General features: G+C 40.8%; 4 protein-coding genes and 1 pseudogene across 12 annotated transcripts; 2 read left to right on the forward strand and 3 right to left on the reverse strand.

Annotated features, from left to right (window-relative positions):
* The first annotated feature begins 6060 nt into the window (after positions 1-6060).
* On the forward strand, positions 6061-64954 carry ndrg4 (NDRG family member 4). 8 transcript variants are annotated; one of them, XM_038706847.1, is made up of 19 exons: positions 6069-6211; positions 9250-9323; positions 33331-33421; positions 35631-35789; positions 38933-38971; positions 49301-49406; positions 52635-52755; positions 52974-53036; positions 53645-53705; positions 53834-53920; positions 54018-54074; positions 54249-54352; positions 54459-54515; positions 54884-54935; positions 57159-57206; positions 58281-58316; positions 58438-58489; positions 58695-58733; positions 60776-64954. In XM_038706847.1, the coding sequence occupies exons 2-19, from the start codon at positions 9250-9252 to the stop codon at positions 60928-60930; spliced, it is 1401 nt and encodes a 466-aa protein (XP_038562775.1). In that variant the 5' UTR covers positions 6069-6211; the 3' UTR covers positions 60931-64954. The 8 variants fall into 8 exon arrangements, with proteins under 8 accessions (XP_038562773.1, XP_038562774.1, XP_038562776.1 ...); XM_038706845.1 differs by lacking the exon at positions 9250-9323 and having other exon boundaries at positions 6061-6211; XM_038706853.1 differs by lacking the exon at positions 58695-58733.
* A 169-nt stretch (positions 64955-65123) lies between these two features.
* LOC119894231 (olfactomedin-4-like) lies at positions 65124-66760 on the reverse strand. Its single transcript, XM_038706858.1, has 2 exons — positions 66518-66760; positions 65124-66183 (listed from the first exon to the last, which is right to left on the reverse strand). Exons 1-2 carry the CDS (start codon positions 66709-66711, stop codon positions 65748-65750), a joined length of 630 nt encoding a protein of 209 aa, XP_038562786.1. The 5' UTR covers positions 66712-66760; the 3' UTR covers positions 65124-65747.
* Positions 66761-69451: 2691 nt separating this feature from the next.
* LOC119894221 (olfactomedin-like) lies at positions 69452-96875 on the forward strand. 2 transcript variants are annotated; one of them, XM_038706843.1, is made up of 6 exons: positions 69452-69556; positions 70087-70215; positions 91355-91513; positions 91868-92080; positions 94606-94738; positions 95792-96875. In XM_038706843.1, the coding sequence occupies exons 1-6, from the start codon at positions 69467-69469 to the stop codon at positions 96637-96639; spliced, it is 1572 nt and encodes a 523-aa protein (XP_038562771.1). In that variant the 5' UTR covers positions 69452-69466; the 3' UTR covers positions 96640-96875. The 2 variants fall into 2 exon arrangements, with proteins under 2 accessions (XP_038562771.1, XP_038562772.1); XM_038706844.1 differs by lacking the exons at positions 69452-69556; positions 70087-70215 and adding an exon at positions 91181-91230 and having other exon boundaries at positions 95792-96639.
* Positions 96876-104561: 7686 nt separating this feature from the next.
* LOC119894228 lies at positions 104562-112997 on the reverse strand (annotated as a pseudogene).
* A 15703-nt stretch (positions 112998-128700) lies between these two features.
* LOC119894227 (olfactomedin-4-like) lies at positions 128701-135201 on the reverse strand. The gene is made up of 7 exons (XM_038706856.1): positions 135044-135201; positions 134763-134885; positions 134434-134652; positions 131631-131784; positions 131171-131398; positions 130572-130740; positions 128701-130358 (listed from the first exon to the last, which is right to left on the reverse strand). Exons 1-7 carry the CDS (start codon positions 135095-135097, stop codon positions 129923-129925), a joined length of 1383 nt encoding a protein of 460 aa, XP_038562784.1. The 5' UTR covers positions 135098-135201; the 3' UTR covers positions 128701-129922.
* Between the last annotated feature and the right edge of the window lie 7770 nt (positions 135202-142971).

Genomic DNA, 142971 nt, shown 5'->3' on the forward strand with positions numbered 1-142971 from the left:
CAGTATCTCGCATAAGTGTGTACACCCCTCACATTTTTGTAAATATTTGATGTCTTTTCATGTGACAACAATGAAGAAATGACACTATGCTACAATGTAAAGTAATGAGAGTACAGCTCGTATAAAAATGTAAATGTCCCCTCAAAATAACACATCACACAGCCACAATGTGAGTACACCCCTACGTGAAAATGTTTAAATTGGGCCCAATTAGCCATTTTCCTTCCCCGGTGTCATGTGACTCGTTGGTGTTACAAGGTCTCAGGTGTGAATGGGGAGCAGGTGTGTTAAATATGGTGTTATCGCTCTCACACTCCCTCATACTGGTCACTGGAGGTTCAACATGGCACCTCATGGCAAAGAAGTCTCTGAGGATCTGAAAATAATGGTTGCTCTACGTGAAGATGGCCTAGGCTATAAGAGGATTGCCAAGACCCTTAAACTGAGCTTCAGCTCGGAAGCCGAGACCAAAAAGTGGTTCAACAGGACAGGTTCCACTCTGGCTCGCCATGGTCGACCAAAGAAGTTGAGTGCACGTGCTCAGCGTCATATCCAGAGGTTGTCTTTGGGAAATAGACATATGAGTGCTGCCAGCATTGCAGCAGAGGTTGAAGGGGTGGGGGGTCAGCCTGTCAGTGCTGTTACGACCCCCTGTTGGTCTAGGGGAGTGGGGGCCATAAACATATAGGCACAACTGGTATAGATCTTAACAAGGTAACTTTTATTGGTAACAGAGAGATGTAGACAGGTAACAAAAAAACAAAAGGAGGGTGGACGAGGGTGCTGCGAAAATAACAAACCAAGTTAAAATAAAAAGGTCCTCAAAAGGAGGCCTGTACCTATCTATCGTTTTAAGCAGAGTTGATACTTGCTACAAAAGAACACAGCACCCACTCCAGCTGGTGAAAACTAACACAATAGTAAACAAAACAATAAGTGAATTTCTCCACTGCACCCAATGTGGAGCTAACCTACAAAGGTATGCAAATGTTTCCCTAAACACAATGTACAGCTAATAAGCAAGGAATTCATTCCCCAGGGACACAGCCTACTTGGTAGAGGTGAGACAGGGAAAAGGGGAAACACAAAGGTGACAGCGACAGCCGTGACAGTGCACAGTACATACACCGCACACAGCATCAAATTGGTCTGCATGACTGTCGTCCCAGAAGGAAGCCTCTACTAAAGAAGGTGCACAAGAAAGCCTGCAGTTTGCTGAAGACAAGCAGACTTAATTCTGCACAACACAAACCTGGAATAATGCACTTGTTAAATATCTGCGATGTTGTTCTTTCTCTGCAAATTTAAAAATATTTTTCTCTGTTTTTTTATTATTCTTATATAACTTGCATTGTCTATTCCATATTTATATATTTCTACATTTATTTATGTCAACTGTATGTTTGTCTATGTGTAGCACCTTATTACCAAAGCAAATTCCTTGTATTTGTAAAACACTACTTGGCAATAAAGTAATAATATATAACAAATAAAGTAATAAAAATAAACTTATTTGGTTCAGATGGTGTCAGGCGTGTGTAGCGACAACAAGGTGAGGAGTACAAAGACAAGTGTGTGGCTTACAGCCAAGCATGGTGGTGAGTGTCCTGGTCTGGGGCTGCATGAGGGCTGCCGGCACTGGGGAGCTACAGTTCATGTACTGAAGCAGAGCATGATCCCTTCCCTTCGGAGACTGGGCCACAGGGCAGTATCACAAAATAATAACGACCCCAAACACACCTCCAAGACAACCACTGCCTTGCTAAAGAATCTGAGGGTAATGTTTTATGTCCCGTTAAGGCCTGGTTCTACCGATGTTTCTTGTTTTCTCTCTTGCCTCGCTGAGATAAAAGCCTGGATGTCTAATAACGACACAAAATCAGAAATAGCTGTCTTTACCCCTGTCAGACCCAGCACTAGCTACCTTAATAATCTCACCACTAGCCTGGGTGTCCTTTCAGATAACGGTCAGAAAGAAGCCCGCAACCTTGGTGTCATTTTTGCCTCAGTGCTGTCTTTTGATGCTCAGGTGACCAAAGTGGTGCAGTCCTGTTTTTGTCCAAGCAGAGACACCTAACAAAGATTAGAACATTCCTCTCCTCTGCTGACTTTGAGAAGGTCATCCATACCTGTTTTTCCTCAAGACTTAACTACTGCAATGCTCTGTATTCTTGAATTAGTAAGGGAAACAGCTAATTCAATATGCTGCAGACAGGCTTCTAACTTCCTGCCCTTAATTGGTTACCTGTGAGTTTTTTCTCAACACAAAGTGACGCTCTTGGCAGTAATGATTTGTGACCCTTGTAAATTGTATATTTTTGGCTCATTATTATGGTTTTGTATTTCTCTGTACTCTGACTACTAGTTGCCTAAGAAATTCTTCAGGCGCAGCCCTAGTCTCTACCAACTCCTGAGGGGAATATTTGGTTCTTCAGCAGCTAAATCCTCCTCTTTGTTTGCCAGCTAGTTGCTAACTGTGTCTGTCAGCTGTTTGGTTCTGAGAAGGTAGTGTAAAGTGGGTTTTTACAGCTTTATCACTGAACACAGCTGCCTGCTGCAGCCAAAAACAAGGTTATGAGAGCAGTGAGAGTGAACCAAAACAGTAATGTTGTGGGCTGGACAGCTAAACAGATGAAGCTGACTATAAAGGTCCTTAAAGCCAAGGGAAAATGATCACTTCCTGTAACACCACTGACCATTATTACCAATTGTATATATCCTGGAATTCACTTTACATCATAGATTGATGATACCCGTCAGTGAAGGGCAAACCAAGGATTTAAACTAGTGAGAATCTTCTTGCAAGATTCAAGATGATGCAATCTAATTTTTGCACAAAATGCTCTAAATTTGTATGTGCCTGTGGAAATTAGGCTGCATGTTACATAAGGCATTAAACAATTCCATCTGAATTTTATTAAATGTTCCATAACATGGTACAGCATGTGCTTAGACCATGAAGGGTTGAGTCATACATTTGTTTAAATAATAATAAAAAAGAATTCCAGAGTGATGGTTAAAAAAAATAAATCAAGAAAGTTAGCAGAGAGTGTTTTTGTAAGCCCTCTATCACTTTGAAGCTGCTGTCTAGTCAGTCAGACTGTTGTGTGCTAAGTAGGTCATACTGTCCATGAGAAAAAAGAGACACGTACCGAGCAGGGCAAGGGAAGAAAAGGTTGGTGGGATAAAGGGATAGAGGGATAAACAGACAAATGGATAGCTCCATTTCAACAAATACGAGATTTAGTTTCCCAATTCTGAACTTAAAAAAAACTGTCTCAATTTAAAGATTTTAAATTTATAATGACCTGAAATCACAGGGAAGTCAACTGCAGATTCACCAATACAGTACATGTATTAAGCATTTTCATTACATGTTTATCTTTTTGCATGTGGATTTGGAAGTAAATGCAATTTGATTCCATTTATAGAGTTACCGTCTACGGGGAGCAAATACTCTAAGCTTGTTCTTGGTTACTTTAGCTTACATCATGGGCCAGCTGGTTCACTACTTAACTGGCTCTTTTCATTTGCAATATGGACAAGCCAACATCACTGAAATTCATGACATGCCATGCTTGGATCAAATACAAACAAAATATGCCAACTTTTTTCCCAAAAAAAGAGAGCCTGTTCCAATAACCAAAAGACAGCCAAGTGGAAAGAAATTCCCAAACAAATTATGGCAATTAGTGAGTAGGATTGGCGGTAAGTCAGGAAAAAGAAACTAGAATTATAGAGCCTTTTTTTTAAAGACTCTTCACAGAGACCATTGTTTTCTTCTACGAGAAAACCTTAATGAGCCAGCTCAATGAGGCTATCAAAGGGTATTATGGCAATTACACATGCCAAAGAAAAAATAAGGCTGTTTAACCAAGGAGGCAATAAAGACGTATTCCAGAATGTCACTTTAATTTAGCCAGTGTGTTATCCTTTCAGCATGTAACATAATGAGCTGGATGGCTAATATTTGCAAGCTAGCTACTTAAGTTAATACAGAACAGCTGAGTCAGTTAAGTGTTGCCAAAAATGCCTCACAACCCAGAGCTCTTCCCGGAGGCTTAGAAAAAACTCCCTTACTGAACCAAAAAGAATGAACTTGCAGGGATTTTTGTTGTATTTAGGTTATGTGTTATATCCTGAGTATTGACCTAAAAGAGTGATAGAGTGAAAGAGTTACTGGCTGACTGTATGTTACTAAGGCTACCTACTGGAAACAAAAAACAATTAGGTCAGTGTGTAAATAACACATTCTCATATCTAAATGACAAAATAGGTCGATAGTCAACTGTCCCAAAATGAAATTATTGTTGCAAAATACCAGTCAGCGTCCTGGTTAGAGGCCGGCCTTTTTAAAAAAAATCCTGGGATGGGAGTCAATTACACTATTCATAAGAGGACTGGAACCGGACAGGAAAAATAGTTATCAGGACCGGGCAGGACAGGAATCATGATTTGTGATTCCCAAAACGACAATATAAACATAATAATATATATTCTATATATACCGTTGGAAAATACCAGATCTTAAAGCTACAGTGCGGGACTTTTACTTATAAATTAATGTCTAATAAATTCAAGCCCGTGCCAGACGAATTCTCAAGGCTTATCAAGGCACATTAAGGCTTTCAGGTATATCTCTCTGTATTTTAGGATACCAAAGTTTTTAAATCTGGTGTCCTATACTTCATAAGCATGTGTCGACAGTGTTGTGTAAATATTCTCTTTGTCAGAAGGGCGAGACTGAAGTTCGGCACTGCAGGTTTAAGTATTTACGTAAGAGGTCGTTAATGTTGTGAAACAGCTGTAGTTTAGTTCGGTTTAGGCAACAAAACAACTTGGTTAGGTTTTGGAAACGATCCTGGTTTATAATAAGTACATCATGTAAGTCATGTGACATAACACGTTCAACAGTCAACACTGACCTCGATCTGTGTTTGTTTGACCTATCCGTTTTCATTATGCAGGCTTTTTTTCAGTTTTTCCCAACGATCACTATGGAGCTTCAAGGTGAGTTTTGCCTTCATTTACGTAAAGGTAAACTTTTCCAACTTTCAAACCCCTCACTTTTCTTGTGTTCTGGTGTAACCCGCAAGCGCTCTGATTGGCCTGGCTGTTTCTCCAACTGGGGAAACTGCCTTTCACTAAAGGGACATCTTGAGTTTTTAAAATGCTGACAAATCCAGAGATGTGAGCTGCGATATACCGGGCTAAAACCAGGATACAACAGATGGTAGTCAAATAATCTCCTCTGATTCCTAGAAGGGGCAGTTATAACCCTCCTCATAGATCAACCCCAACCCTGCTCTGCTGCATTATCTGAGGAAAACATCCAGATCCCCAACTAGACTCTCCACAACCACTCTCAACCAAACATCTGCTGGTGCCGGGAACTGACCTGAAAAACAAAGTTTGAACAGTTGAAGAGCATCTGATGTCCAAAATATCTGTTATTATAATTTGTCATATTAGATTAAATGTAGTCTTTGCCCAAACATGGTCATTTCCTTTGACAGTAGCTTTAAGCAGACAACAAAGCTCTTCTGGTTGCCTGCAGGCTGTTGTGTTGGTCTGTCTATGTGTATGTGTGTATTTGTGTTCGTGCGTGTGTGTGTGGGAGGATGTCTGTGAGCTGATAAGGAGTCATTTGGTGTCGCAGTTGGATGTTCAGAGGAGGATTTTTTCTTTCAGATTTGGATGAATTTATTCCCATTTTGTCAGCGTGTTCTCAAAAGCATGAGTAATTTCAAGGCTCGCGTTCGCCAACTCAGAGCTGCAGTGTCCTGCTTTCAAGAATGAGATGAACGCACACACACATACAGGACAGACATCCACGCACATATACACATCTCTTTTTCAGTCAGACTCAACTCTTTCTCTTTTTTTTATTTTCTTCCCTTCTTCTTCTCCCTTTGTCACTTGTTTCCTCTCCTCACTTCTCTGTGCTGTGATCTTCAGTGTGCTGCATCATTGGTGAAGCCACGTGCTCTCTGTTTATCTTCAGGATGGGGAGGGAGATAGAGAGAGAGAGAGAGAGCGCAAGACTCTGCGTCTCTCTCTCTCTCTCTCACATTTCCTCTAGTGCATCCACAGATACACACAGCTTACACTGTTCCAGTCCTTTGCAGCCTGAAGGACGCACACACGGACGCAGAGACCAAAAAAACCAAGCAAACCAGACTGTACTGACCGCAGAAGCTCTACACCACAGGTACCGTAAAGTTTTAATTGGCTGTAGCATGATTTTCAACAGTTTCTGTCTTGTGTGTGAAACAGTCATCCTGAAGTGTTTATGTACCAAAATCAAGGCTAAAACTCTTTGTGAAGCCGACATGAGTAACAAAATATTTTTACTTCCTTTATTTGTATAAAGCAAAAATGCAGCTCACATATGCTGGAGCTGTTTTGTGTTAGAGGACAACAGGAGTTAAAATGAGAACAGGGTTTTTTGGCACGACGTGTGTGAATACTGGTGCTGAGGCTTTGTACTCTATCCTTTACTTCACCTCCCCACTACACACACACACACACACACACACACACACACACTCACACACACACTCTCTCACACCTCCCATCGCCTGCCTCTGCATTGGCATGAATAGCATGTTTGACAGTTTGAATTTATTGACCCCGCAGGAAACAAAGTGCGCCATTTACTCCACAGCAGTCCCTATCAACACAACTAAACAGATTAGTATGTGTATTTTACACTGTATTACACTTGTATTGACAATGAAAAACTAAAGTTGGATTCATGTGTTGAAGTTGCTGCTTCCAGAAAAAGTCTTTGCACTTTCAGCAAACACCCCAGCTCTAAAACAGACAGCAGGGAGAGGCAGTGCGTGCTAAAGGAAATAATGTTTGGTTTGCAGCAGAGGAGAGTGAATGATGAATCTACAGTAGGTGGAAGTCATAAAAGTTGATTGAATTTGGTGCAGGCTTGTGTTAGAGGTGCCCTGAATCTGTCTGCATTTGCTGAATGCTGCTAGCAAAATTTGAAAGGCTGAGGCTGTATTGCATGATTGCAAAATGGTAAAAAAAAAAAAGAAGTGGTAGGCTCTTTTGAAAAAAAAAAGACCCTGTAGGGCTCTGAAATGTGACAAGACACCTGTATTCTATCTGGATAGTAATACTTGTTAGTTGTTACTAATTGCAACTGTAATAGTAATAAACCGCATAAGACAAATTTTATTTATTTTTAAAAAGGCCTGGTTACGACATACCATAACTATCAGCTGAAAGATGAATGTAACAAAATACATTGTTTGTTGTTTCCCACTCAAAACCTTTGTAATAGTCCTATAATTTGTCTGTAGGATCCAGGACTTCGCTCCCTTCATTGTTTCCTTGCAAGGAGTGTTTTCCACATTCTGTTTTAAAGCTATAAAACTTGGTGGCTTTTTTTCACTACTGTGCCTTCAGCACATGAAACAGCCACTGAAGCCGAGCCTGTCTTCCCTTTGGGAGCGGATATGTTTCTCAGCTTGTGGTTTATAAATAGATTTACAAAGAACAGTACACTCCTGCTTTTGTTCCTACATGTGCCACACAGCAATGCTAGCTCGCACCTTATTACTGCTCCACTTCGTCCATATTTGGAATAAGGATTTAAGAATAACTATTTATCAGAATCTTCCACAAGTGTTAGCATGCAAGAAACTAGAAGTCGAACTGAAATTAAGATTTATAAGAAAAAAACCTTTACATTAGTGTCTAGTGACGTATGCCCTACGCTACTGGACATTACATTACATTTATTCATTTAGCTACTGTAATATCACTTTCCACATTCCATTGGCCACACATGCGGGTAACCAGCTGGAGGCCACCGTTGTTAGCTGTCGCTTACTTCCATCTGTAATTTGAGCAGTCCCTATGTTACTCAGTGACTTCCTTTGTTAGTTACTTCCTGTCTTGATTCGAATCACCGGGTAACATATGGAGTGCTGAGGTTACACAACCTGTTGCTATTAGTTTTGACATAACTGGACCCGTGAAAGAGAGACAGCTGAAGCTAGCTAACCCCCCCTCCATTCTATAATGCTGCATAAAAAGAACAGGTGTTGAAATGAATGAAAAATAACATCAAATAACTTTAGCAAGGTAGGCTAACTAGCTAGCGTTTTTCTTTTCTGAGTGGAATCCAAGCTTAACAGCACAGATGGTTTTCCTAAATGTTAGAAGTTATTAGGGGACAGGCAGCTTAAGCCACTGACAGCTGATAACCTGAACTATATAGGCTTGTTGAGAAGGAGGCAAAATGTTATCAACGTTTTTAGGAATTATTTAGTGTTCCAGTCAGGACAGACAACTTCTGGCAATACCAGCTTTAAGGATATTACTCAATCGCAGCAAAAAAAATATGGAAAAATTGCTGCTGTATCATTATAGTCTGCATTTTCTCACACAAAAATTGAGGTGAATTAAAATTTCCAATTGACTTTAAGGGTAAAGAGGCAATAAGTGAGGTTTCAGCTGTCCTTTAGAAGAAAAGGGTCCTAATATGTCTTAATGATTCACGGTTGCTGATAAAAAGTTTCTGAGATCTCTGGCTTGCAATGCCTGCTCTGTGTTTCTGATTCTTTCTGTTTTCGAAAAACTCTTCTTGCTTCTTGGAGTCCAAACCCCACTCTCAGCCCCCCCCCCCCCCCCCCCCCCCCCCCCCACTGGCATTTTCAAGAGCTAAACAATAGAGGTTGGCACTGCAAGTGAGCCAGTGGAAAAGCAGTGTTGTTATTCGCATGTTTTGCATGCTGATATATCTCCTCTTTGCTAGATGTTTCTGTTGGATCTCTGCTCTAGATCCTCCTGTCTGTTGTGAAATGGGACTACAGCGTTATCTATGTAAATAACAATCAGTGGTATTGCACTTCTTTCTGGCCACTATTAGAGGCTGATAAAAGTCAGTTAATGCGGCTTTAAAGACCTAACACTGGATTTCCCAAAGATTGCATAAGCTGCTTTTATTATTTATTGATTTTTAATATATAAATAAGTAGATTAGCATCTTTTTCTATTATTTGTTAACCTTCAAATTTATCTCCCTTGTCTTTTATGGCCATTTCCACAGGATCCCATTAATCTCTGTAATCCTACCTAATGATACCTTCTGTCTTCTCTGTGTAGTTTTTATTGCATGAAGTCTCCTCTTATAATTCTGTGAATCCTATTACTGCCTTTGCACCTGCAATGCACCAACACCAGTACAGTAGACCTTGTCTCTTGTATTTTTATACCCACTGCTAGATGGGGCCTGGATTGTTTTGGAACTTCCCTCCCAAGGCTGGCTGCACGGTTCCACAGAGCCTCCTGCAGACCATGTACGTAGGATCGTGAAGCCACTGTACCTACCTACATAACGTACCATACCGTGCCACACAGGTCTCTCCTTTATTCAGCCTGTGTGGATTTATATATGGCATTTCCGTCCATCCGTTCCATTGTGTCAATCAGTCAGTCCAGTGTGTCACATATTCATTCTGCAGCAGTGGGCCAAAGCCCACAAATCCAATAAAAATTCATCATCTAGTTGTTAAACAAACATGCGTAGGACAGCAACAGGCTGAGTAGTCCATCTGTCATCTGACAAATCTCTATTTAGAAATAATTTTTTAATTGCAACAGATACTGGAACAGATACTGGGAATTAGGCTGGGAGCAACGCCAGGCTGTGAAAATGAAAACTCCCTCAACATTTGCCGGCAGCCTATTCCAGGTGGTGTCCTGTGCTGCTAAGACTATTCCAGCATGAGCAGTTTACTCATTCTTCAGATTCTTTGCCCTTCTTATGTTTGTAAATGCATCAGAACCAAATCTTTTACTTTAGCTTTGCTTTGAGCTGTCACTCGTTCAGTGCTTTTTCTATTCCAAAATAATAACTTTTAAGCAGTAGCTAATGGTCTTTGTGTAAACATTTAGAAAGACTTCCTCAATCACAACCCTTTCAAGCTGAAAGAAGAACCTTAACAAGACGCCTTCACCAGTTATATGAAGCTGGAGCTGGATATGGAGCTGTTATGAACAACCACTTGTTATCACCTAAGTCCCATAATTGACTGAGCAAACTTCATCCACTGATGAAGACTCTGACATGCATGCTATTGAAAGCTGTGAAAAAAGCTTATAAGTGGACATTAATGTTTTCTTTAAAAACATTTTTTTTGTTCAAAATATTCCCATTATATATTCACTCTTTTGAGGTTACATTGGTAATAGCAGTGTCTGCCATTACAAGTCAACACAGAAATATGCACAGGAATACATATCAAATGCAGAAGAGAAAGGCCAGTGTCTGGGAACATGTTGACCATCTACCGTGGTAATACACTGGTTATGGATAAGTACCTCACTTAAGAAATCCTAAGCTATCTCTTTAAGACTAATTAATACATGGTATATTGTTAGCCTTCAAATTTGATACTACTTTGATGTAAATTGATCTCTGCAATCGGCATTTAGACCCTTTAAAACCTCCATAAAATCCACAGGCACTTTTAACTGTATGCTAAAATGTTGGTAAAACTGAACAAAACTGATATTCATGCTGGAATTGTCCTTTTAGAACCTCACTATAGTCATGAAAGCTAAGGACCACAGTTGAAAATGAGCTTGTGGCAGTTTATGCGTAGTAACATTTTGCTTGTAGATGCTAGCTTGGGGTCAGATGTCCTTTCTACTAGGTAACCCAGCTGTTCTGGTTCAGTTTTACTTCTGTAACTCGTAAAGCACATGATAAAAAATATTACCAATGACTTTGTTAATCCCATAGTGGTCTTTTCTGAAATATCCATCCCATGTTAACTTGTAGCCCCCATTTCTGACCTTTAGCATGGCAACAATCCAATTTCCAATCACACCAGTGCGTTGGTCCAAGTCTTATAACACTCTAGTAGGTTTTCAGATCCCTTTTCTCAAGCAAAAACTTGACTTCATCCTTGGTTTGGTTTTTAGGTAAATCTCATCCTCACATTACTGTACCCAAAAAGAAATGGAGCATACCAGCATGTCCTTTCATCACACATATGTGCGCACATCGCATACTCAATGTGTGTGTTATCTATTACTGTCGCACATCAGCTTTGAAATGCCAGCCTGGGTGCTGGCTGTCCTGTGTAATTGTCTGAGTCAGTCTGAAAGGAACTGCAGCATGTTCCACACATTTCTGCATGTGTATTATTACATATTTGTTATGGAGTTTCAGTGTGTACGCTATATAGTTCATCTTCAACTTAACAACTGCAACAAATAGTAGTAGTATTTCTGTTCTGCCTTGTTAAATGCAGGAAAATGTTTCTAAACAAGAAAGAAGTAACACTGAGCACATTCATCTTGTCATAAAAAGGACAGACGTACTTTTTGTGTTTACGTGATCACTGCAGAGAAAAGGCTCACGGTCTGAATGTGTTAAGTGACAGAGCAGATGTCCCGATGTGTCAGAGTGAAGGGGATCCATTCATTAAGCGAATACTGCTGCTGACATATTGGTTATTGAATGTCTGCGCTGTGTCGCTCTGTGGTCACTAACGGAGGACGTCTATTGAAATGGGGAATGGCACACCAGGGGTAACAGCTTCATATAATGTGCCAAAACATTGTTTTGCCTTTTGCCCTCAAGAGCTGTTATTCATTAGAAAACTGACTGCACCTTGCTCTCAGTAATAAAGCAAAAAGAGATTTTAAAACGTTGCTGGATAAAGATTGGTACTGAAATAGAAATGTGATCTTTTAATAACTGACATGCATTAATTATTGGGTTATTTGTACAGAACAAAAAACAGTAGCCTGCCATGTCAGGATAACAATCTGTCAAGCTAATAATACATGTGGTGTGTTTCTGTGTCACCTCCTCAAAGATTCCCTCAGCTCTGAGTGTCTATGAGGTAACAACCAGAGGAAAACTCAGTCTGATGTTAGCAATAGCTTAAAGATTAATAAACACGGGGCAATGGAATCAGGGACCAATGACCACATATACACCATAACGGGAAAATAGTCTCAAAAGGGGTTTTACCCGTCAATAAATGCCAATAATTGAACATTATTTAACATTAATAGGCTAGACAGTAGCACTAACCGTCACAGCCAGCTGTTACTACAACACAGTACACAAATAACCACAGGCAACTGCTCTTTATAAGTACAATAAGATTTATTTAACCCTAACACAGATCACTGATCAGACTCATTCAGTTAATAAACCAATCATCTATACTAAGCAAAACAAAGCATACATCACTCAGCAAGCACATGTGTGTAGGTGTGTGTTTCCGGGTGGGGCCCCCACAGGTAGAGACTGCTTTTTGAGGGTTAAGACATGGTTTTAGGGTTTAGATTACAGTTAGGTTAGGGAAAGGGGAAGGGTTAGGGTTATGCATGTAGATGTGATGGTTAAGGTTAGGTTAAGGGGCTAGGGAATGCATTATGTCAAAGAGATATCCCCACAATGGAGGCGGAAGGAGCGAGTGGCTCTGCCCTCGCCAACATGCCGTGGAACACGTTTAGGCTACAGCTGTGGGCTTCAGGTGTGTATTAGTGTATCAGTGTGGATGCAGGTAGAGCATGTGCGTGTGTGGAGGTTAGTATAAGAAAAGAGGAAAGGGCACACAAAGCAAGGTCTCTAATATCCTGGTTGCTGTGGCTAGGTACTTTACCACACAGTTCCAAGCAGTGAACTTGCATTCACAGCTATGGTCCTGGACTTTAATCACAGTAAAGTATTGCTACTGACTCTACATGCAGTAGCAGGAACAAACACAGATAAAAATACACAGATTCTAATTTCCGTGGTGAAATAACAATTGCCACTTATCACACAGGAACCAACCGCAAACTTTCATTTGACACTCATGTAACTGGACTTCAGCTCCATTATTGGCTTCACACACAATGTCAGGAACAAAGTAAATAACGGCCCAGCAGCGTGGTCCCTATTCAAAATGAAATGTACTAGACACAGGATTGGCTCCAGCCCCCCACAGCCCTGTACAGGATAAGCTGTTCATGATGAGTGACTGAGTGAATAAAAGGGGTTAACTGACCCTTTCATTTTCCCCCTTCTTTATTTGTTATCGGTTATTGCCAATAGATCTATTAAAAAATTCTCTTCCTGGGAATGATAATCCCTTTATCCTACTACATGATTTGGCTTCACACCTCCAGTCTGAGTCAGACGGGGCAATCACTGCTGTTTGGGTTCTGGGTTATGGCCTGCTTTCAGTGGATGCTGTAATAAAACCATGTGTCTCTAAGAGAAGCAACTGCAGTTTGCTCAGGAAACCATTCATCCCCTCAGCGCGCTCCACTGAGCTTTGCTCCTCGACATCTGGTTCTCCGTTTGGTTCAGGAAGGAGTCGGCAAACACTCCCCTCTCCCCTCAGCGTACTGCTGGTAGCCACACACTGTCTACCCGTCTGCCCTGCTGGCATCCACCCTGCAGCCCCGTGGGCGGATCATAAAATGGACATTTGGTTGCATTTTTCAGTGCGGCTGGCGGACGATCCAACCGTGCCATTCAGCTTGAGCCAAATAAATACAAATCATGTTGGGTGAATGTGGGTGAATATGGCTAAGAGGTATGGTTTGGCTGTGGCTGGTGGCCTTAACACGATGGTAAATGTCTTAACACCTTCAGATGGAAAGCTCATATTTTGCTCACAACAGACCAAAACCTTTTCTTTATGGACCTGGTTTTGTGCACGGAGGCTTTGTCAACAGGAGAGGGTCTTCTCCAAACTGTTGATACAAAGTTAGAAGCACAAAATTGTCTAAAATGATGCAGCATTTAATGTAGGAACCAAAGGGCTTTGCTAACATGATGAAAAACCCAACACCAACAGCTGACACTGTGCATTCAGGCAGGTAATGTTCTCCTGGACACACCTAGATACACCAAATTAGATGTGTCCATCTATGCAGATAGTGAAGCGTATGCATCTGTAACCGGCCCTGTGATTGTGAACTTGTGACCTCTTGTGGGAGGTGGAAGCACTAACGAGGAGGCTAAAACCTCATGGGCACTAGCATCAATCGCTAGCACGTCTCTTAAGGCGTCGGAGAGTGAAGTAGGCGGAAGCACTAACAAGGAGACTAAAACCAAAGTCCTTATCGGCAAGTCCTTCCACTCGGCAGCCATCTTGGAAACACCTCCGGACAGTAATGGTAGACAAACAAGACCAGGCCCCTATCTGAATGAATGGTGAGCGAGCCATTACTGCACTTTCACTGGACTTTCATGAAAACTGCAAGTATAGAATCAACAGTAAAATCTGATTAAAATCGCTGAAAAGGTTTTATTACTTTGCCCCAAAATAAAGTTTAAAAAGCGTTTCCCACATGTTAACTGTAGTGTATTCCTGTGAAACTGTCGCGAATGTGCTCGCATCACGCACACGCCCGCCCGCTGCCGAAGTTGAATTGTCTTGAACTTTTTGTAGGCTACACGACGCGCTGCACAAATCATTGGAAGAGAGACTGATCCATGCCGTTTGTGAGTTTCCAGAATCTATTACTGTTTACTGAATAGGACATCAACAGGAGGGAATTCACATGGAAGAGCATCTCCGCAAAACTGGACATTTTGCCTATAATTTTAACTTGTTAAATAGGCTACAGCTGTGTGGTGCACAGAAGACGGAACGCTGTCTTACTTCTCCCATAGCTGCATCCAGCGTAGTCTGCCGAAGCCTCCTTCCGCTGCTTGTTTGGGTTGGTGATTTGCAGGCTGATCAACATCCCACCCCTCCTGTAACCAACGGTTTGACTGTATGTGTATTCAGAGCCAGTGAGCAACGGACTTTGGCTCGAGTCCGAGTCTCAAACTTAAGTCCCCATCTCTGGCATCAGCTGCGGTCTCAGGCACGTTTGTTACTGTTGCAAGTTCCTCACCACAAGCTTGGCTTTCCATTGGTTTCATCTCCTGATATCCTTTTTACACTTCTCTGTACATTTTTATTTGCTATTCACATCACTTGTCACTGATCGATCACTGCGTTCCATCATATCAATTAAATGTTTTTGTGGTGGCAGCGCAACGGCTGTTTTTACTCACAGAGCAGCCGACATCAGATGTAGTTGGTATAATCAGCTGGATGGAAGTTAATTCAAATAATTAAAAAGAAAAGTAAATAGATCACCTTGTTTGTCCATAACAACAACAATAATAATACCAATCAACTACTATGGCTTCAACAGGTTGCATTTTACTCAAGGTATCGAATGAAGTACTCTATCGCTATCGGTATCACTTTTAGGGTACTGGTTTTGGCACTAGTATCTAGTAAATTTTAATACCCAACCCTAGTAGTGACTAGTAAAGAGTTATATTGAGGATTTTTAAAGTGGCATGTCTCCTCTTAAAAAGTCTGGTAAAAGCCATGGGTGTGAGCATCAGTAGCTAGCACGTATCTTAAGGTGTCGGAGAGTGAGGTTTGCAGCCTAGCTGGCTACTGTTACACATCACTCAAAAGAACACATTCCACTGATGCAGTCTGATTGTCAGTGGTGTAGTGCAGGTTTATAAGGAAACCTCATTTTTTTTCAGTCGGCACTGCACTTCCAAATCCCCTCTGATGTGTCATTCAGTAGTGTGATGCAAGACAAATTTTCCCCCCTAGGGTGGTAAAGGCATGACCTGCCCTGCTCTGCCTCTGATTGGCTAGTACCCGTTGCCTTTGTTGGTTGGATTGGTTAGATTTAGCCATGAGGAGGCAGGGTGCTTATCCTTTGATGGACAGGGCACCACTATGTGAATGATTGTAGTTGTTTCATTTAGGACTATGTAGAAAGTGAACTAAAACTAACTTTAATACGCTACTTCCTTCAGCAGCCGCAATGTAAACTTGTGAGGCCTAACGCTTTTCAGCTGAGCATTTGTTGCTCTGATATGTTTTCACTTCACAACCCTATTATGATCTGACTGGTTGGAATGCCGCATTAAAAGTAACCAAAGAGTATTTTAGTTCCCATTCTAGTGAAAGTGTTTGTTAGTGGATATTACACGTCTGCATGCTTGCTTTGTGCACCTGTTAGCATAGGGTGTGATAAAAACGTTTATATGAGAATTTTCGGACACGACTGACAAGAGAGACAGGTCATGGAAGTGGTTCAAGGCTACCAATACCTGGATAGTATAACTAAATAATCAGCTGACATATAAGGATACCACTGTGGAAATCTGCAGCACAGGAGCACTTCCTGGTTTGCGGTGTATGAAAAACGTCTTTACAGTTCCATGGTAATTGGCAAGAGAGGAGTTTCAAAGACTTGAGTTATTTAAGAGGGTCCTCTACACTCGCCATAGTGAGCGAATGGACTTAAGATGTAAGTCTAACAAAAACTCCTTCTTGAGTGTTGATGGAGATTTTGTTTTAAACACTAATGATTGGGTAAGATGGTGAGGTTAGATGCTCTACACGCTTTAAGATAGGCTGTTGCTTTGGAATTTGCATGAAAAATAAGGATGCAGTCCTGCTTGATCTGCCCTCCAGGTTTCTTCAGACGCTGACTTGACAAAGGAATGAAAACAGCTAAATCAACAAATTTTCTAGGGAACTGTTTGCAAGGTGTTATTATTAAACACCAACATGTATTGGTTCGATGTGAATAGGATTTTGTCCTTGGGTTGATGACCCTATTTAAATGTATAAAAATTTAGCTCATGTGAGGAAACAATCATTTAGTTTTATGTGTTATGTTACTATTCAGGTCATGATTTTACACAATGGTGGAGATAACAGATCCAGGATAAGTAGCAAAAAATTTAAATGTTGTTTCAGCTTTTACCTTTCTGCTATACAGATTGCGTTGTCTTCTCAGTCTTTACTCACTGCCTACATATTTACTGAGCAAAGTCCTAGCTGTGAATACGTCCCTAACTATGTGTGTGGAGCAAGATGATAATTAAAAGTGTGAAAATGACCACCTAAATACCACTGCCTTCTTGTCTATGGACCCATTAATAAGGCGAGTAAATATATGCAAACCCAGACATAAGTAGGCTTCACTTTAATCAGTGCTCTCACCTCAGGCAGTGGCAGCTTTTCATCCAACCAACACACTCCTTCAAAGATGGGAACATATTTTAGGATATCAGAGCAGGATTTAGTTGAGTTTCAAAAATTATTCTTGCCGTGCAGGTTGTAATGTCCAGAGACTGAACTCAAAGTCGAACTTCGATAACTAACTAATCTTATAACTAAAACAATATTTTGCTACAAGTTTATTTTGACATTGTATCTCCTCTCTTAGATTAAAGCAGCATTAGGGAATTATTTCATATTACTGCATATTTGCTACAAATCAAGCATTGCATTAGTTCATGCAGGCAAAGTTAAGCTCAGCTCACAATTCCAGCTACATCACCTGATAGCAGCCAATCACAAGCTAGCTCACTTCAGCTGATGGTTCAATTGATTCCCCTCTTTGCATCCGCTGGCAAATCTCATACAGGGCGTCTTGTTTAAGCTGCTTTGGCCTGCCTACCCTTGCCGCTTCCTCTGCAAACCGCTTTTCTACCCGCCTCCACCCCAGCTCCTCCTTTCATGCTGTGTCCGACTTAATGAATGTCATTTCTGTTGTCGTTGAAGCCTGCTCTGTCCTGTACCTGAGGGTGGGGATGTCCCTGTTGCTGCTCTTCCTGCCTTAGGCTATTCGTGTATGCACATGGAAGGGCAGAGAGGTCCCAGAACAGAGCCATACTGCCAAACATAACTACTGTATATCCTGAGTAGTTGGATAAGACAGATAATCTGGGAAAAAATAAAAATATTTAACAAATCAGGTTCCTCTGGCGTCGATCTGATTCTCGTTTAGCCTGACAGGTTTCAGCACATATTTTGTGTGTTTTATCCTCAAGTGGAGTTTGTGTTGGAGTCTGTTGTGCTGGGAGATGGTCGTTTTTTGGTGTTAGTAGGCAAGAGGCTCGGAAGCACACTGCGATGGACCACCATCACTACGTTTGAGTATGCGTTGTGACTGCCATACCAATGAGCCTGGCTCTCTGGTGTTGCGGTCAAGTTGCATTTTTGGTACCCCTTACACGCAGGTTCAGATCCGGGTGGGGTTACTGCTCTTGCTTTTCCATCACACACACAAAAACATCACAGCCTCTGTAGACCGGTGGATTTCGAGCCAATTTCTTCACAAAAGCAGTGTGAAGCAGAAGCAGTGCACACAATATGTGACAAAACAATCTCTGCACACAGTCACACAGTGTCCTTTTTTAAACTTTAAACTTTATAAACTTAATCCAATGTATAGCTTATATTTGTATTCAGTCAGAGTGAGGCTATATCTGACAATCCTGTCTCTTAATATGAGATTTTAAATTGGTCTGAAATTGATTTCCGGACAGCATTAATGAGGTTTTTAAAGGCTTAAATTTGTCCCTTAGAAACCTGTCAATATTGCAAGGAAATGAATAGGACTGCATTTGTGCTCTGTGCTCAGTCCTCTGAGCACATCTTAATTGCTGAAAAATCACATTAGCCTTTCCCCTGCACAGCAGCTGCTCTGAAGTCCAACTATCAGCAGAAACTTGGACCCTTAAGGGGGCCCCGCCCTTTCACAGCTCTGATGCCGCCACTGAAAGCTGAGGCAAAAATAGAGCTCTGAGTGAGTGTGTGGCAAAAGTGTGAGCACACCACTATGTGACTGGACTGTAACCTCTTTATATTCTTTTGTTTTACCCGAGTTAGCATGAATACAAAAATACACAGCCATCCAAAAATCAGGCTGCTTTTCTTACTCCTGTAAAACTGACTTTTTGGATACCGTGTGTGTCTTCCGTGTATAACAGTTTTTAAAGACACAAAGCTTTCATCTGACAGCGCTGACAAGGAAGCTTTTCGTGCCAGAACAGAAATTGCTGCTGAGGATTTCAGTCTTGAGCTGATAGTTGATAGTTAATATTTAATCCTCCACTCCGACATTGAGATCTCTGCTCTGGGTAGCTTCTCAGCCACAGAAGACTCCTCTAGACATTCAGCAGTTATAAATAATTAAGTTTCATTTAAAATGGTGGACAGAGCGTTGCTGTGGTTTAAAGACACACAGTGTGATTACAGCACTTCTGTTTTGCTTAAAGGTGTGTCAGGACATGTCAGTATGTGTATCTGTTCATTTTGCATGTGCAGACCAACAGATTGGATGATAGTGATGGGAGGGATGCTATGTTGAAGTGACTGTCAGGGCACATGAGTCAGGATGTATGTCTACGCTCGGCATGACTGGAGGACGCTCCATGACATCCATGTCCACTTAGTTCAATAACCCCTTCAACTGAAAGCCATCAAGCCTGTTTATGTCTAATGCAAATATAATGCATAGGATGCAGGTAGATTATTACACATTACACTAAAGCATAACCTGCTCTATCGTTTGACTATCCTCTTTGACTATCCTCTATATTTGACTCTAAATGGGACCAGAATTTACTAAATGAACATCATGCTGTGTTGAAGAAGACTCGAAAGTAGCGACTGAGACCAAAAACTCAATAGGAAAGTGTTTACTGAGGTAATAAATCAGGTACGAAGGACTCTAATGCAATCAGACTTCTTTTTGCAACCAGTGGAGTCGCCCACAGCTGTCCATTAGAAAGAATACAAGTTTAAGGCACTCTGCGTTGGCTTCACTTTTCAGACCCAGACGTTGCTGCTTGGGTTGCTGTAGTTTAAGTAGCTTTGATCTTTGATTTTTATTGATACTAGAGAAACAGAAAAAAATAATACATCGATGAATCTGCCACACAAAGTTTTACCAAGCTTGCGGAGTTTCCTGGAATTGACAATAAAGTTATCCTCTGTATTCTGCTTTATTTCAAAATTTTAAGGCAGATTTAACACACACTTGGCCTTAACTACACAAAATCAGATTGGCAATTCCAGTGACTGGGGAACTCATAGAAACTTCCGTAATCAAACGTGACTTCAGAAATAAACAAACATAGTGGCAGACTGTCAGCGTCAGCTGGTTTCACTTGTAGGTACGTTTTGAAAAAAGAACAAAATACAACTGTGGATGAACTCATGGCTGAAAAGAATCAGCGTGGCTTCACACTACCACAATACATTAAGTCTTCTTTTAATTTCAGATTATAAATATCAAACATGTTACCAGCAAATAAGATGCCACAATCAGCCAATTTTCCTCTAGTGTGGGGCTAGCATAACATGCTGATGTTAAACAACTAGGACTATAATGCTTACCATCTTAGTGTAGTGTGTTAGTGTGCTGGCATTTGCTAATGGAACTAAACACAAGCTAAAGGTCAGGTGGACGGAAACGTCATTGGTTTTGCAGGTTATTGATAAACCAAAGTAGGTTATTGATTATGACTAGGGCTGACCTCAAATAGTGGACAAATGGGTGGAGCCTGATTCGACTGTCAATCTCACAGTCGAAGCTTTGCAGTGACACAAGGATCACGCCATTTTGGTGATATGGTGAGTGCTCAACATCTGATTTTACATAGAACTACCAGTTTTCTCCCAATACGTTAATATACAACCTTTTACAATATACATTTCAACGTTTCATACTGTAAATAAACGTGTAAAATGGACTTTTCGGATAATTTATCACTGTTGTTCACGCAAAGAATATTTTATCGTTTTTAAATAGCCAGTTGCTTCAAATAGGCCCACGAGGAACCGCGATGTGCCTGCAGCTGTCGGCAGCACGGAATGCACGCAACACTCTGCACAAGACCTGTGAATGGCAAGCGAGAGAGAGAGAGAGAAAAGGGTCTTCAAAAAGCTTCAGTTTAGCTGAAAATTTACAGTGTAAGTTGAATGAACAGAGACTGCAGCTCTGCAGCTTCTCAAGATTAAAGCGGAGCTACCGTGTGTAACCTCCCCTCCCCGGTTCGAAATTGCCACGCACAAAAAAACACATGATTCGACTATCAGTGGACGATAGACAGGACGATTCTGATTCGACTATTTAAATCCTTGGTCAGGGACAGCCCTAATTATGACATATGAATTGATGAAAAGTCAGAGGATTAGAATTCCTCTAGAGGGGAAATCTCTCTACAAACTGTCACAGGTTTCTCTCCTTCTGTCTTATGTGTTATTTGGTATTGTCTTCTTGTCTCTCTTTCTCTCTCTTTATGCTGTCCCGGCTCCAAGGTATCGATTCAGTGATTGTACATTAGATCAGATGCTTCCCCTCCACATGGCTGCGTGATTGATTTCCTGTCTGACAAAGCTTCTCTCTGAGCTGCTTCACTGTTCCTGCATCCTTTAAAGTGCTCCACTGTCATCGGATGATTGGAGCCAAAACACTGGCTCCAAACCATTCCATTGGCCAGACATAACACACAAATGGTGTCATTCATTTATACAGTAAAGACATAAACAGTATACAGTAAAGACAGAAACATAGTGTGGATACTGAGCCTTCCACCATAACATATGAGTGTAAAAACTGAATACTGCTTCATGTTCAAATTTAAGGCTGCACTAGTCCAAAAAATTGTATCAACAACAAGTCAAACAACTGTGTACTGATAATGTTTAATGTTAAACGTAGTGTCCTTAGTGATTGTAATGTCAAACCCACAGAGGATTATCATCTGTCTCTCTCTCGTATCCAGCAGCAGCAACAACCTGTTGTTTTTAGTAAACCCACTATGCACTACCCGCTCTGCACAAAACTGCAGACAGACTGAACAAAAGCACAGATATTTCTACTACGAACTGGTGGAGAACAAAAAAGAGCTAAAAGGAGAGTGAGTACTGGAGTTACCATTGCTGGATAGCCAAACACATATCTCCAATATCTATGCTAATGTTGCACAGTATCTGGTGGATGTGTAAATAGGCAACTATTTGCTAGCACATTAGCCATGTTATTAGATACCATTTAATGCAGCTTTAAAAATGGTTTATTCCAAACTACTTTTAGCTACTTTGGTATTGGCATAAAGAGTTAGTCCAGTGTTTAAATGTATTTATTCTATACAGACAAATCCCAGCTCAAGTTCAAATCTCATCACATACCAGATCTTAATTTCCGCTTGACATATGTTTTTGTTCATTGTATTTCTTTTTTTTTTTTTTTACTGCTTTTCTTTATTCTTTATCTACTATATACCATGTAATGGGTGTTGAGTTTATACGTATTCAGTGCCCTTGACTACATACTAGTATAATACATACCAGTATCAGTACTATGAGTCACACTTATACTGCTTAACTTTATTCTCTTGACCTGCAGTTTATACACTATAGTAAAGAGATTTAAAATGTATTTCTAAATATTTCCTTATATGTTCTTCTCTACATGGTGCATTTATACACCCACTTTGTCTATTATGATTTACTCCACCATTTTCCTTAGTAATATGTGTTTATCTGATAGCAGAGTGTATATGTATCTGAGGTTTTGGCAGCTTGATGAGCATCAGTAAGAAAACTACTATAAAAAAATAAGTAGTTCTGGTGAACGGTTACATTTAAACTTCTATTATGATTATGGCTTAGTGCAACATATGATGAGGATCACTGCATCTGTCATGGTGCTGATCATTGTAAAGCCCTGTTATGTGTGTACCTTCAATCTGTCCCGCCCTCATCTAAACAGCACAATCAATAATAAACAAAGACAATACATATAGAGTCTCATAACCCTGATGAACTCGAGAAGGAGGAAAATTAAACTAAGAGAAAAGCAAAAAGGTTACTATGGTGCGACTGTGAGAGGTGTAATTTGGCAAGATCTACTTGTGAATGGTGAACAAAAGGGAACATTATGTGTAATTTATTGCAGGAGAGCAGGGAGGGGAGAGCAATGTTGCCACTGCTATGAATTAATAAGTCAATGTCAATGATAGTATTTATACTATAGGGTCAGTTTTGCTATTGTTGCTTTGTGAATAACCCAGTGTAAAATGAAATGTACAAAGAAACAAATGTGCTGTAAATATTATTAATTGGACAATAAGAAACAAATAAAAGCACACATGATAACTAGATGCTGTGTAGTCTGGAGAAGACGATGGGAAAATAATGTGTAATTCAAAAAAAGCAGTGACGAGAAGGTAAGCCAGACCCGATGGGACTAAGCTGGGTTGCCATAGCAACTCTGGCAGGGTAGATTTAAAAGGGAAAAAAAGAAATGAAGGAGGTAGAAAGAAAAGAAAAGAGGAGAGGTCCATTTTGTTCTCCTCAACATACTGCTATAAAAGCAGACCCTTTTCTCCCCAAACTCGAAAAACACTCCACTTGTTCTGAAAGAAAAAGCTCTTGTTTTTCTTTGGCAGCGTTTCTTCATGAAAGCAAGGGCATAGAAAACAGGCCTGTAAATAACTTCTCACCCACTGACACTTTGGCTGCCTGACCACAGTTGGTTGAGGGATGAAGAAAGGCTTTGAAGTTAGGACGTCCACTGTGGAGAGTAGACTGTGATGGCCACATGCCACGGTTCAACTCGCCAGCAGTGCTGTTCATTAGATACAATACAGGACACTGAACGGAGGAGGTGAAAGAAAACATAAAGAATCCACGATGGGGTGAGTAAGAGCTGCAAGAGCATAAGAATCAAAATGTACCAAAACAAAGGTTGCAGCGAATGGCCAAGTGAGAGGGGAGGCAGGATTTTAACTCCTCTGTCAAGGTCTATTTTTTTTATTCTATATATTTGTATAGTTGATAGTGTCTTCCCCCTCTCCATGATGGCAGGCTTTTCAGCTACCCTTAGACTAAGTGAGATGATACAAACTTTTTGGAGCATGCCCCAGCCTTCAGGCTACTGAAGGAAATTCAAAAAAATGCTTGCGTGTTGCAAGTTTGAAGTGATGATCTTGTCTTTCCCTAGTGAGTGCCTTCTGGCCTGAGAGGAACACAGGTTTGACTTACATGTAGCCTTAGTACTGCACACCAATATGAGCAACATCCTGTAATGGAGCGAATGGCGATTGTATCGGTGTGGCAACAAAGGCTTTTCTGGTTTTAATCAGCCCTCTCTTCTTTCAGATTTTATTTTTGTCCAAAACAGTTCTGCAATATCTCAGACGATATGCCAATGTTTTTTTAAATGCTTGCTTTAGGGTTAGAAAAAAAATGTGGTTATGGCAAATAACTATGGTCTGGATATGGTTAGTGCTAGGCCACTAAAACACTTGGTAATGGGAAAGATTATGTTAACGGTTAATAAAAACATGAATGTTAATTGTGGGTCTGTGACAGAACACAAACTCCTGTCTTCTGTCCAACCACTACCCGACTACCACACCCTTACTTTCTCCTTCGCTAAATATAGCACATCGCTTCCTGCATAGGCACTGAAAACACTGGCACTGGACTGTATTCACTGTTACTCTTTGACATCTCCAAGAGGGATTCATCAGTGGCTTATAATGATTTCCAAACATGAGCTACCAAACTAAGTAAAGTTTCTCCTGAAGGTAGCAGTAGTAAAACGCTCAGTGCATCCCAATGGTTGTGCTCTATCCATTAGATTTTACCATTTCTTCTGTAAGACTGAAAATTTTGGCTTAATGTTGGTGCTTGAGGGAAAGTCAGCGATCACAAAAACACAATAAATTTTTACACTGCGTGTATCAACATCTCTTATTAAAAAAACAGCAAGAACTTCACCATAGATAGATGCAAAGTTACACACAACATAAAGCATTATACCAGAGGAGGACAAGACCGGTATCTTTCCACCGGCAGCTGTGGCGTCATGAGGCCAAATATAGCCGGTGTAATGCAATGGTAATTGATTTCACAACTAGCTGTCTTACATAAGCATGTCAGAGTGAATAGAGATGGAAAGAGAGGGATGAGATGGGGTGGAATGAGGAAAGAGAAAAGACAGAGATGGGAGGATGAGATGGTGTGAAAGAGAAAGAATTAAGGGAAATAATAAATGGGAGGCAGGCATGCTGGAGTGGCAAGAAGAAGAAGAAAATTGTGCAAAGATTGTGCAAAGATGCTGAGAAGCAGGGACTGCATGCTGGAAGACAAAGAAGAAGGGTATAGGGAAAGATTTGGAAAAAAACTGCCTGTCAAACAGTGATGACAAATTTGAAAAACAGAGAGACAAAAAGAAGCAGAGACAGAGAGAGTCACACGCAGAGATTCAACAGCAGAGCCTGGGTGGAAATAACTACATTGCGTAGTACTGCATACTACCGCTTTTACAAGTAATTTGTCTTGTCAGTAATGTTTTAACTACAGATTTTGAAGCTGCACTAATTCATATTTGTATGTTAACAATGGATAAAATGATTAAATATCATGTGACTGTGCAGTGAGCCTTTTAGCTTCTATTAGCTCATTATTTTGATTTTATATCAACAAAATTCTGTTCTCATCACCTCCAGCAGCAGTAGGCAGCCAAAAAAAATACTTTATCTAAACTACAAGGATAGTTAATATTAAAATGACATTCTAATGCTAATGTTGCTCTGTGTCTGCCAGATGAGTGTTTGAACAATAAGCTAATCAATTATCAATGTAAAAACAAAACAACATCTTTGGCTGATGTGCAACACATGTCATTTTCAGCTTTTCTGGCATCCTTAAAAGGCCAAAAAGAATTAACAAATGAATGATAATTCAAATTAAAATCAACAAATGCTGCTTTAATTCATGTGTACCTGCTAGCTCTCTTTAGCTTTAGAAACTCGCAATTCCCTTAAAGCACCTGTTGAATGTTCACTAACGGTAACTGTGAATGGGTATTTATCCGGTAGTTTGTGTTGTTGTTAAGCAAATTGTTGAACAATGTGCTGAAGTTGTAGGTACTATGTTTGTATGTAGTCAGCCTGTTCTCATGCTCAGGCGTCACATATACACGCTTTGGCAAAGCGTCTATTGTACGCAAAACGGCGATTTTGCGTGTATGTTAGACGCCCCCAGGTATGTGTGTATGTGACGCATCCAGGCCGCGTGTGTATGTGACGCCCCGGGGTGACCACAACTATGGATTCAACTAGCTAGCTAGCGATGTTTTTGTTGTGACAGCCCCCCCGAGGCAACTTCCCTAACCTCAACCATGGCATTAGTTAGTGCCTAAACCTAAGTCAGTAAATATATGCATGTGCACGGCCGATGTGCTAGCAGGTAGAGCGTATCATATACGATAGACACGGCTTTTCCAAAGCGTGTATATGTGATCACGCTGCGATCGGGTTGATGTAGTTATGATGAACATTTAATTCATGTTGTATAAGTGGATCTTGTGTCTGGGTTGGGTATAAAGTTTTGGACTGATGGATCATAAACTCAAGCTTTGGGGGAGACAGTGTTGTCAAAGTAATGCAAATTTAGAGAAAATCTAGTAGGATGTACACAGATGGTCCTGGAGGCATAATTTTAAAGCAATGGAAGCGGTTATGTAAGAAATCCAAGGAAGGAACAAACAAGGATTTATTGAGGTGAAATAAGGATAAGGAGATAATCCTTTAGGATCCCTTTGATTTCATTTCACATCTTTTATGCTAAGTGCTCATTGCTGTGCAGCCTTAAAGCATGTGGCCAGTAGTGTTCATTTCCTTTAGATTTTCTGAATGTTCAGCCATTTTGGCTGTGATTGCTTAATCACCCAGTTCTTCTTTTTTACTCCAGCTTTAGACAGTTCACATACTGTCTGATGCATCGTGAAGTGATCTCCCTGACAGTCTGGAGGCTCCACTTATCTAGCTGTCTCCAGTGTCAGTCACATAAGTGCACTCCCAGTTGACATAAATGTGTTGGGCTTTAGCCATAGAATAAACTATAACAGTCAAGGGGCCTAATTTACACTGGAGATAGATGAGGACATGTCACTGTCAGCGGGTAGGTAATACCATTGGCTCTGTCATGCTCTTTATTATGTTTGGGGAATTCAACACTCCAGCAACTCATATTACACATTCACATTACACATTATGTTTGCCTGACACATTGGTTAGTCCACATTCTCAAACATACCATCGAGCTAATGCTAGCTTAATAGCTAGCAAGATACAGTTAATAATATCTCCCAGGGACAGTTGTAATTTCAACTCATAAATCCAATAGCCACTGACTGCTTTTCCCTGCTTCAGTCTGACATCAGGCACCCAATGTTTCAGATGGTTAATGAGCATTTTGAATGGTAAATCTGCAATGTTAAAAAAATCAGTTTGTTAAATTATAAACTTGACTAATATAAACACGTCACTGATTTATTATTTTCATGAGAAGACAAAGAATTAGTGAACTGCTGATAAACAGCAGACAGTTGGCTATAAAGTGAGGGAGCAGGAGGAAGAGAGGTGGTGTTGTTTGCTTTCTGATCTCATATTAATACTCCTTAAGGCTCTATTCCAGTGGCCTCAGAAAGGTCACACTCACCCATTTAATAAACTGGTCACGATGGGAAGGAGACAGCTAGGGGACGAATAGAAAGAGAAAGGAGAAAAACTTAAACATTAGGTCTGTTCGAAGGATTAAATGCATTGCATCTGTTTTAAAAAGATCCGTCTTAAGAGATCAGCATGTGTAATGTTTTATATTTTAACCTGTCAATTGAAAAAATAAACAAAACAAAACCGAACAGCCATGGATTCTTCCAGAAGTGTCCTCTCACCAGGATAGCAATTGCTCTGAAACAGCACTGACAACATGTAACATGAAAGGTTATGAAGTTAAAACTCTAAATAAGGACGCAAATAAAGTCTCTGGTCCATTACAGTGGATTTACCATAAAGGTTTGAATACGTCTGCACTCCAAATTTAGGTGCGGCTAGCTTAATCACCTTTCTCACAGATGAGTGACAGAATCAGACCGTTAACTTTACTGTAGTTACCTCAAAAGAAAAGTGGTCGTCTCGAGTCGGATGCCAAAGTGTGTGAACGTGCAAGCTTACAGCAGCGCCCACAAAACACAACATTAGAGGTCTGAAATGTTATTGTGTAAAAATATTTTCAGTTCATTTTGAAACAATGGTGGAACAAATTAGACTAGACCAGACTGGCCTCGTTAATTAATGTGAAACACTGGGATTGGTAGGCTGTATGTATACTGTATATATTAAATAAGGATTTTGTGAGATTTTGGCCGTTGTTGTATTTTTCATTCTAGCATTTACTGACCAGAAACGCTTGTAAGTCACTTCTCAAAGACTTTTTAAAGGAAGAAAAAAAACCCAAACAGCTCTGATAGCCGTAATGTGGATGTTGTTCATACTGACAAACTTAAAGTGATGTTTTTTTACAAACTCTGCACCAGCTCTACAAAGCATTGCAGCGTCTGTCAGCTCATTGTTTTGGATTTTATAGCCAACAATATTATTGTTTTGGTTCAGTCTCATACTTGCCTTCTGTGTCATTTCCAGCAGCACTTCCAGACACAGCAGGCAGCTGTTTTGAACAATAAAACAGCTCTGAAAAACCTACTGCACACGATATACACAGCACCAAACTCTAAACAGGAAGGTAGGGCATTTAGCAGCTAAAGAGAAAATTATTACTTACTTTAAAAATCTGTCCTGTGATGTGTATAATTTCCCATGCAAGTAGTGGCCCTGACACTCTAGAGTCATACACACACATACACACACATACACACATTTCATCAGCCACTGGGAGTGACTGTACTGCAAGTGGCATCTGGGCATTGTGTCTTTAAGGGTGTCAGATTAAAACACAGCCTATGCTGAACAACTGCCAAAGAGAGGAACCCAGTAGAGGACACATGAGGTTGGAGAGAGAGAGAAAAGGTTGGAATGAGACAGAGAGGTGTTGCGAGGCCTTTAAGGGTCATTTACACTAATGACGAAAAAAGTTGAATCCATAATTGTGGTACAATTCGTGTTGGTTTAGTGACGTTTGCCTCTGAAATATCTTCTACCACTTTAATTAAATGGATGTGAATGGAATGTGGTTTGTGCTGCTAAAAGCATAGGTATCTTTTACACTGGAGATGCTGGGGAATATGGAGGACTGATCCTGACAAATTCAGAAATAAATAAAGTAAATAAATAAATGCTCATTAAATAAATAAGCATCTAATTAAATGCACAAAAAATAAAGTAAATAAATATGTAGGCAGTAATTAAATTATACAAGGAGACATAAATGTATGTATCTATTTTAATTAGCTTCTTTACTTATTCACCTTTGTAAGAATTACCTTTTTTATTTATTGTCCGTTATAATCTTCAACTTTATTTATTACTTATTTTTTAAATGTATTTATTTAGATGTGTGTTTTAATATTTTTGTCAGTTTTATTCTTCCTTTGCATTTCTACCCTATTTTTTTCCCCAATGGTATTTATTTCTGCCTGTCCTTTTTACATTTCTGTATGCATTTCTGCCTCATTATGCAAATGAGGAGGGGCTGTGTCTCAAGGGGTGAACTTCTCCCCTATTGGTGGATTAGTCATACGGGAGCTCTACTCTACCTGCACACACCAAGAAATGCATAGAGATATGTAAAAAGGACAGGCACCATTGGGGAAATAAATAAGAAATAAAGTAATTAATAAATAAAGTTGAGGATTATAAGAGACAATAAATAAATAAGGTAATTATTACAAAGGTGACTATATAAGGAAACAAATTAAAAGAGATATATACATTTAGGTCTTCTTATATAATTTAATTACTGCCTACATTTATTTATCTACTTTATATTTTGTGCATTTAATCGGATGCTTATTTATTTATTGAGCATTTATTTATTCCTGTATTTATTTCTGAATTTGTCAGGATCAGTCCTCCATAGAGGACATGTCCCCACCACATTTTTGAAATGGTATTTTGTCCCCATCAGTTTTTGAAAGCATTTGTTAATTACAAAGGAAAATGCTTTAAAAAAAAGTTTATTTGCACAATAAAAAAATATGCAATGTAATCTAAATATAGTTTATCTTCATGTTAAAAAAGACATTTGAAAAACTCAGCAGCAAAGTGTCTTACTGTAACTCTGGACATTCAACGGGACTCTTTCTTTTAGATGAATTAGATCTAAGTAAGCTTTTAATTTGTTTAATATAATTTTTAAATATAAATTGAAAACAAAAACTAAATTCCATTTACCCTCATTGTACTGAGGCTTTGAGATATATACTGTATCAGCAGATATGACCAAAATTGTCTGCTTGGATAAACAGAACTAGTGGTAAGTTTAAAAATATGTTTTTGTTATTTCAATGAACTGGCCCTTTAAATATCTATTTTAAGCTATTGCATGTGTTGAGTTAATGAGGCCAAAATGAGCTAAATCCTGGAACCTTGTCAGTTGGTGTTCTGAAGTGAGTTAAAGGGATAGTAGTTTAGCTATTTAGGTAGTTTGTTATGCAATAGACTTTTTGTTAAATTCAGTGAATATTTCCTCATGGTTCGTTAGTTTTTTGTGCGCTCTGAAAAAAAATCTGGTTTTCCTACACAGCCGTCTGTAAATGGAAAACAAATAAAGTGGTGTGGACCTTGCCACACAACATTGTTCCAGCCAATCAGCAACAGGTGGCGTGCACAGGAGGGATGGAGGGAGAGGGGCAGAAAGAAAGTAAAAAGACACTATAATTTCATTTTATTTTATTTCTTTAATATACTTTTTTTACAACTTCAAACACCAGTCCGACCTAGCTGCCTGCACAAAGTGCATGACGGTTGCTATGCAACATACATGAGTTTGTCAACCTCCTTCATTAGCATTCACTGACAGGCTATCGCAACTCAGCATCACGCAACTTTCTTGCTCAAGTTGAACATTTTCAATGTGAATGCCCTCACGGCAGCGCCCCCTCCACATCACCCAACAGGAAATCGCGTCTCTCTGCATTTTTGCATTGACCTTGTCAAAAACCACGTTGCCCCCAGTGCTCGCTTCGGGTCTGAAAGCACCACCAGGAGATTGAAGTTTACATTTTGAGTGTCCATTTCCATTTGGTTTGGAGTTTTCAGCTAGCCAGTTTGCTAACGTTACTTCCATCCATCCATCTATCGTCAACCGCTCATCCTGCGTACAGGGTCGCGGGGCTGGAGCCTATCCCAGCTGACACTGGGCGAAAGGCTACTTTCTTACACTGATTTGTTGCAGAGTGATCCGGATCTGTGCAAAGGAATTCAACATCACAGCCAGTGTACATGCTCATTATAACACTCCTATGAACAAATTGCAGATTGCTATTGCTTGATTTGCGCTTTTATACTTGGCTGACTTGTAATCGTGGGCAGCATGGTGGCCTAGTGGAGGGCACTGTTGCCTCACAAGGTCCTGGGTTCAAACCCTGGGCGTCCCGGCCTTTCTGTGTGGAGTTAGCATGTTCTCTCCGTGTCTGCATGGGTTCTGCTCTGGCTTCCTCCCACCGTCCAAAGACATGTGGACTAGGTTGATTGGTGACCCTAAATTGTCCTTATGTGTGAGAGTGATTGGTTGTTTGTCTATGCCCTGCGATGGATTGGCGACTTGTCCAGGTTGTACCCCGCCTTTTGCCCGATGTCAGCTGGGATTGGCTTCAGCCCCCCGGTGACCCTGTACGCATGTTGACTATGGATGACTTTTATCCTGGGACATACAGCTTTATCCTCAGTGTTTTAGCACTGTATGGAGTAATTTATGCCAACTGGAGCTAATGATACTTTTTCACCCAACTCATAGAAGAAGAAATAAGAAGGCCGCTTTTATCTGCCTCTGCTGACATCAAGGAGCCATTCTTTCTAAAATTACTAAACATTTCAAGTAGTAAATCGGCCCTGTTTTCGTTGTAAACTGCGTCTGCTGTGTGAGAATGGAGAGCTTGACAGTCATAGCAACAGTAATGAAGGGTGGCGAGGCGTAGCGAAGGGTCAGTTGGAGGTATTTCAGAGGAATAGCCATAATTTGCAGTAATCTGCAGTTTAGTTTTAAACACACTCTCATCATCCATCTCTCCAACTCCACATTTAATGAGGAAAAGTAGTCCCTGGGAGTGTTGAATGTAAAATAAACTGTAAAATACACTAATCTGCCTGTTTTAACACAGATTACTGAGGCAAACAGTATCTCAGTTTGGTGCTAAACTAAATCTAGTGTGTGTGGAGGGATGTGTTCTTCTGTGTTACAGTTCTGGTGGACCACTGTCATCATGTAGCAGTGTAATTTTACTGACGCTGTCTGAAATCACTCTTTTTGAATGTTGGCATGTAATTGGTGTCCTTGTGTATTACGTATAATATTTGTGTGTGCATGACCTCAAACACAAAAGGCCATTTAAATTAGACCTTGATGCAGCCTTAGTCCTCTCGTTATCTCTGGGGCAGTAGTCTGTGCGCTTCCAAGCCCCACTTGTTACAAAGTATTCTTGGTCAGCAAGCATCCATGTCATCTCCAATTTTGAGATGATCACTTAACTGTGTTTTTGTAGACTGTACTTTGAACTGAAAAATCAGATCTGTCAATCCAAGCTTTTCATTGCTTTTTAGTGTACTGTAGTGGAGAATGACGTGGTGTTTGTTTGTGCAGTGAAAGAAACTGCTCGTGTGACGGTGTCTGTTGGTCCTGAATACAATCCTCATCTGTCCTGCGTTAGTGCTTCACAGTTTCCCTTTTGTTGGGTGGATAAAACATATGGCAGGACTGCGGAACTGTGCCTTTTTACTGTAAGTTCAGACATACTCTACAAATTCCAGAACAATTAAAGGTTCCCTGTGTAGCTTTTGACCTCTAGTAGTGCCAGAGAGCAATGTTTTGTTTGCCTCATGCACTTGTACAAGGACATACATGCATGCACAAATGAGTGACTGTCAGTGGTTTAATGGTTTCATGTTATTCCAGTGATCTACAGCTGGGGGTATATTAGACCTCTAAAATAAACACATTGCAAACATAACTTGGAGAAAACTCCACATAGTGCCTTTAATATTGGAAATTATTTACTTCTAGCTTAAATCTGAAGCATCTCTGGGTCTGTAGCATCATTTTTATAGTGGCTTTTCACACAATTTCTGTGTAATTTAGTGTATTATTATAAAATTATTGTATTATTATTAACTTTTACCAGTAAATCTTCCAGTAAATCAGGGCAGGATTGCAGTAAAACTAATTCCATCTTGATTCCATCTCCTCCGTTTCCAATCAGTTTCCTCATCTGTCAGCTGCTCAGATTATTCCAGTTCAGTACAACATTCAATCGGGGATCTGATTCCTTTCATAAATTCACAATGTGGATTTGTGAAATGACTCCATGAAGGACTGTTTCATTCCATTGACTTGAAACTGAACTGCCATCATCATGTAACACATTGTTGGCAATGTAAATGCCGATGAATTTTGGTCAAACATTTCTCTACATGATGAAATGATAGTGTAACCTTATATGTGTGTGCGTGTGTTTTTTTTTTTGTGCGTGTTGCCATGGTGATTGCAGGTTGCTGTCCAGGATGGCGGGAATGAAGGAGCAGCAGTTCACGGAGGAGAAGCCCCTGCTGCCGGAGCAGCGAGGAGTGGACTCAGACATGGTCAGTCGACCTGGTTTATTTACCGTGTGTGTCCTCTGTGCCATTAACCTGGCTGTCTGGGTGTTCACATGCTGATTCCTGCGTGCAGGATGACCCACTTTGAAACTCTTGGTGCATTAAGAGAGAGATGTGTGTGCTCATTAGCTGTGATGGCTTATAATTAGACAATGGGCTTGTTTACCAGCGGAGGAAGAAATTAATGAACTCTATCCAACCATGACTCTTTGATAACAACGCTGTGAAAAGATGAACGCTCATTTAAGCTGAGTGATAGTGGCAGAGCATAAAGAGGGAAGCAAAAACAGAGCAGGGAATAGGCGGTAGGCAGTTACATAAAGGCCACTTTTTCCAGTCCACTTAGCCATTACCTAAGCAACAGGTTGTGGCTGAATTGGGGTCTCTTGAATGTTTGAGAGTCACTTGTTGTAGGAATGATGGAAATGGTGGAGACATGCCAGATCTACTTGATGGAAAAGCTCTTCAAAAAGAAACTTGAAGATTTATGCCTGAAAATGACACATTTTCTCCTTAAACCTTTCAAACAGACATTTCTTTGTGAGGTGAGCTGGTTATTATTCCCCCAGTCTGCGTGAATGGAGAAGAAAAAAAGTAGATAAAAGGTGCTTGATCAAAGAGAAATAAATGGGAGGTCTGAGTGGCCAATTATTAGAAGGCAGTTTTTATTACTGTGGGAAGCAAACTGGCGGAGAAAGCCTTACTGCCCAGAATAGCATGCAAACAACATATTGAACTTACCATGTGGAGTATTCTTCTGCTTCTGACAAGCTTATTCTTTCTGCTGGAGGAATCAATGAAGCAGCGAATGAAGCCACTGACTGAATACGTTAGCTGTGACTCACTTGGCCAGTGTGTCAGAAATGAAACTGTGCACCCAGGAGATACAGTAAATCAGGGTTTGTTGACTCAGTAGCTTATTAGAAGTAGCCTAAATATAGTGTGCATCAATATGAATGTCTAATTCTGCTATTGATCAGCTCATCTAGCAAAAGGTCATTAGGTCTGCTCTCTATGACTCACTGCTTTTAAATTATTGGGGCCATCTCCAGCCACATCGATCCAGTTACATGTTACTGGATGTTACAGTTACATTGCGCGATTCAGCGGATCGCTTGCTTTATTGTTCTGTCAAAGAGGACTTCAGCTGAAAAACACTTGCTGTTTTATCTCCTGCCCCTCACCTCTCCCAGCTCATTTAAAGTCTGTGGCTCTGGTGTTGTGCAACAGTGTGTTAGTGACCTTTAAGAACAGTTACTGAGTGATTACCTCCTGGCACAAAACACTGGTAAAACGCTGGTCTGACTCACAGCAAGTCATGTTGGACTAATGCTGCATTCAGTTCATACGGGCATAACAGAGACGTCCCGAAGTTTTTATTTCTTGAAATTTGAATCTGATTTGAATCTTAAAGGGTCAGTTTTTTATGCTACTGATGAGCTTTGTCACGCTCTGCACTTAAACCAAGAAATCAACTGATGGTGATGCTTTTGAACAGTCCAAATAATAAATAATAAATAATCAGTAGTAATTATCACATGATCCACATCAGACATTATTAATTCTGGTCATTTTATTTAAACATATATAATTCCTGTGTTTCCTTGAAAAGTGAATAATAACACAGTTTAAAGGTACCCTAAATTAGTTTTTCATCACTTGTAGTGCTGTGGAACAGTGTTTTTACATGCGCGCTCCAGTCTGGTCTGTATCAGGCACGCATGGAGGGACGCACAAAACCTCTGTTGGTTTCTTGCCATTTTGCTGATTGAATGTTGGGAAATATGACAACTGACAAAAATATAATCAGAATATTTTAATAAAGAGGGGAGATGGGATTGGCCCTGAAGGTATTGTGCCAGCTCTGAAGCTTGTATTTACATTGTGACATGAAGGCAGCATACTCCTGGCCTGGAGTTGCATGTGGATAGTCTAATCCAGCAGGTTCACAACCTGCTCTTCTACTCCTATTGACGGAAAGTTACAGATCTTCATCTTGACTTTTCTGGTGACGCTGGACCAGAAAAATGCAAAGTGAGGCATGAGGTCTCTTCTTCAGAGCTTCAAATGTTTGGAGGATCACTAAACACATTTCAAAGACTTCCATAAACATTGCATCAGACAGTGAATCTTGAATGATGTGTATCACATTGTTGTGTTTACTGTATGTTGCTGCTCTGTCTTCCCAACACAGCAGGATAAAGGAGAGGAGGCATCGGGGGGGTTACCATGCCCCGCCAGCCCCGAGCCCCTTAACCCCCCTCCTCCCCCCAGCCGCCCCACTCACCGCTGGCATGTCATCGCACGGCACTGGCTCCGCCAGACCCGCCGTCGGACCAGCGGGGTCCTCCGGGTAACTACCAGAACCACCAGAACAAGCAGAAACATCTGACCGGCAGTAGCTACACTGAATCAAACAGGGAACACAGATGTGTGCAGCTGAGCAGAAAACTGGAGCACCAGACCAGAAATGTCATGATACAGAACTAAATCAAGAAGAAACAGTTTATAAAACCACATTGTTGTACAGAGGACTTGCACAGCATTTTTATGTAGTTATATCCACAATGACCGATGGTAACCCCTAGTAACAGTGGTGCTGCACAGTGGTAAAGCAGTAAAAATGCTGGAATAATGTGCTATTACTGTTTAAATATAACCGTGACCTGCTGTAATATAAAAAATACTCACTTACATAAATGTACAGAAGTATTATCAGTAAAGTGGACTTCAAGTATTAAAAGTAAAGTACTCCTCGCGCAGCAGAATGATATTCTTGTAATTGATTATTATTACTGACACATTAGCAAGTAAGCAACATTTAAATGTTTTGGCTGGTCACAGTACTGTTGGGTCAATGCACATTTTGTTGTAAAATTGCATAGTAACTATGTTTGTTAAACAAATGTAGTGGAGTAAAAAAAAAACTCCTTGAAATGTTGAGATTCTTTTACAAAGCCTAAAATCTGGGCCAAAATCGACTCTGACAAAACTAGTCACACACACATAAACAAATGCAATGCAACTAGGTCCAACAAATCTTCACAGCATCTCTGCAGCATTATATAATACTCATCCAGAACAATCACCCGGGCAGGATTGTTTCTGAGGACTCTCACCATCTTTAACCATTAATTTCTATTAGTTTCAATATAGAATTGTTAGAATAGAATATGTTTTTCTAAAATTATATAAAGCCAAACAGTTGCCCTAGATGTCACCACCAACTGAACACCCTACAGGTCCAGGGAGCTCTACCTTCTCACTGAGCTTAGCTGCTGCACATCCTCTACATGTAGTATGACGGGTGGGAGTTATAAGAAAGAGAAGACTGCCACCTGCTGGTCCGACCACCATACTGTCATCCTTTTGCATGAAATTCACAGGGACTGAAGTTGCCCTTTCAGTCACTCATTTCTGTTGGGATGAGAAATCATCATCATCTTGTGGGGCAGCTTCAGGTCCTGTTGCTTTTTGTGATATCTTTCTCTCTCTTCAGGTGTGTTGTAGGACTCTGTTCACTCAGTAGAGTGCCACTCCTGTCCTTTCTTTTCCAGTCTTCACTGCTAATAACTTAAACCTTTCTTTACTCTTTCCCCCCCACCATAATCCACATCTATTCATTTTGACTTTGTACATGTACAGTATCCATCTAAAATCCTGTCATTTTTTCTTTCAGAAATATCTTCAGAAAATCCCACATGAACTCACAAATGTTATGTGTGTATGTTTAACAATGAAGCAGTGTGAAAGCCATCTGTCAAACTGTTCTGACTGGTGTCTCACCTCATGTGCATGTCCTTCATTTTTTCTGTTGTGTCCAGATTTTCAGATGTTCCCTCTCTGCCCTACGCTTTACAAGGGCAGCACAGAATTAACAGACTCTTAAATGACATGTGCTGAAATAACACAGGTTAGGATCAGTAAACCTTAACTGTTGTGTTGAAAAATGACAAATACAAATTAGTTAAATGTTTCTCTAAACAGTGTGCATTTGGTTATGAATGAAAAACCTGTTTTATGTCAATACATCTCTGCTTCAATGAAGAGTCGAGACCAGATTCCTCAAAAAAATGAGCACTGCGAGATAAAACATGTTTTCTTTAAGACTTGTATTCAGTAATATATTCCTTAACATGTATTTAAATACTGGAAAGCTTTGACTGGCGCTGGCACAGCTGTCACTTCGACTGAAGCCGGCTTGTCATCAATCAGTATCTCTGAATTTTTAAATCTATTTTGGCAGTCAAGGAGACAGACTGGCTTGCAGGGATTCTGACTCCCGTCGGCGCTGTGGCCAGATGATAAAAATGTTATTTTTATGCCTGATCGTATGCCCTAGCTCATCTTTGTTTACAGACCTAGATGACTGTTGAGGTGACTTGTTGTCGGGGGGAATCTGGTTGCTGTGCTCTCTCTCATCCTGTATTTTAAAGACTCCATCTTCCCTCACTTTTTCTGCTGATTTGTTCCCAGTCTCCCACATGCACTTAAGCAAATTATCTTCACTGTCTCTATAGAATGAGGTACACTGAAGTAACAGGTGCATTTGGCACTGACCACAGACTTTCTGATGCATTAATATGCTAAATATTCACATAGTTGAAAACCCCTGAATGGTTTTAAAGGGGCACTCCAATCTACCCCATCAGTTTACTTGTCATGGGGAGTGCTGCTCAGCCTTTGAAAACTGTCAAAGGCTGTCTGTTCTGGAGGGAGAAGTCTGACAAAGTAACGCTGATGATTTCATAATGATGTCAGCCCAGGCTTGGAGACCAAAAAACATACAACACAAAGCCTGCATTACAAACTGGCAGAGCGAAAGTTTTAAAGACACTGGTGTTTTCAAAGGTATGATGGAAGCCACTATCTTGTTGCATAATGAGAAATGTGTGTTTGGAGCTTGAGCTATTGTAGGGACTAAAAGTCAGACTAGCTCGACCTCTGTTGTATCATTTTTGATCATGTCTCCATGAGTGCCCCAAACTCATGCAGTGCACTACTAAATTGCTGGAGTACTTCTTTAAATAAGTTCAAATATAGGACACAGCACACAAATCTACAGAAGATTATTAAGGCCACACATGAAAAATGTATTGATTTATTTTATTTATTAGTCAAAGTCAAAATTCTGACTTTAAACTCAGAAGACATTTTTCACATGTGGCCCTAATCCTCTTCTGTACAAATCTTGGATGTTTGTGCCCATAAATTCCTGCCAAATTTAACATATAACATACATTTGTGTGTATGTTCAGAGACCGTTGATATACTGTACTGCTAAGGTGCTTCTGGGAAACTGCTTCTCTGTGTCTGTGGTTTGGACCTACAGAGTACAGCTTTTGCTGCTCTTCTGCAAGTCTAGCAGCCTTCAGCTCCAACAGTGGATCCACCCTTTAATATGTGAGGCATATGTGTGTGATAGCTCAGACCACTGAACCCCTTCTTATTTTAATTTCTTTTCTTTCTGTCTTCTCTGCTTGTCTGTCTCTGCAGGAAAGCTGCGAACAGTTGATGCCGGTAGGAGATTGGAAGGTATGAGCCACTGCTGCTGTTATGTTGAGATTCAGCCTGTCTCGCGCTCTCTCTCTCTCCTCTCTGTCACCTTTCTTATCAGCGCGTCTCGTCTTTTGTGTTCTCACCGTCTATCTTCCTTTATCTTTCTTTGTTTGTCTGTCATGTCTTCATACTTGCTCACTTGGGTAAACAGTGATGCCTGGCTGAGTCAACAGAGAAAAAAAAGAGGAAGATGGGAGAGAGATATCTGTAATTTCACAGGGCTAAATATAACATAGATGATAATAACTACCTTCAGATGGAAGTGATATCTTAGTGTACTGCCGAACATTATCCAGAAAAAAAAGACAGTGGCAGGGATTGCGGAGTCATTAGTGCAGAAAGTAGATCCTGGGTTTTGAGGCCCTTCTGTGCAGAGTTTGCATGTTGTCCTTGTGCCTGCATCCAACTCTAGCATGCCCATAGGTGTGATTGTGAGTTTGAATTTCTGTATTTCTGTGTCAGCCTTATTATACACTGGTGACCTGTCCAGGGCGTACCTAATAATTGCTGGGTTACGATTCAGCCTCCAGGGACCCAGCACAGGATACGGCAAGATAATGAACAGATGGATGGAAAATTACTGTGGGTCTGATTAATAGTAACGACTCAGTGAACTTGGCTGAGATTAACAGCTTTTGAAGTTCATTTGTACTGTTTTGGGACAAAGTTCTCCCACACGAGTTTCAAGGTGTGCCACATTTCTGCTTTAAAATCCAAAATTACTTCTGTCTGAAAACAAATAAGCACCACTAATATAAACTGGGCAGGTCAGGCTAATATCTTTCACACTGTACTGTACATGCTGTACTTCAACTCAAATTTCAGTTACTCTTAAAGCTTCCATGAGCCTGTGAGCATTAAATATGCCATTAGCAGTAATCCTAATATTGGATAACTTCTAGTTTTGCATGTGAAAGGGTTGCTGCTAGTAGCTTAGTAGTAGGTGCTAGCTACTGTAAGCTAGGAGGTGATTAGCTTAGCTTAACGTAGCATAAAGACCGGAAGCACGGGCAAACTGATAATTTGGTTCATTGACAAAAGTTTTAAAATGCATAAATCTTCTCACACCTCCACAGCTCACTAACTAACATATTTATTTTGCTTGTTTAATCTAGGTGAGATGTAAAATGATCCATTGTGGTTTTACAGGTTCGTAACTACTTCTTGAAGAGAACATCAGCTGAGTGCGTTTACTTCCTATTTACTATATATATTATACACACTAAATAATTTGGTAACACTATAATGTACACAAATTTATGAAGTAATCTTTACCTGATGATTCATTAATATAGTATCTCCCAGTGAGTAGTATATCTTCATTATCTGCTATAGTTCTGTTATTCACTAACTACTAACAACAATTCATTAAAACAGGTCGTTTCTGATTCATTCCTCACTTGTTCCTTAGTAACTACTCTCAATTTTGTGTACAGTATTGTAAAGTGTTACCAATAATTCAATATTATGCAGTGTTTGTGCAGTCAGAACTGTGACTGAGGAATGCGAATATGTGAACATAAACACATCATTCCAGAGTCTTACAAACTTTGTTGTCTAAACACATCAGCTGCTATTATGTGCCTCCATTACATTAATGAGGAGCATAACTGAACAATTAATTGCAGTAATTAACAGATATTAAATCCATATCCATACTTGTCTTCATATAGCCATGGGTGGTATTAAAATGAACACATTCAAATTCAAATGTTATAAGTGTTATAACTGTTTTAAGAAACTAAAATTATCAATAATATTCCAGTAGAGGCTATTAAACCATAAACTGCTTATAAAACTTCATTTTCATTTAATATACAATACACAAGGGTGTCACTTTGTGTTGAAAAGTGTTGGGGGACATAGGGGTTCAGATGAGGGCTGTGACTCCACTTTGAGAACCACTGATAAAAGAGATCCAACAAACCTAGCATCAGCTTCTTGAAAGTACAACATTTCACATTTAGACTTCATTATATCTTAAAAAGAGTGGGGGGAAACTCACAGGTGTCACTGTGTGTGTGTGTGTGTGTGTGTTTGGGGGGAGGGTGGGTTACTTAGCTCGAAAGATATCATGATACACCATATTAGATTCATGATAACAAGATGAAAAAGTCCTTAAACAGTCTTTTAAAGATATCCTCATTGCCAAGATATATCAGCGTGGGGTCTGGGGGAAGTCTCCCAGGAAATTTTGATCTTTAAACACTTCATTTCCTGCATTCTGGTGAAAGTTTCTGCACCAATTTATGGTGAAAATGTTTTTATTTATGTAAAAGGAAACTTCAAACCCTCAAAATTCAGGTAGCACATGACATTTCAAAATATCTAAATCTAATCTGAAGAATATAAGTCAGTGCAGCTCTCAGGCATTCTGTGGTGCTTTCAGATCTGTTTCTCCTGTAGATCATCCTGTAGATTCTCATGTGATATCATCCCTGCTGAGGCAACACATACTGTATGTAGGCATTATTCAGTCTTTTCTCCTCTTTTGTCATGTTCACAGGAAAAACTTGGCAAAAAGAAACTGTGTTAAGAAGTCGTTAAACTACTGATACTGATTGGTGCTGCACGTTTCTGGGTCATTTTATAATCAGTAGCTTGTTTTTTTTAGCTTAAGTTACTTTTTTTGGACAATGCACATATGTTTCTTTTTCTATTTTAATTGCATTGCATGGTTTCTTAATGTGTAAATAATCCTTTCTAATGTTTATGTTATATAACTGCTAATTATTGTTATTTAACAAATTATGCTTTAGTGGTGGGAACAAAATCAGCCAATTCAAAAAGTGTAGATGACACCTATGACAATCCATAACACTGATGGCGTAGGTTTCGTTTCAATATTGGTGGGGACACGTAGCAGGGGGTCTGGTGGTCCTACCCCAGGACATTTCACTTCATTTCCTGTATTCTGGTGAATGTTTTTGCACCAAATTGTGCCTTACCTGCACCAGTTTATGGTGAAAATGTCTGCATTTCTGTAAAGGAAAACAAAGACTATATAAAAGAAGTGGACGTAGCCACTTTGATGTCACCCACTGGTTTACGGACTACTGTTTTGAAGGCTCAAGTTTGGCATTTTGGCATTAGTCAGTTTTAAAAAATGCTTTTGCGGCTTTATACTGCCACCTTTTTTTTGGGGGTGGGGGGGTGGGGGGTGGCACATGCACCCCCAAATGACGTGTCCCCTGCGGCCCGCACCAAAATCTTCGCCTATGTATAACACAACCATTGTGCTATTTTTTATGGTGGAGGGACATTCAACAAGACAGCTCCATTTATTATGGATGGGGAAACATTGTATTTAGGCATAATTCCCTATGATATGCTTATGTTTCATTCATTTTAAAAAAGTACTTTGAAGTTCTATTTAATAAATCTGGGGTGGCGGTGGCAAACCTGGGTCTCTCACACATGCCTTTGATGTGAGAGTCCCGGATTCAATTCCCATTGCGACACATCTACCAATTTGACCCTGATCTGAACCCTTAACCCCTAGTTCCTCCAGAGGCATGTGACCTCTGATATATTTAGTAATTGTAAGCTGCTTTTGATAAAAGCATCAGCTAAATGAGTAAATGTAAATCTTAAACAAACAAATACATCTTGATCATAATTGAAAAGATGTTTTCCTCACAGCTTTTACTGATGTTGCTCTTAAGTTTAACAAACAACCTGTGAACTCCCTTGGACAAAAGGGTGAACTATGTGCTACCACATGTGCAGTTCCCTTAAATAACCTAAGTTCACTTTAATCTTGCAATCTTCTGCTAGACAAGATCATTTCGCTGTCACATAACGTAAAAACTACATGACTGAAATCACCAGTCTAAGGTTTCTAAGTGACATAGAAGGTGACATTCAACCCCTGCTTTGTACAGATGCAGATATGTTAGCTTGCACTACACTGGTATGGACTGAGGTTTCTGTTAGCTGGGCTGAGTTGTCTACAGAGTGATTATTGTAAGTTCCAAAGTATGCAATGACTCAGGATATTGCCTCATTCAAAGACAGCTTACCTAGACTAAAGGTCTGTTCCCTTCAGAAAAGAGAATAAGATTTTGATTATCTGTTAATAACTTTAGCTAAACACACATGGATGTCTTCAAAAAGGTATTGATTCCTTCAAGAATAATTTTTTTAATTAAGACTGAGGCAGAATGATTTATCTCACAAGCAGCCAGCAAGCAAAAACAACACTGCTCTTCAAATGCAGAGTTACTTTTTTGAGACATGTCAGGTTTAAGTGTGAAAGAGAGGTGTTGTCTCATCACTCCTGTCTTACACTCAGCACACTTCCAACTAAAATAAACCAGTAGAGCTGTGACATGTGTGAAGCTTGTCTCCTTCAAAAAGGAAGGACTTCTCATACTGATGGTATATTAACTTTGCAATGTAGATAGAATTTATGAGTCTGAGTCACCAGTACAGACTGTATATAATACAGGTGTTGGGGAGTAGCCTACTATATGAGATAGAAGTTGTATAAAGCAGTTGCGGCATGAGGTGTTTTCACAACAAGAATGTTCAGTGACATGGGTAGATGTAGAAAATTCCACATCAAATCAGCTTTAAAACTTCATTTCAATCTCATGTCTATGTTGGCTCATACACTATAAGACTGAGTGAGTGATATAAGACACTGGTTCCCAAACTTTTTCACATCTTTTTCACTGACACATATTAGACCACGGACCCCCATTTGATAAGATTTCTGATTGCATTTTTGCTTTTAGATGTTGTATTACAGAAAGTGTATGAAACCTATGACCAACATAGTCATACATTCTGACTTATGTCCACTTATGGATGGATTTATAGTGAAAATAAACTATTCCCCTTTTTGCTGGGGACCCCCAGAAACCCTCTCAAGGATCCCTGGGATTCCCCGGACCCCACTTTAAGAACCACTGATAAAACAGATCCAACAAACCTAGCATCAGCTTCTTGAAAGTACAACATTTCACATTTAGACTACATTATATCTTAAAAAGAGTGGGGGGAAACTCACAAGTGTCACTGTAACTGTGTGTGTGTGTGTGTGTGTGTGTGTGTTTGGGGGAGGGCGGGTTACTTGTTATGGCACTGCATATGTAATAGTTAACAAGATAGGAAATGGCCACATTGCTGGAGAAAGCACTAACATACACAGCTGCCTACATGGAGAAAGAAAGAGAAAACACCCCGTTGACATAATTGTGATATAAATGCTTAAAATTAAATCCTGATATGTAATTGAATAAAACTGACAATGTCAGCTGTTGCTGTCCACAACTCCCTCCTGCCCATCAATGTTCGTCAAACGCTTGCTGGTAGAGATTGTATGTTTAAAGTTGACAGTGATGCAGAGTCAGCAGGGAGAGAGATAATCTCCTCTGTGGAGGAAAGGGGGGACAAAGTCAGTGAGTGAGAGGGAGGGAAAGCAAAGAGTGGCGTTTCAAGTTGAGTCAGCATGCTGAGTGTTCTGTCAACAGGAAAGTGGGGATAGAGGGAGAGAAAAGGGTGGGAGAGATGGGGCTGAAGAGGTATGACAAAGAGCCGGGGTACTGAATGACCCCAGAGGGGAAAGAGAGGTTAGATTCTGGTGTGTGTGCATGTGTGTGTGTGTGTGTGTGTGTGTGTGTGTGTGTGTACTGCAGTCAGCATGATAGTGACTGCGACACTATTACAGTCATGTGAATATGCATGAACGCTTCTCAGCCACAAACATCATATTTTATTCAACTGCAGGTATACTTATGAATGAAAGGTTCTTTTTAGGAAGCAAAATTATCAATAGTGTAAAATGCCTTTTGTTTTACTCCCTGGACATTTTGACCAGAGTTGAGAGTTTGACAGTATTTGTCTACTCAGTGGCAAAGAAGGCAATTCTCCTTGACATGCAAAAGGATAAAAAGAAAATGGCATGTTATATTGTTCGATTGTTCCAAATTTAACTATCTCTTAATGTATTTTTTTTTACTCTTAACTTAAAAAAATCATGTTCTTGATTACAATAATATAATAATAAAAGTACTCTTAAAGAGTATTTTTGAAAACCCGGGTTTAAAAGATGATAGTGACTTAGCCAGTTTAAAGCACCAGAAATATGTTAGGAAATGTAAAGTAAGAATACCAGTTTCTAGTTCTGTCTCCTGGTGTTAATTGTTCATTCATCTCTTTTTATATGTACAAAGTAAAAAGTTGCTTTATTCTGTCTTAATCATTACATTTTTGATGAATCATCTTGAACTCAGGGGCGTATAAATGCATCCAGTCAAATGTGATAAATACACATTTGACTGTTAACTTGTGGGCTGTGGTAGCTAGCAGAGCAGGAGGAGGTGTGTGTTTGGATATCAGTTGGCAACCATGTTGTTTACATTTACAAAACGGTATTATTATGCTCTATTTCAAACACTTCTCCCTCGCCCTCTTCTTCCTGATCTAACAACGCAAGTGAAGGAGGTGTGGGTGGAGACTAACCATCTGCAACTCCAAAACTGACCGCACCGCACTGATGCCACACCACGCTGGATTCATTAACGCCCAGCAATGAACAATCTAATAAAATAAAGGACTCGATTTAAATCCATCTAACTAAATCCTGCCCACATACTCATGCTGAAAGATGTCACCCTACTGAAGCTAAGGAGGCTCGCTCCTCACTTTCACATTGAGGTTGGAAACCTCTTTGGCAAGGGGGACCTGCAGAAAGAGTTGCAGATTAAACAAAAGAAAATCACAAGACAGATACCAAAAACATTTCATAATAAGAAGAGAGTTAATATAGGCACAATAAAATTCCAGATCTTCCATGTCTTTGTGTCTCTGTGACTAATTGGGCCAACATTTTTTGAAATCGGTCAATGTATGTCAGAGTTCACCATAGATCATGGTGATTCCATTGAAATGGATGGATTTACCACAATATTGTGCTGTGTTTAAAGCAGGTGTGGCTGGGCCGTGAGGAGGCTAAAACAAGTCATCCCTTATAGTTCTGGTTAGAAGCCTTCCTGAACAGATTTCAACTGATTCTCATGTGATTCCTGTTTACTGCTGCACAACATGCTATGTCCAGGTAAAAGTGCAGACTTACTCCCCTAATATTAGTCATGAAAAAATTCACTCTCATTAAAGTTAATTCATGAACAGCAGTTGTTTTGTTTAATGCTAAAAGGCTGGAACAAAACAAGGCCACTGAGAAAAAGACAGAGAAGCAGAAACAGATCAAAACTAGAGCAGTGGTGCTGATGAGAGAGAGAGTACCTTCAGAATAAAGACTGGCAAGGCATCTGACAAATCGCGTGAAGGGGAGGCAGCACTCTGAGCAAATCATCTCCAGCCTGCCCCACACCGTGTCTCGGGTGCCTATAGAGTGTGAGGAGAAGGGGAGGGGAGGAGGAGGGCTGCTGCAGCTCCGAGCTTATTAAGAGTCTGGGTGGGAGTACTGCTGAGCAGACAAAGACACTGCAGCAGCCTGCAGCATCTACCGTCCAACTCTCCATTCTATAGTGCGTGCTCACCAGAACCTAGCACCTTAAAAGAGACAGGCCTGGCTGCTGGTCTGCCTGCCTGCACCCTCCTCTTCTTCATCAGCTGAGAAAACAGTTTCTGTGCAGCCATGCCTGAGTGCTGGGACGGGGTGAGTAGCAGGGAGGAGTGAGTGATGGAAGGATGTACACTGGACCTGAGAGTGCGTGTGTGTGTGTGTGTGTGTGTGTGTGTGTGTGTGTGTGTTTTAATCATGCGTGTGACTCACTCTGTTTGGACCTGGGGACAGCTATGTCAAAATAAAATTTTTGGAATTTTGAAAATTGTCTGATGACGATTTCTGAGCTGCTTGGTTTGCCTCTAAATGTTAAATGTCTTTGCATAAAAAGTATTTTATATTATTATGAACCAGTTTTGCTGGCAGTCAGCAAAATGTAGATGTGTTACAGTGACAAGACAATGTCTTTATATTCTGTATTCAGAAGGAGAAAATGCAGCATTAGTTTCAGATGATGGGTCATTCTTTGACTCTGGCCCACTGACACACTTAAGCTCGCCACCACAGATGCTGTGTAATGCACCAATGCGTAGATAGAGACATGAGTGTGTGTATGTGTGTGTGTGCATGGGTGTTGGAGGACGTGTTAACTCTCTTGCAGTATCATCCACTTTGGCAACCTTGAAACGGAATGATGAAAGATGTATGTGAGGAAAGGAAGAGAGGGCTCTTGTTCAGGCCAGAGGTCAAAGAAATAAATCCTTCCCATCATGTTGCTGTGGAGCATGAAAAAAGCAGTGTCTTATTTTGAAAGCTGGATGTCTACATCCACTTGGAGACACCGTAAATTCCTGTCTGTGTTTTTGAAGGTCATCTGGAGCCCACGCGTTTGTGAGACGTCTTCTCGTATTTATCAGAGTCACTGAAAACAGACTGAACAAAACCCCTGATGCAGTAACTGCCTCAAATTAGATTGCTGATTGCAGATAACACTGATGTTGACGCTGAAAAAACAGAGATAATCTGGCTGGATTAACTCATGACTGCTGGCTGCAAGACAATCTGCTTTGGAGGGGGGGGTGGGGGTGTGGGGCACTTTGCTGCAGCTATAAGTGCTGTTTGTTTCTGTACTGTGAGTCATTTGGGAGTTATTTAAATCACTCAGTAGTGAATACGTATTGTGTTACAAATAGCCCACGGCTGTTGAGAGATGCTGCAGGTTGACAACAGCAGATTAGCAGAGGATTTGAAGTTAGCTGTTTCTCTGTGTCTGAGTAGTTTAAGGTACGAAAACATGCTGAGGGGAGAACAGTAATGATGCGGTGTTTGTGTGTATTCGATCTCTGTTTGTTTAGTTTGAATTTGAATATACAGGCAGGCGTGTGTGTGTGTGTTTGTGTGTCTTTTTTGCGCAGCTCATGGTAACACATATCTCCTACCTCCATTTTGAGTTTGTCTGGCTCTGACCAGCGGATGCTGACAAAATGTGGGTCATGACAGGAGAGGTTTGGATACACAACAAGCCAAGGGTTTTGAGCCTGTTTGGGCCATTAGAGATCTCTAGTGTCATTTTACGTCAAATAATTTTAAAATGATTTAAAAACAGAATACTTCAAACACTTCAACCAGCAGACTGCCATCATGTTTTTCACTATTAAAAGCCAGATCCTTAACAGATCATTGAACTGGTACATTCTCAAGTAGGATACCAAAGGTAAAACATGCCAAATGTTTCGGACAGTCCCAGAATGTGTTTACCCTGACAAGCTACAAGTCCCCCAATGGGTGAGATCAATCATCATATTTTAGAAGAGGAAAACTTAATTTTGGTCTTCATATAAATTACCTCCCATGTTTGGCTTTTTGGGTTTAGTGTAAGTCCAGTTTCAAATCTTTCTTCCCAAATTTCATCTTACATTTTAATTTTTTAATATGCAAACTGCTCAGGGCATTCATGGTGTAGGAGTTAGTTAAATCTTAGATTTAATGTGGAGTTTTCTGATATTTTCTGGTGATCATGTTCTTTTAGTCTTTGTGTGTCTCTATCTTGTGTGTGTTTCTGAATATAATGTCTTAATTGTAAAAAAAAAAAAACCCAGATCCATATTAGAAGGCACAAATTCAAGTTTGGTGAATATTTTTATTGGCTCTGGATGCAGGCATTGTATTCAGACATTTTTCTCCAGTCTACCTTAGTCAAAATAAATGGAATGACTCCAGTTTGTATCTTTTCTTATCCACTGTATGTTCCTTGCACAGTAATAGTTCATTAGATCATTACACACATTAAAACTTCCCTTATCTTTTGTGCATAGATGTTTTTAATCCTTTAAGCCATTTCAGCCATGGAAATTTTGGATTTTTATGTTTTTTAATACATTTTACTACTCAGTCATTGCAAAGCGTGACATGTTAACTCAATCCATGCCCAACAATTTTCTGTCAGGATTCCCTGTGGTAGCTCACTCTAATTACTGACTTTGTTGCTCTTTAAATGAGCCCCTGCACCTCCGTCATACTGCTGTGAAAGCTGTAATGCTGAACATCAATAAAGAACAATCCTACATGGATTGGCTGTTAATGGTAAAGGAGCATTTCACTGGAGTTCAATGAATGGCAGGTTAAGTAACGACTCTGTTACAAAGCACAGACGTGTTGATCTGTGTCTCACACGTGATGTGAAACACTTGAGATTATGCATCAAGAAGGTGTTTTTCTTTTCACATTTACCTTACATCTGTTTACCCAGGGAGGATTCAGGTGCAAATGTTCTTCCAAAAACAGATGTCTTTGTGTGAACCACCAGGTGAGTGTGTTTGTGTGTTTCGCAGGAACATGATATTGAGACTCCTTATGGGATGCTGCACGTGGTGATCCGCGGGGCACCCAAAGGAAACAAGCCGGCTATCCTCACCTACCACGATGTGGGACTGAACCGTGAGTATCCACGAAAGATGTGTGGATGGGTGGCTTGACAGATGTTCCAGGATTTTCAGTTAGGTGTTTTTGCACTTTTCAGAGGTGATAATTGGCCTCGATGGCACATTATTCCCTCCTGCCTGCACACACACACACACACACACACACACACAAACACACACACGCGCGCTACAATTTGTTATCATCTCAAGCTCTTTACTGAAGTCTGAACGCGAGTGTTGACTGTCGCGATGTTCATTTCATTCTACAAAGTCACAGCTTGCCCTCTATGTCAACATTTAATACAGGCTGAGTGGTCATCGATTTAATAGCAGGAGGGGTAATTACATAAACCTGTGTATAGGAGAGGGAGGATAGATGAAGAGAATGGTGACACTGTGAAGAGAATAGCAGAGGAGATCAAAGTGAATAAAGACAATGAGGCTCTGAGGTGGGGTTTGTCATAAAGTGGGATGACTGGCAAAAAAAATAAAAAGAAAGAAGAGATGAGGAGGCAAATGAAAGAGTGAGTGTGAGAGGCATTGATGAAATTTAGGTCAGAAAAACATCCCTATCCTGTGGAGAGAGGCGGGGGGGGGGGGGGGGGGGGGGGGGGGGGGCAGCGCTGCCTTGATGGGTGTATGGTGGGGATCTGGAGGACAGTGTGTCATGGACTGGAGCTGATCTACTGCACTGCTGACTGTTGGCGTTACTGCAGATATCTGGCTATTGTTGTCTTTCCCACACTGTTTTTATTTTTTATTGGTCCTCTTCCATTTTGTAATTGTTATTAAACTGATTGTCTGTCTCATTTAGAAAAAAAAAGAATACAATAAACCCAAAGCAACTCACTTCAGGAAAAAACACAATAAGAAATTAAAAAAACATAGAACAAACAAGAAAGAAATCACATTGCAGTAACACGTTCTGTCGAGTATAATAAACTAAGGAACAAAGTAGATCAGAATATAACTTTATATAAGGCTATTAGTATTCACAGCCACTAAATCACTGCACTGAGGTGCACAATCAAACAGGATGAAAGGAGTCGGGAGGAGTAGGAGTAGGGAGTTCATTGTTCCATTTAAAATGACTCGCAATCAGCAGATGGCACAGAAGTCCTCCAGTCCTTCGATTAAAAACGAAAAGCTAGAACAAGTGAACAGGAGGGAGTGGGAAAAAACTGGAAATGAAGAGAAAGAGAGTCGACGTGTGAAAAAGAGAAAATGAAAGGCAGACAGAGTGATTTAGGAGGTAGAAAAGCGACCAAGGAGCAGGATTGTGTTGCTGGAAAGAAATGGGGAGGGATTATAGAAAGAGAGGCTTAAACAGGGAGAGGAAAAGAAAGTTCAGAGGGAGAAAGTGGGTCATGGAGTCAGTAGGAGTGCAGACTGCGAGCACTGACAAATGATTCAGCTCTTACTGGTGAGTAAGTGGGAGAAACTTCTCACCTCGTCCCCACATAGCATCTGTGTTTCTGTGTACATTAAAAGCTCACAAACTGGTGCTAGCGCCGTGGCAAAGATTTAGCGGTCACCTTCCTGCCCTCTCCTACTTTTTGTCTCTAACCCAGTTGTCATACTATTTGGTCCGTTTAATTACCGCCGCTCAGCCAGAGCCCGAGGAGGATGTTGCTGCGTGGTTTCACTGAGTGTGACACACATAGGCTGAAAGTAGGCCAACTGCAGAGCCAGTGGGAGGAGGGCAACTGGAGAGCTGACATCTTTTATACATAGATTGCATATTTCAGAATGCAGAGTTCTATGTTTTCTTTTCTGGTTCAGGAAATAGAGCTCGCCATTTTGAGAGAAATCCTCAGTGAGTCACTGTCAAAGTAAATCTGTATAGTTTCCTAAGAAAGAAGAGAAAAGAGATTTTTTTAAAACCTTATATTTGAACTGTAATTATACTCCCTCATAATCAATTAAAAAAATGTTAAATGGCAATTATTTTAATGAAAGCACTGTAGCACAGCACATACCATTTTATGACAACAAAAACATTGTTATACAAGCTGCCCTACTCTGTAAATATGTGCCATCAGCTATGTTTGCTAACGGTTGACTTGCTAACGTGTTTGTGTGTGTGTGTGTGTTCGTGTGTGTTCGTGTGTGTGATTTCAAGTGTCTGGCACTCAAGTCAAAGGGGAAAAGATCACAGTGTTTCAAAAGTGACAGAAACACCTTCCAGCATCTCCAAAGCTGTCCTGTTTACATTGATACAATGTTTGATTTTCATTGTACGTATAGAAAAGTAAAAGCAAGACATCTCGTTTCTATGAGCAGTTAACTATTTTTTGACCAACAAGGACAACGCCAGAATGTGCAGGGAGCTGAAAAATGGTAGCTTGTGTGTCGGAAAAACTGTGAAATTAGTCTTTACAATATCAGAGATTGAACCATTTGGTCAAATAAAAATGTAATCAGTACAGTATATTAAGCAACCAGGTTAGACCACTGTCATAATGCTGTTGCATAAAGCCTTCGGATTGGTATGTGCATTATTTCACTCTCGACAGCGCAAAAGTAGCATTTTTGTCCCAGCTTTGAGTCTTATGCAAAGTTTCTTGAGATATATGTCTTCTAGCAAGGGAGACCAAGCCATAGTGGCAGCATAGACTATTTCAAATAGTTACATAAAAATGGCATGTGAGTGCCTGTTAAAAATTTGGTGTTTCAACATTTGTTTTATTAATAATTTTTAGCCCAGCAAAAAAATACAGTTTTGCCAAGTTCAGAACAGACTCTGGGGACATTGAACGTTACCCATGTTGATGATCTGATCTGATAACTGAAACAGTTCAGAGAAAGCATTTTAGAGGTAGACAGGTAGTTTTCGAAGAAGGAAAACAAGTGTATATCAAACACAGTTGTCTCTTTATTAGGTCCTCTGTCATTACGGATGAAGCACTGAACAAAATTGTTACTCATTCATGAAACAAATACCACATTATAGAGTGATTTATTGTGTAATTCATAGTGTCTGCTCTCTGATAAGCATGAAGGCGTATGACAAATTGGATTTGTTGAAAGGAGTCTTTGCCTTCTCCTTCTGGCACAGGACCAGTTGTACAGATGGCCACCTTCAAGGTCCTCTCTGTGGTGCATATTTAATGTGATCATATTCCTCTGCTTTCATCCCTCCATCCTCTCCTCCTGCTTACCCTGCGCTTTGCTTTCTTCACCCCTATCTTTCTGTCCCCTCACCCCACAATGTCTATCCTTTATCTTGCTCACTGTCCTACAGACAAGCTGTGCTTCAACACTTTCTTCAATAATGAGGATATGCAGGAGATCACCAAGCACTTTGTGGTTTGCCACGTCGATGCCCCGGGACAGCAGATTGGAGCATCACAGTTGCCACAGGGGTACAAAACCCTCTTACACACAAGAAGAAATACAATACAATTGCACACGCGTTTAAGCAATTGACCAAACACACACTTAGCAATTACCACTAATGAATAGATAATTAAAGCATACATAAATTATTGGAATGTATCATGATTCTAAGTAAAAACAGATGATCTTAATGTGCTGATTGCACACACAGCATGAGAAGCAATGATGGCCTTACTCTCCACAGGTACCAGTACCCCACCATGGACCAGTTGGCTGGGATGCTGCCCACTGTGGTGCAGCACTTTGGGTTGGTGCTCTTTTAAATTCCACATATTTCACATTGACTCACAGAACTGAATGTCCCTGCTGTCTGCGGGGACATCGTGTCCTCTTCCACAAGCTGGCAAAGACGAGATCTTTTTTGTTTCTGCATCTGCATTACGTCTGTCCCCTTTGTGTTACACACAACATTAACATTTAGATATTTTCTGATACATTCAAAAACTGAAGCTATAACGTCCATATAAAAGAAAACTAGTCTACATTTCTCGTGTAAAGTTGAAGCATTTAACACAGCGTGTCTTCATGGTTAGCCTGCTAGCCAGCCTCTTTAATTCCTGAGCAGTTTCTGTAGATTGCAGAGTAGAAAATAGACTTTTCCTTCCAACAGGATGTAATTTTAGCCTGGACATACAGTACCAGCCACACAACACATACAACACTTGGCTCCGCACAAGCATGAATTTCAATCTGTGCTGCCAACAATACCATTCTGCATACATTGTATAGTCACACCAGATTGTAACAACACCCAGAAGTCTTGTACCCAATTAGCAGCCACGCATATGAACTATACCAGTGTCTCATTATTTATCTTTAAAACAATCCTTCTCAAGGACCAATGATCTTTTTCAGATTTAAGAGCATCGTTGGAATTGGTGTTGGAGCTGGAGCTTACATTCTGGCTAAGTTAGCTGTAAGTATCATCCTGATTCTCCTACCCTGTACTGTGCCTGTAGTGCTGGGTTCAAGTGTTCTGAGAACGTACACAACCTCTCAATCCAGGACTTGCCTTACATATGTTTCTGTGTCCTCCGCTCTTAGCTGATCTTCCCTGACATGGTGGAGGGTTTGGTTCTGCTCAACATCGACCCAAACGGCAAAGGTTGGATTGACTGGGCTGCCACCAAGGTACCTGTCTATTACTGTATACTAGTGTTTTGGGTGGGTGCACATGCAAGTACAAATCCACTTTCCCACAATAACTCTCTCCCTGTCTTTCCTCCAGCTGTCAGGCCTGACCAGCAATCTGCCAGACACTGTGCTGCCACATCTTTTCAGCCAGGTAAGCTCAGGGTCCCAGAAAGAGGCTATATTAACCCAAATAGATGTTATCTAGTGCCTAATCTTTTGATGAAATTATTTTCACCTTGTCGTCTGAATGTAGCAAATCTTGCTCCACCCTATAGCTTATAATACTTTGCTAAGGTTCTGACCCAGTTTGTGTTTTTGTCTGCAGGAGGAGCTGATGAGCAACACAGAGCTGGTGCAGAGCTACCGGCAACAGATCAACAACACTGTCAACCAGTTCAACCTGCAGCTTTTCTGGAACATGTACAACAGGTGGAGAGATACATATGTTCTACTCACTACACTCACACACACACACACACACACACATACACAGAAGCACTTTAACTTAATATTCATGATGTCTTGTCTCTTTCAGTCGGAGGGACCTGGAGATGAATCGCAGTGGGACGGTGCTCAACGCCAAGACTCTGAAGTGAGTCTGCAGACACTGTTTCATAATACAATTATGTACATAATCCAGTTGATTAATCCAGATGGTCTAATTGAGGTTGATATTTAAACAAAATAATTATATATATATTACCAGAAGGTCAAATATTATGAAAATCAATAATTCTTTTATGTCATTTAAGAAGAAGAAACCAAATATTTGCTGGTTCACTGTTGTGTGAGATTGTATAAACTACACAATTAAAGGATTCTTCAAAATCATAATTATTAGAATCATACTAATACCGAAGATAATCAGGTCCAAAACTCTACATATAACCACAGTTTGCATTCAAGTCAAAATCAAACCTCCTCCAGCTCCGTGTCTAAACATTCTGAACGTTCCTGTAGGTGCCCTGTGATGCTGGTTGTGGGAGACAACGCCCCCGCTGAGGAGGGAGTGGTGAGTCCATCACCTTTCTATCACGAACCGACTTTATCTGAAAACTTCTCTCTTTGTCTCGTCAGCTGTCTTCATTCTTCAGCTCGCTCCTTTCACTTGAGATATCTTCTTCCTTCAAAGCCCTTTTCATGCCATGTTCAGTGTTTTGTACTTGGCATGTACGTCCAGTTAGTTTGTTCTCATTCAGTAAAACAGAAACAGGTCAGCCAGCAGAGACCTGGTTCACTCTCTGTTCAGCCCTGCTGCCCCCCCAGGGACTCTGTGTCTGTTCTCTCTCTAGGTCTGTCCATCTGTGTTCATGTGTGCAGTGCATGTCTGTGATATTATAGGTGTGTGTGTGTGTGTGTGTTCTCTAGAGGCCATATGGTCTTGCTCTGTCTCTGGGGTTTCTCAGTTAGGAGTGGCCCAGATATTTATGCTTCTGCACCAGTTAATCTGCTTCATGTTCTAATTTGAATCAAATGACTCTTCTGTCAGATGGAGGAATGAGAATGAGTATAACAAGGGAGGGTGGCGAGCGATGTTATAAACTTCTTGAAAAGAGAGAAAGATGGAGAGATGAATGCGACAGAGGAATGAAGGGAAGAAGCGTGAGCAAGTGAGAGGCGGAAACAAAGGTTGTTGTCATTGGATGTGACAGATGGAGGTCACATTAATATTTTATATCCACTGATATGAGGAGTTTAGGCTGCTACATTCCTTTAAATGGAGAGTAGAGTAACAGAGCAGTGGAATACGTTGAGAGATGCAAACATTGTAGACTAACATATGCACATGCTGCAACTCAGGTGCAACTGTTTTGTTGCAAATATGCAAATCTTCATGTGTAAGAATAATTAATATCTGAAAGCAGATTTAGCTTATTGATACAACTCCACATTACAAAAACTTTAAAGAAAACACTTTGTGAGAAGAAACACATAAATACATTCTCTTCCTTTGTGTCTTCATGGTAGAGCAGTAAAATATGTACTTTGGCAATCTGTGAAAGGGATTAAAGATTAAACGCAGCAGGAAGCGGCAGAGAGCAAAAACATGCTCAGTGTATGACACTGGCTGTGTTGTGTGTGCGTGCTTGTGAGTGGTCATGCGTTGTATTTGTGTGTCACTGTGCACATCTGTCTACTGTGTGTGTGTGTGTGTGTGTGCACACTGCGGCTGCTGGAGTGACTCATCTCTGCAGCACACTGCAGTATCTGGGTCACTCACACACACACAGACTGATTTAGACTCCATACTTACACTACAGTGTAAATACCTGGCCAAAAAGTTGCCAATAATGTCCTGTACAAATGCTGCTAAATACTGTACAAGAAATTACAGTATATTGCAGAATATATTTTACAAGTTTTTGCTGTATATAAATCACAGCAATTTATTGTTGTTTTTACAATAAAACAATCAAATATACAACTTTACCTTGTATTCTGTGCATTATAATAGCAATAGCTGTTAAAGGTAGAATTCTGTTTACAGTTAACAGTTTGTTTTTTACCTAATGAGATTATCTTTTAATTAAAACTAGAATCTAGCTGCGACAAAACATTTATTAAAATTCAACACAGATTTTTGACTGTGTCAGTTGCTTATACACACAGCCAGATGATCTAATTGCATGTGGGTAACAACCCTTTTATATAAATATATATATTTATATATTTGCTGACATGTTTAGATTTTATTTATTTGGTGATTAGTGCTAGCTTTTTGTGCTTTTACTGTGCTTAAGTTGGCTACATAGTTAAATAGTTTTTTTTAAAATCCGTTTTAACTGTGTTTATTGTTGATATATGATCAAGAGTCTACACAGGGTATTATATTTCTGAAATTTTACCGGATTCTCTATGCCGTTATTGTGTCTGACTTCCTGCCGGTTCATCTGCTCTGAGCTGCTTGACACGGCTTCCGTAAAAAATACACCAGCTGTGTATTCTCTCCAGAGCTGAGCAGAGAGACACTTCTGGCGTGATATCTATTATAGGCAGTTAAAAGGAAAAAAGCTGTCAACAACTGTAATTATTTTGGACCCATAATGCATTGCGATTTACAGTTAACCTTTGTAAAATAATTTTCACTGTAGAAACTACATCAATTTGTTACAGTGTACATCCACAGTTCCTCCCCCAGTCCTGACCAGATTTAACACTCCAGAAAGTTAAAACATTTTTTTTCACTGCAGCTTTTTTGGCTTATTTAGTTCAACCTGCTGTTTTTGTCCTCAAGGTTGAGTGCAACTCCAAACTGGACCCAACCAACACCACCTTTCTTAAGGTAACTGTAGTCCTCATCTCACCTGCAGCTCCTCCTCATTAGACAAAACAGCACAACTTTAGATTTAGATTTAGATAAACTTTTTACATACACATAATAATCATAATAATTCCAATTTACACAAAATAGGGAGCCAAATGAATGCTTAATCTTGAACATTGCAAACATTTTACACCGTCATGCAAATTGTGTTGTTTAGTGCAGTCATGGGAAACGAAACAACGTTCTTTGCTTTGTTACATGCAATAGATAGTAACACAGTACTGGAAATCTACAAATTAAACTATCAAATTCTAAACAATGTCATAAAAATATACTGTGTATAAAATGTTAGCACACCTATGTACAACCTCTCAAACACTAGCGCATATAATTGATTCACTCCCCTGTAAACAAATGAGTCTGGATCAACTGGAAGCAGCACGTGAGCTTACTGTAGCAGGATCAGTTAGCACTGTAATGTTCTTTTGTTGTTCTTTTTAATTTACACCAAGCCTAAAGGGGAAAAAAAAATCCTATTTTTAATGGATGAACAGCAAAACAATATAATTTAATCAGACAAATCATTTTAGTTTAGTTATTTAATTTTTGTTTTATTGGCATATAGCAAATACACTAGCATAGCAGGAGAGGTCAAGAAGCCACGGTGGACCACCGTCAATTAATGAATAATAATAGCAGTGAAAAATTATACATTGGTTAAAACTAAATAATCATAATAATAATATGAGTTCTGTAAAGCATAAGTGACACTTCCATCCAGCACTAGATGAGTGATTGCAGACAACAAGTCTGCAATGTGGCCATTTTACCTTGCAGACAGACTCAAACTGGAGATGTTGTTATTACACCAAGGGCACTAGGAAATTCAAACTTGTATTCTTCAAATATGATTATTTTATTGCTGATTTGTAATACTATGAACTTTACACCAAATATGATGTTATGAAAGAAAGAATAAAACACCATTGCTAGTAGAACAGAGGCAAGCAAAGAAAGAGAGTGTAAATTCTGTTCCTCTGGCTGTGAGCTATTAGCAGTCTGGTTGATTGCTGCTCTCTCCTCTCATGGTAGATGGCTGACTCTGGTGGACTTCCTCAGCTCACACAGGTAACACACAAAAACTACTACCTTGCATCATCACCAGGTTGCCATACAATGGACTTAAATTAAAAATCCAGAAATATGGACAAATATATATTTGTTTAAACTCTGATGTGTTGTTTTCCAGCCTGGCAAACTGACTGAAGCCTTCAAGTATTTCCTGCAGGGAATGGGCTACAGTAAGTATCCATAAAAAAAGACTGCAGTTAGTCAGTAAGTGTGATTTTTGTGTCTGTGCCCTAGCAGTAATTTCTTATTAAATATTATTTCAACAGAAGTCTGATTGTAGCAATGTCTCAGTGTGTTGTGATGCCATGTATTTCATGCAGAGGGACATGAGTTGTGTTAATCTTGCCCTCTGTCTCCCTTGCCCCGTTCTCTCAGTTGCTTATGTGAAGGATCGGAGGTTGAGTGGAGGGCCAGGTACTTCCTCCTCCCCAGTTCACCTCTGACCTCTTATTGCTGCCCTGTTTGATGACATTAGTATTTTTAAATTCATTTTAATATCATTTGGTTATGAATACAATGTTTTGGGCTGTTTCGGAATTTTTACTTTTGCTGTCATTTCTAGCTCTTTTTTTTTATCCCAAAGACATTAAACCCCATCTTTGTTTAATTAAAAAATAATTTTTCCTCCCATGGAAAATTATACTGCCCTCACTTTCCCTCCCCCCATTCCTTGCCATTGCATCTCCAATACTGCACTTTGCATGGCCTTCAGCTATGAGCAAAGCCTTTTGGACTTAGTTTGTTAAAAATGACCGTTTCTTTAAATACTACTAACATTAGAGATTTAGTAGTTTAGGCCTTAAAGGAGAAAGGTCCACAGAACTGTAAATATAGTTCCAGTAATCAAATGAGAACTTAAGCTAATTAAAACTACATAAAATGGTCCTCAAGGGTTCTGGGTTTTTCGGGCATTTGGTCATATGATCATACATATGATCCTACAAAGATTCTGCCAGTGTTTGTGTATTAAAGCTGCAAGTAGTCATTATTTTGTGGCATTAATTACTACTATTAATACTGCAAATACATGTAAAAAAATCAAACATTCCAAACATTTCAGGTATTCAATTACTTCTTGAGTTTTATGACAGATATAACCTTTCGCCAAACGACATGAATATTGGCAAGTACCAGTCCAGCGACAGCCACACCGGACCTTAAATGTGTTATGGACGTCACGTGACCTAAGTCACATGATGTTAAAAACACGTGGTAAAATAAGTATATATGTAAGTCACATGATGTAATTCATGTACAAAACAAATAGAAAACTTTGACTTTCTTTCACACGAGACTCCAACTTCTCCTGAGTGAAAGTCCTTAGTTTACTTAGTTTACATCAATCCACCCCACCACCCTCCTCCTTTTTACTATGTCACCTTCTTCTGAGGTCGCAGTCTAACAGAAAAACATAAATATGGGTCATAATGAGCTGCTGTTTAATTGGCTCATAAGGCTGTTTTTCTGGTGAGGACAGGCTGGTTAGGGTGGAGACACTAAAACTCATCATAAAACAGACACATTAAATGAATTCAGGTTTATAAGCTCTTTAAATCTGCACTGAAGTTCTACAATGCTATTCAGCATCCTGTAGCTCACTGTTTTGGTATTCTGCCTACAGACTTCATGCTCATTAACCCTATTTCCTGTATCAGAAACAGCTTGGATAAACCCACAGTATGCCAACCAACCAGCGGCAAATGACAGACAAAACAAAGTTTGCGAGTTGCTGGAGAAAATTGTGGAGCCTTTAGCAGCTTTAGAGCATGCTATTACTCAGGAAATGGTGGAAAAAAAATAGAGCTAAAGGGAAACTGAATAATGCACTTATTGGACCATTTTAACTGAAAGGAAACGCTCATCACTGCTTTAAACTGACCTACTAACAAGAATAATTATTGGTCAATTACATCAATAATAAACAATTTAATTGCATGAATCCTACTGATTTTCTGCTGAGTTATTATGATTCTGATAAGACTCAAGCTGAACATATTCAGAAACAGGATTAATATTTCGGTCATTCTTGACCTTGGAAACAGCAGTTGACAAAACAATCAAGGCCCACTTTCTTACTTGTTCTAATACAACAAATTATTGGTTTAATACTTTAATAATTTAATACAATTACATAATACTGAAGCCCTACTCCCATAGGAGAACTGAGCTTTATATAACACAGACTGAGCCCCGAGTTCCTCCTGTGCATGGTGCTGACAATGTGTTTCTGTGTAGACGCATTGACAGCTTTAATAAACAACCATTCACAGCTGCTGTGTGAGCTGCCTTTTTGCTCTAGCTACAGAAAGGGATATTCTTTAGTCCTCCACATTAGCATGTACTCCCCACATCTCCCCAACCTTAACTTACCATACAGTTTTTTTTACAGAATGTAATGCTGAATTCTTGCCCCCGACCAATCTTCCACCCCTCCCCTCCCCTCCCCTTCCTCCCAGTGCCCTCCGCCAGTATGACCCGCCTGGCTCGCTCCAGGACAGCCTCCCTGACCAGCGCCGGCTCCATGGACGGGTCCCGCTCTCGGGCCTGCACCCATTCTGACAGCACCGAGGGAGTCGGCACAGTCACCCACACCATGGAGGTGTCCTGCTAAGGAGTCAGCAAGCCATAGAAAGAGGGAGGGGGGTCGAGAGATGGAAAGAGAGAGAGACAGGAAGGGATGACGGTAAAGAGGAGATGATAGGGATCGGGGGTGGGGGTGGGGTGGTAGATCGAAACAGCAACAGGAAGGAAAGTTCATGAACAAGGTGGAGACAGCTCTCTCGGTCTTCATCTATCCCCCAAAATCCCTTTGTCTGCCATCTTGTTCCCTCCTCCACTGTAAACTACCATACGTATTGCTACTAAAACCCCCAACCGCACCTGTCACACAGCACTTAAAGATTTAGGCAACTGTTTTTGTTCTCTATAGTAAGTGGCATTCTTGTGTTTGCTAAGTGTCTCATCAATCTTTGCCTGCACCCCTTTTAACCCCCACTCCCCCACCTCCCAACCCCAACACAACAAAAAAGTAACCCTGTCTGTCAACACTACACACAGCAATATGTGATAATCAGCTGCTGTTAATGATGTGATATTAAAATCTGTCAGAGACGGTGAAGGTACAGGATATGGCCAGGAAAACTTGTAAGGGGTACCATAATGAAAATGTGTTACGCATCCTCATTTTGCAAGAAGTTGATTCTTTGTTGTTTAAGAAAAGTGTGAGTGCTGGCATCTCTCTCTGTGTTTGTAAGGGATGGTTTTTCTTCTCCATGAATGACAGGTGAGCAAAAGAGGGGGTGGCTCCAGAATTTGACAGATAGCTGAATACAGCCAAGTTCACCTGCAGTGCTTAGAGAGGATTTGTACACTTTCTTAGTCTAAGAGCATAGATAGAGAGTACACCGCACTGATTTAAAGCTGCACTTGGTTAAACGTGTAAACCTTGTGGTCAAACTTGTAAACTACACTTAAAATGCAAAAGAGTGATGTTATTAAGTTTCAGGTGTGCAGGCACTGTGAGAATACTGCCTAGTACTGCTGCCTGCAGTACTGACGCTGAAGTGGGCCTATTGTTTACTGATGGACCTCTATTCTCATAAACACTGTTCCAGTATTAAAAATTGAGTCTGAGTTGAGTCTGTCTGTTCAGGATAGTCACAGATATTTACAGTAGTGTCTGAAACACATTCAGAGGTCTGAACTCACTGCACCCTGACAGGAAATTAAACCCAGGCTGTCAGTCGTCCAGTAAGCGTACTGAAACCTGCCCACTACACCACCAGGGAGCTTAGCTGACACAAAAGTTGCAAGTATAAGCAAACTTGTGTTTGAATAATCTTGATTTTGAGCTTGATGACAATCTGTGATTTGTGAGCCACTGGGGTCCACCTATTATTATTATATAGTGTCAAATTTGCATACAATTACTTATCATATAAAAATACAATCTGGTGTACCCACTGTAGCAGCAAGGTTAATATGAACTCATTCATTGAACTTGTATTCCATACTTTAATCACTCACCTATAATCACTTTCTGTGAAATTGTCACTATCTTACAAACTTAAGCATTTAGCTTCTTAAGATGTAAAATGCACCCCTGTGGGCTGAATAGTTTAATGTAGAATGTAAACTGAGGAATAGAGTTTGGTCTCATCCAGGAATAATATTGTATCTGTGCAAAATAGAATGGCAATTGTCATGTGATGAATGGCAATGTGATGAACCTGTTCGCCCTGGTTAGGACTGGTTAGATTCTTAACAATTGAATCAATTGTTCTGTGCCTAGGAAGCGATGACTGTAATTTAAACTGTCTTCTAAATACCACAAAACCAAACCATTGTTATGGAGACAGATAGGCCAGGCTGGTGAACACTGAAGTCACATTCTAAGTTGCCATGATAAGTTAAAATGTTGCCTTATTACTGCCAGTTGGAGCCACATTTGTGCAATGTTGCTGAGTGCAGCTTTAAGCTATGTGTCATCTCACATTTCTAAGACAATCCACACCATGAATATAGTCTAGAATATGTGTTTATTAACATTTATATGCATGTAAATGTAAAAGTAATCTTAGGGCATTCTAGTATTTGAGTATCTAGTATTAGGGCATTCGTCATTAGCACCTTACATGGGGCTAGTTCAGTAGAGCCATGGATGCAACCGCCATCATCAGTCTGTAACTCCAGTGCATGAACGTGGTTCTGGCAGTAGTCGGCTCTTTGTGGTCTCTAACATGACAATCACACTCTGACCCAAACCAAACCAGACCAGGGGGGCCGAGGCAAGACCAGGCCGACCCGACAAGTTCTCTTCCCGGGTCACCGCCAAAGAACTCTCAGCAGCCTTCCCTTACAGCGCCCAGCCCGTTCTGCGGATGTACCAAAGCTACACACACACACACACACAAACAATATCCACAACCAGACACATTTCCCATGCACACCACACACACAAATAAACACTGCATGGACTGTGCTAAGGGAATGAGGCCAAAGAAAAGACACACAAAATTCACACACAAGAAGAAATTCATTGCTATGTAGTTTTCATGTGCTGTGTAGACATAATCTCACTGGTATAGTACATGTATATAAGTATAGTTTTAGACTAGTGAAGCTGTGTGCGGTTATCTGCAATAATACTGGACCACCTTGTCAATAGTGATCAGAGATGGGTTCCCCTGGTTTTTGGCTTAGTAATGTACAGTATTCATGTACCACAGTCACCTTCACCAGTTTCTAGTTTTACAAAAAACCCTTTGGTCCCCTGTCAGAAAGGGGCGTAGCTTCCAATTGCTGAGGTGTGCGCTTTCCTGAGGTGACCTGTAAGGGGCGGGGCTTTTTTGGAGCCATTTGGGCGCCAAGCTCAGAATGTAAGGCAACCCCCGGCCACCTTAAAAAATAACCTCTTCCCCCTAAAAAATTACAAGGTGCCCCGGCTCTCACAGGCAAACCCAGTCGCACCCTAAAGGGCTATCAGCTGAAGTCACTTTTTAAAATGTTGGTAGTGTTAGTTGTGTTTCTGAGCACCAGGGGTCCCTAGAGAGCAGCAGTTTGATGGAGGATAAGCTTCTTGAGAAGAAGGGAAGGGATTGTTAACAAAACACAGAGAGAGATTCTGACCTGAAAAAAGAATGGGATTTTGTTCAAAGCTGAAGAGATTATTGTTTAAATTTGAAATACCTTATAAATGTGATAGTTTGAAAACAAATCTGACATGTGGAGTGGAGAGATCATGAGAAGAAATCGGGCAGTCAGATCAAACACGTCACTCCTCGCAGAACCTCATGGATTTCATACACCCTGAAGTTTGCATGTAGCGGAGTTCGTATACGATCATCTTCCAGTGTTTTCTCTCTTCGCTAAGCTATTTTCTGCCATCTGCACTTCCTCCTCCTCGACTTTTACCCAAACTGCCTGGGGGGCTCCTGAATGTATTTTGTCCCTTTTTGAAGTGCTGTACAGTATTGTCAACCTACGCCTCTCAGAACCCTTGACTATGGTTTGCACTTCTATCCCTGCCCCACCCATCCCTGACATTTAACCCTGTACATGAAAACCTAGCTCCTTCCCGCTCCTCCTCAAGGTCTATAAATAGTGAAGTTCAGTAGCGATTTGTTAATGTCGACAGTAAGATGGCACTGGATCCGTTTGTATAGACCTTTGTCGTCCTTGCACTTGTAGATACTTTTTATTTTCAGAGCAGGTTACCCAAACCCAACACTACTGTATTGTGAAGAAAATTTCAACATATTTCTGTTCCTCTTTCCTTGGAGTTTCTCTTTTTTATAGAAAACAATAGGCTGTAACCTCATCTTAGTATAATGATATTGGTTAATGTGTACTACTACTACTATTCTTCTTCTTACTGCCATTATGATTGATTTGTATTAAGCAATAAGTTGTCTTTTTTCTTGTTTGGATTGTTTTGTATTGTGGAAGTCTTCCCTATGAGCTTGTTTCTATCCACAACAGTAGAAGGACTCTTACCTGCTTCTTTGCCATTCAGATGTGTATTGTAAAGTTTAAATATATTAAATATAAATACATAAAGAAAGTAAGCTGTCTCTGTCCATGTACTGATCGAGTAACAAGTAAAGAAATAAAGACTTCATGTCAGAATTGGAGGAGTGAAGCGTTGGTTCATTTTCTGTTTTAAACATACGGTAAGCATCTCACCTCAGCTTGCACAGCTCTCACCACTGTTCATTGTTCACTAGGCATGTCTTTGACCATTATTTTTCCCCAATCTGATATTAGTTTAATTCTGTCTTTGCTTTCAACATAATACAACTCCAGGAAGTTTTGGACAAGATTTATCCAGCATGAAAACAAAATTAAAGTTTACATACAATCAGTTAAGAATTCATATTTCAGTTGCTGCGTTCACTAAATAATCCAACACAAATTGCCCATTTTTTTAAATCCAGTGTTAAGCTAATGTGAATGAAACTCAGGCACAAGTTTTTTATCTAAAATAATCCCAGCAACTCAGAGGAAATAAAACCCTTTCTGAAACAGCTTTTAAAGAAAAATATCTCCATGAAGTGTTGAGTTTTATTATTTGTAGCCTAAAACAGATTGAAACAACAGCAAAGTAGAAGTGATTCAATTTAGAGCATGAAAACAGTAGAAGGGAAAGAAGATAAACTAAGAGCGGCAGAGTACTGAGTATGACATGACTTGTACTAATGCAATTAGTAGATTGCAAATATCACATTATGCTGAACTTTCAATGTAAATTTACAATGTATACCATGTATAGGTAACTGACCTTTATTTGATCTACACCGGTAATGTGAACCACCTTAGTGGTACTGAAAACCCAGGGTTAACCCCGAAGTTACTTGGATAAGATCAAATCCTGCTTTGTGGTACAGGCACCAGGAATTCTTATTTACATACAATGTCAGCATTATACATTTACCAAAACAAGACCTTATAGGAGACCATGAAGGAGTCACAGTAGGCATGTAGCATCTGGTCCACAGGGCTGTAGTTCAGGGAATAAATGTTGGGAGTCATCTTGTTGATGAAAACTCCAACGTTGAACCTTTCTACCCCCGTCGTGGTGTCAAATGCATAGAAGATCTCCTCCATGGTTTTGTTGACATACCGTGTTGCATAGAGCACGCCACAGGCCATGAAGGTGTTGGTCACCCCCTGCTTGTAGACCGAGGTGTGCCAGGTCTGGCCAAGAGTCATTGGTTCATCCTCCTCCACCTTGGACAGCACCAGGTTGCCAAAGTCCTGGCTGGTGGTATAGATCACCCAAACACCTGACTCATCTGTTGCCAGGTCCAGGTCGGTAAACGGGTAGCATTCCTCAAGGTGGCAGAAGTTACCCTTTGAGTTAAACCTGAAAACAAAACAGACGACAGAAGTGATGTTTCCTTTTTAGAAATGAGAACTTGGAAAACAATGTATCAGCATCTTAGTTTCATGGACTCATTACGTAATTCTGTCTTTTACCAATTTCACAATTTTACACATCTGTAATCTTTTACACAGGTTCATTAATACATTACATTTTTTATGTTCTTATTTTGTTGTTCTTATAAAACTACAGAATTCAGCATTTACATACAAATGTGAAAGATTTCATGACTATTTTCTGTAGAAACGAGGCAATAATTCTGACATCAGCAACATCTTTCAAATAATAATCTTAAAGACTGATTTGATCAGCGAACCTGGTGCCTTTGGGTAGTTGTAAAGTGGTGATAGTTTTGGTGTTGAGGTTGAATCGACAAACAGCATCTAGGTTGTAACAGTTGTAGTACAAGGCCTCTCCATACAGCACAACATTCGGACCCTGGATAGTGTTGGTGGCTGGGTTAGAGGAGTGGATCTGGACATTACCTGGAAGACGAACAAGAAGAAGCATGAGAAGGAGGCGCAAACATCATCATCGGTTAAGTATTTCTGTCACACTCTGCCTGTCAGCCTTGCCATGTTTTGCACTTTTGAGTTTGGTCAGTTTATTATCTGTTATGTTGGTCTGTTGGGTATTGGGGTTCTGTCTTGTCTGTCGTCTAGTGTTCAGTAACCTGTGTCATGTCTGTTACCCCAGTGATCCCTCTGCATGTCAGTCTCTGTTTTCCCCCGCTCTCTCTCTGCCTGCCTGTGTCTCGTTAGTCCCATTAGTATCACCTGTGTACCTCCTCCCAGCTTGTTAACGTATGTGTGTGTGTGTGTGTGTGTGTGTGTGTGTATCCTTGCTTGTTTCCCCTCAGTCTTTGTCCGGTCATTGTTGCGTGTATACGCTCTGTCTCATGTTGTCGTGTTGACAGCCTTACTTGTCGTGTTTCCCTGCTTTCTTTGGATTTAGGATTTCACTTTGGATAACTTTGTTTTTGGACTCTGTTAGCAGCCACTCAACCAGTAAGTGTGCTCACTTTTTGTTTGTTAATAAACCTTTTGAACTTTACCAGTCAGCCTACGTGTCCTGCATTTGGGTCCGCCAACCTGCCTCACCACAGAAACCAGTAACAATTTCATTTGTTAATATTAAAGAAAACAATTAATAGTCTACTCAACTAGTTTACCTTTCTACAGCATATGTTTCTGGGTTAAAGACCATTTGATGTCCAGGTTCAGTGTATTTTCTGAACTTTAAAGCACCCAACAGTTAACATCCTTTTCCCCCGTAAACAATCAGTAACACTTGTCAAGTTGTGCAGTTGTGATTTCTGTATTTGTAGGAAATGTCTGGAGCCAAACTACAGCTGGTTGAGCGAGACGTCTGGAGGTTAGGGTCTGGTCACATCTGACTTGATCTGATTTTGCTCAGGTAAAATATCAAGCAACTCATTATGATTACAAAGGAGAACAGGAAGCCCACACTGTTTCTGTTGGTTGACGATGTGAATTTGCAAAATTTATCAAACAAAGTGGCAGAGAAGTAAAGCATCTTGTGGGGTTTTGGGGACATACCATGTAGAGGTTGAGTGGGTTGGGTGGTGGGGAGAGGTCCGCACAGCAGGAGCAGACATCCAGTGTGTGAGCTTAAATGCTCCGTACTTGTATAGCGCCTTTCTAGTCTTTTCGACCACTCAAAGCGCTTTTACACTACATCTGCATTCACCAGTCACACACATTCATACACTGAGCCTAAGTGCTCAAACGGAAATTAACAGTCACACACATTCATACACTGAGCCTAAGTGCTCAAACGGAAATTAACAGTCACACACATTCATACACTGGCGGAACAGCTGCCAGGGGCAAATTGGGGTTCAGTATCTTGCCCAAGGACACTTCGACACGCAATCAGGGGGAGCCAGGGACTGAACCGCCAAACTTCCGATTAACGGGCAAATATATGCATTCACTATATAATTTACTGTATGTACAGTATGCCCTTGAATCAGTGCTGTAAGTTGGCCAGTACTCACCGGTCCTCAGTACTAGCACTTCTACATTTTACTCTTTGGTGAACCATGAGATCTTCTTCCACACTAGCACTTCTCACAAACTGCCGGTACTCTTTTCTGCCCTCTTAATATCAGGTTCTCTGGGCAATTCATATGGCCCTAAATAAACTGCATTACACAGGAGGCACTTTACGCTTGTTTTTTTCCAACTTTTGCAACCAGAGAAAAGCAACTGCGGTTGCCAGACTCTGCGACTGCAGCCGCCTTGCTCCATGAGGTTTTAATGTCATGTGACATGGTCACTGATGGCCAAATACTTTTTTTAGATTCACATAGAGTTTATAATCTAGGCAATACGGTTACGTCGCTGATCTGCGACGGGATGTCATAGGGTTTCACGTCATTTTTGGGCCTATGGAACCCTCCATGCAGCCTGTGGTCGGCTTCACTGTTCCAACTGAACTTACCCTTTGTCACCATGTCACATGACTGACTTAAAATCACCATCACATGACATTAAAATCTCTTGGTAGAAAGACATTGCTTTTCTCCAGCTGCACAAAGTTGGAACCACACTTTTGCCTGGTCTCGGATCAGTCATTGATCTCATCTCACACTCTGCCTGTCTGCCATGCCGTGTTTTGCACTTTTGTTTTTGGTTAGCGTTATTTTGGTCTGTTGGGTTTTGGGGGTCTGTCTTGTCTGTCGTCTAGTGTTCAGTAACCCTTGTCATGTCTGTTACCCCAGTGATCCCTCTGCATGTCTGTCTCTGTTTTCCTCTGCTCTCTCTCTCTCTCTCTCTCTCTCCCTGCCTGTGCCTCGTTAGCCTCATGTCTTTCACCTGTGTTGCTCCCGCCCTGCTCTTTAGTCCCTGTGTGTGTATACCTGGTGTTTCTGTCTTTGTTGGGTCATTTTTTATTGTCACCCAGTGTTGCAGTTTGTTCTCGTGTCTTCAACCTTACTCGCCGTGTCTCCCTGTTACCCTGCTCATTTTTGGATTCTGGTTTTCACCCTTTTGGATTTCTGTTGGACAGCCTTTGTTTTTGGACTCAATCAGCCACTCTGTTTGTAATTGTGCTCGCTTTTTGTTGTATTAAAACCCTTCTCTGAACTGTTCCTGCTGGCTTTCGTGTCCTGCATTTGGGTCCTCCAATCTACTACCTGCTTCACCACACACAAATCCGTGACAAAAGGTACATTTAGTTTTGTGTGAAAAACGTTCTTTGAACAACATCTCGCACAATATACGTGGTTGCTGCTAGCTAGATGACTCAGCTTTGTTCCATGCAGAAAATTATCTCACCTGATGTGTTTAATCGACCGACACTCAGTCCTTTTATCACATCATCCTCTCATGTAAGTTCTTTGATGTTAGCTTCAGTAACGTTAGCCTCAGTCATTAATAGAAAAAAATTCGACGTGTTACGAAAAGTGCTATATAAATAAATAAATGATTGAAATATTAGAAACTATATCTGTGGTTCTGCTGCACATATTTCTACATAAAAATCATTTTATCATGAGTCAGATGTTATAATGGTGAAATGCTGACGAAGTGCATTGCAAAAATGTAATAGGTGAAGATTTCCAATAACAATGTACAGGAAGAAATGACTTTGAATGGGACCGTGCAGAAGAAATTGTAGTGCTCCTTTTTTATTATAGGAGATATTTTCATGTATAATTCTTTCTGTAGATATCATAAATTAATCTACATTTTGGGAAGACTTACACACAGCCGCTGCTTTTGTGAGTGGTCAGTTGGTGCTTTGTGAGTCTACCTGTTCAGTGGTGTCAGCAGTCAGACCCTGGTGTGCCTTGGTGGTGCTGTTGAGCCTGTCAATGAGCTGCTTGATCTCCATCAGTTCATTCTCTATCACATACAGGCTGAGAACTGCGTAGAGGTCTCCGTCATCCTCCCTCTCCAGCATCGACACATCTTCCTGCAGCTGGGGCAGACGTCGCTCCAAACCCAGCAGCAGACTCTCCAGCTCCAGAGTCTGCAGAGAGAGCAGGTAGACTCTGTGTTCACACATACAGGAGTCTGTTTTACAGCTGTTGAGTTTGTGTTCTTTACAGTCTGGTTTAGAAAATAACATTAACTAGTTACCTTCTGTGGGGTGATGTTGCTGTTGCATTTTGATGCATTGTCCTCCACTGTGCTGAGTTTGTCATGAGGGAATGCCTTCTCTGAATTAGTCAACTCACACGTACACTTATCTTGTGAAAATACCTGAAGTCAAGAATATCAAACATCATGTAGAAAATAATATAAAAACCTTATTTGAATAATAAAAAAATGAATAATTATTGCTATATTTTAAGGGTTTTCATAGCTGTTGGATGATGGTGAACAGAGCACACAGTAAAAGGATCACATACAGCTTCATGGTCAATCAGAGAGCAGCACTAAATGAAACAGTCCCTGAACTCAGTTTGAATATGACTGTCTGTCCAGCCTTTGAACACTCCCACTAACCTCTGCATGTGAGTGAGTTTTATGTCCCCTCTAGAAGTGGGTTAGGGTTTAGATAGGTCCCATATTCCCCAAATCCAAAGAAAAATAACTTGTTGATATCAGAGGCCAGAGGAGAATGGGCAGACTGGTTCGAGATGACGGAACCACTCGGATGAGTATCACTACTCAATACCTTTATGGTATCAACCGAAACAGCCCAGTATTGAGTAGAATCGAAACGTCTCCAATCAAACCTGTACTTAATTCGATACTTTTTGTAACCAGATTGCGGCAAAAAAAACTACTATTCGTATAGTTTTGCTTGCATCCAAACACACAAGCAACACACTGAAAGTCCAAGTTCACCTTTGCAGTCTCAGGCATGTTCGTCACCATTACAAGTTTATCACCACAAGCTTGGCAGTGAATATGGCCTAAACATAGACATTCACCTGGTATAATTTTGAAAATTTGTGTTATAACTGTTGTATATTAGTTTCTTTTCATCAGATTTACAGTTACAGTTGTATTCCAGGTGTATTAGAAGATATTCAGTTGCATTATAAGCTACAGGATGATGGTTTTGATGGGGATATTGCTATTAAAATATAGATTTTATACCAAGGGAGGATGAAAATATAATTTTTTCCTTTATTGCATCTCCATTTAATCTTTAATATAAAAAATGATGCATGTACAGTTGATTCATATTCCTTAGCTTCTAACATGCATCTAAGCCTAATGGTTCTATTACTGATTCATTTTGGGCATGTTATTTTAGGCTTTTTTCCTGGAAGTACTTGTCTCTTTCCAAGAGGTTTACATGGCAAAAATGAAAGTTGTGCATCGATTTCATCTCTCCTGTTGTGATTTACACAACATCAGGCAGATGAACTGATGCAGCAGAACAAATTCCTTGGTACTATGATCGATAAACTGCGCTTTGAGGCCCAGGCTGATGCTGTGTGCAAAAAAGCACATCAGCGCATGCACTTTTGTCAACCCCGTTTTTATGAAAATGTTTCACTCATTGTTACGACCCTGGCTCGAGGGAGGCAACATAGAGGAGTCACAAACGTCTATTATGATCAAAACAAGGTTTATTGCAAACAAAGTTCAACAGAGAAGGAACAATGGAGGCTGGCAACGATGCTGCTGCTCCTGGCTGCGTTGTGTGAGAGACAGAGTGGGTGGAGCTAGCCAGGGGTTAGCAGATCCAGGAAATTGGGGAGATGATGGGCAGTTTCCAGGATACCTACAAAACAGGGTACAGAGTAGCTTTGGACATAACACTACTGTTTTATTGAATCGGTTCTTATCTCCTTTATCTGCTGGACATTTGCTGTCAAAGAGAAAAATTGCCTGCAAAGTACTGTAAAGGTGTGCACCAAAATTGCTTGTACACCCTTTAATGACCTTCATGACCTGGACAAGGTCATGTTTTTAAAGAAAGTGAGAACAATCTTGGTGATACCCGTACCCCTTATGGGGTGAACTCATGTTGCTACAATCAAGGTGCAGATATTGTCTACCACGTTGCAGAACATATGAGCAACAAAGGTCATTTATCTCTGGAGTTATCATCCTTGTAAATACTACTTACTTACTTACTGCTGACTGGGAACCAAATTGCCCCTCTGGGAAAATAATGTTACCTTGAACTTGAAATTTCCACTAAGGTGAACAATTAAGTCTAATTTAATCTAATTACAGCATTTGTTGTGCAAGAGGTTGTGCATACAATCCTCTTTTAAAGGTTAAGTTTGTAAGTTTTAGTGACATCTAGTGGTTTTTCATTCACAGTCCCTCCCCTCCCCTTTCTAAGAGAGAAGGATAGCTACAGTGGCCGACATAGGACAAAAGGTGTCATCTCTGAGACAGAATAGAGTTGCCATTCAAGAAATGAGATTTCTTTTCAGTAAAAAGTATTGTGAATATTATTGTTAATTGTTGTACTGTAACCATACATTTTGTTACATCTTGGGAGGGTTGGCTCATCTGGACTAACAGACTAATCTAAATGAAGAACATCTTGAAAACTATTTCATCTTGTGCAAGTATGATCACTGACAGATAACAGGAAAATGTAAGCTTCTTTTTCAGCACCACAGTCCAATATAAACCACATAATAGCCTACACGAAGTTTACAAAGGCATTGTTAAGCAAGATCAATTCAACGCTCCTCTCCACTTTGTTCAATTATATAAGCAAAATGCAAATCTTACCAAAATGTCTGTTTTTTGAAATACAACAGAAAGTAGTACAAATAGCCATAATTTTAGCTTGTGGTAAAACAGTGCAATTGTCAAAATACACCTTTGGTTTGCACAGTAACAACACAATAGCCTACAAACAAATGTGTTTTCTTTAATGCTAATACCGAAAGTATTCCTTATTGGTCACATAGGCACACGGTCTTGTTATCGTTACAGTGTTCCACCAGGGCAGTAAAATGTGAAGTTTATGTAGAAAATACGAGCTTCCATGCTGTACGGTTTTGTTGCAAATTAGTCAGGTGATTGTCTCACAAAGTAATAAACACATTTCTGTCAAAGTAGTGTTAGCAAAGACACAGAGCTGGAGAACAACATTAGAAATAACAATACTACATATAATTTCCGCCAGGGCAATAAAATGTGAAGATTAGCTGTCTGATATTAGCTTCCATGCTGTACGGTTTTATTTCTAATGAATCAGCTGATTGTCTCACAAACGTAACCAACACATTTCTGTTTTTAGCAAAGCCATGATAATAACTCCATATTCTAAGTATAGGTACAGCCCTCTAAAGCTATCGCTATTGGGTTTACCACTTTGCACTGAGAAAAGTTGTCTACGCCAACCCACAGCATGGGTCTCCCCTACATCCGCACCTTGTGTATATATACAAAGCTGAGAACTAACCTTCGACTCCCAAAATGTCTTTTCTTCAGCACTGAGAACCACGGTCAGGTGAGGCCTTCAACTTCTGATTGGAAATCTTCTGCTCTTTAGACAGCTCAGTGCTGAAGAAAAATGGGAGCCGAAGGCCAGGTCTCAACATTGTACACTTGTCATTTGCATCGCTGAAGCTGTTAAAGCACTTCAGCCCCACATTTGGGCGCTAAACCAACCAAGATTTTTGATCAACTTACTTTCGAGCCTCCCTCTCAACCTCATATTTCTTCTTACATTCCAAACTACCTCCTCTACTGTTGCACCAAGCACCTATTTCTCTCTCTTTGTGGACACCTAAACTTTCCCATCCGCATAATCCCACATGGCCACTCCTCCCTTTCCCACTTACCTCCACTATCTGGCATAGCGCCGTCTCTCCGTGACTATGCAGTGCTCAAGAACACTGATAAAATGAGCAAGACTTGTGACGCGACTTCCTTTCTTCTTGGAAAGGCATCTCTTTCTCTTACGTCAACCACATAACCCAACACGAGGACATCAACTTCTACATCAATGCAGCCCCCTTCACCGGTTTCGCTACCACAGAGGCAGATGGTTCGTTAGGAGAGGCCCACGCTGTGAGTGGGCGTAGACGACTTTTCTCAGTGCCACGCAGAGGGGTATACCCAATAGTGATAGCCTTAAAGGGCGAAGCCTATACAAAACGCCCTCACTCTCCTCCTCCTCCACCCTTACCTGATAATGAACCAGCGACATCATCTACACCCACTCAGTCCTCAAATCAGAACAGTAGACATGGAGGCTGTTGTTTCTTCTGTGATGTAACTGGATGATGGGAAGGGAATCCAAATGTGGAAGGGAATCGCTGACTAATAATGGCCTTTGTTTTGTGGTTTTGCAGAGATGTACATACAGAATCTATTCTGAAGATGTGGTTACAGATTCAGGAACAGAGAGTGACTATTCTGTGCTGAGCACGCAAAATATCCACTGAAGAAATTCTAGACCCAGACTGCGACATTGACAGTGAATGTTTAATTTTGTGTTACACATGTTGTGTAATAACTACAGCATTTGTTGTCCATACGAAGCTCTATCAATGGTGCCACAAGTATGCACTAAAATGCTGCAGACTGAATTATCACACTCTATCACCATACTGTACAGATACTTATGTAATTATTTTAGATTAACAAAATCCTGATAAAAGACAGATGAATGAACACAACTGGCTAGCACCTGTTTTAGAAAATTTAATACGGATATATAGATTGGCAAACCTGATAACCCAGTTTTAGCTATTTTAGCATCTGTCGTTATGTGTAACAAAGCAAGGCACAGAGGACATTGTGTTTGAAAGTCCCTGTATAAATTACATTTTAATAACACACACAAGACAAAAAGGTTGAGACTGTAGTCTAAATAGAGGTTACACATCTAAACCTCCCAGCAGTCACGTGGACGTATTAGCTGTGTGAAAATAAAGGATTCTTGACAAAGGGGAGCAGCGACGAGCTCCAGCTTTATGCAGTTACTGAGGCTTTTCACCAAATTCTGTGGCATGTTGACATTTTTAAAATGTTTTTGCCAACCCTGTCAAATCTGAAACATGGACTAATCCAAGCACTTTTCTGGGTCAGCACGACCCTATCCGTTATCCAGGTCCCTTACCGCTCCTGATCAAAAATAAAGTAGGCTAATTGTCCAACCTGAATATTAATATTGATTATTATTCTTACACCATCAAAAAAGTAATTGAGTGCCAAACAAATTTGATTTAACTCGACAGTTGGAAGAAGTTAGCACTAGCAGAGCGCTAAATATTTTTTGGGGGGAAAAGTGCTGTCCATGGTTCAGAAACATCAGCCAAGCAAATGTCATAATTCTCTGTCGGTCAGTTGTTTTGCTAATTTTCTGTAGCTAAATAAAGCTTAAACATGGAAAAATACAACTATAATATATATAACTATACAACTGAGGAAAATAAGCCCCCTTAAAACCCCTTCTGTCACTGGGCCTGGTTGGAATATCATTATCATTAGTTTCCTAGGGAGCAAAGAAGAGAGTGTTTTGAGTGTTACACAAATGCAACGGTTAGAAATTTGACATTCAAACCTTAATTAGTTCTTGTTATTGATCACAAACAGCAGCCAATCAGAAATGCCAAACAAGAAGCATTCTTATTAATAGGTCCAACTAAAAACAAAAGCAGCCTACCAAGGAAAAGTTTGAGACTATGGGAAAAAAAGCAGAAAAATATCCAATATTATAGGCTTACTTATCTTAAAGCAACATCACGTAGTAATTTAATCTTAAAATAACGACTGTACACTGATTTGTAATAGTGTGAGTGGAGTCTCTTATTGCCCCTTTGGGCCCACAGCGCCTGCTACTGCACAATCCTGGGCAGGAAATCTATCACAACAATTCCGTAATGCTTTTAGGCAACATATCGCTCACCAACACGACTCTTCATCAAGCAAGCTACCAGAAGAAGCAAAAAGTATATAATGTCAAATGTGAGTTCTTTGGAAGAAGCTAGCTCAGTATTTTCAGAATGGATATCACAGCTTCTCTTATACAGTCTATTTTAAACAGAGACCAAAGAAGATTTTGTCAGAGGAAGCAATGAAGAGAAAAAGAAAGAATAACCGAGCATTAGGGATGAATTTTTTCGGGAATCCTGTGGGTCATGGGATTTCTGTAGGATTACTGTGAGATGGGACTGGACGGGACAGGGGAAAAAGTCGACGGGACGCATATGTCAGGTTTTTATCTATAAATATGTAATTCTAATATGAATAAATGCTATTTTAAGATTTTTTTTTTATCTCGGGAACAGTAACTTGCCAGATTAAATGAAATTCTTCCAGATTGGTGGAACACCAATTTATCAAGCTTCCGTGACATAGCTGCCCTCTGCCTTCTGATCATCCGCTGGGAATTTTACAAGCAGTAAAATTGCCAGGGAATTACAAGTCCTATCAAGTCCTGCAGCTGACCTTTCCTTCCCTAGCCCCTGAACTGAGGACTCCCAGTGCTGTCTTGTTCACTTTAAATCAAGGGTTGGGTATCGTTTTAAAATTATTGATTTTGATTCTGATCTCGAATCCAGTTCTAAACAAATCTCGGTTCTGATTCCAACCCCTTGTCACCACAATCTTTCTCTTTCTCCTTGTTCATCTTCTCCTTCAACCTTTGGGGACTCATAATTTAGAAAGCTGTTGTTAGCTGTATGTGGAGCGCTGTAGCTGGGAGATCGCAACACATTGAACACTGTGTGTTTCTTCAGATTCACACTGTATTGAAGTAAATGCTTCATCATATTGGAGCTGCTTCCTCCCTTGCACAAAATATCCTTATGGCAGGTGTTGATTTTCGCTGTGTTCTTTTTTAATGAAGCTAAGCCAAACTTGTGTGTTTGCTGCAGTCTGCCAGGGTACAGGAATGTAAAGAGAAGTTCTCTTATGTGTTTTGTTGAGACACTGCAGAACAAATGACATGACATTGGGTCCGCATAGCCGGTCCTGGCAGATAAGTGCAACTTTTATGAACTGTAAAATGTTTTCTGCAGTTCAATCAGGAGCGCTACTGAAAATGCTAAAAGTGAAGAACTGATAAGTAGAATCAAAATGTATGTGTCTTAATGAATCCATGGTTCTTGGAAATTTGTTACCGATTCCAAATTAGAACCGATTCTTGAAACCCAAACCTTTTTTAACACTAGAACTGCCAGGGTTCGTTGTATACCTAAAACCGTAAAATTTACCCGCTATAAAAATGCAGTGATTTTGTGATTATTTCTGCTACATTTTACACTTTGGGAAACATTAAGCACCTTGGCTGTGCATTTCCACCATCCCCATATTTCAGGCATTCACTGAATGTTTATTCTATTCATTGTCTTCACCGTGCAGGTTGATCGCTTGCGCTGCGTATCTGTGAAGGGCACGTTCCTACGCGGCAGCTCTTTTGATGATCATCCACTCGCCGCTGAGAGCTAGCCCAGAGATGTGACAGCAGAGAGTAGAGACCAGCTCTGTATGACTATAAGCATGCACATTACTTTAAGAGAGCTTATTTTGAGTTTCCATACACAGTTGCAGATAAAATATGAAGGAGCAACTATGAAAAACAAGAGTCAAACAGAAAACCTAATACTTGCCAAAAAAATGATTGTGTCACAAAGTGGTGTGTAGTTGAAAGGTTTTAGGACCCAAACGCAGGACACGGATTCAGGCAGGTAAAGTTCATTGATTTAATTAACAAAAAGAGGGCACAATGAGCAGACAGACAGGCAGAGAGACTGCAGGGGAAAACAGACACTAACAGGTTGCAAAAAGGCCAAGATTCAAACAACAAAAACACAGAAGCCAACTAAAACAGAGACAGAACAGGTCAGAGTAATGAGTATAACAACCTAAACAGGATAACAAGCAGAGAGAACAAAACCGGATATGAATACCCAATAAAATGGGCAGACTGAACACAAGACATCAGACAGACAAGACTGAAACCCAATACACGACTGAGAGACAAACCAGTGGATAACTAAACAGATCAGACCAGAACAACTACACAGAACAAGCAGAAGACAAGCTCCACAATCAGTTCTGACTGACTAGTAGGGAAACTCAGCTATTTAACCTCAGTGGGGTTGTTTGCCAGGATTGTCGATACTGCTGGTTCATTAGTGTTCCTGGTTGTTGTAACGAGAGTCATTATGGTGGTTAGGACTACCCGTGGCCAAGACTGAACGACCATCGTTGGCATCTTCACCTGAGGCCAATAGGTTACGTTTGTTTCCAGGGAAGTGATGAAAGGACAGCATTGTAAGTGGGGGATAAGTGGTGGCGTAGACCCCCTCCCCTGTTCAATGACAGCTTCTCGGCTTGTTAAGTATTTGAGGTTTTCTCCTTATCTTGGTCTTATACTTAAGGAATCCCATCAAGTGTGTTCAACTGTTACACAAAAGACCTTAGTAACCAAACTAAGGAAAATAATTTAAGGTACCTCTTTATCTTAACCGCAACATGGTTGAATTTATGGCGATAGATGAAGAAATTTTATGTATCCTGAGAAGAGTGTTCCACAACCAGCAGATGGCAGTATTTGTTTTGCCATCTGCTGGGACCCGATGACCAGGATTTTTGTTTTGTCTGAGTTCAGCTGGAAGAAATTATTTGACATCCATTTTTTAACTTCACAAAGGCAGTTGTTAAGAGAACTCAGCATTCCAGGGTCTGTGGATCTGACAGGCAAGTATATTTGTGTGTCATCAGCATAAATATGAAAAGAAATGCCATGTTTATGGATAACATGTCCAAGGGGAAGCAGATACAAGGAAAACAAAATGGGTCCTAAGACCGACCCCTGAGGCGCACCATATTTAACTAGACAGAACAAAGAGACATAATTGTTTACAGACATGCAAAACTTCCTATTTGACAGGTAGGATGAAAACCATTCTAGGGCAGTACCAGAGATCCCCACCCAGTGCCTCAGTCTGTCTAACATGATGTTGTGATCAGTGGTGTCAAAAGCAACGCTGAGGTCCAGGAGTATCAGGACTGAGCACATGCCTTCATCAGCAGACATTAAAAGGTCATTGGTCTTGGGGTCTTCCGCGTTTGCATCGCGGTGCATCTGGGAGTCTTTGTTTTTTTGATTGATTTAAAAAAAAAAATAAAAAATTTCTTTCTCCCACCCCTATTGGCTACTGGGGTTCTTGCCTGCCTGTTGCTGGGGTAAGTGTGGCACAGTCGTGCCATCCCACTCTCACTAACAACTACATTCTTCAACAGGCTTATGCGCACACACATGTACACACACACATGCAGACACATTCACCCACACGCACACAGTCTCACACATAGACACAAACAAATTTAGGTTGTCCCTGGTAGAATTATTCCTGATGCTTTTCTTTCAGTTACTTTTAAATTAATTATTCCAGCTCTCGTTGCTGTGCTGTATTGCTTATTTAGTGTGCTGGACTGTTTCTTGTTTTCATTTTTCTCTTAGTTGTCATACTATGTCAGCTGTTTATTGCTGCTGTTCGGCTGGTTGTCTTTTACTATTATGATTATTTTTATTGTTTGTTTGTTTGTGTGAGTTTGTTGATGTTTTTCTCCTCCCCAAGCCCCCCTCTCTGTTCTATTGCAGATTTCGTTGCTTTCTGCAATTGGTGTTTCCCTCTGCTATTCCTTGTTGTCCTCACTTTCCATCCCCCTTCTCTTACAGGTCTTGTCCTTTCTCTGTGCTGTCTGTTTGTGCCCCCCCATCCCCGTGTCTGCCCCCCTGTCCGGCCCGGTGATAAATCAATATATAATTAAATAAATAATAAAACAGACAAAGGAGTATTTTAATACTCTCTTGTTAAAGTAAAATCTGTCTGGCACAATATGTTATCCAGGTCATCATTCTCTATACCAGGCTGCTGGGCAGGACAGGTTTAAAAAATAAAAATAAAAGGTCATTGGTGACTTTAAGCAGGGCAGTCTCAGTGCTGTGGTACTTCCTGAAACCAGATTGAAACTTTTCAAATAATTAGTTATTTTCCAGTACAGTGAGCAGCTGTTTGGACACAATTCTTTCTAGAATCTTTGCAATAAAAGGCAGTTTTGAAATTGGTCTAAAATTATGTGGGAGGGAGGGATCTAAACCAGGTTTCTTTAAAAGTGGGTTCACGCAAGCCGTTTTAAAATAATCAGGGACACAACCAGTAGATATGGAGCTGTTGAAAACAGAGATCAAATGGGCCCCAGCAGAATCCATTACTTTCAGTAAAAACTTTGTAGGTATTATATCAAGTGGGCTGGAGGACACTCTCATTTGTGATACTGTTTTTAAAAGCTCAGACAAGTTGATGGGATAAAACTGGTTAAAACTCTCTTGTTGCTGGTGAGGAACCTCTGAGTAAGAGGCTGCGGGGGTAATAGAGGCTCTGATTGATACCACCTTATTGGTAAAATAAGATAAAAACAATTCACAGCCATCATTACTTCCAGCTGAGGCACAAGGAGGGGTTGGGTTTACCAGCTGATCCACAGTCTTAAACAGAAACCTGGGATTGTGTTTATGTGTAGTAATGAGTTCAGAAAAATAGTGTTTTCTCGCATCCTTAACCATGTTATTGTAGTTAATTAATAAATCCTTCAGACTGAGGTAATGGATTTTGGAGAATGGATTTTTTCCATCTGCGCTCTGCTTTCCTGCATTCCCTTTTGAGGCTGCGAATGCTGTCATTTATCCAGGGTTGCTTACTAGCTTTAGACGTAGGCCTAACCTTTAGAGGAGCAGTAATATTTAGTGATGAAAAGCAGATATGATTGAAGTGATCGACCAGATTGTTGGTGTTGGAATCAGACAGGTGTTGGCTTTGGCTCTGAAAGAATGCGCAAAACTTTGAAACACTTTGTTCATTAAAGATGCGAGAACACACGGAGCTTGGTGAGATGGCATGAGGAACAGGCATATACTAAAAACAATACATCTGTGGTCAGATATGGTCATGTCCACTAATTCCACAGAGGAAATGCTGAATGTGTTTGCCCTTTGACATGTTGTTTGAAGTTAAAAGAAGTGGCCATATTTAAAAAGTCAGTTGCATTAACATTGTTGGGGTCATCAACATGAATATTAAAATCGCCACAAAGAACAATTCTGTCATAATTTAAAACCAGTGTAGATAAAAATTCTGGAAGTTCTGATAAAGATCCTCCAGGCGGTTTTGGGAGGCGATAAATTATAACAAATATGATAGGTTGCAGTACTTGATGACATTTCAGATTTTTCCTATACACGCACACTAGCCCACCCACAAGATCAACAGAACACAGTGCAAACATGCGCAAAACAGTTGAACACAAGACATGGAACCAAAACAAGACCAGAATCCTTAACTGATAACAAAATAAGGTTTTTTAAATCCCAACTGGGATAAACAGTCTGCAGTCTATGGAGGCTGGAGGTTGTTGTTTCTTCTGTGATGTAACCGGATGATAGGAAGGGAATCTAAATGTGGAAGGGAAGCGGTGACAAATTAACTACCTTTATTTTGTGGGTTTGCAGAGATGTACATACAGTATATTTTCTGGAGATGTGGTTACAGATTCAGGAACAGAAAGTGACCATTCTGTGCTTAGCACACAAATATCCTCTGAAGAGACCCAGACTGCATCATTGACAGTGAATGTTTAATTATGTGGTTATGTTATAGATGTTATAGCCTAGTTATATTCTAAACACAGCTTATGTTCTGCTTGTTTTTTCAGACTTCATCGGGCATTCAGAGAATAACACATAGTTACAAAAGTTTGAAAGTCCAAATAAAAGTAGGCTATTTATTCGATAGAAACGATTATCATCAATTCCAAAATTCATAGTATATTTTACCCAACGAAAAAATTTATGATCACTTTTACTAAAAAATACATAGCAGTGGAAAAGTTAGGCTATAGCTGGTCAAAAAGCAAATGTGGGAGCCGCATGCTCTCTTAAAGGGACCGCAGAACACACCTCTATCACCGCGAAAAACTAGGCTACTGCAGCATTAGTTTTTATGATCATGTAACATACACAAAAGCTATAAGCAGCATGTTTACTTCATACAAGTGGATCGCTGTCAGATAATGACCTGTCAGAGGCAGAATCAACCTAGGACACATAGCTCAGCCCCACCGTCAGACTCTCCTTCACTCACTGCGCTGAGCAAGTGTAATGCCTGTAGTGGAAAAGGTGTTGCCAATAGCAACATAGAATGCTGATCTAAATGCGCGACATGAACAGCGCTAAAATGACTCTTTTCTCTATAGAGGTAAATTTTACACGCTGGCACTTATAGGTATAAATGTCCATTTTTAAAATCTGGCTTTATCTTGATATTTTTTAACAATAGGGGGTGCTACATAACTGGGGGACTTGAATATTATATTGAAACAAAGATACAATCAAAAAACAGCCACAGGTAAATTTGACCCGTTCAAGTTTATTTATATAGCACATTTAAAAACAACACTAGTTGACCAAAGTGCTTTCCACAATAGACAACAAATATACATCACAACAGTAGAAAAAGTAAAAAATAAATGTCACTACTCAACTCTGTTTGAAGGCCAATGAATAAAGATAGGTCTTTAGCAAGTATTTGAAAGTGTCAGGAGTCAGGGGGCATTTTGTATTTGAACAGGTAAAGTGTTCCAAAGATTAGGAGCAGCTACTGAGAAGGCTCAGTCACCTTTTAGTTTTTAGCCTGGATTTGGGGACATCGAGGAGCATCTGATTGGATGACCTCAGTGCTTTGACCGGAGTGTGTACATGTAAAAGTTCTGATAAATAAGAAGGTGTCAACCCATTTAAAATTTTAAAAACAAGCAATAAAATCTTAAAATTAATCCCAAAGCGGACAGGAAGCTAGTGGAGCGAGGCTAAAACAGGGGTAATGTGCTCACGCTTTTTAGTTCCTGTTAGAAGTCGAGCTGCTGCATTCTGGACTAACTGTAACCAATGGAGAGACGACTGATCCGCTCCAACATACAAAGAGTTACAGCAGTCGAGATGAGACGTTATAAATGCATGTATTACTCTTTCAAAGTCTTTGCGTGGCAGGTAGGGCTTGACTTTGACCAACATTCTCTGAAATTCTTCTGAAAGAAACTGACTTCTACTACAGAACTCATTCGATTTTTCAAACTTAAAAGCACTGTCGAAGATCGCACCTAGATTCTTGGTAAATGGACAACTAAATGTTCCTTAAGTACCAAGAACATCTACACAAGCACTTAAATCCCCAGGTCGACAGAACACAACAACCTCAGTCTTACTTTCATTCAGACAGAGAAAGTTCTGATTCAAGATCTCTTAGGCAGCTGCGCAAGGACTGAGTTGCAGCTTTGTCATTAGATTTTACAGGTAAATAGATCTGTATGTCATCTGCAAAGCAATGAAAGGAGATGTTGTGTTTGTTGAAAATGGACCCCAATGGCAGCATGTACAGTGAAAAAAGCATGGGGCCCAATATGGACCTTTGGGGGACCCCACAAGAAAGAGGGGCAGCAGATGAAGAAAATTCACGAGGTGAACAGAGAAACTTCTATCCGCCAGATATGATTTGAACCATTTGAGGGCTGTGCCCCTAATGCCGACACACTGATCGAGTCGGGATAAGAGAATGGAGTGATTAACCATATCAAAGGCAGCAGTCAAATCTAAAAGCACCAAAACAGCAGAGTTTCCGGAGTCAACAGCTAAAGGAAATCATTAAAAACTCAGTTTCAGTACTGTGACGGGGCTTAAATCCAGACTGGAATTTTTCATAAATATTAAAATCATTTAATATCATCAAGTTGATTAAAAACCACTCTCTAAGATTTTTGACAAAAAGGGGAGCTTAGAGATAGGTCTAAACTTTGAGAGGTTTGAAGTATCCAGATTCTTCTTTTTTAAACGTGGTTGCACAACTGCATGTTTGAAAGCAGCTGGAACACACCCTGAGCTGAGAGATGTATTAACCAAGGCGACAATGCTTGATCCAACAGTGTTAAAAACATCTTTCAAAAAGCGTGCAGGAATACTGTCAAGGGAGCAGTCCCGTTGGCGGTTCTAGTGTTAAAACTCCTGTACACTCTCTCACTGCTGGTCATTTAGACCAACACATCATATTAATAAATATGTGCATTTTAAGTGAGCTGTGCTGTCGACTGAGAACCTATCACATGTTCAGGTGTGCAGAAATATTTTTCGGTATTTTGCTTATATTATAAAATAAATTACGGAATTGTAATGTTTAAGGAATGTTTTGAGACATACTTGCAAACATCAGGTCTTGCAAAGCATTTTTAAAAATAGAAGATAACACTGCAGCAAAAACTACAAAGGGGAAATAATAACCATTGTGGAAAAGAAAGGGGAAATGTACAACCAAATCTGAAACTATTCACATACACATAAATGGATTTAAGGCTCCAATATGTCACATCTTGGACAAGAAGCAAGTCAGCAAAATGTTTGTTGTGATGAGACTATTAGAGAAAAGAGAAGGTGTGGTGATTTCTGAATAAACTACCTTTTATACCTCACATTGGCGTGGTCTTTGTGAGTGAATACAGTGATAACTTGTGTTAAACAAAGGCAAGACAGACAACATAAGGCCATGTAGCTAATGTATAAGTTAAATAACATTGTTAGCTAATGTCAGCTGCATACAGCTCCCCACATTAAAGCTACACATTTGATTCCCCTTCCTCATTTGAGAGAGCTAGCCCAGAGATGTGACAGCAGAGAGTAGAGACCAGCTCTGTATGACTATAAGCATGCACATTACTTTAAGAGAGCTTATTTTGAGTTTCCATACAGTTGCAGATAAAATATGAAGGAGCAACTATGAAAAACAAGAGTCAAACAGAAAACCTAATACTTGCCAAAAAAATGATTGTGTCACAAAGTGGTGTGTAGTTGAAAGGTTTTAGGACCCAAACGCAGGACACGGATTCAGGCAGGTAAAGTTCATTGATTTAATTAACAAAAAGAGGGCACATTTACTGAAAGCGGCAGAGTCAAATGAATCCAAAATAATCAGTCCAAAAACAACAAGGTAATCCAACACAAAATCTAAAAGTGTAATAATCCAAAAATCCAAGGAACGGACAGGGAATAGGCAGGGCATAACACAGGACGAGACCCAGACTAAAGAAACAAGCAAACATATATACAGGGACTGACGAACAGGGTGGTAGCAACTCAAGTGACAGAGATGAGACTAATGAGCAGACAGACAGGCAGAGAGACCGCAGGGGAAAACAGACACTAACAGGTTGCAAAAAGGCCAAGATTCAAACAACAAAAACACAGAAGCCAACTAAAACAGAGACAGAACAGATCAGAGTAATGAGTATAACAACCTAAACAGGAAAACAAGCAGAGAGAACAAAACCGGATATGAATACCCAATAAAATGGGCAGACTGAACACAAGACATCAGACAGACAAGACTGAAACCCAATACACGACTGAGAGACAAACCAGTGGATAACTAAACAGATCAGACCAGAACAACTACACAGAACAAGCAGAAGACAAGCTCCACAATCAGTTCTGACTGACTGGTAGGGAAACTCAGCTATTTAACCTCAGTGGGGTCGTTTGCCAGGATCGTCGATACTGCTGGTTCATTAGTGTTCCTGGTTGTTGTAACGAGAGTCATTATGGTGGTTAGGACTACCCGTGGCCAAGACTGAACGACCATCGTTGGCATCTTCACCTGAGGCCAATAGGTTACGTTTGTTTCCAGGGAAGTGATGAAAGGACAGCATTGTAAGTGGGGGATAAGTGGTGGCGTAGACCCCCTCCCCTGTTCAATGACAGTTTCTCGGCTTGTTAAGTATTTGAGGTTTTCTCCTTATCTTGGTCTTATACTTAAGGAATCCCATCAAGTGTGTTCAACTGTTACACAAAAGACCTTAGCAACCAAACTAAGGAAAATAATTTAAGGTACCTCTGGCTTTATCTTACCGCAACACGGTTGAATTTATGGCGATAGATGAAGAAATTTTATGTATCCTGAGAAGGGTGTCCAGGAGAATCCAACAGATACACTAAATGATGAGTAAAACGAGAAGGCTGTCAAATTTAGCGCTAGCTAGTCAATAGAGTCGAGTCTGTAGCCTAAATAAAATTATTCTTACCAGTTTTCTTTGGTTCCCTTTTATAATTGGTGATCTCTTTTTTGGCAACAACATACTTATTTTCGATCTCCTGGATGAATGTCTTCATAATTCTTGAATTAATTTTCGAAGCGATTTCCTCCCACATTTGATGTTTTCTGTTTGCTGTTATTTGCGGATCAAATAAAAATTTTAATATGTGCTTTTATTTTATGAAATAAGATCGGGAAAGGCTCTCCTATAAAAGTATGTTTTAAGAAGGGACTTAAAAGAGTTCACTGATGTGAAGGCGTGTAAAATGGTCTCGGTGTCCTTAAAAGTTAACATAGATCGAAATTTTGCTATATTTCTAAGTTGATAAAAACATGATTGAACAAGCTTTGTGGTGTGCTGCTCGAAATTTATCAAACCAAACACCAAGGCTCTTTGCCACAGGCTTAATGTGATTTACTAGGGAACCAGCAGATGGCAGTATTTGTTTTGCCATCTGCTGGGACCCGATGACCAGGATTTCTGTTTTGTCTGAGTTCAGCTGGAAGAAATTATTTGACATCCATTTTTTAACTTCACAAAGGCAGTTAAGTGAACTCAGCATTCCAGGGTCTGTGGATCTGATGGGCAAGTATATTTGTGTGTCATCAGCATAAATATGAAAAGAAATGCCATGTTTATGGATAATATGTCCAAGGGGAAGCAGATACAAGGAAAACAAAATGGGTCCTAAGACCGACCCCTGAGGCACACCATATTTAACTGGACAGAACGAAGAGACATAATTGTTTACAGACATGCAAAACTTCCTATTTGACAGGTAGGATGAAAACCATTCTAGGGCAGTACCAGAGATCCCCGCCCAGTGCCTCAGTCTGTCTAACATGATGTTGTGATCAGTGGTGTCAAAAGCAGCGCTAAGGTCCAGGAGTACCAGGACTGAGCACATGCCTTCATCAGCAGACATTAAAAGGTCATTGGTCTTGGGGTCTTCCGCGTTTGCATCGCGGTGCATCTGGGAGTCTTTGTTTTTTTGATTGATTTAAAAAAAAATAATTTCTTTCTCCCACCCCTATTGGCTACTGGGGTTCTTGCATGCCTGTTGCTGGGGTAAGTGTGGCACAGTCGTGGCATCCCACTCTCACTAACAACTACATTCTTCAACAGGCTTATGCGCACACACATGTACACACACACATGCAGACACATTCACCCACACGCACACAGTCTCACACATAGACACAAACAAATTTAGGTTGTCCCTGGTAGAATTATTCCTGATGCTTGTCTTTCAGTTACTTATTTAAATTAATTATTATTCCAGCTCTCGTTGCTGTGCTGTGTTGCTTATTTAGTGTGCTGGACTGTTTCTTGTTTTCATTTTTCTCTTAGTTGTCATACTATGTCAGCTGTTTATTGCTGCTGTTCGGCTGGTTGTCTTTTACTATTATTATTTTTTGTTTGTTTTTGTTTGTGTGTGTTTGTTGTTGTTTTTCTCCTCCCCAAGCCCCCCTCTCTGTTCTATTGCAGGTTTCGTTGCTTTCTGCAATTGGTGTTTCCCTCTGCTATTCCCTGTTGTCCTCACTTTCCATCCCCCTTCTCTTACAGGTCTTGTCCTTTCTCTGTGCTGTCTGTTTGTGCCCCCCCATCCCCGTGTCTTCCCCCCGTCCGGCCCGGTGACAAATCAATATATAATTAAATAAATAATAAAACAGACAAAGGAGTATATTAATACACTCTTGTTAAAGTAAAATCTGTCTGGCACAATATGGTCTCCAGGTCATCATTCTCTATACCAGGCTGCTGGGCAGGACAGGTTTAAAAAATAAAAATAAAAGGTCATTGGTGACTTTAAGCAGTGCAGTCTCATTGCTGTGGTACTTCCTGAAACCAGATTGAAACTTTTCAAATAATTAGTTATTTTCCAGTACAGTGAGCAGCTGTTTGGACACAATTCTTTCTAGAATCTTTGCAATAAAAGGCAGTTTTGAAATTGGTCTAAAATTATGTGGGAGGGAGGGATCTAAACCAGGTTTCTCAGACAAGTCGATGGGATAAAACTAGTTAAAACTGCTTAAAACTCTCTTGTTGCTGGTGAGGAACCTCTGAGTAAGAGGCTGCGGGGGTAATAGAGGCTCTGATTGACACCACCTTATTGGTAAAATAAGATAAAAAAATTCACAGCCATCATTACTTCCAGCTGAGGCACAAGGAGGGGTTGGTTTACCAGCTGATCCACAGTCTTTGGGACAATCCACAGGGATTGTGTTTATGTGTAGTAAGGAGTTCAGAAAAATAGTGTGTTCTCGCATCCTTAACCATGTTATTGTAGTTAATTAATAAATCCTTCAGACTGAGGTAATGGACTTGGAGACTGGATTTTTTCCATCTGCGCTCTGCTTTCCTGCATTCCCTTTTGAGGCTGCGAATGCTGTCATTTATCCAGGGTTGCTTACTAGCTTTAGACGTAGGCCTAACCTTTAGAGGAGCAGTAATATTTAGTGATGACAAGCAGATATGATTGAAGTGATCGACCATATTGTTGGTGTTGGAATCAGACAGGTGTTGGCTTTGGCTCTGAAAGAATGCGCAAAACTTTGAAACACTTTGTTCATTAAAGATGCGAGAACACGCGGAGCTTGGTGAGATGGCATGAGGAACAGGCATATGCTAAAAACAATACATCTGTGGTCAGATATGGTCATGTCCACTAATTCCACAGAGGAAATGCTGACACCCAGGGTAAAGTCCAATGTATGACCACGGTTATGTGTTTGCCCTTTGACATGTTGTTTGAAGTTAAAAGAAGTGGCCATATTTAAAAGGTCAGTTGCATTAACATTGTTGGGGTCATCAACATGAATATTAAAATCGCCACAAAGAACAATTCTGTCATAATTTAACCCAAACTAAACTAAAACTAAAACATGTGGATGAATAAAATAACAAGGCCAAAAAAGAGAAAGTCAGAACCAAAAACAGACTTAAACAAGATCAACAGAAAACAGTGCAAACATGGGCAAAACAGTTGAACACAAGACATGGAACCAAAACAAGACCAGAATCCTTAACTGATAACAAAATAAGGTTTTTTAAATCCCAACTGGGATAAACAGTCTGCAGTCTATGGAGGCTGGAGGTTGTTGTTTCTTCTGTGATGTAACTGGATGATAGGAAGGGAATCTAAATGTGGAAGGGAAGCGGTGACTACTTAACTGCCTTTGTTTTGTGGGTTTGCAGAGATGTACATACAGTATATTTTCTAGAGATGTGGTTACAGATTCAGGAACAGAAAGTGACCATTCTGCTCTTAGCACACAAATATCCTCTGAAGAAATTCCAGACCCAGACTGCAGCATTGACAGTGAATGTTTAATTATGTGGTTGTGTTGTATAATAACTACAGCATTTATTGTGCATACTAAGCTCTTTTAATGGTGCCACAAGTATGCACTAAAATGTTGCAGACTGAATTATCACTCTCCTTTACCAGACAGACTGTGGGTCATGGGATTTCTTTAGGATTGCTGTGAGATGGGAGTATATTTTACTAACTATCATGGGACTGAATGGGACAGGGGAAAAAGTCAACTGGACGGAAGCATACGTCAGGTTTTAATCTATAAATATGCAATTCTAATATGAATAAACGCTATCTTAAGATTTTTTTCATCCCAGGAACAATAACTTGCCAGATTAAATGAAATTCTTCCAGATTGGTGGGACACCAGTTTATCAAGTTTCCGTGACATAGCTGCCCTCTGCCTTCTGATCATCCGCCAAAGAGTTTACGTATCTGTAATTCCCTGGGAATTTTACAAGCAGTCACTTCTTGCTCTCAAGTCCTGCAGCTGACCTTTCCTTCCCTAGCCCCTGAACTGAGGACTCAGCTGTCTTGTTCACTTTAAATCTAGGGTTGGGTATCGTTTTAAAATTATTGATTTTGATTCTGATTCCAACCCCTTGTCACCACAATCTTTCTCTTTCTCCTTGTTCATCTTCCCCTTCAACCTTTGGGGACTCATAATTTAGAAAGCTGTTAGCTATATGTGGAGCGCTGTAGCTGGGAGATCGCAACACATTGAACACTGTGTTTCTTCATATTCACACTGTATTGAAGTAAATGCTTCATCATATTGGAGCTGTTTCCTCCCTTGCACAAAATATCCTTATGGCAGGTGTTGATTTTCGCTGTGTTCTTTTTTAATGAAGCTAAGCCAAACTTGTGTGTTTGCTGCAGTCTGCCAGGGTACAGGAATGTAAAAAGAAGTTCTCTTCTCATGTGTTTTGTTGAGACACTGCAGAACAAATGATGCGACATTGGGTCCGCATAGCCGGTCCTGGCAGATAAGTGCAACTTTTATGAACTATAAAATGTTTTCTGCAGTTCAATCAGGAGCGCTACTGAAAATGCTAAAAGTTAAGAACTGATAAAAGAATCAAAATGTATGTGTCTTAACGAATCCATGGTTCTTGGAAATTTGTTACCGATTCCAAATTAGAACCGATTCTTGAAACCCAAACCTTTTTAAAACTTCTGTACACTATCTTACTGCTGGTCATTTAGACAAACACATCATATTAATAAATATTTACATTTTAGTTGAGCTGGTGCTGTCTACTGAGAACCTATCACATGTTCAGGTGTGCAGAAATATTTTTCGGTATTCTGCTTATAAAATACATTACATTATAATGTTTAATGAATGTTTTGAGACAGACTTGCAAACATCAGCATTTTTAAAAATAGAAGATAACACTGCAGTGAAAATTACAAAGGGGAAATAACCATTGTAGAAAAGAAATATCCGACCAAATCTGTTGTGAAACTTTTCACATCAACATAAATCGATTTAAGGCTCCATAGTGACTCATCTTTGACAAGAAGCAAGTCAGCAAGTCTGTTGTGTGGATACAGAAAAGAGGAGGGGTGGTGATTTCAGTACTAACAGCTTCAGTCCACAAATTCATTTCTCCAGCTCTAAACATGCTGCTGCTGCTCCTTCTGCTGCTGTCTTCAGTGAGTCACACCTGATATCCTACTCTCAGACTCTTATACACTAAGAGAAAGAAATTAGGAAAAAGTGGAAGACATAGCACTTGCTCTATACAACATCAGTGTTTTTATACATGTGTGACTACAGGGTGATGGCCAGGCTCAGCGAGTGTCTGGCCAGAGGAAGAATGGCTCGTGTGTTTGTGCGGTGAACTCCAACCTGTGGACGTTCCCTGCTGTGAAGTTCGAGTCCGTGCTGCAGCAGGTTCAGTCCTGTGAAGGATCTTTGAACAACCTGCAGGAACAGGTGAGAAATAAGGTCGACCAGCATCATTTTACATCGGTGAGAGTGGTACCTAATTCAGACTGTGTCCAGTCCAATTCCACCTCTGACTTGATTGATTATATGAATACAGTGCTGCTCAGCCATACAATGCAGGTTAGAAGCATTTACTCTAATGTGACATTTTGATTGGATTCAACAACTGATTATTATGATTACTTTCGGTATTTTAGACTCTTCTGTTCAGCTGACTTGCGAGTCTTGTGACTATGTGAAGGTACAGTCCCCAAAGAAAATATGAACTTGAACCTGGAATCCTGAAAACACATTCAGTTTTCAAGAAACAGCAGAGTATTTTCTGTCTGTGTTTCCCTGCAGGTGACGTTATCCAGCCAGCGTCTCCCTCAGATCCAGGCCCTGGTTAAGAACATGACGGCCCGGCTGGAGCCTCACCAGTACCTGCACAACCAGGGACTGTACACAGACTTGTCTCTGCGCCTGCTGGGCCAGGAGCTCAGCCAGTTGGAGACAGATGTTGGTGTCATCCACAAGCAGCTGAACAACGGCCAAACAAAGAAACTCTCCAAAGAGGTACAGTCTCTCTCTCTCTCTCTCCCAATAAGTTAATACACAGCCTGTTAAAATATACATTTAAATGTTTAATGCTGTAAATAAACATGTAAAAAGAATAAAACTTTAAATGTTTTTAAAGTATGTGAATAAATCAAATTGTAACCCTAACCCTGGGGTGTCAGTGCACATGTGTAGGCGTAACGTTTATGTGTAGTAGCAGTGGAGGAACACTTGCTGAAGAGACTGAGCCCCAGCTTCACTGGTGTTGTGTCTAGTTGTCCGCACCTTGCAGGACTTTCAGATAATTTATCACCGTTGATGAACCACACCAAGAATATTTTATTGTTTTTAAATAGCCGGCTACTTGAAATAGACCCGCGAGGAACCGCGGTTTGCACGCAGCTGTTGGCAGCACGGTACGCACGCCAAACTCTGCACAAGACCAGTGACTGGCAGATGAGAGAGAGAGAGAGAGTGAGAGAGAGGGGTCTTCAAGAAGCATCAGTTCAGCTGGAAATTTACAGTGACTGCAGCTCTGCAGCTTGTCAAGATTAATTTGCAGCCACCATGTGTTAAATATACATATGGTGGCAGCAGTGTTCTTTCTGTGGAGTTTGCATGTTCTCCCATGCGTGTGAGTGGTTGTTTGTCTATGTGTGGCCCTGCGATGGACTGGTGACCTGTCAGCTGGGATTGGCTCCAGTCCCCCGCGACCCTGTACGCAGGATAAGCGGTTTACTCAAGTACTGTCCTTAAGTACAAATCTGAGTCACATGTACTTTTGTTTCATGGCACTTTATACGTCTACTCTTTACATTTCATACTTTTTACTCCACTACAATTATTTGACAAGTTTAGTTGCTAGGTTTTTGTACACAAAACATGAAAAGTACAAGTGCAGCTGAAAAAAATTGATTATTAATTCAAAGATGAATAAGTAAGTTTTCAAGTGAAAACATTTTTTGGCTCCAGTTTTAAAAAAGTGAATATTTGCTGCTTTTCCTTTCCTAGTTGTAAAAATTAGCTCCACATCAACCAACTGCAACAGTCGTTAATGCATGAGTAATGATAATGAAATGATATAGGTGACATTTTTATGCAGCATGAGTACACTTTTCTGATTATACTTACTTACTTTTACTTAAAGGTTCAGTATGTAAGATTTAGTGGCATCTAGTGGCGAGGTTTGTGAACTGCAACCATCTGTCCAGTCCACCACTGCCCCCTACCCTTTTAAAGAACGTAGGACAGCTACGGTGGCTGACACAGCACAAAAGGTGTCTCTTCTGAGACAGCAGAGAGTGTCCCGTCAAGAACTGAGGGTATTTAAGGTAGATTTATTAAGAAATTATATTTACTTAATTATTCAGTAAAACCATATGTTATTGTGACTTGGCCACTGACAGGTAACATGGAAAATGTAAGCCAAGAGTATGAAACACTGTCACTGTTTCTGCACCACAGTCCATTCTAAACCACACATTAGATATAGTTTATACAAGAATTGACAAGCCCGCCAACAATAATATCTGGCCCGTGGCCAGATTATGGTCTTTTGATAGCGGCAATAGTTATTCACATAATCACTTCCTCTTTAGTGGTTTTTGTCTACAAAATAAAAGCACAAGATGCTTGCGTTAAATTCTGAACGACATTAAAAGAGTCTGTATGTAGCTTGCTTGACACACCTCCAAGGTTGATTGATCCGGATCAAACACTGAAACACAAACAGCAGCACATGCTGTAATGTGAGCCAGAAAAACAGTCGCTGCAGAGTCCATTTGTTGAAGATAGAAAAAGAAAGTTGCCCTGAGGTGGAATCAAACACACAACCATCTAGGGGAAAGTCCTGTACTTCACCAACTGAGCTAACTGAACACCAAAAGAATGTCTTCTAATATTTTGCCTTATATTCTCACCCGCCATCTAATGGTTGAGAAAATTGCTCTGATGCAAAACTTATTTGCCGACCCCTGCAGTATAGTATTACTACTTCTTCTAACGTATGTATTCAACATAGTGATGAGTGTCTGCACTGCCTGAATTCTACCAGAAGTAGAACAAGAAGAACGTAGTGACGAAACGCGCTCTGTAGCGCTGTTGTCTGTTTTCAGCTACTATAGAAACATGACAATGCAACGTCGCGACGTCCATAGAATGGGGGACCCCCAGTTATGTAGATAGAAATGGCTCATTCTAAGGTAATAAAAACATAACGGTTCATTATGTAAGGTCTTTACACACCACTGAAAACATAGTTATGGATCTTATATTGCATTTCTATCAATAGATCCTCAGAAATATTACACACTAAACCTTTAAGTAACATTTTCAATTCAGGAGTTTTACTTGCAATGCAGTATTTTTACAGTGATATTAGCTATAATTTGTGATATATCAATAGAATAAATTTGACAATATGAAGAAACATACCTGAGTTATTTTGAAATGTTTTTAAAGGTAAATTCTATGGGTTACCATGTATATATGCCAACTGTCTATGTACAATGTTGTAAGTGCGTGCGTGTGTTTGTGTGTGTTAGGTGGGTAAATTGCGTGCAGATGTAGACAGGAGGCAAATGTCAAACACAATTAACATGAAGACAGTGAAAGAGAAACTGCGCTACCTGAAGAACACCGCTGAGTCTTGCAAGTCAATCCCCAAAGACTTCAGAGGTAAGTATGGTGCTGTGTGTGTGTGTGTGTGTGTGTGTGTGTATGTATGGAAGTGAGCACTCACACATTCTCAGTTTTTCATAGTTATTACAATGAGAGTGTTGCCTATGAACATGTAACAGTGTGCAGTACAATAGACATAAACAAAAATATTAGAGATGTAAAAAATCATTGGCCTTACTTGTCAGTTAAAGGTATTTTTTTAATGAAATCATTTATCAATAAATCACTTTTTTATAGCCTATTTATGAACAGGTTGCAGCCTCACATAAAAATTAACCACTCACCTGCTTTCAGAGCCTCCAGAAAGCTCTCCAGATCCTCTTGCCTACTGATTCTGAACTTTACACAGAAACTCGAATGCAAAAACTAACAAGACAACTAGGATGAACTAGCCATTAAGTAAGGAAGTGAATTGGTCTATATGTTGAGTGGCTGCTGAAGGAATGAGTTGCAGGTGAGGAATGGGCAGAGTCATACCTGCCAACACTCCCGTTATTCCTGGGTTTGTCCTCAAGGTCATCTTCTAGCAATCTCCTGTTTTGTTGTTTCTCCTGGAAAGTCCTGTACTTTGCATGGCCCTCAAACTTTCTTATGACTAATCATCATGCACAAATCAAATTTTTTGATGTTTGTTTGATACCACTACCAAGTCCAGATCGTCTGTTAATACTTAGGAATCAATAGCATGCATCCAAGATTGGTCTGCCAGAGAAGAGGCCACAGTGCCACGCTGGATGACCAAACTTCTTCTGAAAATCACAGTGTATGGCATGGCTAGCTAAGAATAATGATGACAATAAACAAGTGTTGTATTGACTCTTCAAAGGTTTACATACAATTTTTATATTTTTTAATACTATTAGTACTGTATTAATATATAATCTTACTATGGAATATACTTTCCATATTACATTTTATAATGGAAAGCAATTTCACCCTAATTTACTATCATTTTATCAATATTTTATAGATAGACAAAAATGGTGATACTTTAGACTCTACTGTACATCACCTGATCTTCAGACCCTTCTCATCTCTGTCTGTTTCCAGGCCAGGACAGGCACTGCCTCAAGGGCCTGATCACAAATATTAGCGAACCTGTCATGACTAAGGTCAGTCCCTACGGTAAGAGCTACATCTCTGGTTCGTGGGGCAAACAGGCCCAGATGGACAGCGAGGGGCAGAAGAACAGCTACTGGGTCCAGCCTCTGCTCAACAGCCACATCTGGGGCAACTCCCTGCGTGTTTACCAAACCTACGAAGACTTCATGGCCTCTGCTAACAACAAGGACTTTACCTTTGCTCCATCCCACAGTCACCCCAACAGCATTGAGGGTCCCAGTGCTGTTCTATATGGTGAAGCGCTGTACTATAACTGCTACCGCTCTGCAGACGTCTGTCGCTACGACCTGAAGAGCAACGCCGTCAAACGGGTGACACTTCCAGGCACCGGCGTGGGTTTCAACAACAAGTTCCCGTATTGTTACTATGAGTGCCGTGCCAATAGTGATGTGGATGTGGAGGCAGACGAGACGGGACTATGGGCAATCTATGCCACTGTCGGTAACCATGGTAATCTAGTGGTGAGTCGGCTAGTTTGGGACAGTGAGGCCGAGACACTAAATGTCTCCCAGACGTGGGAGACGAGGCTGTTCAAGAAGGCAGTGAGCAATGCTTTCATGGTGTGCGGTGTGCTATATGCCACTCGATTTGTGGACGAATATCGGGAGGAGGTGTTCTACGCCTTCGACACAGCAACAGGCAAAGACGACAACTCACTAGCACTGCCACTGGAGAAGGTAGCTAAAGGAGTGGCCAGCCTGAGCTATAACCCCATCAACAGACAGATCTACATGTACAACGATGGATATCTGCTGGCCTACCAGGCCAACTTCTGATCTGAAGTTGTTGTAATGTATTGTATGTTAGCCATGTTCACATAGCACCTAACAACAAGAAATAGCTTGATCCATGAAGTATGCCAATGTTAGCAGCCAGGTACTCCATGTTGTTAGGGCATCACAAACAATGTTTGTATGTTATAACATATTATACATTATTACATGTTTGTAATGTAGTAACGCTGACTGTAAAAACTAAACATTAATAAAAAAACAAATCCCAATAGAAGTCATTTTGTGAGTTACTTTTTCTAATTGGTTTTAGCCTGACCTGGTGTGTCTACAGACATTGTCCATCCCTAGAGCCCATCTGCTAGTATGACACAACACAAACACAAAGTTCAGTTTAAGTTTGAACCTTCTTGCTGTGAGGCAACAGTGCAATATTATCCACTTTGCAATTTACTCTTAATCCAGGTTTAAATGGCAATCATGTACAACATGTTTTTATGAAAGTACACATATTTACCATATACAGTATGTCTATAAATATACATACGTAAATATTCTTTGAAATAGGTTTGAAATGGTTGCAAAATATGGCCTACAGTGATTGGCCTTCACTGATGTGAAATTTCCAATCTTGCCACTGGAAAAAATAGTTTGTGTCAAAACAAAAAAACCCTAAGAGACGCACTGGCAACCGACACTAGTGTGCATAGGTTTTAACCTCCTCGTCAGCGTGTCTGCCTCCTGACCCAAGGTTGCCGCTTAGAGTCGTACATTCAAATTCAACTTAGAGTACAGATAAGTTTTTGTATAGTATAGACATAAGGCTCACAGGCTACATTACATTCATAGATCATACTTCAACATAGTATATTACCTGACTCAGTACAAAAATGTGGCAATGTGCCTTTTTACCACCAGAGTGCTCTGCAAGGCTGAGATACAGCAAACATATGACCAGAAGTGGCGTCTGTCTGTCTTGTATAACTATGTATCTTATTGATTGGTGATGAAATCATCATATTACTTTAAAGCATAACAACACCACCACCAACACAACTGTACACTCATATGTACCAAAACATGGAGATTTAATCTGGCAATCATGAAGAAGTAGGCCAATGTGTTGCTGTGTGTATTTAGACTCCACGGTGTTATTCTTGTTCAATTTAGTTGGCAGCACTGCTGTTTTTAGTGTTTCAAAGTGTTACAACCCCTCCCTTTCTGCCTGCTGTAGCTTCATTGATTGCTTCCTGCAGGAGCTGGCAGTTTGGTAGGGCTCATTCAGTAATGGGCTGACACCTGTGTAGGCCTCAGCCTAGGCTACATACAGGTGCTGGTCATATAATTAGAATATCATCAAAAAGTTTATTTATTTCAGTAATTCCATTCAAAAACTGAAACTTGGATATTATGTTATAACTGACAACTAATGAAAATCCCAAATTCAGTATCTCCGAAAATTAGAATATTAAGATCAATACAAAAAAAGGATTTTTAGAAATGTTGGCCAACTGAAAAGTATGAACATGAAAAGTATGAGCATGTACAGCATGCTCAAACTCAATACTTAGTTGGGGCTCCTTTTGTCTGAATTAGATGCAATGCAGCGTGGCATGGAGTCGGTCTGTGGCACTGCTCAGGTGTTATGAGAGCCCAGGTTGCTCTGATAGTGGCCTTCAGCTCTTCTGCATTGTTGGGTCTGGCGTATCGCATCTTCCTCTTCACAATACTCCAGGCGAGTTTGCTGGCCAATTAAGAACAGGGATACCATGGTCCTTAAACCAGGTCCTGGTAGCTTTGGCACTGTGTGCAGGGGCCAATTCCTGTTGGAAAATGAAATCTGCATCTCCATAAAGTTGGTCAGCAGCAGGAAGCATGAAGTACTCTGAAATTTCCTGGTAGACGGCTGCATTGACCTTGGACCTCAGAAAACACAGTGGACCAACACCAGCAGATGACATGGCACCCCAAACCATCACTGACTGTGGAAACGTTACACTGGACTTCAAGCAACGTGGATTCTGTGCCTCTCCTCTCTTCCTCCAGACTCTGGGACCTTGATTTCCAAAGGAAATGCTAAATTTACTTTCATCAGAGAACAGAACTGTGGACCACTCAGCAGCAGTCCAGTCCTTTTTGTCTTTAGCCCAGGCGAGACGCTTCTGACGCTGTGTCTTGTTCAAGAGAAACCCATGTCTTGCATATGTCTGTGCGTGGTGGTTCTTGAAGCACTGACTCCAGCTGCAGTCCACTCTTTGAATCTCCCCCACATTTTTGAATGGGTTTTGTTTCACAATCCTCTCCAGGGTGCAGTTATCCCTATTGCTTGTACACTTTTCCTTCCCTTCGCCTCTCTATTAATGTGCTTGGACACAGAGCTCTGTGAACAGCCAGCCTCTTTAGCAATGACTTTTGTGTCTTGCCCTCCTTGTGAAAAGGTGTCAATGGTCGTCTTTTGGACAGCTGTCAAGTCAGCAGTCTTCCCCATGATTGTGTAGCCTACAGAACTAGACTGAGAGACCATTTAAAGGCCTTTGCAGGTGTTTTGAGTTAATTAGCTGTTTAGAGTGTGGCACCAGGTGTCTTCAATATTGAACCTTTTCACAATTTTCTGAGATAGTGATTTTGGGGTTTTATTAGTTGTCAGTTATAATCATCAAAATTAAATCAACTTTTTGGTGATATTCTAATTATATAACCAGCATATATCACCCTGTCTCATTGTCTGTCTCTCTCTCCTAGGCTCCACGTCTCCTGGTTTGGGTTTGTTTCCTGAGTTGCCGTCAACCTTTGTTCATACATTTTCACTCATCCATGCATTCCATACACCACTGATGCCATTGATAATCACGTTACCTCTGTTATAAATAGTTATGTTGTTTATAGTTTATTTAATAAAACATTCTTTTTTGGCACTTCAACCTGCTTGGTCTCCCCCTTACTGTCACATATGAGCCGGGATGTGATACAAAGAAACATTCCAGCATTTTAAGAACTACGCATTCTTTAGTTATCATCAATATCAGGTTCATCTGTGCAGAGATGTGGTCCAAGATGTGTTTAGCCTAGCCAAAGTCAAAGCAAAACTAAGTTTATTAAAACTTAATTTTTTTATCTTGGAATATCAGTTCTATCAGTGAAGTAATCAGGGACATCACTAGGATTGAAAGACTGGGGGGGGGCTTAGCCCTCAGGGAACGCGTAGCTTGCACTTGCAAAATCTTTGCACTCGCTTTGCTTTTGTTGCTGTAGAACTACACTTATGTCAACAAGCAGTGAAGAAGCCAAGATGTTAATAGAAAAAAAGCGACAGACATACTCTTCCATTTCTCCTCTGTTGAACAAACATTACTGTAATGTTACATGGGCCTCAGAAGCAATATATATGGGTGGGTCCTTCTCCAGGATTTTTTAAATATATGTAGCCTATATTTATGTCAAGAGAACAAGATGTGATGTTTTTTAACACTGTTTTATAGAAATTGTCATTACTTATTGCTTTTATGCTATTTTAAAGCTGCCAAGTTTAGTGTTTTGCTCTAAACTGCATTGTGTTGTATTTTGTGACAATAGAGTCTCTGTCATGAATCCTGAAATCTGAAATTTTGAGCATTAAACACTTAATCCTGCATTCTGGTGAATTTTTCTTGTCTTTCCTGCATCAATTCTTGGTGGAAATGTTTTTATTTCTGCAAAGGGAAACACAAAATTCAGGTGGCAGATGACAATTCAAAATCTAAAACTCAACAGAACTTAAGTCAGTGCAGCTCTCAGTCATTCTGTGTTGCTTTCAGATATGTTTCTCCTGTAGATCAACTTTCTCATGTAATATCGTCCCTGCTGAGTCAGCACACATGCAGATGTGGGAAACAATAATTGTGTCTAGTGCATTTTTGAATCAGATTTGGTTCTGGTACCACAGCTAGCTTCTCTCATTGACCTGGATTCAAAGAGTTGCTAACTCTGGTTGATTAACGTTAACATTACTGTAGTTCGCTAGCTTAGCAAAGATGTTATAAGTGTAACTGTAATTCAGTGCTGCAACAAAGACTACATGATGCCTTTAAAAAGCATCAAGTGAACAAAAGCGGCTTTTTTAGTGACGGTATGTGAGCACAAAGACACACCTGAGCATCAGATATCCTAAAATGCTTTGTTTACCTCGCTGTGTCACAGCAGTGCAGCAGGCACGAGCTTTAGCTTTTAGACACATCAACGCTGCATGGGGGGAATTCACTTAGGCCAGACTGAGTTCTTCTGTAGGCTGTGAGTAAAATGCTACCCAGCTGCTGATGTAAGTGTGTGATAAAGTAATACCATATCTAATTCCTCTCTCTCTTATATTAGTTGCAGGTCCAAAGAATTCTATTTAGTTACACTAATTAATGTTACTGTACTGTAGGTTGGTTCAATCAGAGTGTGATTTTGCTCTGTAGTTTGGTTTTCTTACAAACATGCATACATTAGCTGTTGATAAGGATCTTATTTAAAGTGGCTACTGTCTGAATTTAATAACCTGATCATGGAAGGAATAAAAGATTTGGAATAATGATAACTATATGTATGGATACATGTATGTATGATTGCTTTTATTTTATTTTCCTGTGTGTATATCTGTGGGTATATGCACATGTATGGCCTACCCATTTAGGCAACATCTATATATCTATTTAATTTATTACAGCCAATAAATGCAGAAAGTTAAGTTGGTCAGAATATAGCAAATATAATTAACATCATGAAATAATTTAGTTTAGGCTTTGCCTTGTTGCCTAGACCTGCCAACAATTGTCTGTTGTTAGAAGAAAACAAAACAGCCCACATTTCCTTAAAACTGTAGGCCACAGACTTACTGACCTGTAGCCCTCTGCTGACCTCAGAATCAGCTGCCCTGCCTGTGTCCTGCTTCTCTCTCTCTCCTAAAATATCTTCAATATGCATCTGGTCAATGAATGGAAAGATATATAACAGCATCAACAGGGACACTATGACATTTAGTTTTCACTGACAACAACATTATATGGGGACTGATATTGTTTTGAAATAGGCTACTAGAGATAGGCAACATTATTGGCATTCACATTATCTAACGTAGCTAAAGTTCAGCAAGTAATGGTTACTAATAGGGATGAGGATCGAGAACTGGTTCTAAAAGGACCCGGTTCCAACATTTCTCAAAACCCGAAAATCAATAAGGTCTGATCTTATCGATACTGCTATCAAGACTAGCGGGGCTTTAACGTTAAGTCTCAAACGTCAAATCTGATTTAACTTAAAACGTGATGGATAGGAAAACTAATGTTTCTAATGATGGCACCAAAACGCGGTATCAAACAGGCCCAGGACTGTTTATAATCAGGCTACAGGCTCTGTCTTCTAGTGATGTGCGGTACTACTTAATTCCTATCCCATCCAATACCAAGTAATACCCAGGCTGGTATTGCCGATACCGATACCAATACTTTTAACATATTTTATTTCTAGTTTAATGTGACCTCCCTCTCCTGTTTCTGTATTTATGAGAGAAATAAGGGGTGGGTTGTGGCTTTACCAATTCAAAATAATAGCTGCATGATGACAAGAAATCAAACTACTGTCATATTCTTTAATTATAATGAAAATCTCCTGCTCAGAAATGCAGCCTCATTATTACCTTCACAGCTAAAATACAGCCAGACGTGACAGCTTTTACAGTCAGCCAGAGTCAGTATTCAATCGCGGGAAATGTAAAGGGCTGCAGCGGTTCACTTCAAAGAAGCTCCGTCACAGATCCTTAGCTAAAGCATGACTTTGACAGGCGGAAGGAGAAGTAGTTCCTATCAACCGAGTAGCGTACAATTAGACCATCCTGGTAACAGTTAGATACTTATGATAAAACACTCACTCACCCCAAATTACTGAGTTTAGATATCGATCCTTTTATATGAGCATCGATCCTAGAGCAGGAAACGTTGGTATCAGAAATATCGATACTTTAGGATCGATCCACACATCACCACTGTCTGCTCTCTGTCGGCTTCTACACACACACACACACACACACACACAGCACGCGAGTTGCCAACAGCTAGGCTTGTTACTGTAAGTACGTGCAATAAAACCTTTGCGAGTAAAAAGACAATACTTTATCAATACACCTGTCTGTAAGGTAAACATCTCTGAGCTCAGTCTGTCATACTGTATGTCGTGTACAAGTGCAGCTAACGTTAGCTTGGCAGTTAGCCAAATGTAAAAAAAAAAACAACTAGAAACAAGAAAGCTGTCAGTCTGTAGCATAGACTGGTCTGTAGTCAGCTGCTGATTCATTTATGTTGTTTAAAAATATATGCTCCAAATTATCGAGGTTGACTGCCTCCAATCATCATCCAAGCAACATGCGGCATTAGATTAAACTAACTAACACTATTAGCAAGTTACATATACAGGATTCATATAGCCTTATAATATACCATATTGACCTTGATTATGGAATACCCACATTTTTAAAGGATTTTTAAAAAATCTAATCTTGTTTCTATAAATAAAGTAATATGACCAGAATGCACAGCTGATATACCTTTTAATAGCTGATTTACCTCTTTGAATGGGCCAAAAATTGAACTGCAGCCTATTACTGCCTAACATAGTTTAACCATCTAGTCATCATCAAGTGAAAAATACAACCATAAATAGCAAGTTGCTTAATACTAAACATGTCACGCTAGCTTACTGAGAAAGGGGCTAAACATTTTCTCCAAAGTTGAACTGTCTTCACCATGAGGTTGACCACATCTCAAGTATCTTCTTGTAGTCAATTTTAGTAGTCACTTTGTGAGCTCACCTTGTCTCACTTCCTCTACAACAAATGAGGGACCTACCGATTGCTGCCAAATGCAGCACTTTTGAACACAAGTAAACAGGTGTAATAATAAGAAGCCGCCTAGGCAAAAATTGAATACTTCGCCTGCACATACATACACACGCACAAGGTTAAGTATGTGTGTAGGCGCAAGGTTAAGTGTGTACAAATGCATGAGGTGAGTATGTTCAAGGATTGGGACAGTGGGATCTATAGAACAGTGGATAGAACTCTTGCCTTTGGTGTGGGAAAGATGGGTTTGATTCCCACTCGTGTCATTGCTCTTCATGCTTTCTTTTAATTTTGGGGGGGATAAAGTGACTTCCAAATGACTAAATGTACATGGAAAAGGAAGGTTCCTGTAGAAAGTTCTCAAGTAGGTGAAACCATGTTAGCTATGTAACTATGATTCTTATCCCTGTGTGATTGTCAAATTAGCAATGTTGTTTTGTGTCTTTATATTTTCACGCTTGATGCAGGTGCAGTCCAGAAAACTGGTTTACTGATAACTCTGTTAACTTGTGCGACAGCCCACTGTAGTGTGGGAGGAGAATCTGCCACTCACAGGCTGGGAGCTAATCAAAAAAATGCATCAGCTAAATTGGTAAATGCCAATGTAATGTTAAATACACATAAAACTAGCAATATCAGTGAGGTGTAGTGGCGCTTTGACCCCAGTCTTGAAAGGCTGCTATAAGTTTTACATGCCACCAGATGTCACTGTGTTTGCTGAATAAATGTTCTGGGTCTAATATTCATATTAATGAAGATCACATTTACTTGGCACTGTTGGGGACCCTTGATTTGCTATCAGAGCATCCCTACCTTTCCACATGTTAACGAAACTCAAAAATAGTAACATCAAACCAAACCCATATCCTCATTTTAGGTGGCAGGAATGAAAATTAGTCATCCTCAACATTTGTTGTGATGACTTTTTCCCTGGGCAACTACCATGTTGTACCAAAATAACGTACAGATTTTTAGGTGTTCTTTTATCTGATTTGGGCTAAGCCCCGATGTTTACAGCTGCTTCTGCCCCTGGTGAAAATGTGTATATCAATTGCCTTTTCAAGACACAATAGGTGTTTCTATGTAAAAAACAAAACAAAAGAAACCCACAGACAAATGATTTTTATATTTATTTATTTTTGGAAGTACCTGACTCTTGCAGTGAAGAGCTCAGTTTTTTTTTTTTCTCAAGATGTTGGGAAGTTACCTCTCATTTATGTAATGGAGTATAATACATCTCTAAATAAGCTGTAAGCTCCACCACAAAAAAGTAATATGTTTTCTACCACCCTACCTTGTTCTCTTCCTGTGTTGCAACAAAGTTTCAGATCAAGAGACAAACAATTTCGCCATAACCATAGCATAACTCACTCTCAATTCTGCTTGCGTGTGCACGGTGCGAGAGGCGAGGGAGAGATACTGTGCTGCTGCCAGAAGAGTCGCTGATCTAATAGATATGTGTATATTTCATCACTCTCCCTGATGATCGGAATAACTCACATGATTGTTGCTAGATACTTTTTACAAATAAAGTAGCTGAAAGTCGAGGATATGAAAACTCTAGCAAAAAAGTCATAGATACTGCAATGAGTGTGTCAGTTACCGGCGTGTGTGAGGGGGCACAAAAGATTCAGTTGTATGAGCTCATCATTCATATTGAATATTTTAACACAAAAAAAGACCAATTGCTAAAGACAAAATACCTGTGAACCAAAACGCAGTGGACTCGTAGTAGGTAATGAGATCTGTTAACCCTGCGTGTTCCTAATACATTGACCAGACACTGACGGACAACAGTGGTTATATTTACATGTTTTTAATCACAGTTATTGCTAAAGACAACTCAGTAGTCGCTGAATATTGGTAGAGACATGTCCCTACCAAAACAAGACCTTATAGGAGACCATGAAGGAGTCACAGTAGGCATGTAGCATCTGGTCCACAGGGCTGTAGTTCAGGGAATAAATGTTGGGAGACATCTTGTTGATGAAAACTCCAACGTTGAACCTTTCTACCCCCGTCGTGGTGTCAAATGCATAGAAGATCTCCTCCATGGTTTTGTTGACATACCGTGTTGCGTAGAGCACGCCACAGGCCATGAAGGTGTTGGTCACCCCCTGCTTGTAGACCGAGGTGTGCCAGGTCTGGCCAAGAGTCATTGGTTCACCTCCTCCACCTTGGACAGCACCAGGTTGCCAAAGTCCTGGTTTGTGGTATAGATCACCCAAACACCTGACTCATCTGTTGCCAGGTCCAGGTCGGTGAACGGGTAGCATTCCTCAAGGTGGCAGAAGTTACCCTTTGAGTTAAACCTGAAAACAAAACAGACGACAGAAGTGATGTTTCCTTTTTAGAAATGAGAACTTGGAAAACAATGTATCAGCATCTTAGTTTCATGGACTCATTGTGCTGTGATTTGGCACATTCATAATTTTACATTTATGTAACCTTTTACAAAGGTTGATTCATACATTATAATTTTTATATTCTTGTTTTGTTGTTCTTACAAAACTATAGAATACACAAATGTGCAAGATAACCTTTTTGTATTTTCTGTAAAAAACGAGGCATTATTTCTGACATCAGCAACATCATTCAAATAATAATCTTAAAGACTGATTTGATCAGCGAACCTGGTGCCTTTGGGTAGTTGTAAAGTGGTGATAGTTTTGGTGTTGAGGTTGAATCGACAAACAGCATCTAGGTTGTAACAGTTGTAGTACAAGGCCTCTCCATACAGCACAACATTCGGACCCTGGATAGTGTTGGTGGCTGGGTTAGAGGAGTGGATCTGGACATTACCTGGAAGACGAACAAGAAGAAGCATGAGAAGGAGGCGCAAACATCAACATAAGCAAGTTTTCCATCATTCGTTAATATTAAAGAAAACAATCAATAGTAGTCTACTCAACTAGTTTACCTTCCTACAGCATATGTTTCTGGGTTAAAGACCATTCAATGTCCAGGTGCAGTGTATTTACTGAACTTTAAATAATAATAATAATAATACATTTTATTTCTATAGTGCTTTTCAGGACACCCAAAGACACTTTACAGGTAAAAGCAGAAGTTATGTATGTTTAAAACTGATTAAAAACATAAATAGCATAATATAAAATATACGAACATAATATTTGATGTTAAAAGCCAGTCTAAAAAGGTGCGTTTTGATAAATGATTTGAAAGAGTCCATGTCGCTGCAATCTCAGATGTGTATGGGTAAGGAGTTCCAGAGGGAGGGGGCTGCAATGGTGAAAGCTCTGTCGCCCCAGGTACGGTGCTTGGTCCTGATTTGTGGTGAGAGGAGGTTAGTTTCAGAGGAGCAGAGGTTTCGGGAGGGATTGTGGTGGTGGAGCAGGTCTGTGATGTAGGAAGGGGCCTTGTTATGGAGGGCTTTATGTGTGAGGAGGAAGATTTTGTACTGAATGCGTTTGTACTCCCTGCGGAACAGGGAGCCAGTGAAGATTCTGGAGGACAGGGGTGATGTGGTCACGGGTGCGTGTGTGGGTGAGGAGGCGGGCAGCAGAGTTTTTGATATATTGAAGTTTATTTAGGGATTTGGCAGGTAAACCATGGAGGATGCTATTGCAGTAATCAATTCTGGATGTAATGAAGGCGTGGATCAGGGTTTCGGCAGCAGGTAAGGTGAGTGATGGGGCGGAGACAGGCAATGTTTTTGAGGTGAAAGAAGGCAGTCCTGGGTGACATGGCTGATGGTGTTCAAAAGTGGAGTGGTTGATGGTGTCGAAGGCTGCAGTGAGGTCGAGCATGATTAGGATGGTGAGGTGACCGGAGTCGGCAGAGAGGAGGAGGTCATTCGTTATTTTGAGGAGGGCTGTTAGTGGTGAGGTGGGTTTGAATTTGAGCAGCAATAACACGTTCCAGGATTTTTGATAGGAAGGGGAGATTGGCGATGGGTTAGAAATTGGAAATGATGTCGGGGTTGAGATCAGGTTTCTTGAGGATGGGGTGACAGCTGCAACTTTGAGTGTTGTGGGGACTGATCCAGATGTGAGGGAGGAATTAATGATTTTGATGATGAGTGGGGTGATGGATGGAAGGCAGGTCTTGTTTAGGGATGATGGGATAGGGTCTAAGCTGCAGGTGGAGTTCATTTTTGTGGTGAATTGTTCTAAAGGGGACAGAGGTGAGAAACAAGACAGTGACTGAGAGTGTGGAGGGATGGGGGCAGGTGGTGGGGTTGAGGGGACAGGGAAAGTAGTGAAGTTGCTGTAGATAGTGACTTTTGGGGTGGGAATGGGGATATTAATGTCCATTATGATTGCAAGATGGTCTGAGATGTGGAGGTTAATGCCGGAAATATGATGTAATGTGAGACCAGTAGAGCAGACCAGGTCGAGGATGTGACTATGGGAATGGGTGGGGGAGTTGAGCTGGGTTAGGAAATGAGAGAAGTCGGACAGAAAGGTGGGGTTTGGCTAGGGGGGGGGAGTAGATGATGGATGTGACAAGGGGAGTGGGACCAGAGAGTTTGAAGGTGAGATTTTTAAAAGACAGAAAAGTAAGTGTTCAGTTAGTAACAGTTAGTGAGAAGTAATCCAGGGGTTTGTGCCAGGTTTCTGTAAGGCAAAGTGTTGTGTCTGTGTTGTTGCTTACTGATCGAGTATTGAGCAGGGCCATTTTCAGGTGATGTTGTTTTGGGATTTGTTGGGAGGACTGGGGGAGAGGACGGAGGTTGAAGAGATTTACCTGTGAGTTTTTGTGATGACATGGTGAGGAGATGCTTTTTGACCACATTGAGGGGATGCAGTTTAGCGCTGAGAAGTGGTATGAAAATAGGTGAACAGGGCATTTATGTGAAGGAAGGGTTAGTGACATGTGACGCCGCAAGGGGGGAGCTGGTGAGGGTAATTGAACTAGGGGCAGCTGCGGTGGGCGGAGAAGAAGACTTCAGGGAAACGATGTGTGGTGTAAATAGTCACACACATGAGGCAGACTGTACAGCATGTTGTAGGTTGGCTGCTAAAAACGAGTTACCCAGTCAGTTGGGGTACACGCCATTGGTCCTATAAAAAGAGAAATGGTTCCAAAACAAATTAAAATTTTCAATAAAACCAAAGTTGTGAGCATGGCAGGTGGACTAGAGCCAGGTGTTGACGCTAAGGAGTCTGCTGAAGCTTTGAGTCATGGGGCAGAGTTGGTAAGGGACCACTGATAAAAACTGATTTACCACAACTTTTTAAAAGGTTAAAAAGTTCAATAAAATCCTTTTTTGTCTGCTCAGATTCCCGACGAGCTGTGTCATTATGGCCAATATGGACAAGCAATCGCTTTATGGATGATGGGAGTGAGTAGTTTGCTCAGCAGAGACTGTGGCTCCAGGAAGACAGCGTGTGGTTAAAGCACCCAACAGTTAACATCCTTTCCCCCCCGTAAACAATCAGTAACACTTGTCATGTTGCAGTGAGCCAATTAGTTTAATTTATTAGAACAGCTTTTCCTCCAAGCTTCGTGCACATTTGAATAGAAATAGAAATAGAAAATCTGCCCCCTTTCAAATCTTATATTTCTGCATGTTCATTAGTATGTGTTGCATGTGCATGCTCACTGAGCTGATTTCTAACATCAACACTCGAAGTAGAACACAAGAGTTCTTTACCTGGGGCGCTCACCCCAACAATGAGAGAGCTCAGGCTAGAGTAGAGACGGACGTAGTTGGCGTATCTGTTGTTGGTAGTCATCATTACCAGCCAATACCAGCTCTCCTTTCCCACCGCTGGTTTGGGATCCCGACCCCAGGCTCCATACTTGTGGGAGCCAGGGTACTCTCCTGCTGTGTACACCCTCGGGCCAGTAATGTTCCGAAACTGACCGTGGGGACATTTACCTTGGGGGGAGAAAAACATGAAATGAAGCAGCAGTTGAGCGAGACATCCACTGGTTGATCGTTACTTCCTAATTGTGGTGATTAGTGCTGAGAGCTTCCCACAGTGCATTTACAGGCTACATTAGCTCTTACTGAGGAGGGCCCTTCACAGCTGTGAGTGACTTCATTTGAAGTGTCACTTTCTGGTGCAGAACCAGAATGGTCTCGGATGTTGGGTGTAAATTTGCTGGAGGTTAGGGTCTGGTCACATCTGATTTGATCTGATTTTGCTCAGGTAAAATATCAAGCAACTCATTATGATTACAAAGGAGAGAAGGAAGCCCAAACTGTTTCTATTGATTGACAATGTGATTTTGCAAAATTTATCCCAAAGCCTAGTTCACACTACACAATTTTTAGCCCGATTTTCCGTACGGCGAGCTCGGCAACTGTCAGGCTGTGATCAGCTACCCGTCACACACATCTCTGACGTCTGCATCCACATCCAGCCAATGAGAGCAGGCAGCTACTTTTTCACCGCAAAACACTTTTTACTCACCTCCAGGTCTCTCTGTTGCTCAGATAATCCCTGCTACCTGTGTGTGCTAATCCATTCTTTCACCAAGATTCTTTGTCTTTATAATTTCTATCTTTATATAATAACAAACAACAGCTGTTTCATGTGTAGGTTCATGTCATTTTCCGTTTCACATTTCACGTGTGTTTTCTTGACAAAATGATTGACATGATTTGGAGACCAGCGTCGGGGTGACAGAGTCGCTGTCAGTTCATGCAGTGTGCGACCCCCATGTCACCAATCAGTCACATAATGTGAACACCACAACGGCTTCAAGACTCCCGTCACAAGACGGCAAGTGGTGTAGTGTGAACAGCACTGCCATCGGCTGACGCTGAAAATCGTGTAGTCTGAACGAACCTTAAGTGAACTATCCTGAAAAAACTTTTGCTAAATAACCAGAATGATCAGTGGAAGTGGCAGAGAAGTAAAACATCAGGTGGGGTTTTGGGGACATACCATGTAGAGGTTGAGTGGGTTGGGTGGTGGGGAGAGGTCCATTTTTGCACATTTCTAGTTCGCTGTTCAGACGCTCGTTGTCTCGATGTCCTTTCACCACCTGCATGGTGTCGTATGTCTCCAGCTTCTGCATCTCTGCTCTCAGGTTCTTCAGCTTAGAGACAACAGCAGGAACAGACATCCAGTGTGTGAGCTTAAGCTGATGTTTTACATACACTATATAATATAGGAAATGTATATTAACAAATATGATAGCACTTGAATCAGTGCTGTAAGTTGGCCAGTACTCAGTGGTACGCAGTACCAGCACTTACACGTTTTACTCTTTGGTGTGCCATGAAATCTTCTTCAACACCAGCACTTATCACAGACTGCCAGTACTCTTTTCTGTCCTCTCCATATTAAGTTCTCTGTGCAATTCCTATGGCCCTAAATAAACTGCATTACACAGGAGGCACTTTATGCTTGTTCTTTCAAGATGTTTTTTTTTTGTGCCTAAACCTAACCAATCCTTGACCACATTGGTGTGATATCAGGAAACAATTTTACTTGTGAAACTGTCGAATAGTTGAATCTCAACTGAAATGTTACAAATACCCTATTAACTATCTGTAGCCAGGCTATCCAAATAAAGTGTTGCTGAGCCGATACACATGTGTAATAAAGGGAGTACTCTCACTTTTTTCCCCACTTCAAGTGCTTGAATGCATCATTACCTGTCATCAGGTAAAACCAGATTGTCAAAATGGATCGGCTCATACAATGATGAAGCAAAAATAATTATTCAGACACCTATGATTTTAAAACCTCAGCACCAAACCCACAACAATCAATATGTTGCTTACACTGATAATACAGCTCCCAAATATAAAAATACATTGAAGTTACTATGTGTAATTCTAAAGTGTTTGTGGGAAAAACATTGCTGCATGACTGCATGACAGTGTCGTTATGTATGGCACCAGATGACAGCACGGGCAAAATTTTCAGTAGCTGCGTTCGAGATGATGACTTTGGCAGACTTGGTCGTCAAATGTGAGCTGCAGTGACTGCAGGGGCGGGGTATAAAAATGCCGCTGTAAAGTCGGACACATTCCACCTGCGTGAGCTTACTGTGAGCTTAGAACTATGACTGATCTCGCCGTCAAATGCAAGCGGAGACTGTGGCTGCTGGACCCAGCAACTGCAGCCGCCTTGCTCCCGCGAGATTTTACAGTAAAATGCGAAAGTCGGACACAATTTCTGATCAGCATGCCTTATGTTAAGTCATGATGAATGATGAAAGTTAATGAACAACTATTCATGCAGTACCTTTAAACATTCTTTAATTGCTTTTGGCCACTTGGGGGCTGTGCCACAAACTGTAAAACACAACATTGACATAAAATCACCTTATAAAGTTGATATGGGGACATTATGTTAGCAAACAGATTCCTATTTAGTAAGTAGATAGTAAGAAGAAATCTTTACCAGCTAGTTGCTAACTTTTGCACTGTAGGTTGCTCACAGTGGGTTTATTAGAGCTATTTTGCTAATAAGAAAAACATCTGCCTTGGTTGTTTTCAGTAAGACTGAACCAAAACATTACAACATGTTGGGGGCTTTAAAAGTAAAACAATGAGCTGACAGACGCTAAATACCTTGATAGATCTGAGCGGGTGATCATGCATATTGGTTTGTCACTACAGTCATCGCCATTCACATTGCAGTCTATCCATTGTTAATATAAAAATATGGATTATAGCCGACAAGGGAACTGCACCAATTTTGCAGTAGAAGATATTTTCAAGTATATTTCTTTCTATAGATACCATATATCAGACTACATTTTGAGCAGAATTTCACACAGGCGCTGCCTTCTTGAATGGTGTCAGTGTTGAACAGTTGGTGCTTTGTGAGTCTACCTGTTCAGTGGTGTCAGCAGTCAGACCCTGGTGTGCCTTGGTGGTGCTGTTGAGCCTGTCAGTGAGCTGCTTGATCTCCATCAGTTCATTCTCTATCACATACAGGCTGAGAACTGCGTAGAGGTCTCCGTCATCCTCCCTCTCCAGCATCGACACATCTTCCTGCAGCTGGGGCAGACGTCGCTCCAAACCCAGCAGCAGACTCTCCAGCTCCAGAGTCTGCAGAGAGAGCAGGTAGACTCTGTGTTCACACATACAGGAGTCTGTTTTACAGCTGTTGAGTTTGTGTTCTTTACAGTCTGGTTTAGAAAATAACATTAACTAGTTACCTTCTGTGGGGTGATGTTGCTGTTGCATTTTGATGCATTGCCCTCCACTGTGCTGAGTTTGTTATGAGGGAATGCCTTCTCTGAATTAGTCAGCTCACACGTACACTTATTTTGTGAAGATGCCTGAAATCAAGAATATCAAACATGGAATGTAAAAATAATACAAAATACCACATTTAAATATTTCTACATTTGAAATGGACATTTGTCATAAAATTTAAGGAGGTGAAAGTAATTTTACAAAAGTAATAATAATCACTGTATTCTCGGGGCTTTCATACCTGTTGGATGATGGTGAACAGAGCACACAGTGGAACGATCACATACAGCTTCATGGTCGATCAGAGAGCAGCGCCAAATGAAACAGTCCCTGAACTCAGTTTGAATATGACTGTCTGTCCAGCCTTTGAACACTCCCACTAACCTCTGCATGTGAGTGAGTGAAAGTGCATGTGGGTTCGGTGTGTGCCTGATGTTTTCATCAGAATATAATCACTTCCTCCTTACTGACAGATATTACTTAAGTCAAGTTATATATTTTGAACGAAACGAATACTTGGAAATAACGTGTTATTGTGATAGGTTGATTTTATCATAAAGTTAATTATTGACATGAGCTGCATAGGTAATAAAATAGTTTTTTCTTAAGTTATTGCTCATGATAGAGAGCAGAGTATACTAAATGAAGGAGACAAATGTCAGTGTTTTATACGTTTTTGTTTATTTCTAGTACATTTAAGTTTGATAATTCAGATTTAAAATTGTGGATTAATGACCATTTTCATGGACAACTATCTGTTTTATTTGACTTTTACCTTTTTAAAAAGAAAAGAAAGATTATTCTTGTTCACACAACTATATGAGAAAACCTAAAGAACATGATAACTGTAGTATGTTGAACTACAGGTGAAAACAAGTTACTTTTTGTGTTTGAATGTATAACATAGCTGTTGTGTACAGCGTCTTGAGCACAACTGTGCCTACTATACTCCTTTTGTATTTTCTTTTGGTGTATTTTGGAAAGTGTATTTGGTGATTTTGCACTTTAAATAAAACTTGATTGATTAATATACGGTGAGGAAAATAAGTATTTGAACACCCTGATATTTTGCAAGTTCTCCCACTTAGAAATCATGGAGGGGTCTGAAATTGTCGTAGGTGCATGTCCACAAAAAATAAAGTAAAATCCAGAAATCACAATGTATGATTTTTTTAACTATTTATTTGTATGATACAGCTGCAAATAAGTATTTGAACACCTGAGAAAATCAATGTTAATATTTGGTACAGTAGCCTTTGTTTGGTCAAACGTTTCCTGTAGTTTTTCACCAGGTTTGCACACACTGCAGGAGGGATTTTGGCCCACTCCTCCACACAGATCTTCTCTAGATCAGTCAGGTTTCTGGGCTGTCGCTGAGAAACACGGAGTTTGAGCTCCCTCCAAAGATTCTCTATTGGGTTTAGGTCTGGAGACTGGCTAGGCCACGTCAGAACCTTGATATGCTTCTTACAGAGCCACTCCTTGGTTATCCTGGCTGTGTGCTTCGGGTCATTGTCATGTTGGAAGACCCGGCCTCGACCCATCTTCAATGCTCTAACTGAGGGAAGGAGGTTGTTCTCCAAAATCTCGCAATACATGGCCCCGGTCATCCTCTCCTTAATACAGTGCAGTCGCCCTGTCCCATGTGCAGAAAAACACCCCCAAAGCATGATGCTACCACCCCCATGCTTCACAGTAGGGATGGTGTTCTTGGGATGGTACTCATCATTCTTCTTCCTCCAAACACGGTTAGTGGAATTATGACCAAAAAGTTCTATTTTGGTCTCATCTGACCACATGACTTTCTCCCATGACTCCTCTGGATCATCCAAATGTTCATTGGCAAACTGAAGACGGGCCTGACATGTGCTGGTTTAAGCAGGGGAACCTTCCGTGCCATGCGTGATTTCAAACCATGACGTCTTAGTGTATTACCAACAGTAACCTTGGAAACGGTGGTCCCAGCTCTTTTCAGGTCATTGACCAGCTCCTCCCGTGTAGTTCTGGCTGATTTCTCACCTTTCTTAGGATCATTGAGACCCCACGAGGTGAGATCTTGCATGGAGCCCCAGTCCGAGGGAGACTGACAGTCATGTTTAGCTTCTTCCATTTTCTAATGATTGCTCCAACAGTGGACCTTTTTTCACCAAGCTGCTTGGCAATTTCCCCGTAGCCCTTTCCAGCCTTGTGGAGGTGTACAATTTTGTCTCTAGTGTCTTTGGACAGCTCTTTGGTCTTGGCCATGTTAGTAGTTGGATTCTTACTGATTGTATGGGGTGGACAGGTGTCTTTATGCAGCTAACGACCTCAAACAGGTGCATCTAATTTAGGATAATAAATGGAGTGGAGGTGGACATTTTGAAGGCAGACTAACAGGTCTTTGAGAGTCAGAATTCTAGCTGATAGACAGGTGTTCAAATACTTATTTGCAACTGTATCATACAAATAAAAAGTTCTGGATATTTTTTTATTTGATTATTTCTCTCACAGTGGACATGCACCTACGATGACAATTTCAGAGCCCTCCATGATTTCTAAGTGGGAGAACTGGGTGTTCAAATACTTATTTTCCTCACTGTATATAAAACTGTTTATAGGAAAAGCAAATCAACTTTTGTTTATGCTGGTGACAAAATTATTAAATATTAAAATAATTTTAGATATCCCTATTTAGAAGTGTATAATCAGAAACAAATGTTGCTCAGATACACCTCAGGTGCCAGTTTATGTCTCAACCTGAGAGATATGTTTTTCACTGCTTATTCAGATACAGTAGATAGTCTGTGGAGGCTGGAGGTTGTTCGTCCTACAGTGATGTAACTGGATGAAGGGAAGGAAATCCAAATGTGGAAGGAAAGTGTGACTAATATATGCATTTGGATTGTGGGTTTGCAGAGATGTACAAACAGTATCTATTCTGAAGATGTGGTTACAGATTCAGGAACAGAAAGTGACCATTTTGCAATGAGACAAACAAAAAATATCCAGACCCGAAGTGACTCCAGCATTTAAAATGAATGATTCATTATTTTGTATGTGTTATAAATGCAGTGTGTTCTTTAATTTCATTTAAAATGTGTTTCCTTGTAGGCTCTAACCTACCTAATTTTTAACAGTTGTTTTCTTCTCATGGCATAATTGTTGTAACTTTAATGGTGGTACTGTGTTGTATTCTTAATGTGTGATAACTGTGGTGTTATGGTTGTATTTCAATGTTTTGGGGAAGTCAAATTCCAAAGCCATCAATTTAAAAGGCGCCACATTTTTTCATTTGCTGATGATTCTGTTATTGGGTCCCTCCTCAACAGTGAAAACTCTGAACAGTTGTGAAACTACTGATTGGTGTAAATCATTCTTTTTAAACATTAATGTGGCAAAAACAGAATATGTGTATCAATTTCGTCATCTCTTCTGTTGTGATGGACAGTTGAACTGGTGCAGCAGAACAAATACCATGGTAATGTGATTGACAACAAACTGTGCTTTGAGCCCCAGGTTGATGCTGTGTGCATAAAAGCACATCAGCACATGCACTTTTTTGGTAAGCTTGTGAATGAATAAAATAAAAGCTCTGACTAGTGTTTTAGTAATTGAGATCGCTCTTGTCCCAAAACCAATTTTTGAAGGTCTCAGTCTAGTCTCGGAATCGTCTCAAACATAGAGGACTTAAGATTTTATTTCCAAACCACTAAGGACGACAACTGTGGGGTTATCAATAAATTCCCTGTGCATTGTCTGATTTATCTGCCAACATCCTAACTTTCATTGGATGTAAAACATTATTTTACCTGTCTATACTGGCATACTTTCTGAATGTTTCAGGGCAATAGATTCAGTTTGCCAGCTATTTAGAGGCACAAGCCTAACTTTGAATGAACATTATCATTTGTACATATTGGGTGAAGTAGCTAAGACACTGTTAACTTGTGATAAACAAAGACAAGACAGGTGACATAAATCTATGATTCCCAGAACTCTTTCAACAGAAAAGAGCTCATGAACATCAGGGGAACAACTCCCTTTATTTCCCTCTTTTCTCGTCATCAGTGGAATTATTGGACATTTTGGTGAAGGGCAAGCTTGCTGCTGTTCGGGCTGTGAAGCGCCGCAGGAGAGGAAAAAGAGCCTGGTCGCTTGTGCGTCTTCGCAGACGGGGACTCTGCACACCGCTACCGGCAATATTTTTCTCCAACATTCGCTCATAGTGCAACAAGCTGGACGAACTTCAGCTACTGGTGAGAAAAACAGAGGCTTTTATTCATCTTCTGATCTATCTGATACCGGAATCCGCGCTACAGCTGGCTGGCTTCCAACTACACAGAGCAGACCGTGACACAGAGCCCTTCGGCAAAACAAAAGGTGGAGGTGTTTTTATGTCAACACTGTTATCATTAACTGTAAACCGTTTTACTCTCCCTGTGAGTTTTCAGGTCGGTGTTTGCATTCCGCCACAGGCCAACGTGCAGGACGCACAGCGCATGCTGGCCGACCAGATACTGTGTGTGGAGCAGACAAACCTTGTTATTGTTCTTGGTGACTTTAACAAAGGAAACCTCAGCCAAGAACTCCCCAAATACAGACAGTTCATAAAGTGTCCAACCAGAGAGGGAAACACTTTGGATCATTGCTACACCACAGTTAGCAGTGCCTATCACGCTGTCCCTCACGCTCCACTGGGACACTGATCACGTCATGGTCCACCTGATTCCTGCAAACAGGCAAAAATTAAAACTCTGTAAACCTGTAGTTAGGACATCTGAGCAGTGGACCAGTGATGCTGTATAGGACCTCCAGGCGTGTTTGGACTGTACTGACTGGGATGTTTTTAGGACTGCTACTAACAATCTGGATGAGTATCCAGATGCTGTGATGTCCTACATCAGCTTCTGTGAGGACAGCTGTATACCAATGTTTGTGTGCAAAGTTATAACAATGATAAACCCTGGTTTACAGCTAAGCTCAGACAGCTGAGGTTGGAAAAGGAGGAGGCATTGAGGAGTGGGGAACGAGCCGGGTGCAGGGCGTTCAAACCCAAAGCACCCCACTCAACGACTGTCGCCTGGAAAATGAGCTGAACCAGTTCTACTGCTGCTTTGCGAGTCAATCGGACACCATCCCCTGTGACTCCTCCAGTCAGCTCCACCCCCAACTCCCGTCTCACCCACTCCTGGACCCCCTGCAGTTCATCTACAGACCCAACAGGTCTGCTCTGCTTTTAACACCATCATCCCGGCCCTGCTGTAGGACAAGCTCTCCTAGCTGAATGTGCCTGACTCCACCTGAAGTGGATCACAGACTTCCTGACAGACAGGAAGCAGCACGTGAAGCTGGGAAAACATGTCTCTGAGTCCAGGACCATCAGCACTGGTTCCCCTCAGGTCTGCGTTCTTTCCCCCCTGCTCTTCTCCCTGTACACCAACAGCTGCACCTCCAGTCACCAGTCCGTCAAGCTCCTGAAGTTTGCGGACGACACCACCCTCTTTGGGCTCATCTCAGGTGGGGACGAGTCCGCCTACAGAGATTGACCATCTGGTGACCTGGTGCAGCCAGAACAGTCTGGAGCTCAACGCTCTGAAGACAGCGGAGATGGTCATGGATTTTTAGAAAGAGCCCGGCTCCACCCTCCCCCATCATCCTGTGTGACTCCCCAGTCACCACTGGAGACTCCTTCCGCTTCCTGGGCAGTTCAGAAGTTCAGAAGCCTGCCAAAGACAATGATGGTGCACTTCTACACCGCCATCATTGAGTCCATCCTCACCTCCTCCATCACCATCTGGTACGCTGCTGCCACTGCCAGGGACAAGGGCAGGCTGCAGCGCATCATTCACTCTGCAGAGAAGGTGATTGGCTGCAATCTTCCTTCTCTTCAGGACCTGCACGCCTCCAGGACTCTGAGGCGAGCAGGAAAGTTGCAACTGACCCCTCCCACCCTGGACACAAACTGTTTCAGACTCTCCCCTCTGGCAGGAGGCTGCGGTCCATCAGGACCAAAACCTCTCGCTAGAGTTGAGCGAGAGTATCCGGTACAGATAAAGCCTTGTGTGTTGCCTAGGTGCCTAGGTGTGACACAATCCAGGACAGCCGAACTCTGAATGGCCAAAGCAGGCTGTCATTTGCACATTTGCTGAACAATGAGCCTGGAGGATCGATTGTGGGAAGCATTTGACTCATACGGCCTAGAAGAGCTAATGAAAGTAAACTAATGCTATGATATTAGGAGTTAAAATGGACATATCTGATCACAGAACGTGTGTTAAGTCTTACTGCTTGTCGACAGCCTGCTTTTGGCCTGTTGCTGGTCCCACGCTAGCTGCCCGATCCTGGCTTTTTGTTAGGGATTCTCCAGGGTTCTCCGTGTCTGATTGAAAACGCCTCCTCCGTCTGGCAATTTGGCTGTTTTCAGGTTTCCTTCGTTGTAGCTGGCGAGACCACGTGGCTTGGTCTGACCTCGGTGAAGTTGGCTCGACGAAAAAGGCTTAAAATGGAACTTGGTCGTTCCTGAATTAGTCCAGTGTAACTTAACGGACTGATAACTTTAACAAACAAAAGAAATAAAGAAAATAAAACAAACTGAAGGCAGATTGATGTCGCGGCACTTCAGGTGTGTAGCTTCAGGCGAAACACAAGGCCTGTTTCGCTGGTCAACTCTGAGGGCGCTGCCTGGCGAGGCACGCTGCACGTGTGCCGAAGTGTCCAGCGAGCAAAGCAGAGTGGAAGAGAGCCAACAGCGAAGAGAAGAGAGCTCTTTTGTTGCCTGGGGTGTGGTTCCCCAGGGAGCGTCTCAGGTTTCCTGAGGGGCTGCCTCTCTAAACCTAATGTCTAAAAAGAAATCTATTTGCGCGTATTATAATCAAATATTTTCCACAATCGAACCTCAATGGTCGAATGGTTGTACTGTTCTAGGCATTTGGTAACAGGATATTTATACATTTAACGGCATTTCCAACGAGGGCATGTAATACTTATTTCGTCCACCTGGGGGAGCTCAGGTTACATGAGGAAAGCTTGGATTACATTAGGTGAAGGAGTGTCTTGCTGAAAATAAAAACACTGCACAAGTAACTTTCTTTTCAGCACTAATATCAACAACGGATAGCAACAACAGTTAACATAACTACTCAAATAGAGGCAAACGTAATCAGGTAACTAAAGATTTTAATTAAACTTAATCAAATGCTTTGAGTTTTTGGAGACTGCAGTCTTTGGCCATTCAGAGTTCAGCTGACCTGGATTGTGTCACACCTAGGTGAGACAAGGAGTATCCCTTTGATGTGGTAATAAAAGAAAGAATAAGGTCAGTTGCCACGGAAACATGTGTGTGGGGGGGCCAGTTTTGATAGGCTGTTCAGGGAAATGCTAATGGCTGGCTTGTGTCCCTTTGTCAGTTTAACAGTCAGGCCCCGCGTTATCAGCTTCGGGATCAAAAAGGTGCCAGTTTTAAGGTCGGGCTAGCACTTAGAGAAAGCAAATTTGACCCCTCCCCTTCTTCTTTGGGGAGGAGAAAGGAATTTAGAGTAGCTCCAAATTTATTCAATATAAAATGCACAAATCCACACCGTTGTTGTCACTACAATAAAGACACATTCTTTCCACTGGTCATACAGTAGGCTGGAGGTTGTTGGTTCTTAAGTGATGTAACTGGATGATAGGAAGGAAATCCAAATGTGGAAGGAAAGCAGTGCCTAATAAATGCCTTTGGATTGTGGGTTTGCACAGATGTAAACAGTATCTATTCTGAAGATGTGGTTACAGATTCAGGAACAGAAAGTGACGATTTTGCAATGCATTTAAAATGAATGATTCATACTTTTGTTTATGTTAAAAACGCAGTGTGTTCTTATTTAATAATAATTCCAGACCCAGACTGCAGCATTTACAGTGAATGTATAATGTGTTATAAATGCAATGTGTAGTTTAATAACTTAAGCATTTGTTGTGCTTACGTTATATATAACGTTAACGTAACGGATATAACGGATAACGTTAGCTACTGCTCGGTGTTAGCTGGAGAGCTTACGTGACTCTCTCCGTAACACAGAATTTCTGTTCTGAATTTCACTGTTCACCTGATACCATCTGAATCTCTTTTGGTCTAATGAGCGAAAGCACGTGTAACTTTATTGTCATTTTGTGTCCTTACATGGAGTTTATGTTGGACTCAGTGTTGTCTTGGGAGCCGCTTGTTTTACGGTGTTAGTGGACTGCATGTCGTTAGCTGCGGTGTTATAGCTGAAGTCAGTGAGAGGCTCGGGAACACACAAAGGGCTACATCCCGACTCGTTGTCCTCACATAAGAGTTTACGCCTGTATCTCTAATTTCCTGGCAAATGTTACAAGCAGCCACTTCTTGCTGTTTGTAACATTTCAAGTCCTGCAGCTTACAGTGGGGGAAAAAAGTATTTGACCCCTTGCTGATTTTGCAGGTTTGCCCACTTACAAAGAATGCAACAATCTACAATTTTAATCATATGTACATTCTAACAGTGAAAGACAGAATCCCAAAGAAAATTCCAGAAAATCACATCATATGAATTTATAAAAAGTATTCTGGCTCCTACAAGCCAGTTAGTCTTTCTTTAAGACACAGCCCCAATCCCAACCAATTATCTACATCAAATACACCTGCCTCACCTCGTTACCTGTATAAAAGACACCTGTCAACACCCAAACAACCAGCATCCAACATCACCACCATGGGCAAGACCAAAGAGCTTTCTACGGACATCAGGGACAAGATTGTTGATCTGCACAAGGCTGGGATGGGCTACAAGAGAATCGGAAAGCAACTTGGAGAGAAAAGATCAACTGTCGGTGCAGTTATCAGGAAATGGAAGAAGCACCACACCACCGCCAACCTCCCTCGGTCTGGGCCTCCACACAAGATCTCGCCTCGTGGGGTGTCCCTGATCATGCGAACGGTGAGGAATCATCCCAAAACCACAAGGGGGGAACTGATGAATCAACTGAAGGCAGCTGGGACCACAGTTACAAAAGAAACGGTTGGTAACACACTAAGCCGTCATGGATTGAAATCCTGCAGCGCACGCAAGGTCCCCCTGCTCAAGAAGAAACATGTACAGGCCCGCATGAAGTTCGCCATTCACCACCTGGACGACTCAGAAGAGGCCTGGAAGAAGGTGATGTGGTCAGATGAGACCAAAATAGAACTTTTTGGCCTCAACTCAACTCGTCGTGTTTGGAGGGCAAAGAACACAGAGTACAACCCAAAGAACACCATCCCCACCGTCAAGCATGGTGGTGGCAACATCATGCTTTGGGGGTGCTTTTCAGCCAAGGGGACGGGACAACTCCATCGTATTGAGGGGAGGATGGACGGGGCCATGTATCGTGGAATTCTGGACCAACATCTCCTTCCCTCAGTGAGAGAGCTGAAGATGGGTCGAGGATGGGTGTTTCAGCACGACAACGACCCTAAGCACACCGCCAAAGCAACAAAAGAGTGGCTGAAGAAGAAGCACATCAAGGTTCTGGAGTGGCCTAGCCAGTCTCCAGACCTGAATCCAATTGAAAATCTTTGGAGGGAGCTTAAAATTCGAGTTGCCAGGCGACAACCTCGGAACCTGAATGATTTGGAGGCTGTCTGCAGGGAGGAGTGGGCCAACATCCCTGCCGAAATGTGCACAAACCTTGTCACCAACTATAAAACCCGTTTGACATCTGTGCTGGCCAATAATGGCTTTTCTACAAAATATTAACATGCTGTTTGTCCAGGGGGTCAAATACTTGTTTTTCCTCATCAGATGGTTATCAATTTTAATAAATTCATATGATGTGATTTTCTGGAATTTTCTTTGGGATTCTGTCTTTCACTGTTAGAATGTACATATGATTAAAATTGTAGATTGTTGCATTCTTTGTAAGTGGGCAAACCTGCAAAATCAGCAAGGGGTCAAATACTTTTTTCCCCCACTGTACTAGAGTGGCATCTCTGGGGACTGGTATCTAAGAAAAATATATATTGGAATAATTTGTAGACATTTGTTTCCCTTCAATCTGAAAGGTGAATGTCAGCTCATCTGTGTTTTGTAGTGTGAGATGTTGCTATTGTTAGCGTTAGCTGTATCCGGGGCGTCATTGTAGCTGGGAGAATGCAACACTTGAACACGATACACTCCTTCAGATTCACGCATGTTGAAGTAAATGCTCCGTTATGTTTGAGCTGCTTTCTCCCTTGCACAAAATACCCTCACGGCAGGTGTTAATTTTTGTTGTGTCGTTATCTTTTTAGTGAAACTAAGCCAGACTTGAGTGTTTGTTGCGTACAGTACAGAACAGAAATGTAAAGATAAGTACTCTTCTCGTGCGTTGTGTTGAGGAACTAAAGAACAAATGATGTGACGTTAGGTCCGCGTAGCAGGTCCTGGCAGATAAGTGCAACTTTTGTGATAAAAAGTTCAATCGGGAGCTGATAAACAGAATAGCCCTCAGGCTTCCCAGCTCCGTCCTCGGGCTGCCCAGCTCCGCCCTCAGGCTGCCCCCCTGAACTCCCTGGCTCCCCTAGTCCGCCCAAACCTTCAGGTCCCTCTGCTTTGCCCGCGGGACGTCTGCCCGAACCCTCAGGTCCCTCTGCTCCGCCCTCGGGACATCCGCCCGAACTCCCTGGTCCCTCTGCTCCGCCCTCTGGCTGCCCGCCTGAACTCCCTGGTTCCCCAGCTCTACCCTCTGGCACCCAGTCTGGCCCTATGTCCTCAGTTCAGCCCTACCCGTTCGCCTAACCCTTCCCAGTCCTGAAACCTTCTCTGAATTCCGTGTTTTGTTTTGGACCCTGGACCCCCACCAGCCGGACCCCCAGTGCGATTTCCTCCCCCCGACGTTCGTCTGCCAAGCCCCTAGTCCAGTGGGAAGGCCGCCGGGAGGTGTCCGTTGAGGAGGGGGCCCTGTTGTGGTGGCGGCCCGGCTGATGGTGAGTGTCCTGTTTTTTTCTCCTTTTCTTCAGTTATTCTGCTTTTTCCTTGGTTTTCTCTGTTCTCTGCCTGCCTCCCTGTGTTTCCTCCCCTGTGTGTGTGCTCTCTCTCCCTCTGCTCCGCCCTCGGGCCAACGACCCGCACCTGCACCTCATCAGCCACCTCGTCAGTCTGCCAATTTCCCTGTGCTTTCTCACCTCTGTCACTAACCCTGTCTCTCTGTCTGTTTCCTTCCCAGGTTCACTCACCCTCGTCCTCTGTACAGTCGGCTGGGCTCTTCCTCCGGTCCCCTCCTCCTCGGACTTCCCTCACGGCGTCCTCACAGTCCTTCCTTGCCTCCCTGCTTCCTCGGCCCCAGTGTTCCCCGGCTCCCAGTCCCGTCGGTTTCCCTGTGCCAGTGTTTCCCCGGCATCCACCTCTCTCTCCAATTATTGAAGTAAGTTGGTAAAGATTGAGGGAAGCAAAAGCAGTCTAAAAGTAGCTTCTCCGCGGGTCGCTCCTGGGTCTGCCCGGTGTCTCCTTACAGGCCTCTATAGCGACTGCCCTCCCGGTCGCCCGCTGATGCGTTGTCTTGGCTGCTGCGCCGGTTCCGTCCAAACAATTACTTCCCCACAGGTCTCTTGCAGATGCCGTCCTCCTGCTTGATGCCCCCTGCTCAGTGCCCAACAAGCTGGCTGACCTTCCCTGCTGCTCTCTTGCCTCCTTTACAATGCCGTTGCTTCACTTTAAAAAAAAAAAGAGTCCTGTCCAATCTGTCATTGGCATCCGCACCTGTTGCTCATTATCTCTTTTGGTTGTAAGGTGGGCGGCATTCACGGACAGTCTTTCCAAAACACACACACACACACACACACACACACACACACACACACACGCATTAAAACACACAACATGTTTTAATGTGTCTGCTTAGAAAACTTTGCACACCAATATAAATACCGGTAAGTAATTTTAGGTTAAAAGTGTAACTGACTTAAAGTAAAAGTAAATGAGCTCCTTTTTACTTTTACTTGAGTAGATTTTTATACCAGTAACTTCACTTGTACGTAAGTAAAAATTCATCAAAGTAGTTGTACTTTAACTTAAGTAGATTATTTTTGTATTCTTTCCGCCTCTGGTTGTAGCAGTTGTAACCCTGTTGTGTTGGCTTGAGCTGAAGCTAAACATCACAGCTGCTGAGAGTGAGTTGGGCTTTTAGGCAGGGGCGGGGGCGCCGCTGTGAAGGAAAGGATGAGCTGGAGATATATCACAAGACCAAACGAATGTCATTGTGAAACAGCATGTGCACAATAACTGATTTAATTCAATTAACTTGTTTTTTATGATCATTGGAAGCCTAAATCGAAATCGTGATTAAATTTTGATTAATTGCACAGCCCTACTTGAACCTGGAATCCTGAAAACAAATTCAGTTTTCAAGAAACAGCAGAGGATTTTCTGTCTGTGTTTGCCTGCAACGCCTGTGACATTGTCCAGCCAGCATCTCCCTCAGACCCAGGCCCTGGTTAAGAACATGACGGCCGGCTGGAGCCTCACCAGTCCCTGCACAACAAGGACTGTACACGGCCTTGTCTCTGCTCCTGCTGGGCCAGGAGCTCAGCCTGTTGGAAACAGATGTTGGTGTCATCCACAAGCAGCTAAACAACAGCCAAACACAGAAACTCTCCAAAGAGGTACAGATAAATATGTATAAATATACATTAAAAGTGTTTTGTATGTAGTGTATGTGCAACTTTGTGTTGGTTGGGAATGGGATGTACACTTACATTGTTTTTGTGGGACAAATAAAATATATTTGTTACCGTGTATTTGTGTGTTCGGAGTATAAAAACAACATTCTCAAATATTTTACAACACACTTATGTATGTACTGTCTGTAGTAAGTGTAACACTGAACAAAAAAAAGGCCTAAGTCATTATGATGAATGGAGAAAAAGTGTTTTCCATTCATCATAGTGTTTTACATTGAGCACATCAGTGTTCAGCTGGTTCTTATGAATGTCTATTCATATGATTTGTGTGTGTCATTTGAAAACAAAATACCATTTTGAGAAGAAATAACATTGTTTTGAATGTAAAGTTTCATTTTGCAGGAGAATTGAGGGGTTTTGCCCATAGTGTGTAGAGTTCTGAGAATATGAGGCATTATTTCAGAAAATGTGTGTAAACAATCGAGGAAAAACTGTGATTGACTCGGTACAAAAATGTAGCAATGTGCCTTATTACCACCAGAGTGCACTGCAAGGCTGAGATACAGCAAAAATATGACCAGAAGTGGCATCTGTCTGTCTACCTATGTCTCTTATTGATTGGTGATGAAATTGCCTTTGAAGCATCACATATCATATTACTTTAAAGCATAATAACAACACCACTGTACACTCATATATGTACCAAAACATCGAAATTTAATATGGCAATCATGAAGAAGTAGGCCAATCTGTGTTTACGTGTGTATTTAGACTCCACGGTGTTAGTCTTTTTCAGTATAGTTGGCAGCACTGCTGTTAGTGTCAAAGAAACATTCCAGCATTTTAAGAACTACGCATTCTTTAGTTATCAACAATATCAGGTTCATCAGTGCAGAGATGTGGTCCAAGATGTGTTTAGCCTAGCCAAAGTCAAAGCAAAACTAAGTTTATTAAAACTTTATTTTTTTATCTTGGAATATCAGTTCTATCAGTGAAGTAATCAGGGACGTCACTTGGATTGAAAGACAGGGGGGGGCTTAGCCCTCAGGGAACGCGTAGCTTGCACTTGCAAAATCTTTGCACTCGCTTTACTTTTGTTGCTGTATTAGAACTACACTTATGTCAACAAGCAGTGAAGAAGCCAAGATGTTAATAGAAAAAAAGCGAACAGACATACTCTTCCATTTCTCCTCTGTTGAACAAACATTACTGTAATGTTACATGCACATCAGAAGCAAGAAAAAAGTGGGTTACTATCTGAATTTAATAACCTGATTATGGAAGGAATAAAAGATTTGGAGTAATGATAACTATATGTATGGATACATGTATGTATGATTGCTTTTATTTTATTTTCCTGTGTGTATATCTGTGGGTATATGCACATGTATGGCCTACCCATTTAGGCAACATCTATATATCTATTTAATTTATTACAGCCAATAAATGCAGAAAGTTAAGTTGGTCAGAATATAGCAAATATAATTAACATCATGAAATAATTTAGTTTAGGCTTTGCCTTGTTGCCTAGACCTGCCAACAATTGTCTGTTGTTAGAAGAAAACAAAACAGCCCACATTTCCTTAAAACTGTAGGCCACAGACTTACTGACCTGTAGCCCTCTGCTGACCTCAGAATCAGCTGCCCTGCCTGTGTCCTGCTTCTCTCTTTCCTAAAATATCTTCAATATCCATCTGGTCAATGAATGGAAAGATATACAACAGCATCAACAGGGACACTATGACACTGAGTTTTCACTGACAACAACATTATATGGGGACTGTTTATAATCAGGCTGCAGGCTCTGTCTGCTCTCTGTCGGCTTCTACACACACACACACACACACAGGACAGGCAGTTAATATGCACACTTGAATATACATTTATTTATTGGAAGTCATATGTAATCTCATTATATAACAATGTTATCGCACATTGAATATTTTTCTCATGCCCGTTGTGGCTGGTCTTACCAAATACCCGTCATCAAATAATAGTGAAGTATCGATAGTGGTACCGATAAAGAATCGGATCATTAAGCAGTCTCACTAAGGGTTTCATTATCAATAAAAATGACGGATCCCCATCCTTAGTTAGATACTTTAGATAGATACTTTTTTATTTGATTTGTTGAAATTAAAATCTGTTACAGTAGCAGCAACCACATTCAGTCCTCACACATAGACATCACAATCCATAAAGTCAATTTGTCAAAAATAAAAAGTCTAAAAATAAATAGATAAAATAATTTGTTAAGTGAACAGTAAGACATAGAAGCTGAAATATACTGGAGTCCTAGACCCAAGACAGAAATGAATAAAAATATAGAATAAAACGAATAAAAAGAAGCCCAACACAAAACAAGTACAAATAGCCTATCTTATCATACCATTTCTAAAATATCAGGGTACAATGAATTCCTCAGTTATTTGATATTTAAGAGCCTAATGGCGGCAGGCAGGAAAGACTTACGATGCCGTTCTGTCTTATATTTTGGTGGGATCACCCTACCTGAAGGCGCTCAGCATATTCTCAACCGTAGTGACGGTATACCATCACGGGCATCTATAGAACAGTGGATAGAACTCTTGCCTTTGCTGTGGGAAAGCTGGGTTTGATTCCCACTCAGTTCCAGTGTCATTGCTCTTCATGCGTTCTTTTAATTTTGGGGGGGATAAAGTGACTTCCAAATGACTAAATGTACATGGAAGAGGAAGGTTCCTGTAGAAAGTTCTCAAGTAGGTGAAACCATGTTAGCTATGTAACTATGATTCTTATCCCTGTGTGATTGTCAAATTAGCAACGTTGTTTTGTGTCTTTATATTTTCAAAAGAATGTAACCTAAGTTGTACCTTTGTATGGAGACCTAACAATATTAACAGGTCGGCCTCTCAGCTCTACAGGAGCTCCTGCTGACAGGCCGCTGCTTCTGTGGAGAGAGACGCTCGATGCAGGTGTAGTCCAGAAAACTGGTTTACTGATAACTCTGAGTTTGTTAACGACAGCCCACTGTAGTGAGGGAGGAGAATCTGCCACTCACAGACTGGGAGCTGATCAAAAGAAAAGCATCAGCTAAATTGGTAAATGCCAATGTAATGTTAAATGCACATAAAACTTGCAATATCAGTGAGGTGTAGTGGCGCTTTGACCCCAGTCTTGAAAGGCTGCTATAAGTTTTACATGCCACCAGATGTCACTGTGTTCATTCAACATTTACTTGGCACTGTTGGGGACCCCTGCTATCAGAGCATCCCTACCTTTCCACATGTTAACGAAACTCAAAAATAGTAACATCCAACCAAACCCATATCCTCATTTTAGGTGGCAGGAATGAAAATTAGTCATCCTCAACATTTGTTGTGATGACTTTTTCCCTGGGCAACTATCATGTTTTACCAAAATGAAGCATAGATGTGTTCTTTTATCTCAAACGTCTTAAAAAAATAATACTGCACATGTGGAAAAAAATAATTCCCCCGACCCCCCTTGATTTGGGCTAAGCCCTGATGTTTACAGCTGCTTCTGCCCCTGGTGAAAATGTGTATATCAGTTGCCTTTTCAAGACAAATAGTTGTTTCTATGTAAAAAAAAACCAACAACACACAAATTATTTTTGTTTTGGGTTTTTTGGAAGTGCCTGACTCTTGCAGCGAAGAGCTTAATTTTGTTGTTTTTTTTCACAAGATGTTGAGAAGTTACCTCTCATTTGTGTAATGGAGGATGTGTAATGGAGGATAATACATCTCTTATTTCAGAACACTGGGTGTTCTCTCCCTCCCTTTCTGAAGCTGTCCATTATTCTGAGACGTTTTTTAAATGGTAAATGAAATCGAATGCACTTGCGGAAAGCGCTAACAGCTAATTATTGTAAGATACAAGCTTAACAATTGTAATCTACAAGAATTACAGTTCTATATTAAAAACAGTAAAATAGTAGTCAAAATATATTTGCTATATTAAAATGTTGTTTTATAATGTTGATCGGTTTTGGCAGGAATGGCATCTCTCTCATTTGAAAGTTGTTCATGAATCTGTTCGCTCTAGTAGCATGTGAATGAAACAATTTTCTCATCACTACAAAGTCTGCTGCGACTAGACCTTGTTCTCCTCCTGTGATGCCACAAAAATTCAGAGCGAGAGACAAACAATATCGCCATAACCATAGCATAACTCACTCTCAATTCTGCCTGCGTGTGCACGGTGCGAGAGGAGAGGGAGAGACACTGTGCTGCTGCCAGAAGAGCCGCTGATTGACATTTTTCTGAGCAGCATGCAGGGGAATTAATTACAATCTAATAGATATGTGTATATTTCATCACTCTCCCTGATGATCTGAATAACTCACATGATTGTTGCTAGATACTTTTTACAAATAAAGTAGATAAGAGGGTCTGAAAAGTTGCTAAGTCTATCAAAACAGTCAGACTGCAATGAAAACTGTGTGTCAGTTACCGGCGTGTGTGAGGGGGCACAAAAGATTCAGTTGTATGAGCTCATAATTCATATTGAATATTTTGGCACAAAAAAAGACCAATGGCTAAAGACAAAATACCTGTGAACCAAAACGCAGTGGACTCGTAGTAGAGAATGAGATCTGTTAACCCTGCGTGTTCCTAATACATTGACCAGACACTGACGGACAACAGTGGTTATATTTACATGTTTTTAATCACAGTTATTGCTAAAGACAACTCAGTAGTCGCTGAATATTGGTAGAGACATGTCCCTACCAAAACAAGACCTTATAGGAGACCATGTAGGAGTTACAGTAGACATGTAGCATCTGGTCCACAGGGCTGTAGTTCAGGGAATAAATGTTGGGAGTCATCTTTTTGATGAAAACTCCAACGTTGAACCTTTCTACCCCCGTCGTGGTGTCAAATGCATAGAAGATCTCCTCCATGGTTTTGTTGACATACCGTGTTGCGTAGAGCACGCCACAGGCCATGAAGGTGTTGGTCACCCCCTGCTTGTAGACCGAGGTGTGCCAGGTCTGGCCAAGAGTCAGTGGTTCATCCTCCTCCACCTTGGACAGCACCAGGTTGCCATAGTCCTGGTTGGTGGTATAGATCACCCAAACACCTGACTCATCTGTTGCCAGGTCCAGGTCGGTGAACGGGTAGCATTCCTCAAGGTGGCAGAAGTTACCCTTTGAGTTAAACCTTAAAACAAAACAGACGACAGAAGTGATGTTTCCTTTTTAGAAATGAGAACTTGGAAAACAATGTATCAGCATCTTAGTTTCATGGACTCATTATGCACAAATGTGAAAGATAACATGACATTTTTTTATTTTCAGTAGAAACGAGGCATTAATTCTGACATCAGCAACATCATTCAAATAATAATCTTAAAGACTGATTTGATCAGCGAACCTGGTGCCTTTGGGTAGTTGTAAAGTGGTGATAGTTTTGGTGGTGAGGTTGAATCGACAAACAGCATCTTGGTTGTAACAGTTGTAGTACAAGGCCTCTCCATACAGCACAACATTTGGACCCTGGATAGTGTTGGTGGTTGGGTTAGAGGAGTGGATCTGGACATTACCTGGAAGAAGAACAAGAAGAAGCATGAGAAGGAGGCGCAAACGTCATCATGAGTAAGTATTTCATCATTTGTTAATATCAAAGAAAACAATCAATAGAAGTCTACTCAACTAGTTTACCTTCCTACAGCATATGTTTCTGGGTTAAAGACCATTTAATGTCCAGGTTCAGTGAGCCAATTACTTTAATTTATTAGAAAAGCTTTTCCTCCTTGCAAAAAATCTTGATTAAGCTGAGGGGAACTATTAGGTCAGGTAATAAAGCTTTGAGGGTTTGTCACTACAAGCAACACCTTTCATATTACATAAACTTCTTAGATCCATGGTTAACATAAAAATATGGATTGTTGTCAACTAGTGTTATTTAACATGTGCATGCTCACTGAGCTGATTTCTAACATCAACACTCGAAGTAGAACAAGAGTTCTTTACCTGGGGCGCTCACCCCAACAATGAGAGAGCTCAGGCTAGAGTAGAGACGGATGTAGTTGGCGTATCTGTTGCTGGAGGTCATCATTACCAGCCAATACCAGCTCTCCTTTCCCACCGCTGGTTTGGGATCCCGACCCCAGGCTCCATAAGCATAGGAGCCAGGGTACTCTCCTGCTGTGTACACCCTCGGGCCAGTAATGTTCCGAAATTGACCGTGGGGACATTTACCTTGGGATGTTGGGTGTAAATTTGCTGGAGGTTAGGGTCTGGTCACATCTGAGTTTGTTTAGGTAAAATATCAAGCAACTCATTATGATTACAAACGAGATCAGGAAGTCCATTCAGCTCATGTTGGTTAATGACAAGTGAACTATGCTGAAAAACGTTTTTGCTACATAACCAGAATGATCAGTGGAAGTGGCAGAGAAGTGAAATATCTGGTGGGGTTTTGGGGACATACCATGTAGAGGTTGAGTGGGTTGGGTGGTGGGGAGAGGTCCATTTTTGCACCTTTGTAGTTCGCTGTTCAGATGCTTGTTGTCTCGTTGTCCTTTCACCACCTGCATGGTGTCGTATGTCTCCAGCTTCTGCATCTCTGCTCTCAGGTTCTTCAGCTTAGAAAGAACAGCAGGAACAGACATCCCAATATTTAGTCAACAGAGACTATATATACTGTCTGTATATTAACAAAAATGATTGTCCTTGAATCATGGCTTGAAGTGGGCCAGCACTCACCGGTATGCAGTACTGGCACTTCTACATTATACCCTTTGGTGTACCATGATCTGCTTGCACACCAGCACTTATCACAAACAGCCAGTACAATTTTCTGACCTCTCCATATTATCTAGGCGATTCATATGGCCCTAAAACACTGCATTACCCAGGTGGTACTTCACACTCACCTGTTCGGCTTTTCTCTGTTGGTGGAGACAGAGCAGAGAGAATAGAAAGTATGCTGGGATCTCGTAGAGAATACAAGGAAACAACAGTCTCCCGGCCTAATGACATAATTGCCCTACAGTTGGGGGCCTTCAGTTCTTTTGTCCTTTGATATATCGGTTATGTGAACAATAATAGCCAGCTCCATCTGAGAGCCAATTTCAACAAAACCTACAACAATTGTAAATGTTGGTTATGTATTTGTTAAAATGCTGCAGTGTCCAAATGGAATTATTATTAAAGTAGTGGTATGCTATATATATATATATACATACACACTATTTTATGAAATTATAATGAATATAGTAACATCAGCCTTAACCACGGTGTTTTTTGTGCCTTAACCTAACCAAACAAAAAACCGTATTGTTGTGATCTCAGAAAACACTTTTATTTGTGAAACTGTCGCATTGTTGAATCTCAACTGATAAGCTGTTGAAATGTTACAAATACCTTATAACTATTTGTAGCCAGACTATCCAAATAAAGTGTAGCCGATACACATGCCAACATGTAAATCAGGGGAGTACTAGCAATTTTGGTGTGATTAAAAAAGGATGAAAATAAAAACATTACTGTCTGTCAGTGTCCTTATTCAAGACCAGATGGCAGCACAGGAAGACATTTTCAATCATGCAGTGCCTTTAAACCTTCATTAATTGAATTTGGCCACTTGGAGGCAGTGCTACAGACTGTCAACACAACAGTGACATAACATCACTTCAAAAAGTTGATATGGCTATATATGCTAGCAAACAGCCTCTATTTACCTTACATATCCAGCACAACTAAAACAATGAGCCGAAAGATGCTAAAAATCTCGATGAAGCTGAGGGGAACTATTAGGTCAGGTAATAAAGCTTTGGGGGTTTGTCACTACAAGCAACACCTTTCATATTACATAAACTGATAAACTGGTGATGAACACAACATGCTAGGGAGAAAGAGACGCTTAGATATTTGGTCCCATTTCAAATACAGTGAGGCGGCAGGCAATGTGGTTTTAAGATTTGTTGAAAAACACTACAAACTTGAAGTGGCATACCAAGGCTAGCCACCGGGAATTGAGTAACGTCACCTTTGCAATAAAAAAAGAGAACAAAGCTAACATTCAAATGTTATAAAACATTTTATCTATATGTGAGATGAGTGAAATAAAGACTAAAAGGATACATCTCTGTTTTGGTCAGAGCAGATTGACCAAAATGCTAATCAAAATTATACTAATGAGTTAGAAAAGACTTAAATGATGATTAATGAGTAAAACTAGACTAAAATACTTTTGATTTTCTTTTGACTAAAATCAAACACCCAGACTTTTAGTCAACTAAAACTTGATTAATAAAATTGTATACAGTGGACTAAATATGACAAAAACTAACAAGGACATTTGACACAGGACTAAGACTAAGAATAACTTTTAAAATGGCTGACACAATTAACACTACAGTCAACTATGAAACTGCACCAATTTTGTCTGTTTACAGGATTAAGGCATTATTACTTCATATGTGTAAAAAGTTTTTTGTGGCTCCAAAGGGAGCTGCATGAAATGTGATAAAATGCCTCAAGTGATGTCAATTAAATCAGTGGGGCTTAAGACGCTTGAAATTAAAAAAATATGGTGGTGTGTGACAAGTGATCTTGCCAGACCTTTGTAGACCTCTTATTTCATCACTCACTCACATTCACTTTAGGACGCTGCTGCTTTTGAATAGTGCTATATAAGCGGCTTGAGGTAGCCCCTACCAGCACAACGCACTTGAATTTTCTGACCTTTCTGAACTTTTGGCAGTTAGAGGTGCATTGTGGATAATGCTGGTACCAGGTTTTGACATGAATGAAGAATGATTGAAATATAAGAAACTATATCTGTGGTTCAGCTGCACATATTTCTATATAAAAAAACTTTCCATTATGAGTCAGACAATGTTGTAATGGTGAAATGCTAAATTGCTGGAGTACTCTTTTAAAGTAATGAGTGCATTGCAACAGTATCAACAGAAACTTTCTTTCTTTAGTGTCTTACTGTGAAAATGTAATAGGTGAAGATTTCCAATAACAGTGTACAGGAAGAAATTACTTAAAGCCAGACATTTTAGTAGATTGCATGGTCATAACTTCTGCAGATTTGCACATTTCATTGTACAGTGCAGAAGAAGTCTTAGTGCTCCTTTTTTATTATACTAGATATTTTCATGTTGTTGGGGTTTTTTTTGCTATATATACCGTAAATAATATACATTTTGAGCAGACTTGCGCACAGGCGCTGCCTTCTTGAATGGTGTCAGTGTTGAACAGCTGGTGCTTTGTGAGTCTACCTGTTCAGTGGTGTCAGCAGTCAGACCCTGGTGTGCCTTGGTGGTGCTGTTGAGCCTGTCAATGAGCTGCTTGATCTCCATCAGTTCATTCTCTATCACATACAGGCTGAGAACTGCGTAGAGGTCTCCGTCATCCTCCCTCTCCAGCATCGACACATCTTCCTGCAGCTGGGGCAGACGTCGCTCCAAACCCAGCAGCAGACTCTCCAGCTCCAGAGTCTGCAGAGAGAGCAGGTAGACTCTGTGTTCACACATACAGGAGTCTGTTTTACAGCTGTTGAGTTTGTGTTCTTTACAGTCTGGTTTAGAAAATAACATTAACTAGTTACCTTCTGTGGGGTGATGTTGCTGTTGCATTTTGATGCATTGCCCTCCACTGTGCTGAGTTTGTCATGAGGGAATGCCTTCTCTGAATTAGTCAACTCACATGTACACTTATTTTGTGAAGATGCCTGAAATCAAGAATATCAAACATGGAATGTAAAAATAATACAAAATACCACATTTAAATATTTCTACATTTGAAATGGACATTTGTCATAAAATTTAAGGAGATGAAAGTAATTTTACAAAAGTAATAATAATCACTGTATTCTCGGGGCTTTCATACCTGTTGGATGATGGTGAACAGAGCACACAGTAAAAGGATCACATACAGCTTCATGGTCGATCAGAGAGCAGCACTAAATGAAACAGTCCCTGAACTCAGTTTGAATATGACTGTCTGTCCAGCCTTTGAACACTCCCACTAACCTCTGCATGTGAGTGAGTGAAAGTGCATATGTGTTGTGTGCCTGATGTTTTCATCAGAATATAATTACTTCCTCCTTGGAGGGAGGGAATTGTTCCAGGACCTTTTTTCTTATTGTGAAATTACTTGTGGAAATGCCCAGTCTAGTGGAGTGGATTAGGGTTAGAGAGATCCCATATTCCCCAAATCCCAATAGAGACAGAAACAGATTACTTAATACCAAATTAATATAGTGATTGTGGAATTCATGTATTTATAACTGTTTTGGCAAAGTAAATCGATTTTGTTTATACTGGTGACAAAACATAATTTTAGATCTCCCTATTTAGAAGTGTATAATCAGAAACAAGTGTTGCCCTCTGATACTCAGAGATACCTAAGGTGCCCGTTTATCTCAACCTGAGATAAATAGATGTTTTTTTACTGCTCGTTCAGATACAGCAGACAGTCTATGGAGGCTGGAGGTTGTTGGTCCCTCAGTGATGTAACTGGATGATGGGAAGGGAATCCAAATGTGGAAGGGAAGCAGTGACTAACACCTGCCTTTGGATTGTGGGTTTGCAGAGATGTACATCTATTCTTCATCTATTCTGAAGATGTGGTTACAGATTCAGGAACAGAAAGTTACTATTCTGCACTGAACACACAAAATATCCAGACAGCATTTAAATGAACGATTCATTCTACAGTTTGTGTTATAAACGCAATGTGTCTAATTTAATTTTAAATGGGTTTCCTTGTAGGCTGTAACCTACATCATTTTCACTGGCTGGCACAATTGTTGTTGGATGTTTAATGGTGATACTGTGTTACATTCTTTATGTGTGATAACTGTGGTGTCATGGTTGTATGTATTTCTATGTTTTGGAGAAGTCAAAGACAAATGCCAAAGCCACCACATAGGGGACCACATTGGTAAATTCAGGGATGATTCTGTTTTACTCCCGTTTTATTGAATCGGTTCTTATCATCTTCTTTATCTGCTGGCACGGGTCACTTTCTGTTAAACAGAAAAATCGCCTGCAAGCTATTGTGAAGGTGTGCAACAAATTGCTCATCCACCCTAGAATGACCTCATGACTACTACTTGGTCATGTCCTTAAAGAAAGTGAGAACAATCTTGGCTGATCCAAGCCGTCCCTTGTGGGGCGAGTTCATGTTGCTACCATTATAAGAGGTGAGAAAACAGTGTTTGGGGGGAAGGAATGTGAGAACTAAGAAACGGGAGAGAAAGGATTAGGCAGGTTTATATACATATGTGCTGGTGATTGAAATGAGTGAAGCACGGGTGGTTGGACCGGAGGAATTGAATGAGGCGCAGGTGGTCGAATTAGTAAGAGAGAGGCGTGGTCCTGTTCCTGAACTTTAGTTATATAACTCCATAAATGGAAGAAGTTTGGAACTACCAGGACTCTTCCTAGAGCTCGCCTCCCGGCCAAACTGAGCAATCAAGGGAGAAGGGCCTTAGTCAGGGAGGTGAACAAGAACCTTATGGTGACTCTGACAAGGCTCCAGCATGTGTCTGTTAAGAGAGAGAAGAACCTTCCAGAAGAACAACCATCTCTGTAGCACTCCATCAATCAAGCCTGTAAGGTAGAGTGTCCAGACGGAAGCCACTCCTCAGTAAAAGGCACATGTTAGCCCGCCTGGAGTTTGCCAAAAGGCACCGGACGAACTCTCAGACCATGAGAAACAAAATTCTCTGGTCTAATGAAACAAAGATTGAACTCTTTCGCCTGAATGGCAAGCGTCATGTCTGAAGGGAACCAGGCACCGCTCATCACCTGGCAAATACCATCACTATGTGAAGCATGGTGGTGGCAGCATCATGCAGTGGGGATGTTTGTCAGCGGCAGGAACTGAGAGACTAGTCAGGATTGAGGGAAAGACAAATGCAGCAATGTACAGAGACATCCTTGAAATAGCAATCATTCTGATTATAGATTAATAGTGAAGTGAGGTCTTGTAGTCTGGTGTGCATTTTAATCAATGTTGCAAACAAGGCCTACTGTCACACTCTGCATTTCTGTCTCTGTTTTCCCCCACACTCGCTCTCTCTCTCCCTGCCTGTGTCTCATTAGCCTCATGTCTTTCACCTGTGTTGCTCCCGCCCTGCTCGTTAGTCCCTGTGTGTGTATATATATACCTGGTGTTTCTGTCTTGTCTTTGTCGGGTCATTGTATGTTGTCACCCAGTGTGGCAGTTTGTTCTCGTGTCTTCAGCCTTACTCGCCGTGTCTCATTGTTACCCTGCTCAGTTTTTGGATTCTGGTTTTCACCCTTTTGGATTTCTGTTGGACAGCCTTTGTTTTGGGATTCTGTCAGCAGCCACTCAGTTTGTAAGTGTGCTCGCCTTTTGTTTGTTTATTAAACCACTGAACCATACCTGCTCCGCTCTGTGTCCTGCTTTTGGGTCCTCCAACCTGCTCCACCCTGCTCCACCCTGCTCCACACCACCGATCGTGACACCTACGGTGAACACACCTGCTTCTGGGCCCTGGCACCGCCTGCACTGGCGGTAGTTATGTGTGTGGGGTATCACTAAATTGCCTGTGCATTGCCGGATTTATTTCCATATCCAACATCCTAACTTTTATTGGTGTAAACCATTATTTAGCAAATATTAGCTATACATATTAAATTAGCTACCTGTGTGTAAATACTGTATGTTTCAGGGCACTAGTTTCAGTTGCTTGCCAACTATTTGCCACCTACTTAGGGACACAAGCTATATAATTTTGTTAATATATTGAGTGAAGTAGCTAATGTAGTGTTAACTTTGGGAGAGATTGAGTTGAAAAGAAATGTGAACTTCCTGAGTTACATTTTTGCCTGTGATAAACAATGACGAGACTATGCTATGTAGCTAATGTGTAAGCATGCATGTGTCAGCTGCATACAGCTCCTTGCATACACCGTTGCAAATATGAAGGAGCAAATATGGAAGACAAGAGTCAAACAGAAAACCTAATGCTTGCACAAAATTGTATTGTGTTAGGTGGATGGTAAAGGAGGTTATATAAAGATGCCTAAGTTGATTTCAGCTCTTGGTGTTTGTATGTAGGTGCTGTTATGGGAATGTGGATCTTTCAGATCAATTTGAGGGCTAGAGGGATCCTCTATCAGGGTGGCTTTCCTGATCACAGAGCATTGTACAGTTCAAATCAGGGGTTTTTAAATCACAACAGTCTATGGAGGTTGTTGGTCCTTCAGTGACATTAACAGGATGATAGGAAGGAAATCTTAATTTGGAAGGATAGACGTTGACTAATATCTTTTCGGGTTTGCAGAGATGTACATACAGTATCAATTATGAAGATGTGGTTACAGATTCAAGAACAGAAAGTGACCATTCTGCACTGAGCACACAAAATAGGCAGTGAAAAAACTCCAGACCCAGACTGCAGCGTTGACATTGAATGTTTAATTATGTGTGTTGGGTTATACACGCAATGTGTTGTGTAATAACTACAGCATTTGTTCTGCACACTAAGCTCTTTCAATAGTACAGTAAGTGCATTAAAATGTTGCAGACTGAATTATCACTCTCATGTTCCAGACAGATACTTCAGTAATTATCACAGGTTGACAATCCTTTCATAAGACAGGTGAATGAACACAACTAGCTAGCACCTGTTTTAGAATATTTAATACGGATATATTGATTGAACCATGGCACATAACAGCTTATCTTATTTTGGCTTTGCTTGCTGATGAATTAAGCAGCATCCTTTTTCTTCTGATTTGTACATGCATAAGAAAGAGAATGGGCCCTTGGACTGCATATGCACAGGGTCTGGTGTTGATGTATGGGATAATTAACGCACAGATGAAAGGGGGAAGGAGTGAGATAACATCCTGGACATAGAGAACTGACACTGAGCACTACGCATTACAGTAACTAAGAAGGGAAAACTTGTTTTAGCAATTTTAGCATTTATCGTTATGTGCAAATTACTTGCTAATACACGTACTTGAATGTCCCTGTAGAAATTGCATTTTAATAACACTCACAAGACAAAAAGGTTGAGACTGTACTCTAAATAGAGGTTATGCATCTAAACCTCCCAGCAGTCACATAGACGTATTAGCTGTGAGATTCCTGACAAAGGGGAGCAGGGAAGAGCTCCAGTTTATGCAGTTACTGAGGCATTTCACCAAATTCTGTGTCATACCAAAATTTCCTTCAATAATTTAAAAAAATGTTGCCAACCCCGTCAAATCTGAAACATGGACCAATGCAAGCACTTTCTGGGTCAGCAAACCACTATCCATTATCCAGGTCCTTTACCGCTCCTGATCAGAAATAAAGTAGGCTTATTGTCATACCTGAATATTATTATTGATTATTATTCTGTGTTATATAATTTAAAAAATCAAGTCATTGAATGTAAAAATAACAGTTTTGATTTAACTTGAGAGTTGTAATCAGGCCCAGTGATTGACCTGATAAACTGGACTTTAAGCCAGTTCTTTAATGCCAATTCCAAGTTCAAGCTTCTGTAATAGGTAATACGATGCTCACTGGTGTCAAATGCAGCACTAAGAATTAACAAGACAAGTACAGAGACAAGTCCTTTATCTGATACAAATAGAAGGTCCATTTTCAGCAGTGCTGTCTCTGCTGCACTCAAAATCAGACTGAACAGTCTCAAATAAACTTATGTAGAACATTACACAACTGTTTGGTAACTGCTTTCTCAAGGATCTTAGAGAGAAAGAGAAGGTTAGATAAAGGTCTATAGTTGGCTAAAACCCCTGGATCAAAGAGTGGCCTTTTTAAGAAGGGTGTTGTGGGGACAGCCCAGCTGACGGTGAGTGTCCTGGTTTTACTTTTTTTTTCTCACTTTATTTCACCCATTGTTTTGCTCTGCCTGCCTCCCTGTGTTCTCCTTTTCTCTCCCTCGGCTCCTGAGCCCAGCCAACTACCTACACCTGCACCTCATCAGCTACCTCGTCAGCCTGCCACACCTGCCAGTAATCAACCTCATCCCAGCCTGTATTTCAACCCCGGTTCTCCACACCATCCTCGCTTGATCGTCGTAGCTCCTTACCCGGTGCCACTTCTACGTCCAGGCTCTCATGTTCCTTGTTTTTTCTCATTTTCCCTGCATTTTGTCGCTCCAGTCTCTAACCCTGTCTTTCTATCTGTTTTCCCTCCCAGGTTCACTCATCCTCGTCATCCGTTCAGTCGGCTGGGCTCATCCTCCGGTCCTCTCCTCTCGGGCTTCCTCCACGGCGCCCTCCCGGCTCCTCCCTGCTCCTCGCCTCACCACCAGTGCCTCGCCCGCTCCTCGGTCCTCCGTGCCCGCGTCCCCTGGCGTCCACCTCTCCTTCCTCACCTCTTCCCTAGCCCCCCCCCCCCCGTGAACCCTCAATAAAACCTCCTTCCCTCTGAGTGTTGCGTTTGGGTCCTTTCTGTCCCGTCTCCTAACAAAGGGTTTTGATTACAGCTACGTTGAAGGACTATGGTACATAGCCTGTTAGTAAAGACAGATTGATCATATCTAGAAAAGAATTGCTAAAGCTAAATCTTCTTTAAGCAGCTAGCCTATTTGGGATGGGGTCTAAGAGACAGGTTGATGGTTTAGACCAAAATCATTTACGTTTGTTGGTAAAGATCAATTGGAGTAAAGCAGTCTATATATCAAGTTTGAAGATAAATTAGTACCTGTTGAGGGCAGGAGGTAGATTAGATAGAGATACAATTTGTCTCTAATAGTTAGAATTTTATCATTAAAGAAGCTCATGAAGTCGCTACTAGTGAGGGCTATAGGAACACATGGCTCAACCTGGCTACATTGCTGAAAAGAAGCATGGGGTTGATCTTATTTTTCTCAGTAAGTAATTACAGAGGGCCTTCTGGACATGACTAGACGTTCTGTGGTAAGTGTGTTGACTCATTTCCGTTTCCGGTACTTGTGTGTTGGTAGCGTGTTGTGCTGCTCTCGCTAATTAAATTTGTTAGATTTGTCATTACAACAATTATTCTTACAGTAATTCTGCCTAAGCACTCACAGTTCTTCCATCTTTTAGTGACTGCTGTTTAATTTCATAGTTGTTTTCAAAAGTTTTGGTAGCCAACGCTACCGTACTTTAGCTTAGCCGTTAGCAACTTTAGCTTAGCAGCTAGCGATGGCTGCTCTGTGTGTCAGATGTTCAGTTACTCCTCTGCCTCATTTAGCGGTAATGGTACGTGTAACAAGTGTAGTTTATTTGTAGACATGGAGGCGAGGCTCAGAAGTTCGTCTCTGCACCTTGGTATTTCAGTCTTTAGCTACTGTAGCTAGCCAGTCCCCGGTAGTCAGTCCGGAACAGCCTGAGTTAGCCTCTGGTAGCCGTCCCCCGGCATCTCCTGAGCAGCCAGGAAAGGGGGGGGGGGGGGGCTGGGTGACTGTCCGAAGGAGGAATAGTCGTAAGCATTCAAAGCCCACGGATCATCACCAACCTGTTCATGTTTCTAACAGATTTTCCCCACTCAGCGACACACCCACTGAAAAACCAACTCTGATCACTGGCAGCTCCATTTTGAGAAATGTGAAGTTAGAGAAGCCAGCGGCCATTAAAGTGCATCCCTGGGGCCAGAGCGGGCGACATTGAGTCATAATTTAAACTGCTGGCTAAGGATAAACGTAAATAGAGTAAGATTATTATTCACGTCAGTGGTAATGACTCCCGGTTACGCCAATCGGAGGTCACTAAGATTAATGTTGAGTCGGTGTGTACATATGCAAAAACAATGTCGGACACCGTAGTTTTCTCTGGACCCCTGTCAAATCTGACCAGTGATGTAATGTATTCAATTCAATTCAATTCAATTCAATTTTATTTACATAGCACCAAATCACAACAACAGTTATCTCACAGCGCTTTTCGTAAAAGAGCAGGTCTAGACCGTACTCTATGATGTTATTTACAGAAGCCCAACAGTTCCCACCAAGAGCAAGCTTAGCCGCGTGTCGTCATTTCGCCGCTGGTTGTCGAGGTGGTGTCCAGCAAACGATGTGGGCTTTGTAGATCATTGACAGACTTTCTGGGGAAGACCTGGTCTGATTCGGAGAGACGGCATCCATCCACTTGGGAAGGAGCAGCTCTCATTTCTAGAAATCTGGCCAAGTTTATTAGTGGACCAAATCCACGACAACCCAGAGTTGAGACCAGGAGGCAGAGTCGCAGTCTAACACACTTCTCTGCCCTTCTAATTCAGCAGTTACCCACCCAAAACCCTACGCAGAATCGCAGTCTAACACACTTCTCTGCCCTTCTAATTCAGCAGTTACCCACCCAAAACCCTACGCAGAGTCGCAGTCTAACACACTTCTCTGCTCCTCCATTTCAGGAGTTACTTAGTGAAAATCCTATAGTGACGGTGTCTGCCCCCCGACCATTGAAATTATTTAAATCAAAGGTAAACAGAAGAGGAGCTGTGCATAAAAACCTCATAAAAATTAAAACCACAAGAGCAATAGTGCAAACGAATAGGAGAGTTAAATGTGGACTCTTAAACATCAGATCTCTCTCCTCTAAAGTTGTACTAGTAAATTAACTAATATGAGATTATGATATTGATTTATTTTGTCTTACTGAAACCTGGCTGGGTGATGGAGAATATGTTAGCCTAAATGAATCCACCCTCCCAGTCATATTAATACTCACATTCCGCGAGGCACAGGCCGAGGAGGTGGAGTTGCAGCTATCTTCGACTCTAGCCTACTAATCAGCTCTAAACCTAAACTGAATTATAACTCATTTGAAAGTTGTTCTTAGTCTTTCACACCCAAGTTGGAA

This window comes from Micropterus salmoides, unplaced genomic scaffold (genome assembly GCF_014851395.1).
Source record: "Micropterus salmoides isolate LMB-PRFRI ecotype aquatic unplaced genomic scaffold, ASM1485139v1 Ms_hic_scaffold_8, whole genome shotgun sequence".
In the NCBI taxonomy this organism is placed as follows: Eukaryota; Metazoa; Chordata; class Actinopteri; order Centrarchiformes; family Centrarchidae; genus Micropterus; species Micropterus salmoides.

Coding starts and splice junctions, on each gene's coding strand:
- ndrg4 (XM_038706847.1), top strand. CDS start 9,250: ATGGGGCCTGGATTGTTTTGGAACTTCCCTCCCAAGGCTGGCTGCACG. Junction 33,422..35,630: donor GAGGAGTGGACTCAGACATG/GTCAGTCGACCT, acceptor TTCCCAACACAG/CAGGATAAAGGAGAGGAGGC. Junction 53,921..54,017: donor TTGACTGGGCTGCCACCAAG/GTACCTGTCTAT, acceptor TCTTTCCTCCAG/CTGTCAGGCCTGACCAGCAA.
- LOC119894227 (XM_038706856.1), bottom strand. CDS start 135,097: ATGAAGCTGTATGTGATCCTTTTACTGTGTGCTCTGTTCACCATCATC. Junction 134,653..134,762: donor GCAACATCACCCCACAGAAG/GTAACTAGTTAA, acceptor CTCTCTCTGCAG/ACTCTGGAGCTGGAGAGTCT. Junction 130,741..131,170: donor TGTTGGGGTGAGCGCCCCAG/GTAAAGAACTCT, acceptor TTCTTCTTCCAG/GTAATGTCCAGATCCACTCC.
- LOC119894231 (XM_038706858.1), bottom strand. CDS start 66,711: ATGCTTCTTCTTGTTCGTCTTCCAGGTAATGTCCAGATCCACTCCTCT. Junction 66,184..66,517: donor CAACTACCCAAAGGCACCAG/GTTCGCTGATCA, acceptor TTTTGTTTTCAG/GTTTAACTCAAAGGGTAACT.
- LOC119894221 (XM_038706843.1), top strand. CDS start 69,467: ATGACTCAGCTTTGTTCCATGCAGAAAATTATCTCACCTGATGTGTTT. Junction 70,216..91,354: donor AGAGTCTGCAGAGAGAGCAG/GTAGACTCTGTG, acceptor GTGTGACTACAG/GGTGATGGCCAGGCTCAGCG. Junction 91,514..91,867: donor TGAACAACCTGCAGGAACAG/GTGAGAAATAAG, acceptor GTTTCCCTGCAG/GTGACGTTATCCAGCCAGCG.